This window comes from Scophthalmus maximus, chromosome 12, assembly GCF_022379125.1.
Source record: "Scophthalmus maximus strain ysfricsl-2021 chromosome 12, ASM2237912v1, whole genome shotgun sequence".
Classification (NCBI taxonomy): Eukaryota; Metazoa; Chordata; class Actinopteri; order Pleuronectiformes; family Scophthalmidae; genus Scophthalmus; species Scophthalmus maximus.
The window spans coordinates 1,655,575-1,799,753 of NC_061526.1; the positions used below are offsets into that span (position 1 = coordinate 1,655,575).

General features: G+C 42.7%; 4 protein-coding genes and 1 long non-coding RNA gene across 13 annotated transcripts in view; 4 read left to right on the forward strand and 1 right to left on the reverse strand.

The window, feature by feature from the left end:
- The window catches only part of lgi2a (leucine-rich repeat LGI family, member 2a), a 5,934-nt gene extending 5,566 nt beyond the window's left edge, over positions 1 to 368 (forward strand). Inside the window, exon 8 of the mRNA XM_035621152.2 lies at positions 1 to 368. This exon is cut by the window's left edge and continues 1,931 nt beyond it. The gene's annotated coding sequence lies outside the window, so the exon portion shown is untranslated.
- Positions 369 to 2,218: 1,850 nt separating this feature from the next.
- On the forward strand, positions 2,219 to 7,746 carry LOC118319774 (sensor for unfolded proteins in the ER ire1). Of its 3 annotated transcripts, XM_035650399.2 has the most exons (7): positions 2,221 to 2,517; positions 3,427 to 5,317; positions 5,441 to 5,604; positions 5,687 to 5,907; positions 6,156 to 6,285; positions 6,398 to 6,498; positions 7,105 to 7,746. In XM_035650399.2, exons 2-7 carry the CDS (start codon positions 3,445 to 3,447, stop codon positions 7,361 to 7,363), a joined length of 2,748 nt encoding a protein of 915 aa, XP_035506292.1. In that variant the 5' UTR covers positions 2,221 to 2,517; positions 3,427 to 3,444; the 3' UTR covers positions 7,364 to 7,746. The 3 variants fall into 3 exon arrangements, with proteins under 3 accessions (XP_035506300.1, XP_035506292.1, XP_047192018.1); XM_035650407.2 differs by lacking the exon at positions 3,427 to 5,317 and having other exon boundaries at positions 2,219 to 2,517; XM_047336062.1 differs by lacking the exons at positions 3,427 to 5,317; positions 5,441 to 5,604; positions 5,687 to 5,907.
- A 2,154-nt stretch (positions 7,747 to 9,900) lies between these two features.
- LOC118319749 (coiled-coil domain-containing protein 149) lies at positions 9,901 to 32,151 on the forward strand. Of its 6 annotated transcripts, none has more exons than XM_035650366.2 (19): positions 9,905 to 10,180; positions 11,782 to 13,672; positions 13,777 to 13,940; positions 14,024 to 14,244; positions 14,750 to 14,879; positions 14,995 to 15,095; positions 15,757 to 17,146; positions 19,379 to 19,540; positions 19,680 to 19,718; positions 20,198 to 20,305; positions 20,440 to 20,556; positions 21,510 to 21,682; positions 23,458 to 23,530; positions 23,716 to 23,800; positions 24,522 to 24,666; positions 24,898 to 24,974; positions 25,791 to 25,823; positions 29,097 to 29,177; positions 30,515 to 32,151. In XM_035650366.2, exons 7-19 carry the CDS (start codon positions 17,096 to 17,098, stop codon positions 31,072 to 31,074), a joined length of 1,704 nt encoding a protein of 567 aa, XP_035506259.1. In that variant the 5' UTR covers positions 9,905 to 10,180; positions 11,782 to 13,672; positions 13,777 to 13,940; positions 14,024 to 14,244; positions 14,750 to 14,879; positions 14,995 to 15,095; positions 15,757 to 17,095; the 3' UTR covers positions 31,075 to 32,151. The 6 variants fall into 6 exon arrangements, with proteins under 6 accessions (XP_035506269.1, XP_035506259.1, XP_035506282.1 ...); XM_035650389.2 differs by having other exon boundaries at positions 19,460 to 19,540; XM_035650376.2 differs by lacking the exon at positions 11,782 to 13,672 and having other exon boundaries at positions 9,901 to 10,180.
- A 6,641-nt stretch (positions 32,152 to 38,792) lies between these two features.
- dhx15 (DEAH (Asp-Glu-Ala-His) box helicase 15) lies at positions 38,793 to 63,193 on the forward strand. 2 transcript variants are annotated; one of them, XM_035648967.2, is made up of 15 exons: positions 38,817 to 38,934; positions 39,048 to 39,165; positions 40,646 to 40,976; positions 41,516 to 41,709; positions 42,425 to 42,584; positions 43,909 to 44,127; positions 47,390 to 47,557; positions 53,834 to 53,920; positions 54,346 to 54,495; positions 55,008 to 55,116; positions 58,525 to 58,716; positions 59,847 to 59,969; positions 60,065 to 60,255; positions 61,686 to 61,855; positions 62,549 to 63,193. In XM_035648967.2, exons 2-15 carry the CDS (start codon positions 39,098 to 39,100, stop codon positions 62,664 to 62,666), a joined length of 2,280 nt encoding a protein of 759 aa, XP_035504860.1. In that variant the 5' UTR covers positions 38,817 to 38,934; positions 39,048 to 39,097; the 3' UTR covers positions 62,667 to 63,193. The 2 variants fall into 2 exon arrangements, with proteins under 2 accessions (XP_035504866.1, XP_035504860.1); XM_035648973.2 differs by lacking the exon at positions 39,048 to 39,165 and having other exon boundaries at positions 38,793 to 38,982.
- Positions 63,194 to 132,330: 69,137 nt separating this feature from the next.
- LOC118318966 lies at positions 132,331 to 136,167 on the reverse strand. Its single transcript, XR_004795868.1, has 3 exons — positions 136,088 to 136,167; positions 135,750 to 135,981; positions 132,331 to 132,683 (listed from the first exon to the last, which is right to left on the reverse strand). It is a non-coding gene; the product is annotated as an uncharacterized LOC118318966 (long non-coding RNA).
- Positions 136,168 to 144,179: the final 8,012 nt, after the last annotated feature.

Here is a 144,179-nt window from a genome sequence, read left to right on the forward strand (position 1 = left end):
CGCCTCACAAGCAACAAAATGTACATAAAAACAAGGACAGCAATGCCACTACCTGTTTGTCACACAAAAATCGCTACAGATCTTTGCACTTACTTAAAAATAAAAATAAAATGTTACTGCAGCTTGCAAGAGCATGACATTCAAAAAAGGGTGTTTGCCAATTCTTTTTAGATGAACCTAACAAAATCAGAAGTCTGAAAACGCTTCTATTCATTAAGTGAATGGTATTGCAAATTTAAAAAAAAACAACTGCACTTTTAAACAAAGATTCTTTTTAATGAATAAGTTTTAAGCATATTGAATGTTATCCTCCAAATATACTGTAAGTTGAATCAGTTGTATATGAAAATAAATGTGAAAAATTATGATTGTGAGGTCTGTTTTATCACACGTTGATCATTATAGTTATGGAACCATACCATTTGCTTTTGTTCATTTTATCCCATGCATTTTAGGCCAGTATGTTGGCTCATTGATTTTTTTTTTCACAAACAGGTATCAGAGAAGGTCCAGGTCTATGGAAGCATGTTCAGTAAATGTTCATCCTCCACTGGATCCCCTCAGGCCTGTATGCTTTCACCACTTTTATTTGATAGTATAAAAAAAAAAAAAAGTGACAGAGCAACATGTATCAACATTTGTCCTTAAGTATGTCGACGCCCCTGTGATGGTGAGTCTTCTGCAGTGTGTGGGGCAAGATCCCGGCCCAGACCTTGATGAATTTGTTAAACTGATGGGACCAGTCTTTCCTACAAATCAACATGTCGAAGACCAAAGAAATGTTGATGGATTAATGGAGGAGGCCCATTCCACCGGTGTGATTTAAGGTGAGACACTAGCAGCAGTGCAGCAACGGACTGTGAGCATTAGGCACTACCCTAGACGAGAAGCTCTTCTCAAGGATTCTTGTTGTGAATATGATACTGATGAAAAAGATACATTCTTCTTTTGTGGAGTCTGTCCATCCTTTTTCTATGATTTGCTGGTTTTGGCGGTCTTAGTCTTGAAATAGGAGCAAACAGTAAGATTACTGATGCCGCCCCATATGACCTTTTGCACTTGCATTAAGTGAGGGTCATCACAAAAGGCACCGACTAGTATCTTGTCTCAGCATATGTCGTGGCCCAGATCCTTCCATGTTTATTCTCCCCAAAGGCAGCACAAATAGTGTTTTCTTTGTTTCATCTGCTATTAGCGTTTCAAACTATGACTGTATAAGAGTTATACCTTATAGTGTGATAAATGATGACGTATTTGTATCTTTTCTACAACTTGAGTTCAATTCAGTTCAATATGTAGATTATTATTATATCAGGGCAGTATTTTTTCATCCCTTCCAGGGTACATGCCCGAAAAACTATTATCAATAAGGTAGGGCAACCTGTGTGTAACCTGAAATGCAGAACTGAGGCCAGAAAAACTCACGTCGTGGCATATCAACATTTTTTATCAACCTAGACCTTCTTGCATTCAGACTATAGTGACTGGACAATAAGGGCACATTCACACCGAGGCTACCTTGTTTGGTTCGGGCCTTCGGACAGTTTAGTCCAAAACCAAAACAACAGGTGTGAAAAGTATATCTTCTTAAGACATGCTTTCATCCGAAAGCCTTTCCTGATTTGATGTTAGTTTTAATTTCCCTGTTTGTCTTCACAACGTATTGGTTTTTATGCAAATAGTTTTGACCTTTTCAAAATCAAAACCGTTGATTTTATGGGTCTATTTTATTTTCTGTGATCTTTTGTGACTTATCTGTTTTATTGTGCTGCCATTGTGAAGCACTTACTTACGGCGATAATTATTATTATTATAAAAGTTTGACCGAAAGATGTGTTCTTGGTTTCGGATCAAAGTGAACCAACGGTTCCGTTTGAGTTTGGGATGGAAGGAAGGTGACACAGCGGCATTAACCAACAGAAGAAGAAACTAGTTATTCTTGGCAGGGAGGAGGAGACGAAACATTGAATTGCAAGTTGAAGTTGTAATTCCATCATGACGGTGGCAACGGAATGAAAAACAACAACAGGGACGGTTCTTTCGTTTTCTCCATTCAAGCGGTAAGACTACTTCCCGCCAAATTGACAACACGCCTGACGTCAGACGCACGCCCCGTCTCTACAAACCAATCATTGTCGAGTATAGGTGGACGCGACCCCACGTATCTGGTGACGAGATGACGTACGGACGTCGTCCAAAATTCTAAAGGGCGCTCCGTAAAATTGCAACGTGAAAGCGAAACTAACCGGATCAAATGTTTCAGGTGTGAAAACGTCCTTGAGAGAAACATGTGTGGAGTGAAAACCAACAAATAGTCAAAGCATAAAAAGTGTAGGAGGAATCTCCCAGTCCCTCCACAGCAGAATGTATCCTCTTCCTGTTAATGGGAGGAGCAGGAAAGAGAAAGACAGAGAGAGAGAGACAGAGGCAGGGTCAGAGAAAAAGAGATCGACGAAAGTACAGTAAAAGTTTTCATAGCTATTATTCATACCACAGAGGACACTCCATTTCAACACAGTAAGTTAATTTCCCTACATTCCTCATACATTTACCTTAAATTGTATTGTGGAATGATCATCCATTCTGATGGTTATTTATGGTTAGCATAATGAACTCTTGCATAGTGAACTCTTGCATTCGAAATCAAGGAATTCATCCGTGTACCATGACCAAAAATGATTTATAGACATTTGACAGGCTCACAGCTCTGCACATTACCCATCTATGTCACACCTGAAAGTTTCTGCTTGACAGGTTTGTAATACAGTACAGTTCTTGCTCAGGAAGTTGTGAATCACAGCACAAGTCACAGTTTTTAGCCATGTCGATGGTTTCTAATGTAGTCGTTCTCAGTTTTGAGTTATCCACCTGGATTCAATGGCGGTAAAAGGAATCTTCTTTAAGCTTGAGCAATTAAACCTGATATCCCTGACCTGATAAAATACAGAGGTGTTCAGACCACTTTGGTTTCTTGGTTTGAATCCCAGTTCGGACCAACTAACCATCCAGGGCCGTTCTGTGTGGAGTTAGCATTTTCTCCCTGTGCGTGGGTGTGTTTCCTCCGGGTAATCCGGCTTCCTCCCACAGTCCGAAAACATTCAGACTGGGGTTAGGTTCATTGGAGACTCTACATTGATCATAGGTATAAATCTGTGGGTGAATGGTTGTTTGTCTCTGTGTGTTGCCCTCGTGATGGAATGGCGACCAGCGTGTACCCAGCCTCTCTCCCAAAATCAGCTCCCTCCTGACCCCCAAAGGATCAAGTGGTATAGATATTAGGTGGATGGATGGATGATTTCAGAAGTCACTGTAAACATAGTGAACCTTTAAGCTCGAATTTTAATACAGCAGCCGTTTGGCTGCTCATCTGAAGTTTACAATGGCATCACATGGTGTATTAAAAAATACAATTTTATTTGTCCACAGGTGATCTGAAGCAGAGAAATGGATATTGTTCAGCTGATTCAACTGACAGCCCCACCATTGATAACACATGATATAATACAGTGTGTAATTGATGAAGACCTCAAAGTCCTCAAAAGGTTACTGAAGGTCAATGACATCAACATGACCTTCCCATGCAAAGAGTTGGGTGATTATATAACCCCACTGATTGCTGCTGTTGCATATCAAAAAGTGGAAATTTGCAAGTACCTTCTAGGTCAGGATGCGAACCCAAATGTTGTTTCCCAGAAGGGCTTGACACCTTTGCATTACGTCTCACTATCCAAAGCACCACCAACTTTTGTCAGGAAACTAGTTGAAGCATATGCTAATCCAGACGGATGGTCTCTACAACAATTCTCCCCTCTGCAATTTGCAGCCATCCTTGGCAGGCAGGATGTCATGGAGGAGCTCATCTCTGCTGGTGCACCAATTACTTTGTTGGAAGTTACTGAACCTAAAGATTTGTCTCACAATATAAAAATAGCCTCGATGATTAGTAACTTGGCATCAAGTGGACATGAACTATGCTCCAAAGTAAGAGATTTTTTTGAAATGAATATTGCTATGCAAAAAGGACAAGAACCTGAAAATGTTATTAGAGATTTTAACAGTCGTATGTTAATGGAGGAACCTCAGACTCATCTCAACATGATTGAAGTACTCTTTAATGTAACGGGGAAAAATGAAGGAAGATTCCACCAGGGATGCATCAAATGGCTGAGGGATGGTGACAACATGAACTCCTACATTGCCGGGGCAGTGAGTCGCCTTCCAAAAATTTACCTGGGGAATGTACATGTGCTTGTAAAAAGTTTACATGCAGTCTTCTGCACAATGGAGGAGATACCAACTGAGCAAGCACTAGCTATCATCCCCCAACTGCTGGATCGACTCTCCTCAAAAGAGAGATGTGATATCAAGCTGTTAGAAGCTGTTCAGCAAACACTATATGTGATAACACAGAAAACTCCGGTGACAAATGGCTGGCATCCCACTTTTATTGAGAAGTTATGTGTGACAGTCGCTCCTTTTGTGAATGATGGATACTCATCCAACGTTCGAGTCTACACCTATGGCATAGTAGGAAACTTGCTTTCGGTTGAACATGCTGTTAACATCTTTACATCAGCGGGGATAACTTCAGTGCCCGAGGACATACTGGCCTCTGCAGATATGAAAATGAATGACAAGCTGAAAGATGTGCTCAGACGGTTGAAAAATCATTTGATCAAACAAAATGGGGAGTGTGAAGAATCCAGAAAAAAGAAGAAGAAGAAGAAGAAAAAGAAGAAGACAGAAAAGCATGAAGACCCAAATGACGAAGTGTGCAGCACTTCAACTGATCCAACAGCAGTTCCTGGAAAATCCCCAGTAACACAAAAGTGGCTACAAATTAGCAAGAGGTGGAGGGAAAAATTACAGAAATTACACAGACTTGTGAGCACTGATGAAAGTAAAGTCACCAGGATTGGGAGCATTGTTTACATGTATGATGCAGAATTTCGCATAGCGAAGGGAAGTGATGGTACTGAAGTCTTCTTGGGACTGAAAGGTGATGGCACTGAAGTTGCAATTAAGAGAATGTCCAAAAGCAACTATGATGTGCTGAAGAATGAGGAAGTACTTCTGCGACATCCAAAGCTGTTCGATAGCTGTATCGTACGATATGTTGACTTTGCAGAGGATGAGAACTTTGGATATCTTTGTCTCCAGCTTTGTGAATACACCCTGGAAGAACATATCAGTAACAATGATGGCAGTCTGCGTCTAGAGGAACTTGTCTATGACGTTCTTGACAGTTTAAGGTCGCTTCATTGTCTAGAGCCACAAATTCTCCACCGAGATCTCAAACCACAAAATGTTTTGATTGGTAAGAAAAAAGAATATAAAGTTATTCACTACTGTAACTGAACTGAATTTACAAAATATGTGAATGTATGTGGTTCAATACGTTGTTTTTATACCATATCAATCTACACCATTTATCTCGCAGATGTGAACGGAAGAGCGAGATTAGCTGATTTTGGCATTAGCAGACGTTTACCCAAAGACCAAACAACGCATCACACACGCAGTGCAGGAACCGAAGGCTGGATGGCCACAGAGACTTTAAAAGGAGGAGATGAAATACGATACAAGTGGAGCACAGACATACAGGTCAGATTTTCTGTGGTCTATTTATCTTGATGTTTTAATGAAAAAATTATTAATTAATTGAACAAATTTACTAAATTTGTAGGTGGCAGGGATGCTGATTTATTTCATCCTCTCTGGAGGAGGCCATCCTTTTGGTGAACCCTTTGAGCGTGTGTACAACATTCATCAAGGGACGCACACGTTGGATCGTGTTCAAGACGTGGTGGCAAAAGATCTCATCGAGGGGATGATCGATAGAGAACCAGAAAAAAGACAGAAAGTGGAAAAATGTTTGAGTCATCCCTTCTTCTGGACCAGCGCAAAGTACAATCTCTTTTGTCAAAGTGTTTTAACTAAGATTAATTCCGCTGCTTGGCTCGTAAAAACCAAATGATAACCAAATGATACACCGTAAGACATTGCCTCTGCTCGGGTCTTTACGTCACGTTTCCTTCAATTGCTCTTATTTCTCCGACACTCTCCAAGCATGTGTATACCACCATTTTGAACCAGCAACCAGTTTTATGTATTTTGTCAAGCATGCACCTTAAATGTCCAATCTTTTTTTTCAGGAAAGTAGAATACTTGAGAAAAGTTGGAAACGAGAAAGAGGTGGCAATCCGTCGGAATACAAACCAGGACCTGATTTCTTCACTGGAAGAATGTGCTGGGGGTGTATCTTACAATCAGTGGAGAGATAAGGTGAGGCAACTTAACATTTTCATCTGTATTTGTTATTTGAAACGCCACTGCTTTGTATTAACAAAATCCACTTGTCACTAAATATAATTGTGAATATTGTTGGCAATTATAGTTTTCTTCAGACTTGGTCAAGATGGTGGATGACAGGAAGAAACCCTACGCCGAAAGCATACTGGGATTACTTCGCTTTATACGGAACCTCCTCGAGCACTAGTAAGTTAAACTGAGTCAAGAATGTTGTAGGGCCTTAAGAGGTCAAATAAACTCACTCTCAACACCAAAAGACATGTTTTCCTCACTTGTCAAAGTACAGTGATATAGATTTTTTAACTGCAAATTTTCAGTCCCTTGAGAAAAATTTACAAAAGTAAAAAAATATGTTAGGAATGCTGAGATTTTGCCTTTTTTTTTTACAAATCCCAGGCCTTGGAAACATTTTGGATTTCAAACATCCAAACAAAGTCTAGAGTGTGTAATATTTAGAAGAACTTATTCGCAGAAATTGAACATATTGTCCATAACTATGTGTTCATATATGTATAATCACCTGCAACAAAGTACCAATGAGTTAAATACGAGTTAAATATAGTCACATGAGGTGGACCCGACCTCCGTGCAAGTCTCTATGTGAACTTCATTGTGTTGAATACGGTTGCACAAAATGGTCCAGAATATGCAATGCAACTGATAATAAGGGATTTCAAGTAGACGTTGCTTATTTTCCCAGATGTCAGAAACTAAAAGTTTGGGGGCCACTGGTCTTCTGTACATAACTGTCAGGGTTTTCTTTGTAATACAGTTTTCTTTCTCCATTTACAGTCCCAAGGAAGCAGCCAAGGTTGATCTGATGTCACTGTTTCCTCATCTCTTTGGATGTGTTTATAAGTTCTCCAAAAGCCAAGGGTGGAATTTAGAGAGTCCGCTGAGGGAAATGTTCACAGCAGAGGCGACAATAGGCCCCACAAGAGATGTACTGTCACCCACCAACTATGAAGATCAAGTCAACCTCGCAGTTCAAGAATCTCAGCCAACCACAATTGCCACCAGGAGCATCAGCGGAGACAGGACTTATATATAGATTTGAATGAACTGTTGCCAGATGAAGTAAGTTCTGATGCTGGGTGCTTGTATATCAGCCCTGCAAATTTGACATGTACTTATTTTATCATTGATCAGGGCATACAAAGTGCAATTTATAGGAAAAAGACACATCTGCATCTAGTCCAGAATACCTGGCCAAACTGCATGGGTGGCCAAAGAGCAATATATGCATTATTGTATGAATCTTGAACGAATCTGCACCATTCACCGACATATTATTTGAAATGTTTAGCTTCAGTAATTGAATTGATGCACTTAAATTAATCAAGTCATGTTCTTTTTTCAAATTAAGAGTCCATTCATAATACAGTGATTCATCTGTTTCACAGTTTTCAGGTAAAACTATGCTCAATATTTCCATCAATGCCTCCTGTTTGTGTTATTTCAATTCTATTAACACATTCACACAAAAAAAGTGCAGTGTGGGGGTCCCGAGGTTACAAGCTTTGTCCTAACCTCCAAAAGAACTTCTGTATATGATATTGTTCACCTCAACCAGAATCTTTGGCTGGGCAGATTTTCATATTTCACTATATTGCGACAATTCAATTTATAGTAAGAGACAAGAAATAGATTTGAATACTTTAAGGGGCTTTTTCTGTCTTTTATACATTTTTTTTCCTATACAAATGACCACTGGCTTTGAGATTTGGATCAAAGTTCATTTTGGTGTAACTTCTGGGTGTGGACGACGCTGTCACCTATCTGCTGCAGCGGGCCCATTCGCACCTGGATAATGTTGGCGCGCTGTGAGAATCACTTTCTTTGATTTCTCCAGTGCTTTCAACACCATCCAGCCACTGCTACTGGGTGACAAGCTGCGGTTGTTGTGTGTCGACACGTCCACTGTCTCCTGGATCACTGACTACCTGACAGGCAGGCCACAGTTTGTACGACTGGGCCGTGTTCTGTCTGACATGGTGGTGAGTGGTACAGGAGCTCCACAGGGGACTGTGCTGGCTCCTTTCCTGTTCACCATATACAACACTGACTTTAAGTACAACTCTGAGTTGTGCCACTTGCAGAAGTTCTCTGATGACTCTGCAGTGGTTGGGTGTATACGGGATGGACAGGAGGGAGAGTACACAGCGCTGGTGGACAGTTTTGTGGAGTGGGCAGGACAAATCACCTGCTGCTGAATGTGGACAAGACCAGAGAGATGGTGATTGACTTCAGGAGAAAAAGAAAACATCTTCACAGCCCCTTTTCATTCTGGGGGAGGAGGTGGAGACAGTGGAGGACTACAAGTACCTGGGAGTCAACATCGACAACGGACTGAACTGGAAAACCAACAGACTGGCTGTGTACAAGAAGGGGATGAGCAGACTCTACTCTCTGAGGAAGCTGAGATCCTTCAATGTGTGCAGCAGGAAGTTGGAAATGTTTTATCAGTCTGTTGTTGCCAGCGTACTGTTCTTCACTGAGGTCTGCTGGGGGAGCAGAGGGCACAAACAGATTGAACAAACTGATCAAGAAAGCTGTCTCCTTAATAGGCTGCAAGATGGACGCGTTTGAAGCAGTGGTGGAGAGGAAGACTATGAACAAACTGTTAACCATCACGGATAACCCGGACTATACTCTTCACACCACACTGGACAGACAGCAGAGCTCCTTCTCCAATAGACTGATTCAGCTTCACTGTCACAAAGAACGTTACAGGAAATCTTTCCTGCCACAAGCCATACCACTTTATTACACCTCACCTCTGGCTGACAGATAGACCTTGTTTAAGCTAAACAGTGAACATAAATCCCGCCACATTTGCACTATTTCCACTGTTAATACTTCATGTAATTTTTTTAAATTTTATTATTCTTATTCTCTATATTTTTTTGCAATTTTATATTTTAAATTTTTTTGTGTATATATTGTATATTTTTTTTGCTGCATGAAACATGCTGCTGCTACACCGGAATATCCCAGCTTTGGATGAATAAAGTATCTATCTATCTATCTATCTTATTTAGTATTTGTTTTCTTATTGAGATGTTGACTGTCTTGTTGGTGCTATAGTATTTCCAAATAAGAGGCACTTTTATGCTTCTGAGCATTATATATATATATATATATATATATATATATATATATATATATATATATATATATATATCTCTGTGTGTGTGTGTGTGTGTGTGTGTGTGTATATATATATATGAACTTCGATTTCGGGACCAATTGCAGGAAGTTGAGATAGCAGCATTAAACAAAGGAAGAATAAAAAATAAATGAAAAGAAGCAGAAATGATTCTTGGCACCACAAAGAGGGAGGAGGAGACGAAATATTGAATTAGAAAAATGAATTTGTAATTCAATGATGTGACGGTGGCAACTAAATGAAAAAGAAGAACGATGACGATTCTTTCATTTTCTCCATTCTCCATTTTCTCCACGCCACCCCACGTATCTGGTGACGAGATGACGTACGGACGTCATCGAAAATTCTTAAAGGCGCTCCGTAAAAGTGCAACGTGAAAACGAAACTAACCGGATCAAATGTTACAAAGACATGAACCTTGATTATGCATCTTCAGTTGTGAAAACGCCCTTGAGGGAAACATGTGTGGAGTGACTTCAGGAGGAAAATCAACAAGTAAAAGCATAAAAGTGTGGGAGGGATCTCCCAGTCCCTCCACAGCAGAATGTATCCTCTTCCTGTTTATGGGAGGAGCAGGAAAGAGAAAGACAGAGAGAGAGAGAGACAGAGGCAGGGTCAGAGAAAAAGAGATCGGCGAAAATACAGAAACAGTTTTCATAGCTATTATTCATACCACAGAGGACACTCCATTTCAACACAGTACGTTTATTTCCCTACATTCCTCATTTTGTATCTAAATTGTATTGTGGAATGATCATCCATTCTGATGGTTATTTATGGTCGGCGTAATGAACTCTTGCGCTCGAAATCAAGGAATTCGTCCTTGTACCATGACCAAAAATGATTCAGAGACATTTCACAGGCTCACAGCTCTGCACATTACCCATCTATGTCACACCTGAAATTTCTGCTTGACAGGTTTTTAAGCTAATGTAATACAGTACAGTTCTGGCTCAGGAGGTTGTGAATCACAGCACAAGTCACAGTTTGTAGCCATGCGTTTGGGCTTATGACCTATTAGGATATGGTTGGACATAGAGCAAACAACTGGTTGGTGAGTTTAGGGATAATGTCACGTTAAGGTTTAGTTAAGTAAAAAGTGGAAACATATCAACAGGGAAAACACTTTGACACAACACGGAATGAGGAAGTTCAAAGTCTCAGCAGTCAGGACAAAAGGACAATACCTTTCGAAGTCACACCTGAAATTTCTGCTTCAAGTTTCAACTTGTGTCTGTAATACAGTACATATGGTCTTCAAATTGAAGAAACTTTTTGTAGAAACATGCTTGTACGTGCCCAGGAGATTGTGAATCACAGCACAAATCAGTTTTTAGCCATGTATAAAATGATCCACCTCCACTCAATTGCTGTTTTCCTTAAAGCCAGTGTGTAATATTTAGAAAAGAAGGTTTTCACAGAAATTTAATGTATTGTCCATAACTATGTGTTCATATATGTATAATCACCTGCAACAAAGAACCAATGTTTTTTCGTCAACTTTGAATGAGTTAAATAAAGTAGCATTAGGGAGACCGACTGCCGTGTAAATCACCATGTTTGCTATGTCGTGTTGTGCTGCGTTCCAATTCCACTGCGACTCAGGAGGTTGAAAAAAAACGCCACCCGACTTCTGGGGTCTGATTCAGAGGTATAATGGACTGCAGCATTAAAAACGTTTGCAGAAAACGGTCCAGAATGCACGCATTTGCTTTGAATTTCCATTGCTGCGGGAAACCGGAAATGGTATTAGCGGTGCGCCACCATAAAGTGTCCCCTGTCGGATGCTCAGTTGGTTGCGGTTTGCTACTTTACCACCAGATGTGTTCAGACCACTTTGGTTTCTTGGTTTTAAATCCCAGTTCAGACCAACTAACCATCCAGGGCCTTTCTGTGTGGAGTTAGCATTTTCTCCCCGTGCTTGGGTGGGTTTACTCCGGGTAATCCGGCTTCCTCCCACAGTCGGAAAACATGCAGACTGGGGTTAGGTTTATTGGAGACTCTACATTGATTATAGATATGAATGTGAGGATGAATGGTTGTTTGTCTTTGTGTTTTGCCCCTGTGATGGGATGGCGACCAGCGTGTACCCAGCCTCTCTTCCAAAGTCAGCTCCCTCCTGACTCCTAAAGGATCAAGTGGTATAGATGTTAGGTGGATGGATGGATGATTTCAGCAGTCACTGTAAACATAGTGGACCTTTAAGCGGAATTCTAATACAGTAGCCGTTTGGCTGCTCATCTGAAGTTTACAATGGCATCACATGGTGTATTAAAAAATACAATTTTGTTTGTCCACAGGTGATCTGAAGCAGAGAAATGGATATTGTTCAGCGGATTCAACTGGCCCCACCAACAATCACACATGATATAATACAGTGTGTAATTGATGAAGACCTGAAAGTCCTCAAAAGGTTACTGAAGGTCAATGACATCAACATGACCTTCCCATGCAAAGAGTTGGGTGATTATATAACCCCACTGATTGCTGCTGTTGCATATCAAAAAATTGAAATTTGCAAGTACCTTCTAGGTCAGGATGCAAACCCAAATGTTGTTTCCAAGAAGTGCTTGACACCTTTGCATTACGTCTCACTATCCAAAGCACCGTCAACTTTTGTCAGGAAACTACTTGAGGCAAGAGCTAATCCAGACGGATGGCCTCTACAAAAAATCTCCCCTCTGCAATTTGCAGCTATTCTTGACAGGGATGATGTCATGAAGGAGCTTCTCTCTGCTGGTGCACTGATAACTTTATTGCACGTTACTTTACCTGAGGATTTGTCTCACAATATAAAAATAGCTCAGATGACGAGTCATTTGGCATCAAGTGGACATGAACTATGCTCCAAAGTAAGAGAATTTTTTGAAATGCAAATTGCTGTGGAAAAAGGACAAGAACCTGAAAAAGTTTTTAGAGATTTTAGCAGTAGTTTGCTAATGGAGGAACCTCAGACTCATCTCAACATGATTGAAGTACTCTTTTGTGCATTTGGGAAAAATGAGGAAAAATTCCGCCAGGGATGCATCAAATGGCTGAGGGATGGTGACAACTTGAACTCCTACATTGCCGGTGCAGTGAGACGCTTTCCAAGAGTTCACCAGGGATATGTACATGTGCTTGTCAAAAGTTTACATGCAGTCTTCTGCACAATGGAGGCGATACCAACTGAGCAAGCACTAGCTATCATCCCCCAACTGCTGGATCGACTCTCCTCAAAAGAGGCATGTGATATCACGCTGTTAGAAGCTGTTCAGCAAACACTATATGTGATAACACAGAAAACACAGGTCACAAATGGCTGGCATCCCAGTTTTATTGAGAAGTTATGTGTGACAGTCGCTCCTTTTGCGAATGATCGATTCTCCTCCGACGTTCGAGTCTACACCTATGGCATAGTAGGAAACTTGCTTTCAGATGAACTCGCTGTTAACATCTTAACATCAGCGGGGATAACTTCAGTGCCCGAGGAAATACTGGCCTCTGCAGATATGAAAATGAATGACAAGCTGAAAGACGTGCTCAGACGGTTGAAAAATCATTTGAGCAAACAAAATGGGGAGTGTGAAGAATCCAGAAAAAAGAAGAAGAAGAAGAAGAAGAAAAAGAAGAAGACAGAAAAGCATGAAGACCCAAATGACGAAGTGTGCAGCACTTCAACTGATCAAACAGCAGTTCCTGACAAATCCCCAGTAACACAAAAGTGGCTACAAATTAGCAAGAGGTGGAGGGAAAAATTACAGAAATTACACGGACTTGTGAGCACTGATGAAAGTAAAGTCACCAGGATTGGGAGCCTCGTTTACGTAAATGATGCAGAATTTCGCATAGCGAAGGGAAGTGATGGTACTGAAGTCTTCTTGGGACTGAAAGGTGATGGCACTGAAGTTGCAATTAAGAGAATGTCCAAAAGCAACTATGATGTGCTGAAGAATGAGGAAGTACTTCTGCGACATCCAAAGCTGTTCGATAGCTGTATCGTACGATATGTTGACTTTGCAGAGGATGAGAACTTTGGGTATCTTTGTCTCCAGCTTTGTGAATACACCCTGGAAGAACATATCAGTAACAATGATGGCAGTCTGCGTCTAGAGGAACTTGTCTATGACGTTCTTGACAGTTTAAGGTCGCTTCATTGTCTAGAGCCACAAATTCTCCACCGAGATCTCAAACCACAAAATGTTTTGATTGGTAAGAAAAAAGAATATAAAGTTATTCACTACTGTAACTGAACTGAATTTACTAAATATGTGAATGTATGTGGCTCAATAGGTTGTTTTTTTACCGTCTTGCAGATGTGAACGGAAGAGCGAGATTAGCTGATTTTGGCATTAGCAGACGTTTACCCAAAGACCAAACAACGCATCACACACGCAGTGCAGGAACCGAAGGCTGGATGGCCACAGAGACTTTAAAAGAAGGAGTTGACATAGGATACAAGTGGAGCACAGACGTACAGGTCAGTTTTGCTGTTGTACGATTTTTCTTGATGTTTAAATGAAAAAATAATTAATTCATTGATCAGCTTTACTAAATTTGCAGGTGGCAGGGATGCTGATTTATTTCATCCTCTCTGGAGGAGGCCATCCTTTTGGTGGACCCTTTGAGCGTGTGTACAACATTCATCAAGGGACGCACACGTTGGATCGTCTTCAAGATGTGGTGGCAAAAGATCTCATCGAGGGGATGATCGATAGAGAACCAGAAAAAAGACCTAAAGTGGAAAAATGTTTGAGACATCCATTCTTCTGGACCAGCGCAAAGTAGAATCTCTTTTGTCACAGTGTTTTAACTCTAATTAATTCTGTTGCTTTGCTCTATTTTTCATGTTATAGAGTGTTATAGCTAATACCAAGCAGGTATAATGTTTACCACGGCCGCCATCTTAGTGTAGCATGTCTGCATTTTATAATAGTGAGTCTATTAAATACAAACTTTAGCTGATAATATTAAGAATGACATAAGATCAGCATCTTTTGGTCAATAATCAGATTATTGGAAAATTAAAAAAATTGACTTGATGGCACAAGAGGAGGTCAGGGTTATTAAGACACACCCTTTTAATGTAGATTAGATTAGATTAGATTAAAATTTACTGTCATAGAAGAAAACATGACTAATGTTATGTTTTCTTCAATTGCTCTTATTTCTCCGACACTCTCCAAAAATGTCTATACAATAAAACCATTTTTAACCAGCAACACAAGCCAAAATTTTGTTGTATTTTGTCAAGCATGCACCTTAAATGTACAATCCTTTTTTTTTCAGGAAAGTAGAATACTTGAGAAAAGTTGGAAACGAGAAAGAGGTGGCAATCCGTCGAAATACAAACCAAGAATTGATTTCTTCACTGGAAGAATGTGCTGGGGGTGTATCCTACAATCAGTGGAGAGATAAGGTGATTGCAACTTAAAAATTTAATTCTGTATTTGTTATCTGAAACGCCACTGCTTTGTATTAACAAAATCCACTTTGTCACTAAGCATAATTGTGAATATTTTTTACAATTATAGTTTTCTTCAGACTTGGTCCAGATGGTGGATGACAGGAAGAAACCCTACGCCGAAAGCATACTGGGATTACTTCGCTTTATACGGAACCTCCTTGAGCACAAGTAAGTTAAACTGAGTCAAGAATGGTGAAGGGCCTTCACAGGTCAAATAAACTCACTCTCAACACCAAAAGACATGTTTTCCTCACGAAAAATACAATGATATTGATTTTTTAACTGCAAATTTTCAGTCCCCTAAGCAAAATTTGAAAAAGTAATAAAAATACTTTAAGCAGACTGAGATTTTGATTTTTTTTGACAAATCCCAGGCCCTGGAAAGATTTAGGATTTCAAACATCCAAAGAAAGGTTTACTCATTGCTGTATTGAATTTAAAGGGGAAAAAATAATTTAAGGATATATTTAATTTATTTATTGATCAGATGTATTCAATGATAGTTATGCCCTATTTTAAGAGTTTCTTTGTATTAGTTAAATCACCTCTCCCTTGACTTGCCTCTGTTATAGCAGTTATTACTTTAAATATATTATGTCTTTTGTATGTCAGTTACTGGATTATTCCACACTTTGAGGTCTCTGAGAGTAATGGGAATACAATAAAATCAGTCACAACCAGGGGGCATAATGCAACTGCTGATAGAGGATTACAAGTAGACGTTGCTTATTTTCCAGATGTCACAAGCTAAACGTTTGGGGGGCACTGGTCTTCTGTACATAACTGTGAGGGTTTTCTTTGTAATAAAGTTTTATTTCTCCGTTTACAGTCCCAAGGAAGCAGCCAAAGTTGATCTGATGTCACTGTTTCCTCATCTCTTTGGATGTGTTTATAAGTTCTCCAAAAGCCAAGGGTGGAATTCAGAGAGTCCACTGAGGGAAATGTTCACAGCAGAGGCGACAATAGGCCCCACCAGTGATGTATTGTCACCCACCAACTATGAAGATCAAGTCAACCTCGCTGTTCAAGAATCTCAGCACAGTTTTACTGAGCCAACCACACTTGCCACCAGGAGCATCACTGGAGACAAGACTTAATATATAAATTTGAATGAACTGCTGACAGATGAGGTAAGGCCTCAAATTAAGATTCCATTGAAAATAAAGTGATTCATCTGTTTCACTGTTCTCAGGTAAAACTATGCTCAATCCATCAATTGTCATGCAGATTTTCATCTTTCATATATATTACATAATATATTCTATATTACAACAATTCAGTATGGTATAGTATGAGACAAGAAATAGATTTGAATGCTTTTTCTTTTGGTTTTTTGCAGTTGATCACACTGGCTTTGAGATTTTGATCGAAGTTCATTTTGGTGCAACTTATTTAAAAAAAAAAATTTTTTACTTACCATTTCTATCACATACAACATATGTTCTTGAGATGTGGACTGTTGTTCATATTGTTTTTTTCCCTGTCAGTTACTTTGTTTTTTTTTTAAGTAAGGTTAGTGTAAATGAGAATTTGTAAAAGTTTTATCTTGACTATATACAAGTGTAAAAATATTATTGTAAGAAGTGTTTAATCTTGTCAGGGTACAATATCAGTAAAAGATCATCTTGTAAGGAATTCAACATATGTTAACAGTCTTACCAAATGAGAACTGCGACACAGTTCAGACACATTAATGCTATTAAAATCAAAGTAAATATGAATAGAATAATAAATATTCTCCTCTTTTGGCTCATTATTCTGCAAATTATTCTCCAACATATGCGCGCAGCTTTGTGCTTTTATTGTGAAGGAACCTTCGATTTTCCTCTTGTCATCGCTATAATTCCTCCTCAGAAGTTCTCTGGCGCAATATTTCCCTTATATTGCGCGCTATCCAGTGTCTGACGTTAAAACTGCTTCACATTTACTCAAGAATTATCGCTCAAAAGCAGTTTGAATCGATATTTGTCTTGTCTTTATTTTGTACCGGAAGTAAAAAAAACAACAACCCCATTTCATTCCGCGAGACTTGACAGGAGAGGAGAGCCACCACCAAAAGTGACGTTGCAGGACAAACAAACTAGAGCAGGCGAGGCAACTCGGGCGGCGGCACCGCGGGCAGACGGCCTGTGTCTTCGCGTTGTTTTTGCACAACATACATTCGGACAATGCAGTTGTCCAAGAGGAGCGAGGGCGACTGGCAGGGGCTGGTCGGCGAGGTGAGTGAGAGGCGAAGACCGCGAACAGGGCGCTGCAGAGGCGGGTCTTGCTTTCCGGCCGGCGGACGCTCCCCTGGTCCATATGGAACGAGCGTCCACTCTTTTGGCTGAATTAAAGCAGCTGTCGAACCCTTCTCACTGAAAGGGTTCACTCGGGCCGACATAGCATCCGAGCTCCCCCCGAGGACGGACACCCACTATCTCTCCTGCCCACCTCTTAGGCACACACGGCGCCGTGGAGCACGGATACATCCCACCTGTGGGAGCACACGTACCCGCTGACGTCACCAGAAACCAATTAATTGAAACCTAGCGGATCCCATTCGACCGTTAGGAGAATGCGCGAAATACATGTAAGCGTATCATTTGGTGGTTAAAACCCCCAATTCCAGCCTTTGAGGTCCCGTATTGTACTGACCACTTTGTCTTGTAATCTATTCACGACAATGGGAATTTTTGATGAGTTGAATAAAGTAAGTGAGTTAACCAGATAATCAAAGATGATTTCATATTTAAGCAACTGTTCATTTAACAGTAATTAAAGGTGCTATAGACACGTTTTTGTCTTTATATCCCCCCCCCCCAACTATATCTGGGTTTTTTGGATTGTTGGTGCAATGTGATAACATGACCGTGCAGGGTTTTGAGAAATAATGATATATTTTCTTGTAATGTCTTTTGTCTAACATTTGATATTTTTCGAAAAAAAGTCAGATTAATTTATAATGGAAACTAGAATGGCAATCAGTAAAGCCATAGACTGTAAATGTAAAATGGACATAGATTCCAGGTCCAGTAAGTGAAGCCAACGCGGAAGTGCCTGTATTCTCTGGAATGACCAGCAGGGGGCGTCTCAACTGGTTACAAAAATGAGTGTTTCTAAAGAAGTCTATGAGAAAATGACTCTTGATGAATAACGTCAGTAAATATGAGCAGTTTATGGTCTCAATCGCTAGTTTCAAGTCTTAATGGTCCTTTTTAGAGTAAAATAGAAGATAAAGCACCGTATACATTGCGGCGGGAATACAGTGTGGTTGACTGCTAGTACCATCAAATCTGTTAAGGTGTAGGTGGACATGTAGTGGACGAGCTCTCAGTTAGGCCCAAACCACTCTCCTCCAAATATTGTTACTTCTGGTAACAAATAAGGGCGCTGGCTTCACAACATCAGTTCACATCACAAACCAATGGGTGACATCCCAAGTTGTTGCCACTTGTGTTAAAGTAGCTACAGGCAAATATATTTTTAAAACTTCAAGATATTTTTGTTTTTGATTGTTGGTCAATGAAAACATGTGATGACATGACCTTGGGGTTTAAAGAACTGACTCTTTTTTTTCTAAATTTGGAAAAAAAATGTCAGAAAATAGAAGAAAAAAAAGTTCATTCAAATAATTAATAATGGAAACTAGAGTGACACACATTGGAGCACATTCCTCCACCAAGGCTGAACAATCCTACACATGTCTAGCTCTTATAGCAGACACATAAAGGAAGTGGTCTGAAAAATTTGATCAATTATTTGTCATAAAACATAGTCAAGGAAAGTGGGAAAAAAAGGAATTCCTGTACCCACACCAACAATGAATTAGTTCTTCCCAGGCCTCATCCCTTCCCCCAGGATTTGCATGATCCTGCTATCAAATAAACCAATTAGAATGGTCAGAAAGTGGGAAAAAAAAGTATCTGCCTTGTTTCCTTCCACCAGGTTTCGTGAAAGTTTTTGCCTTATCCTGCTGACATAAATCAAACAAATGGACGAGGGCGAAGGCATAACCTCCTTGGCCGTGGGTAGTGATAATTAGGCTCAGCGCTACATAAGAGATTAGCATGGTTGAGCCGCAAAACAGGCACCAAACCTCACCACACACCTCGACAGGGAATTCACCGCTGTGGCAGCAGCTGCTGTATAATTTGGTTATGAGCTGGTCTGACGACTATCAACGTTTACTCTGTCTTATCTACAATTCAAGCACTTGGCTGCACACAAGTGTGTGTTTTTCCGCCTGTGGGACACTGGTCTGGGTTGGTATCGTTTGTACATTCAGGTAATTTGGCCAACCTTGTTGTTGTTGTTATCAAGCAACAACAAGGTGGATAATACAGTTAGATGTCATGGATAGATAAAAACTCATACAGCGAGATGACCTACGTTTTACCTGTGTCCATTATGATGCATCGGATAAACATCACCGCTCTGTGTTCTGTCCTTGTCTGCGGCGTCTGTGTCAGTTCCTGGTGTGTAAGCGTAAACTGGAGAGTAAGAAAGAGGCCCTGCTCATTCTGTCTAAAGAGCTGGATACCTGTCAGCAGGAAAGAGACCAGTACAAGCTGATGGCCAACCAGCTGAGGGAGCATCACCAGGGGCTCAAGAAGAAGTACAGAGAACTCATTGTGAGTGGTTCATTTGTCTCCACCAGATGTTACCCACAGCTCATTCATGCACTTTTGATGAAAAATCTTTAAATAGGGTTTGATGATTTGAAATGTTTTAGTTACCGTTTAAAAAAAATAAATTCTTTTAACGTTTCAGGATGGTGATCCCTCTTTGCCGCCAGAAAAACGCAAACAGGTGAGTTGCTGATTTCATTGACTTTCTCACTTACGTTGTAAATACATGTGTACATTTTTATTGATGCAGTTGAAACAAGCCGTCGTCTGACTCTGTTGTGCGGAATTAATGGGGTTGGATTTCATCAAATTCAGGGTCACGACGGACAAACAGCCTCTTAATACGAAACAAATGCGGATCCGATGCAGACATAGTGACACGGAATAGTGAAAAAGCTTTTCATGTACATTTTTGTATGACATTTCACCGTTAAAAAGAGGCTCAAAAAGATTCAAGACAAACAAAAAACGAAAATCAGCTTTTTTACAACAATGTGATTCGTGTTAACTGGTTGTAGAAATAAAAATAAGTGACCAGCCAAGATTATATCTATGGTTTTGTATAGACTGAGAGAGTTTTCAGTATCTGAAAGTGATTATTTTGAATTCTGTTTTTCTTGTAACTCCACCAATGCGTTTGCTTTTAACTCGTCCTCTCAGGTGAACCTGGCTCAGCTGTTGAGAGACTCGAGGGAGCGGGCGAAACAGCTCGCTGAGGAGGTGAAGGAGCTGACTCAGAGGCTCACGGAGGCCCAGGGGGATAACAAGGTGAGGTTACCAGGAGCACCACTCACTCGCTAATGTGTGCCTCTTAAATTCCGCTCATTTGACCTGAGCTCTCGCTCAGTGCACGTCTAGATGTGCTTCAGAGAAGCAGTGAAATGAACACGGTTCTTCTCCAGCTCCTCAGGATGACCATAACTCGACAGAGGCTGGGGGACGAGGACGTGGGGGCGCGCCACTTTCCTGCCCATGAGCGCGAGGATCTGGTTCTCCAGCTAGAGAGAGCGGGCCTACAGGTTGACACATTTCTCTCACTCTCTTTTTATTTTTGTTCTCAAGGAAATCATTGTCTAAAACCAATGAAACTGTCACATTCAAATATTTCCAGCACAGTTTCGGTGACATTTGATCCTACCCACTACTCAAATTTTCAACAACCTGAAACGACATCCATTCTACTACGTTTTCGATTCAAAATAGAATCGCAAAACTGAAATGATCTCCGTCCAGATGAGTGATTTAGCTTCATACCAGTATTAATCCCCGTCTATACTAACACACCTGAAATTGTACATTACATGACAATTCACATACACTGGGCGTACAACAAACAGGAAGCAGATTGTCTTCTCTAGCAGTAACTGTAGCAGCATTTAAGTGTTTTAAAATGGAAACATAGTATTGTGGACTTGGTCACTTGGTCCCAGTGTCTTCAGGACTAAAGACGTAAGGCTTTTTCTGAACTCGCCAACAATTTACCTCTAATAACCTCCTTCATTATTTCATCGGAGGAACCTTAACTGTATTTTGATTGGTGGGACCATGAACTTAATTTAGTAGTTCCCAGTACCTGAAAGCTCCCTTCTCAGATGTCACTATCGTGAGCCATCAGAAACGTTGACGGTGCTGAACTTTGCTCACTGGTCAAACCCAAACTTTGCGCTTGTTATAACTTGTGATCAGCTTTAAACACATAATAAGCCCCAACTGGTTGCCACTAATATCAATATTAGGACGCGACCAATAACATAGTTAAATCATCAGCCTCCCAACTAGAATAAAAGAAGCATTTATTTTCCTAAATGAAGTCCCTGTGGATAGTTCCTGGAACAATTTTGTCAACAAGGGACTAATGACACGGAGGGAAATCCATCGTGGATTTCAAACAAAAGCACCATCAGTGTTTCAAAATACAGTTCTTTCACATTCTGCCTCACGGGCACTTTTTTGCCTACCTCGCTTGCTCTAGATGGAGGAGATGGAGCACAACGTGAAGGCTGTGACGGACGAGCTGCAGGACGTGAAGGCGGAGCGCAGTGTGTTCAGGGAGAAGGCCGATCGACTCAATGTGGAGCTCAACCACATCTTGGGCAACCACGAGGCACGCATCATTGATGTTGACGCCCTCTGCATGGAAAACAAGTGAGTGGGGCACAGACGTAGATACGGAGAAGACAGGGCCATTGTCATGGGTCACATTATTTCAAGGCGGATCCACTCACCAGTGTCATAATAAACCTTAGGTTACTTGGATGTTTTCTACAGGCTGCAGAACGAAGCCATCACCATAGTAAAACATTACAGCTGCTTTCTTTGATTCTTTATCACTCTTTGATTTGAACTTCTTGATCTGCACTAGCGATGCACGGAAAAGAAATTTGTTGGCCGAAACCGAAAATAAGGAAACACTTGGCCGAAGGCCACCAAAGGCCGAAAACTTTTAAAAAAAGATTTTCATTAATTTTTGTATGAATTAAATAACTATTAATGTGGTTTTTTTACATTCCAGCAGACATAATACCAGCAAAGCACAATATAACTTAAAATAAACAAATTAGAACACTTATTCTGCTCTTTTTTCCTATTTTCGGCTGAACAATTTTGGTGGCCGAACATTCGGTGCATGTATGAGGCAACATATTGATTTCATTCACATTAAACTGACACTTAGACGTGACGAACACTACAATAATCTATATCTCGTGAAGATAGTTCACACTCTTAATTGTTTAATAAACATTAAGCCAACAAAATGTGCCAATTGTTGAAGTCTTGCATATTTTATCCATACTCACCAATCAATTTATTAGGAACACCATACATTGCTCTCAAAACATTCGAAAGTTTATGGACTCAATAAGATGTTTCCTTTGAGACTCTGATCCACCATTGTCCACCAGCAGCTTGGACTGTTGACACAATGCAGGTTGGGTCCATGGATTTGTGCTGTTGACAGCAAATTTTTATTCTGCCATGTCATTCATCGGACCCGGCTACATTTTCTGGCCGTTCTGGTGAGTTTGTGTCCACAGTGCAGCCTCAGATTTCTGTTTTCGTTGGCTTTTGGCAGCCAACGTGGTCCTCTTCTGTTGTAGAGGCATCCGCCTCAACATTGGGTGTGTTGTTCATTCCGAGACGCTTTGCTGCTCACCACTGTTGTAAAAGAGTGCTTATCCGAGTTACTGTAGCCTTTCTGAGTCTGACCTCTCCAATCGATGAGGAACATTTCTGTCCACAGAACTGCTACGGTTGTGTGTGAAAACCACAGATCAGCAGTTTCAGAAAACACTCAAACCGAACCTGGTCAGCACAAACAAGGGTCAAAATCACTGCGATCGCTTGTTTTTATGTTTAATTTGAACATTAACAGCACATGCACGGCACTGCTACCACATGATTGGCTGATTTGATAATTGAATGAATAAGCAGGTGTTCCTGATAAAATGCTTGGTGAGCGTACTTACAAATATCATGTCTGCAATGAAATTGCCATAATTTATTCATGTATTTTTATTTGTTTAATTGGCTTTTTTGTTTTAACAATACCTGCTTTTTTTATTGTTGTTGCACTGTTTCAAGTCCAGTTGAAACTCACCCAAACTACTTTATTTGTTATCTGATTTTATTAAGTAGTAGATAAGTAGTTTTTTCAAGGTTTCATTTTTCATTCTGCCACTAAATGTTGATGAACTATTTGTCAGTGTTCATGGAGGACGGCATGTACTAATACGAAAACACTGTGCAACTATTGCGCATGCCCGATCTTCTCCTGATGTCAACAGTTTTCCACGTTTCCTATTCAGAATGTTCATGATTCTCTGAGCTTCAGCTCCAAACAATGAGTAACTGTTACTTTTCGCATGTAATCAACACACCGTCAATCTTGTCAAATGTGAATCTAATCGTTTTTGCTGTAGGTATTTGCATGAGCGCTTCAGCCAACTGCAAGAGGAGGTGAATCTGCTCAAATCGAACATCATGAAGTACAAGGTACAGATGACACGTTTCTTTTTCAAATGTAAATATCAAGGTGTTTTTTATAGGCCTATAAATCCATGTGATTTCTCTCAATTTGTATTCTCTTACTCGTGCACTAAAAGTAAAAGTTATTATGCTTTTTTTTTTTTTTAAAGGATTCATCAAAAATGCCTGTTTTTTCCCTCCCCTCCCCACAGACAGCTCTTGAGAGGAGGAAAAACTCCAGCACATATGGGAAATCATACAGCAGTCCCCTCACTGGAGTCCTCTCCGCCAAGCAAGGTGAAAACACAAACTGCTCCTCTCCCTTTGAGTTCTCTTTTAAACTCAGACACTGATAGATGCTGGCGTGGTGCGGCTGATCTTGAAACTGTATAAATTGTGGGGTTTTTTTTTCTCCATCACTTCTGTTTTAGAGTCGGTTTTTGATCAGAGAAACTCTACAGCCGATTCCTCCTTCAGATGAACAAACCAGTTTCTTCAAACACCTTATGTTTCTCGCCATAAATCATAGCATTATTTAATGGATCTTTTTTTTGGGGGGGGCCGCCCGGACACCAGCTGGGTTACTAATTGTATTCTGAGTGGTAGAGAGCGCCACTGGCAGGGAAATGAGCCTGCCATGATGACTGACAGTCGCTGGCAGAAGCAGCACAGTGGGCTCTGGACTTAAAGTTAGGAGAGTGTCACCTAATAGACAGCTGTTTCTAACTCTCGATCTCCATCTCGCTCTTGTCATGCTGTTCTCCCTGTCTCTTGCGATATTATCCTGTTGTCACTTTTAACAATCCCCCCCCCCATGTCTTGTGAAACTTTTATTGGTGCATTATTGGCAGACTGTAGGTTAGAACAAACCATACCCTCAGTTTTTTCCCGTTGCACACATCTGGCTTCCTTCATTTGTAGCCTTTTCTCCTTCCATTCCTGCTCCACCTGTCTTTCTTTCATCTACTTCAACCCTACGTTTCTCCCCTCCCGCTCTCTTTCCACCCTCCTTTTATAGTCCAGGACATGCTCCTGGAAGAGCAGGGCTGCAGCCTGCCGGCCACGCCTCAGTCCATTTCCGACCTCAAGTCCCTGGCCACAGCCCTGCTGGAGACCATCCACGAGAAGAATCTGGTCATCCAGCACCAGCGGCACACCAACAGGTACAGAGACGGCGCGTTATGGCAGGATGTTGGTGCAACCCTCGCTCCCGCTCGTCTGCTGACAGCAAAGCGCTCTTTTAAATCCAACAAGCTAACACACTTAACAATGTTTGACTTCCTGTTCTAAGAGTCCTCCTCCGCCTCCAAGGCAAACACCCGCTCCGTTAGACACAAGCACACACGGATTCGTCGGCCGCAGGTAACCTGGCGCTTTTCTACTTGGTTCTGCAGGATCCTTGGAAACAGAGTTGCAGATCTAGAAAGGAAGCTGAAGACATTGGAGGTCTCAGGACTGTGGAGCCTCCCAGGTGGGTCTCAAGTCAAAGTGTTAAATCTCCCACACACAAAAAAACAACAACAAGAAGCCAGACCACATTGCAGTCTCCTTCTTGAAGTCTCTCTATAATTCAATACATCATAGAGCTCAATCCAGTTATTAAACAATTACAGAGTAATAACAGTAATTTGACTGGCCCTTCAGAGTGTGAAAACAACTAGTGATTCATTGCAGTACATTTCCTCTAATTGAACTTTTTTCCTGTAGCACAGCGATTAGTCCAGGATTCAATTGTTAAATATAATCATGTTTGTCAATCACTGTACAATTTTAGCCCCAACTGGTAAACGGTGATTTTTAAGAAGTACATCATAGTCGATAAGTTAAATTGACTGGAATATTTGTAATGAAATTACAGTAAAGCTATTACACATGATCAGGAAATTTTCTGCTGCCACAAAGTAAGGCATCTGTGTGTATAAACACTGTAATCCTACCACACCATTAGCAAACATGACCAAGTGACTGCGTGTGTGTGTGTACAATTAATTTAACAGTAATCCAGTTAACTCACTATAATTAATAATTTCTTTTAGCAATTTTAGAAAAAAGCGTTTTTTCCCTACATTATGCTTCTCTCAGTTGCTTTTAAATCTCTTATTCTCTCCTTTATTTCTTATAAGAAAAGAGAAGAATAACTATGGGATCTTTTGTATCATTGCTCTGCCAAGTACAGTGATTTTTAATGTGTTTTTGCTACTTCTCTCTTTTTAATCTAAAGATATTAATGAGGTGTTACGCTCATAACAATGTGTCTTTCTCTCCTCTCCGTCTCGCTGCGTCTCAGGCTTGACCTACCGTGTATCTGTGGGAATTGGGAGTATGTATTCCTTCTGCCCCACTTAGCCCATCCATGCCCTCCGCTATGTCATGCCAGGACAAATCTGGGCAGATGCCCAGGGAGCATGTCATCTCATGCCCACCGTGAGATGACATGTTGACTCCATTGACCATCCGCGCATGTGTCCACTCATGATACCATTGACTAAGCCAGGCTGCCTGAATGTCACACCCTGATCCATTTGGTCTCCTGGATCCGTCTTAAATTTAACACCCAGAGAAGAGATGAAAAAATAGACCCCTCTTTTGAATGTTGGGGCTGGGATTGTTTCAAGGGCAGGAGAGATGTTTTTTTCAGGCAGCGCACAATCGGTTGTTGTGCTGACCCATTTTAAAATATGGTCGGATGTAATCATAAATCGTGATAGAAATAGACTCTTGGCTGTTTTATAAAAGACTGACATAAGTTACAGGTTCCGGGGATCCGAGAAGAGAGAGGTTTTGATTAACAGAAAGTATTCTTATGTTTCTAGGCGTTAAACCAGTGTAAATAGAGCTTTTAGAATATGAGGATATCTGGATATGATTCTTGTTTGTGAGACAGCAGAGACAGCGGCCCTGAAATTTGAGGAGCGATATATAATTCGAGCCACAAAAATACAAATACATGTCTGGCCTTTTTCTCTCATATTCATGCATTTGTATCTGTGAAGGAAGCCAATGCCTGTAAATGATTTGCCATGCAATGTATCCGTGACAGCCGTCATGTTTTGCTAAAAGACACAGCTGTCAACTGTTCCTCCCTTGTAGACCAATCCCCTCGCCGTCTTCAGCAAACTATAATATGAAAATTGAACAATCTACTCCCAAATGCCACGAGGACACGAGACAGTACGTATGGACGATAGCTCCCTCTTTCCCCCACTGGAGGGAGGTGTTGTGCCGTGTAAGAGCCGGACTGGGAGCCTGTGGGGCTGCGGCTGGATGGAGGTGCCCTGTCACGAGACCGTCATTCTCGCCGCCATAAAGCTGACAAGCATCCATTACTGAAAATGATTGCCCACATTACAAACACATTTAGGGGAATGTGCCGTTATTAGGGAATTTGTAGGCGAGGGCCCAGAGTGCCTGGCGACCACGCTGTCCACCACAGTTAGGGAGACGGAGATATAGGGAGAGGTGTGAGCGTCTGTGGCCTTGATGTGATAGGAAGTTGGGCTGATGGATATTAAAGGCGAACAGGATAGGATGGAGGGGCCTTGGCTGCCTACCTGGGGCCCGGAGAACACGAGAGGTGACTACATTGTCTCCGGGTGAGAGAGAGCGGAAAAACAATCACGCTGATGAAGTGAGTCAGATAAAGTTGTGACTGATAGATCCCGCAAGTCAACTCCTTCGTCCACCCCGCCCCCAATGCGGAATGAATGCAAGCCGAATGTAACACGGCGAGTGAAAGGCTATCCGAGTGCATCGGCTGTTGAAAGGGCAGAGGTGGACACCAAATATACCCGTATAGCTCTGTTGTTTTTGCGCTGACAGATTTTTTTGGTCTCCATGTTTGTGATGTACAGTTGATGATCTGGTATATGTTAGGGTGTCACGTCAAGCAGACAGTCTTGTTATCTTTGCAGGATGGGTGCATATGAATATATAGCATGCTGTGAGGTGAGGAGAGAGATTTGGGGAGATAGTTAGACGACTGGACAGGAAGCTGCCGGTAAGGTTTAAAGCAAGTCACCGGTGCTTCCTGCCTCCTCCCGAGCGCTGCGAGCCTCCCGGAGACGCACCGCTGTGCTCAGCCTTGACCCCAGATCTGCCCATCTGATAACCAACACCAGCTTGTTATTGCCTTTAAAAGGCAATCTGCAGAACTCCCCTAAAGCCCCCTCTCTCAAAAACCAGAGCAGCTACCTCAGCTTAATGAAGGAGATACCCGCTTCTAGAGAACTGCTGACTTTTATCTTTCGACAGCTGCCGCGAAAGATTATGTTATTTTCTTCACAAAATAAATATAGTTGGGAGCAATGTTAGAGTTTGGAGAACTACATCATGAAATCACAGTCGTGTCAATGGCCACAGTCATTTGTATGAGGTATCTCGTCATAAACCAAAGCACTGGACAGTTATTATCATTCGTCCCGAGGAGGACATGGATGTTAATACCGTCTTTCCTGGCAGTCCATCCGATAATTGTTGAGAAATTTCAGTCGAAATCACAAATGTCAAGTCCACAGTGACGCGAGAGGAAAAGTCAGGGGAACACCAGAGTCCTTAGGATGCATCCTAGTTTCATGGCGATCAATCAGATGGTCGTTGAGATATTTCAGTCTGGACCAAAGTGGTGTACTAACAGATTAACATTTTCTTCCCCAGAGCCATGCCACTAAAAAGAACCTTTGTTCTAAAAATCAATCCAACATGATGACTGACACCATTCTCCCTTGTTCAAGAAGCAAAGCAACTTTTTTATTTTTTGAGACAATCAAAAACTTTGTCGCTCCTCTCGACACCCTGCGTTTTAGAAGCTTCGGCAAACAAAGCAGCCCCCTCCCTACCCTCTCCCTCTCACTGTTCCCACGACAGTGTAAACATCGAGCATCCCTAACAGTATGCACTGCATTCATAACAATATGGTCTCCGTTCACCATTCATGATTCTCACGCATCGTGTCACCCACTCATCCATTTTCTCATTCTTCTGTTTGTTTATGTGCCTCACACTTGAATGGACGGAGAAACGGGCCTGGTTAATTCTGTTCTCAGGGTTTTCTCCGAGGCAAAGGCTGCACACTTTGCAGACTTAAAGGCTTCTGTGCGTATAGTTATGTGTGCATGCGTGTGTGCGTGCGTGCGTGCGTGTGTGTGTGTGTGTGTGTGTGCGTGTGTGTGTGTGCGTGTGTGTGTGTGTGTGTGTGTGTGTGTGTGTGTGTGTGTGTGTGTGTGTGTGTGTGTGTGTGTGTGTGTGTGTGTGTGTGTGTGTGTGTGTGTGTGTGTGTGTGTGTGTGTGTGTGTGTGTGATCACTTGTGATGTCTGGTTTATAGCACACAGCCTCCTATGTGTAGCATATGGTGTCAGCCTAAGAGGCATGCAGCCATCACTAATGAAGACAGATGACAAGAAACTGAAGCCACTTCCCTGTAAAAGGGCTGCAGCACATGCATGCTTGCGCGTGTTTGTAATGCTGTGCAGCGTCATACATGTGCTTGGATCCGTCCGGTCCTAAGACGGCCCAAACACTTCATGCCACTTATTCTTGTCTCTTTTGTTGTCGCGTGGAAGTGAAAGTAACAGCGGCTGTGTGTCCTCCTGACAGGGACACGGAACAGCATCACGCTGAATGACAACCTTCAACCAGAGCTTCGTCCGACACCTGCCACGTCTCAGCCACCCATAGGTGAGTGTGCAATCGTGTGAACAGTAGCTGGCTTCTTCGCCAATTGACGAAAAGCGCGCCCACTGCAATTAGCCGCCACGTGCTCAACACTCCTTGCTACCTTCCGTGTTTAACCCTGGTCCTTTGCATTCCCTCCTCCACTCCACTCTGCTTCTCAATGGTGCAAGCTGCCCAAATGCCATGGCATTTTGGAAATGTGAAGCAAATTCTCGCCTGCTGACATTCAGAAACTTCTGCCATCTTCTCTTTGAAAGGGGATGGGGTGGGGGGTGGGGGGGCATAAATATGGATGCTAGTTCAAGTCATGTTGCTTTCTTCCTGCATGTTTTTGCAAGTGTGTGTGTGAGTGTGTGTCTGGTGGGGTGGAGGTACTCTATGTGCAGTCTTTAACCTTTTTGCCTCCACATCAACAAATATGGGTCAGTAATCCCCAAAGTGAGAGCATATTTTTGGCAGAAAGAAGCAGAACTAAGCTGTTGCTATTGCCGAGACGCGGGGCGTCACACTTGTCTTGCGTCCCGTTGTCTGGGGCACTGCTGCTATATTTAGCCTGTTGCCATGGAAGCACTTCAGTCACATAAGTAATTGAAATAACTTTCTACCTTGCCACAGTGGCACGGGTCCAACAAAAGGAAAGTTTTTCTTCTGTCTTCTCCTTAATGTTCTTTTTCATTCCATCACATTTTGATTTTCTTCAAATGAGCTTTGGGCATGAAAAGACAGCCTGAAAGGACAGACAAAGCCCTTTGCCCTGAGAATCAACAGGCAAATATGTTCTTGTGTGTATGTATATTTACAAGGACATATGCAACCCCAAACTCTGATCATATCTCCTCATGAGGGCATCAAATATCAAATGTGTCTCCTTCAAAAGGCAAAGGATAAACTCAAGCTTTAAATATTCTACCATTCAGGAAATCAATTGCAATAACTTTGATTTAATTGTTTTAACAATTGTATCGTTTATCCACCAAAAGTATTTTCTGCTGGTTCCAGCTTCTCAATAGCAAGGCTTCACTGTGTCTCTCTCTATTGATATTATTTATTGTAAAATAAATACAGTATATTTGGGTTTTCTAAAAAATGTTCTGACAAATCAGGAATTTGAAGATGGCGGCTTCAGTTCTGAGAAATTGGGATGTGCATTTTTCACGCATTTCTGAAGTTTTATACATTGAATGATTAATCAGTTATTCAGAGAGTGGCTGCCATGATTGTAGTACGAGGTAACATCGCTGGTGTTGTTGCTTGCATTGGGGAAAAGTACTTGTTTTCTGATGAACACAGATCGAATGGGCACTCGAGATGACCAGTTGTCTTGTCTTCCTTCCCTTCAGTTGTGTCAGACAACAGAAGTTCAGATGAATCAATGTGGGAATGCCACACCGCCGGCGGCGACCTTGGCACAGATGGCTTCAGCAGGGGAGACACACCTGCACTGCTCAACAGTCTGGAGCAACTAGCAGGGGTGGAGAGCAATGGAATTGATGGGAGAGGGGGAGAAAGGGGGACCCTGATGGAAGATCGAGGCACCTCAGAGCTGGAGGAGGGGCGTAGTCCGGTGGAAGAGGCGGGGCAAGAGGTAGAAGGGATCGACCACGAAGAACTATGCTCCATGGTGGAGGAGGGAGAAGAGGCGGCCTTGGCGCTGGATGTGCTGCCCTCTGAATCAGACCTTCCATGCCTTCCAATGGACCAAGCCTCTGTCGATCATTCAGAAGCGGGGCATCAGTGCTGGGAAACTCAGGACAATGTGCCTGATAATGTACCTGAACATGTAAAGGCGTCCATATCGGTTCCAGAGGACCAGGCCACTGAAGTATCCAGCACAGTGGTGTGGGACATCCACTGTCGATCTGCACAGAGTGACACGTGTCATAGCGACAACTTGGCATGATCTTCGAAAGACTTTCAATTATTTAAATCCTGGCCCATGCCGTTTTAATTGATGGTTGCATTAATCATCCCTGGCTGCATTCTCACAACGTGGGCCCTGCTCACCAGCTCCCTGTTCTGCCCGACAGCTCTTTTTTTTTCCTTCTTTTTTTAGTCAATAAAACACAGAGAAAACACTTTCACTCTTCAGCCGGCGTCGACAGAGCCGGAGGTGCATTCGTATCTAGACAGGCTTGTTACTGCGCAGGAACAGACAATCTTGAAATCAATGGAGTTGCAAACCTCATGCCCTACAGGAGCTAGGAAAATAACAAATATGGCAACCTCCAGTCTTGGTCTCCATATTCCCTTCCGCTTTCCCCCTGCGATTGGATAATCCCAATTGTTTGCTTTCTTCTTCTTCCTTGGGGAGCTGCATTTCCGTTGTTACTCTCATAGGGGGTCCAAATTAACTCACCAAAACTTGTAATGAGTGTGTTGTGGATATGTGTAAATTCATCATTACAAGAGATTCTATTGATGTCTATTTTATCTGTATTGGTGAATCTTGTCTATCATTCTGTTTTTATTTTTGCTCATTTAGAAGTTAATATTTGGATGAGACTTCATGTGCCTTATAAAGTAAGTGGAAAAGATTACTGATAAAAGTGCATAAACCTGCAGTACTGTTGGTTGTTATTTTTCTTTCCAGAAAGGTCAGCTGCTCTGAAACAGACAACAGAGCTGTCAGGTTTCATTGAAGATAAGTAAGCAATCCCCATATCTTGAGCACAGAAAAAAAAATGATCGGATCATTGTCGGGCAGTGAATCCCAGCCAGGGTTTCTTGTACCACATCTAATCAGCTAATCTGTGGGTGAAATAAATGGTTGAAATGTTTCACTATAAATAACTGATACTGTAAATTGTGCCACTACCAAGTCGGGGTCGCACAATTTAACATATTCACTTCTTGTATCTAATTGATAATGTGAAATGACATCCAGTTTAAAATCAATTTAAATATTTGGAATACGACAGGGCTTGAGGTATGTCTTGACAAAAACAGGTTGGAAACCAAATAAAAGGTTTGACTGATACTTGTGTCAGCTCCCTCCGTAAGCTAGAAACCACACAAGAAGGAATTTTATCCGATACAAATTTCACCTCTGACACAGAAGATGACTTTGTGGAGCTTTTACACACACACACACACTCACACACAAATGTGAATTGTTTGACGGTAACGTTCCGTGCCAGAAAAATGAGGACAAATCTGTGTAAAATACCTGACTGATTTGTGTTCACAAGGTTGGTCTCTCATTAATTCTAAATGCAACAGCCTCAGAGTCTTTCGATGGTTTTACAGATGACAGCCGCTTAACACGATTCTCTTCCTTCCAGTCTTGGGAGAGCATTGTTTCTAAGCATCAGAAATCTAAAATGAATTATTAAAAAATCATAGAAATATCCTTCGCTCTATTCTTACTTGAATTTACAGAGGAAGGTTTGAAAAGTTATACATTTTGGGTATCCACGTGTAGCCATATTTTACATAGCTTTTTGGTCTTCTTGAATTTACCGACACACACAATAAACATGGCAATATGGTTGCATCATATATATATATATATATATATATTTAAAACAGACACCAAAAGTTTTCCAGAACTGTAAAATGGATACACAGAAACACCTGTTTTGTCCAGAGCCCACAGCGTACTGCGAAAAAATAAGTGGCGAGGCCGACTCTTCCTGCTTGCAGGTGACAGCTGGCCTCTCCAGGCAAACGCAGCGTCAACGCCAGAATCCATGAACTGCTTATGCTGCGAAAGACCACTCGCTATTTTTAATCTCTTGACACAAAAAATAGAGGCATGGAAAGAGAAAGAATCCGTGCTGGAGAGCCATGGTGTGTAGTGTACCCAGTGCCGGCCCTGTGCCAGGCAGCTGATTTGGCACACTGCAGCGAGCCTTCTTCCTTTTTCTGAGGAGTCTGCTACGTTCATAAGCCAGATGGGTTCGTCATTTAGTCGTTGTCCAATGTATGATTTTATTTTTTTATTTTGTGCATGCATATGATTGTCTTAAATAAGTGAGTTAGCCTTGCTTTGCATCTGTTAGAAAAAGTAGCGGTGAGATGCATTGTCTGATTGAGCGGAGACGCGAGCCACATGAGCAGCTCTTGTGGGAAAGTCAGACGGTCGACATGAATTGAAGTTGACAATGTTTTTTGTCTTGCCTGCCTTTAGCTCCTTGATCATTAGCCATCACTTTCATTATTCCCTGCAAGGCTTTTTCACTGTCACTTCCAACCGCTGATTGGATGCGGATTGGACGGATCCAATTGTTGTGGCCACATATAAATCGATTATGACCAAAAATTAAAGCTATATCATTAAAATCCCATATATTGACACCAGATATATCTGTATCACTGTATATGCAGCCAATAAGTAAAAAGAAACGGCAGCACATGGAGAAAAAAAACACAACACATCACATATCGGCCAGGTTTTACCAGAAACATTCAACCGTTGTTAGGTGATTTCCAGTTAAATAAAGCATTTAAAAAAGAGCGGAAACAAGGGGAGCCTGAGGTGGCAGTAGTAAAGACAAAATGTCTGGAAGTTTACTGGTGATTAACTTTTATCTACTTGAATTAACCTCGTATAAGCACACAAAAAAACAACCACCACAGGTATACAATATGAGCTGTTAGTCGCTAAAGATTCATCAGAGACCTTCCCCCTCTGACGGCTTCCCGTTAGGATCTGACGGGGCCATTATCTGGCCTTGTCACACAGCTGAAAGATTCAGGCTCCCTCTCCAGACCCCTAGAGAGGCAAGGGGAAGGGGGAAAAAAGAGGGATCGCTAAGAGCTGTCGTAGCCAATCATCGCCACTACAGATAAAAATGAGACTACGGTACAAGCAACTAGCCCATGCCAGAAACTAATCTTGAACCTTTTTTTTTCGTTTCGGTGACAGCGACGTTCCAACAAATGGAGGAGTAGCAAAAAAGTGCTCCGATTGGGCGCCATGCTGCTTGAATCCCCCAGGTGTGTGTTTGCTTCTCTATTTGTACTTGAGAGGGAGATCAAAGCAGCGTTCATCCGCATGTGTGTACATCCCTGTCCTGTGATTTCTTGTAGCATTGTACTCGGCTGCTTCCCCTTTTATGTTGTACGTGTTGAGATGGCTGTATCATATCATATACAGGCCTCTAATGATGGTAACTATGACTATGAAGACTGCCAGTAATTACCCCCCCCCCCCCCCCCCCCCCCCCCCCCCCCACTGTGACCCTTCAAAATGTCTGCCGTGAAGAAAAGGCCCGTACCCCTAATCGTCTCACAGAATCAGCTTGCTTTCTTCTGATCCCTAGCCCCCCAATAATATTCCACCCTGGAGCCCAGGTAGTGAAAGAGACCAGCCAGGTCACCGCAGTGCTCACCGACTCTAATAAGTGTGACCAGGCAGCCAGAGGGCCTGTGGATGTAGGAGGGTTTGACACCCCATCATCTCTGGGCCCTCCAAAGGTTTGAGGAATGGGGGTGGACAGGGGCATTTGGAGCCAGCAGTTTCCAGGCCAACCACTCAGTAGGGTTAATTACTATACCAACCAGATGCCCTTTCCAGTGATGGTCAATGCCCTTGTGATCCACACTTCATTCACTCACCATGATTTTTTTGGTTTTTTTTATATGCTTAGGTGAGTTTTATCATGTGGCGCCTCGGAGACACTGGAGTTCACTGAGCCCGGCGGGTTTGCTCCCCAGGGGCTGCGATTTGAGAAGTGTAACTTTCTGCTCTGTTGCTGACAAGGCTTTTATTATCTGAGATAATAGAGGACAGGGAGAGAGAGAAAAAAGAAGGCGGCAAAATATCAATGTCAGTCATCCCCTTTTTACTTGCTTGTTTCACATGGAGCTAATAATTCTAATATATCACAGATGTGGTACGCAACCACTTCATCATTTGCTTTGACTGCACTTTAATATGAATTCAGTACCTACAATTACTGTGTGCATTTTCACATCAGGTCTTCGGCTGTCAGATACGAATACGGTGCAGTCCGTTGCAGAATGGTTAACTGTGTGCTCTACTTCACTCTCTGTAGTATCCTATTAAGATACTGTACATGTCACCCAGTGATGTTGTCCTCTGTCTTGGGCTGCGAGTCATATTAGAAAATGCAGATAACACTCTCATTTCTATATGCCAAATATGAAACTACTGTACAGCCAGCAACCAGAAAACTTAGCGTAGCACCAAGACATGACACAGAGGTAAGGTAGCCTGGCTCTGTCTACAAAATTCACCATTTTACGCAAAGTGTATGTGCTGGACTGGGTTGCAGGTTGCCTGTTATCCTTTTTTCTAGTCTTTTTACAAAGATACGCTCTGTGGCTGCTGGTTTAATGGAGAGACATGAGAGTAATAGCATCATTCCTATCATCTAACTCTTGGCAAAAAAAAGAAAAAAAGAAAGCCAAGAAACATGTCCAACTATTTCTTTAAAGCAACGTTAAATGTATTTCGAATCCCTGCCATCACCCTTCGTGGTAATATAGAAGTTTGCACGATCACAAAATACTGCCTGCTGCTTGTGGTTCTTCGTCCCCTGTGACCTACCTAAGTACTTTACACATTTCCTGGGGCAAAACTGAAACTGACTGCAATAACAACAACAACAACAACAACAACAACAACAAAAACAACAACATGGCTCCAAAGACACTGCTGGGAAGCAAGGCAAGCAAAATCGCAGGGATGTTGGGGGAGCGGGAGCGTGCGGACGACCGATAAGCAGAAAGGCCACACCGGGGGTCAGCACGAAGCCACGGAATACAGTCAGATCTCTATTAAGATAAAAGGTGGTGGGCCTGTGTGATAAGAGCCGACAGGACCTGCTGATGTGATATCAGTGATGGGGCAGTGGCAGCAGATGCCACTGTCCTCAGCCACCAGGGGAATCAGGCCTGGACCAGACCCGTCCCTGGCATTGGTGCCATGAAGTTGTCCTCAATCGTCTTCAGTGCAAATCTCACAGTAACTTCACGCATTATTTTGGAGTTTTTAGACAACACTCTCTATTTTGACATTTAAATCTTTCTGTATTGAAATATTCTTTATACCCAGATACAGATCTTAATATGACTTCAGAGAATTAAAGTTCTAAAGATTTGAACTTGAAACGGTATTGGTTGGATTTATCTACAGTATTTTTCTTTTAACTGTATGCATTGTAGCTATTGCACCTTACTGCACTTCAACAGTTCCGTTTTACAGAACAGCAAAGCATTTGAACAACTGATTTCTTTAATCTCTTCCAAATGCTGTTCCCTTCATTTTATACATGTAATCTTGCACAGATGTTGCAAAGCATAAAATGAGCCCAGAATGAAAAGGTTTATTCAAGGAAGAAGGCTCCTTTAAGTGTTTCATCAAAGATCAAAGTTCTCGTCGTTCATTACAGCATCACATTTCCACTTAAATTGTGCAGCAGTACTTGTTCGCCAAGACAGGGCATCATTGGCCACGCGATTTCAAGATCAGAAACAGTCACAGCATCCATGTTCTTGTTTGTCAGACGCTCTCCTGCAGGACTTTCATCCAGTGCTTTCTCTCCAGTAACAGGCGGTTCTGTGGCCTGTGCTCCCATGGCTCTCCTCTTCATAACATCCATGTATGCATTTGACCATCCCTTCCAACCTGTTTATAAAGGACTGGGTCTGACTTTTCATTTCTGTATTATTGTTGTTTTTTTGATCTCAACAAGAGCATCCAACCCCCGACATTGAGCGGGGTGTGACTGAAATAACTCTAAGCATAAAAATGGAAAAAAACGCCACATTATTCTGCTGACTTTCGCACACCTTTGTAGATCTTACATACTTCTCATTTCAATTACCCAGGTCGTAATTCATTTAGCTCCACATTTAGGCTTGAAAATACATTTGAAAGTTTTGCAAAGCATCAGCTTATTTTACCAAAACTACAAACCGCTTCCACTGACCGCCCAGTTAATTCTCTGTTGTCCAATTTTATGAAATGCCCCATCCTTATAACGTTTCATTTGCAGCCAAGGGGCTTGTTAAAACTTCTTGTTAATGCCATAATAGCACATGCACACCTACAAACTGCACTGCAAAGTGTGTAGGCATACTGACAAAAATGTACTGATGCGATGGACCTGACACACAAGAAGCATTTAACTCCAGTTTTCACAAACAATTTGATTTTAGAAGCTAAAAAGAAACCTAATAATACTACTAATACTACTAATGGGTTGGTGATTAAAATCTAATTTAACCTGAGGTGTTTGTGTTCACAAAAGTGTTGTTGAATGAGTATTGCAGGTTTTGCAATGCAACGCTCTCCAAGAGTTGATTTTCAATCTTAAAGCATCCCTTCTAAAACTATTGTTGTCTTTTAATCTGTCTTGCAATCACTGTTTTACAGCTGGGGGGGTTGCAGTTTGAATTCATGTAGTAATTTTGTAAACAATTAGTCTCCAATGTTGTCTGTGCCCTCCCTGCCAGCACTGTAGTGTTTGCCAGAGCTATTTCATACACAATTGGACTGCTATTTAATGGCCTGTGAAAGAGAGATAGACACAAAGGTGGAGAATCCCGAGTATCTAAAATTATCCTTGAATATTAGAGCGTTATGATTTTGTTCCAGCGTTGACTTCCCTTTAACCATTGCCATCAATCCCCCTGCTATGAGCAATGAGCCATTCGCCATTATACAGCTTGTTAGCAATGTCCAGGCTGCGTAATTACCTGTGTCAACTTTCAATGATTGTCTCCAGTAACAGATTTTTCATGACTTTACAATTGTAGAGGTTGAAAGGGGGATTTTAAATTGTTCTAATAAAACTTAGTCATAAAAATGTACGCGCTCTTTACTTTTCCTGGTTGCACCTTCCACACATGGATCAAGTGTTTCTGGAGGATTTGTCCTGTAAATTAGAATCCAGTTTAAAAAACGAAACAAAAACTTGCTATTCCTTCTGGGAGGTAGATCAAAATACATCCAGTCTTTTCTGAAACAAAAAATAACAAAAAACTCATTCAACTCAGCATTGTTTTTATGTGGCAAGGGCAAAAATAAGTATTTTAACACTCTCCAGAAGTATTTCCATATTAAATTTGTCTATTTTTTTCAAATATCATTCAAACTGTTATGTTGGGCGTTACTTGTTTTTTTAATTTAATTTGCACGCATTTATTGTTTGGCATTCTGAGCAGTCAATATTTGCCATCATTTGTTGTGTTTGATGTTATACGTAGAAATGATGGTGGTGCACTTGTGTTGCAGGATGAACTCTACTATAATAACATCACTTAACTTCCACTCAGAAAAGGAACACGGGTGATCGCATGGTAATTCAAATGTTTGCAAAGTTAACGTGTCGTTGCATGCACACAGGGCTGCCCTAAAAGACGGTGGAGAAATAAGAATTAAAGAAATTATTCAGCAGGAGTCGTGCCTCACCATGAGTTCACCGTGAGCATCAACGCAGCAAGCACTTCCCATTGTGCCTTGCTCTGTTGGGATACACTCCAGAGCCAGACACGTAGGAACCATCATGTTTTCAGATGCCGTTGCACTTGTCTGCAACTGCAGCGACGGAGGCGAGGCAGCGCGGGCTGTGTGCGCGGGCACGCGCGTCTCGTTTGGCGGGCACGCCATCCTCCCGACCGAGAGGCAGCGGACCCCCCCCCCCCGCCCGCCCCGCCCCCCGCATCCTCGGAACCACTGCAGCGCATCTGCAGGCCAGTGCGACAGGCTTCCGGAGACACAGCACCATGTGCAGGAGTCGGTGAAAGCGGGACTACTCCTCTCCGTAACCACTGCACCGTGGAGCTGCCTGTAAAATCGCGACTATCGACTCTTTTGGTCAAGAATAATAATGATGAGGTAAAAGCTTCCGGTCGCCATTTTGCCGGCATTTTAACGTGTGTGTGTGTGTGTGTTTTCTAAAGCGAAGTACGAGTGCAATAAATAGCCGCCAAAGCCAGTCGCCGGTGGCAGGATGTCCCAGCGACACCGTGTAGAGTCAAGTGACGAACACTCGCACAGTAAAAGGAGTTCCTCTCACGGGTACGTAGGTTCAGCTCTCACATCCACGCGTGTGGAGTGCCGAGTGCTGCAAGCCTGCTTCTTGTTGTCGTCCTGTGTGCTAGCTAGCATTGCTCACGCCAACCTTGAGCGGGTGAAGCTAGTCGAGTAGCAGCGACTGGTCGAATGATACGCGGCCCGAACTGGAGCGGGCCGTTGTCTACGGGCGAAAGTGTCCCGCGCGGCTCACTTGGCAAAGTTAGCAAACCGTTAATCCAGCCGACGGCCTGGTCCGCACGTGGCTACATGCTAACAGGTGCTAAGGCTAAGTACTGTGTCTTAAGATGGGAAAGTCGAAAGATTTGATGACACAGAGTCGACCTGGCAGCACGGACTATTTGTTAGCATGGCGTGCGGTATATATATATATATATATTAGATATTTTTAATAAAGAAGGAAATGTGCTCTGTGGCACACAGAGCGACACACGGGGCTCTTGAGCTAGGCTAACGTTAGCTTAGCATTAGCGAGGTGCCCTGTCAGGCAGATGTCACGTCTCTTCCGGGTCCCTATTCGGGGATAGTCGATTTGAGGGGCTAGCAAAGTTTGGGATCACGACAGGACTAGTCGGATGTGGCCTGTTGGAGATTGGAGGAGCCTGGGTTGACTGTTGTCAAGTGGGATCACAGGCTCAGGGGTCACTGCACTGGATTTGACATCGCTTTGCCCTCATGGGAGGGAGAAGCAAGAGGAATACACAAAGAATTTCTTTTCCACGTGGATAAATAAACTAACGGTGCATTGTGTGATGTAGGATTTTTAGCATGTCACGTTTCTGTCTCACTGAATCTAGCTTTCATATGCACATGCAAATTTATTTGTAGTGAGTGTAGTTATTAATAAGCAATGAAGTTGCACAATTATTAAGGTGTTGCAATGGAATATGCTTGGAATTGCTAGTCCTTCTCATTGTGGCCTTATCACAGTATCTACTTAAATGCGACTTATTTACACTGTGCTATAGACACTATCTTTTACTTTTGGCCCATGTGCAAGCCAGGCTGACTGTAAAAACCTAGCTAGTCAGCAGTTAGTGTTGGGATGTAAATGATTCATATTTTCACAGAAGCCATTACATACATTCTACTCTGACAGTGGAAAAAATGCCATTGAAATAATGTGGACAATTAGTTTATTCGTGGCCTTTGCATGCTACACTTGACTGGGCTCTGCTGTTTGCCACTGTGCATAAGAATGCGCTGTAACCTTTTCATGTTATTTTTCTAGAGAAGAACTTGACATGGGATAATATTAATGCACTTTTATGTTTGGTTAAATCTCCCCTTGTGTTTCCGCTGGACCATTTCTTGGCCAAAATTGATAGACCTGGTGTGTGTGCAGTGCGTGCATCCATGTTACACACCTAGTTGGGGGATTTGTGTGTCTGTGGTGAGTTAAGTTGGTTAGTTTTTTGTGGCAATGCTTCACCAAATCTTGACTGCATGCTTCCTCTTCTTACAGGCGTGACCACGACAGAGACAGGGACCGTGATGCGCGGTCGAAAGACCGGGACCGTGACCGGGATCGAGACCGTGACAGGGACGGGTATGGGAAGTCATCTGGGGTGCACAACAACCCATCTGCATTCAGCGGGGCCTCCTTCAAGCCGACCCCCGTACTGCATCAGATCAACCCTTTCACCAACCTGCCCCACACGCCACGCTACCATGAGATCCTCAAGAAGCGGCTGCAGCTGCCTGTCTGGGAGTACAGAGAGCGCTTTACCGAGATCCTGATGCGGAACCAGTCTTTTGTGCTGGTGGGCGAGACGGGCTCTGGAAAAACCACACAGGTAGAAAGAGTGTTCAACAATACCAGAACTTAGTTTTCACTTTCACGTACAGAAACAATTTTACTGTGACTTGACTGAAATGCTTCAAATATAAAGAAAATATGAAATGAAGTTACAAATTTGGTATTATAATAATATCATAAAAAAACAGGGTGCAATGAGGAAATTATGCACTTTAAATAGGTCCTCTGTGGAGTTGATTCACAGTTTGTTTATCAAATATCTGTTTTAATTCTTAAAATGGTTTGGTTGTCTGATATAGAATTTTGAATTCAAATCACTTATTGAGCCTTGAGTTCCGCCTGAGGAGAATATAAACTAAATTTAATATTGTAATCTAGGCAGACTCTGTCTTGATGATGTCAAATACTTTTTATCTACACATTTATCATTTCATTTTTATTTATACAGACATAAGATGTTTTTCAAAAAGATACATTTGAGTCCTCTTGCTAATGAGTTCCATCCTCCCACACCATCTCACTTCTGTGTTTGTTTTTTTAATTTTCAAGAATTCGACCTTTGCGCTTGTCTTCCAGATCCCTCAGTGGTGTGTGGACATGGTGCGGTCAACACCGGGACCAAAGCGAGCAGTGGCCTGCACCCAGCCCAGGAGGGTGGCGGCCATGAGCGTTGCTCAGAGGGTGGCTGATGAGATGGATGTCATGCTGGGCCAAGAGGTTGGCTATTCCATCAGGTTTGAGGACTGCAGCTCTGCCAAGACTTTACTCAAGTAAGAAGGCCCTTTTTAAAAATCCAGATTTGTCCCAGCTTATTGGCATTAGCTGTGTGGAAAGAAGTGGGTAATAGCAGAAGCCTTTAAGTTGAACAAAAGCATTTTGGAAATTATATTTTTTGGATTCTTCAATTAACTAACAGGGCCGCTCTAAATAACACACAAAATGTAAATGTGTGGGCTAACGTCAAGTCTTTTTTGATGGCAAATGGTTGATAAAGTATCTAATTCTTGACTTGCTGGAATTTTGGCATAACTTTGAATTATTTGAATTGGGAAATGGACTGTATTTATATAGCACTTCTCTAGTCATATAGACCACTTGAAGTGCTTTACAGGAATGTCACATTCAACCATTCACACTGCACCCTTTTTTTTCTATCACATACACATTCATACACTGCCGGAAGAGCTGCAAGAGGCAATTTACGGTTAAGTGTCTTGCCCACGGACACATCGGCATGTGGACTGGCGGAGCTGGGATCGAACGAATGACTCTACCTCCTGAGCCACAGCCATCTTGATTTTTTTTACTGCCCCAATGCATGAGGGGTAGTGATGTGAAAGGATAAAATGTCTCTTTGGGGTGGAATGCTTTGCTGATTGTTTTAATTCAAAGCACATTTTTATTCAGATAATGAACTTGTGAGAAAGGATTTTTCCGTGTAACCGTCTCTGTTCTCACCAAGCTGGATCTCTGCTGTTCACTCAGGTACATGACAGATGGAATGTTGCTGCGAGAAGCCATGAACGATCCCCTGCTGGAGCGCTATGGTGTCATCATCCTGGACGAGGCCCACGAACGCACATTAGCTACAGACATCCTCATGGGGGTCCTCAAGGAGGTGGTCCGCCAGAGGCCCGACCTCAAGGTAGAAATATGCATACATCTTTCTTTTATGGCCTTATTTTTAGGATTTGGTAGTAAGTTGATTGCTTTTTATATAAATTCCTAAATCTGAATGGAACAATTTCTTCATTATAGTCCTTTTTTATTTTAATTTTTTTTATAAAATAACATCTACCTCACTTTTATGTTGTCCCAACTCTAGACTAGTTGTTGAAAATAATATTGAGAGTAGTCTCATTTGTTTGCATAAATGTCTCACTTATTGCTTACAAAACAGTTTCTCTTTAAATATTATTTCCCCTCGGGATACTTCTGCGTTAACGTCCCTCTTTTGTCACTCCTTCCTTTTTGACACAATTTCCCTGACAGTGTCCCCATGTCTGACAGCTGTGTATCTGTTGAGGAAAGAGAAATGTTGGTGTTAGGTGCAGAAATGCACATCTATTCTGCACCGCAGCACTAGCAGAGATTGCTCCCCGAGTCGTTCCCATTTTGAGCCAATCGACCGAGGGGAATAACAGCAATGTGTCGGTGTGGATGGGAGCGTACAGGCGGGCAGAATTTTTATAGGCAGCGTGTGCCAGAAATAATTCTCATACAGCAGATGGATAATGACTAGTTGCGTGTCAGTGTGGAATCAAAGGTTAGATTGTTGTTCGCGGACTGTTAAATGAGGTCTAGGTTATTGGGAATGATCATCCACCCACACGCCTCTATCTGCTTCACCCCCTACCAAATTTGAAAGTTTAATTTGCCTTGATTAAGAGCAATTATGATGTCTCGCAGAGCGTAAAGTGAAATGCAGAGACGCTGGCCCCTGAAAATGTTTGAGATTGAAAATGGGAGATGTGTTTCCCATCAGAATCCTAATGCGCTTTATCTAATGGCTCTGGAGAGAACATTGTGTACCCAATATCAGGAACAAGGACTGTCATGGCTCGGTGTAGGTCAGTGACTACACACAGCGCCAAGTCACAAGTCAGGGACTTGCAGTTTAATGCCCACTTCTGGACTATAGACACCATCTTGGGTTTGTGCCAGTGTGCTCACCTTAACTTCTTATTCTGAGCATTATCCATCCTGGGCAACTTTTTGCACTCTTCATCTATCCTGTATGTGGTTGTGCTGCTATCCACTTGGCCTGTGTCCTCAGCCCCAATCATTATCAAGCCATATTTAGTGTTAACACATTCTTCACTTCAGTGCTCCCTCCCATTATCACCACAGTCATTTACACTCTGCTGTCTTTACTTTCATTATAATCTTGTCTTTCACCTCTTTCATGAGTACAATGTCTTACAAACGTCTTGCATTCGACTCTCTCTCCTGTGCCCCTCTTTGACTAGGTCATTGTCATGAGTGCCACGCTCGATGCCGGTAAGTTCCAGGTCTACTTCGACAGTTGCCCTCTGCTAACCATCCCGGGACGCACCCACCCCGTGGAGATTTTCTACACGCCGGAACCAGAGCGGGACTACCTGGAGGCGGCCATCCGGACTGTGATCCAGATCCACATGTGTGAGGAGGATGAAGGGGACGCTCTGCTCTTCCTCACTGGACAAGAGGTATGTTTTGATGCCTGTGGCAAAATATATATATGTTAAAAAAAGTACTCTACCGAAGTGTAGTATTAGCACAGGCCCGCAGGGGGAGTGGGGAGCGAGGCCTGGTGTGAGTACGCCCTAATCCTGAATCTGCTGCAGTGCGTACAGCAGAAACACAAAATTATTAAAATAGATGGCAATTAAAGGGAGAGTAAGCGATCTTGGAGAAAGCGTGTCTCCCTCTTTGTTGTTATGATTTCACTGCTCTGGCCGGGTAAGAGTGTTCACATTAATCAAATTACATAGATGAGTTGCTAACATGCAATGTAACGTGTGTTCACACATACATACGTGTGCCTCACAGGAAGTTATTTATCGTCAGACCGATAGATGTTAATGCATGTGACAGTACCTGAGTGGGAAACCACGAAGATTTGCACAGCGAAGGAAACACTATTATTTTTTGCAAAGAGTGACCCAGATTCTGCCCTTCCCACGAAGTCATTTATTATTTTTTTCCCCCCTCTCTCTGCAAATGTTGTCCACTGATGTGTAATGGAGGGCAGGGTTCATGCCCAAAATGATGAATTTTGTCACAGCTGGGTGGACACTCACAGAGAAAAAGCGCCAACAAATGTTTCAATCTCCCGATCATTGGACAAGAGAAGCGTGTCAGAGCCAACAGCGCCTATGCTGCTCTGATTATTCCCTCACAACTCTGACAAAAAGGATTTTTTCTCAGACACACATGGTCGTGACTTGGTGACTTTCCCATTTACTCCGTGCAGGATGTTTATTAGCAGTAATTATTTGTCACTCAGCAGCAGCTTGACTGTTGCAGCGCACCTACATCAGTTTTCATTTGTCAAAGCGTGATCAATATGCGGCTTGTTATGAAGGGGATGAAGTCATTAGAGGGCATGGTGTTTGAAGTGGTCTCCTTTGAGGGCTGGTAATTGATTTTAGATTTGGAGGTATCCCAGCTGCTCGGACGGCCTGAAACACTTGATCGTAAATCGCTCCTGTGAATGTGTAGAAAAGTTAAGGATATTCACAGGCAATATGTTCAAAATCCTTTTTGCTGTTCGATGTTTATTTTAAACTCTATTCCAATCCTCCACCCCCTGCCCCAAAATGTCAAGCGAAAGCATTACTGAGAGCACTCCCATAGCGAGTTCATTATCACCCCGTCCTAATTAGGTTAAAGAAGTTAATATGTGGTGGGTCTGGCATAGATGGGTGTTCAAAGGGTGCTGCAGCACGCCCCTCCAGCGCTTTTTAACCTCTTCAGTCTCCCAGCGACGTTGATGTGGACTAATGATTGTGAGGCAGATCCCTGGCAAAGCCACGGACTCTCTTCATCTGACCGTTTAATTTTGGACGGACGTGAAAAAATGCACAGTACTCGGCTCCTCCCCTTTCCACAGTTTTTCTGTGAGATATTTCACCGCCACAAACAAATGGAACTCAAGCACTCGACTGCAAACAAGAAAGTCGAAACATATCACAGCTGTCGAGCTAAGATAAGTCCTAATATTTAAGCTTACCCCTCAGCAGCTAACATCAAAACATGGGGATTGGCAGGGGGGGTTGTTTGCTAGTCAAGAGGAGTTCCTAAATGTGTCGGTTATTATCTTGGCTGTATATTGTTGCTTCTGGGGTTCGTAGTGAGAGCTGGCGGACAGGTTTGCAACACTGGCCAACTGCCCCTATGTAGGTACACACACACACAAGCCCGCACACACGCACGCACACACACACACACACACACACTCTGTCTTCATGTCCCTACGGGACAGACAGCCAGCTTGCTTCCAGCGCTTTGGCAAAGAGGGCCATTTTTCCCCCTCCATGGCAGCTGCTGCATCCAGAGCCTTGATAGGCTATTAATACCCGGGATAATTTTACCAATCCATTTAGATTTACCGTTTTCCACTTGTCAGTGTGTTGATTAAGAGGCACATGGCCATCAGCGGGGTTCGACTTAATGCAATGAACAAGGGGACAAACGGGGCTAATAACTCTCTTTCGGATCAGAGGGAAAACTGGAAACATCACCACGGTGCTTTCTCATGTCAAGGTGAGCATTACCGGCATGACACAGTGCTACAAATTAAGTCACTTTAAGCCGTGCTTGAATTAATACAAGTACAGTATGATTTGTAGAAAAAGAAACCACAATGTCTGAGAAGATTTACAGGCAAACTGTCAGGGAAAAAAACCCTATGAAGACAGTAGCTGTGATGCTTTTTATCCGTACGCAACCACCGGTAAAATGACCGTGGTAATCTCAGAGCTTGTTCATTGTGCCATTTAATAGAGCTGCTGCATTGTTCCCATGGGCCTGCAGGTGGTGCAACAGTATAGGCTTTATTGTGACACACATTGTAACTGCTCCTTCATGGCGATTAAACGATTGTTGTTAGGAAAACAAAGAAAACGGTCCTTAACAGCGGAAGTTGCTTTTAAATGAAAAGCTGTTTTTATGTCGTTCTGGGCCATTTAAAAACGCGTGTATGTATATAAAGGTAGGTAAAATAAAACAAGCTTTCTGATGGTACTGAGGCAGCTGTGCCTGTGGAATATCTGAGTGCATTTTAGTACATTTAATATTGTATTCTAATGGGCCTTTCGAGAGTAGGCCCTAACCCTGTGTTCACTATCATGCTGTCTTAATCCTGGTGTTACCCAGTTCCTCTGTCTGTCTGCCAGCCCACCGGCTCTAGAACGTTCAGCTTCACTAAACTGATCTGCCATGATTTGCCGCTGGTTATGCATCAGTGCTGCAGTCTCATCTCACATTCCCTTCTACAATACTGCACTGTGGAATAATGAACCGTGTGTGTGTGTGTGTGTGTGTGTGTGTGTGTGTGTGTGTGTGTGTGTGTGTGTGTGTGTGTGTGTGTGTGTGTGTGTGTGTGTGTGTGTGTGTGTGTGTGTGTGTGTGTGTGTGTGTGTGTGTGTGTGTGTGTGTGTGTGTGTGCCCGCGCCCCCCCCCCCCCCCCATGTTTTTCGTGATTGCTGCATTTGACAACAGAGCCACAGGGAGCTCAGCAAAGCATACTGCAGTCCAGGTTTAATTTCCTCCATCAGATGGAGCGATAGTTAGAACAAATGCACTGTAGCAGGGAACCACGGTTTCCCCGGCTGCCTCCCCTCGCCTTCCTGTATCATCCAGATTCACCGACGTTTTTTATCCAGGTGTCGCTCAGAACCCGTTTGATTTTGCTGTTTGCATACACGAGTGATACCTCGATTAAGTGCAGTGCCTCTTGTCTTTCAGGAAATTGACGAAGCCTGCAAGCGAATCAAGAGAGAGGTTGACGACCTGGGGCCAGACGTCGGCGATATCAAAATCATCCCATTGTACTCCACACTGCCTCCACAGCAGCAGCAGAGGATCTTTGAACCACCCCCACCCAATAAACCAAATGGTGCAATCGGAAGGAAGGTATAACTGCCTTGTTGCTATAAAAACCCTTGGAGGGGGAGGTTGAGTTGGGAGTTTGAGGGAGAGGGTAAGTGAAAGAGAAATTGAGTGGGGTTGATGTAGGAAGAACAGATGGAGAATAAGGTGGGTAAAGAAAGAGAGCTGGAAGGTAGGACTGAAACTTATTTTTTTTTTCCTTTCTCAGCTTTAGTGCAGAACTGACTCACACAACATATGCTGCTTTTGTCAGCATGCGATTCTCTGCTCTAAATTATAACTGGGGTATTACTCATGCCCTCTGAGCCTCAGGAAAGTATTGCATTCTGTCATTTTTATCTTTCCACTACATTTGCACAGGCCCCGCTTCTGCTCGGGGAGGAGGCCCGAGACCTTTGTGTCTGATTTGTCAAAGATGAAATGAGCTGACACACCCCCCCCCCCCCAAAAAAAAAGAGGGGACTTTTCTCGCTGTTCAAAGTAGGATTTTCTCCAATCACTGAATCTCAGAGGAATGGATTATCCTCTTATTGATACAGACGCAAGACAATTCCTCTCATTTGTGTGACAGCTCCTATTCAGATGGGCTCATCACCAGCGTCGCAGCACCACCTGCGCTGGCTCACTGTTGGCCTGGGATCTGACAGAGCATCAGAATATCGTCGCTGCCAGCGAATGAGCAAACATTCACCCCCAGCATCTGATCGTGGACGGTGTTGATGAATGACTCATTGCTACAACCCCTCTAATTGAGGCGGATCAGGCAGACATATGAGCAGTGAAAATATTTATGGGCTGTCAGAGTTAAACAAATTGTGATACTTTAAAGAGGCTCAAATCAATGTGCAAGCTCAAATACTTGGAAATGTATTTTTTGACCACAAAACAGGGATTTGGGTCTGTCATCAAGTTTATTTCCAGCAAGGCCTACGCAGAGAGTTCACTCACAAAGTTTGGATTATATATTTGATACTGTAGCCTCATGTTTTTAATAGTTTCAACTCTTCAGTATTTCTGTTTGAGTCACCTTTGGTTGTGCTGTGCAGGTTTAAGAGGCTTCGCATACTTAGTGGTTTGATACGATCTTTTTTCCAAAGTTCAAATGTCATCTCCAGCATTTGCCTATACTGTACAAAAGGATGTTGACATCAAACACGGCCACGGTGTATTGCTTCCGCCTCCTGGTGAACATATTTTTCTAACTCTTGATTCCCCGCGTGTTACTTCAGGATGTAAAGTGAATTTAGTAATTACTCCATGACCTCTGAACTGCTGACCCGGCAGCTGCTTTTAGCTGCAGAACAAGGGCCACCGATCCCCTGTTTTCCCCGAAACCAATTTGTCAGGTGCTCGTTGAAATCGGCCAAGGTCGCATCTAAAGTTGCCGTGCTTGAAGTAAATGTGATTCTCCTCCATATCTGACTGCGCGACTCATCAAGTGAAAAATGCAGAGATGTCATTCAAGCCAGCCCAAGAGGAAGGAGTGAAAAAGAATTAATGTTCGTCATGTCTGCAGCTACGCATGCTAACGACTGCATTAGGCATCCCTCAATTAACATAACGCACTCGCTCGTCATTGCTCTATTTCTCCAGGAAAGCCACTGATCTTCCATTTTTGAACAGTCTAATCATTCAGAGCCAAGGCAGCAATTGACTAATCACAAACAAAGACTATAATCTCGCTATGCTTTCCAGCCTCTCATAGATTGTCACTAACTAACAAATGTGCTGTGATGAGTGTTAGGTTGGTTTTTAGCATTGTCACGTCTGGAATAGTCCCTCAAATGTCACTTTTAATTCCTCCTCCTATCCATTTCAATGAGCCCTGAATGTGGGCGCGTCAAACGCAGCTCAAGGCACGTTCTCCTTTCCCCCAGTCGGGGGGGGGAGGCTTTTTTTGTCAACAAGACTGTGTCTCCCAGCAGGGAACGTAAAAGATGGCCCGTGTTAGACACAGTGCTTGCCCTCCTGCAGGTAATAACCCAGAAATAACATGCAGAGATGATGCTCTAATGATATTACTGATGAAGAAGCCAGGATTATCCAGTGCAGCAACAGACTGGAAGGAGCCAGCCTGCGTTCAGTATAATGGCCCTAGGCTGGATAATCCTTCAGAATCAATGCAGCCAATGAGGCCACCCATATGATCACGAAATGTGAGCGTGTGTCATGTGTGGCATTTGCCGGAGCAGCGGCTGTGTCCCAGCACACAGGACAGTGCGGCCTCACCTATTCCATTTTTTTTTTTAAACCAGACTTTGAATCATTCCATGCCTTTCATTCCTTGCTGGGACGCTGGCATGTAGTGTCTGTCATGAGACACTGTCTGATAGCTCGGCCTGTCATTGTTTGGCCAGCCAATTTATTTTCAGGCTGCCACAGTGTGGCTAATTGCCTTCACAAGGATGTGACTCATCTATGCTTTTGAGCTTCGCACGGTGCTTTTACATCTCTGGAACTAAACAACCTGTAACCTGGAGCTTCCCTCTGAACTTTTAGCTACTTAATGACTCTTTCTTGCGTTTTGGATATTGTGTAGAGCCCGACCGATATATCCGTTGGCCGATAATATTGGTCGACATAAGGCTTTTCACAGACATATCGGTATAATGGTTTGATAACGACATCTTAGGAATCATCGACAGATTTAAAAAAAAAAAAATATATATATATATATATATACATCGGCTAATGTATCGGGAATCAAGTACTCTCAAATATCAATATCGGCCCCCAAAAATTCATATCGGTAGGGCTCTAATATTGTGCAATTAAAAAGATGAAAGCAGGATGTGATATCGCACAAAATAAATATAGATTTCTTTTTTTCTCCTTTGCTCTTTTTGGCAATGTTGTTTTATTTCCATTTGTGCCAGACACGTCGCGTTTACGTTGCGTACACCATTCACTCCAGCCTACTTAGAATTGCCTCCCCAAGCATTCTCCATTGTTCTTCTTTTCGATACATATGCAGTAGCAAAATAATGGTTATCGCTGTTTGTTGTCATCAGTCTTCGCTGTGACGTGTTGACACATCTGCTGGACCAATCAGGATCGATAGCACTGCGGACAACCCCTGAAAGTACCTGGAACTCGGATTAAATTTGTTTTCAGGAAATTTGTCCACAAAGCAGAGAATAGTGGAGAATAAAGTAAACTCACATTTGTCAAGGAACGCTCATATCAGTTAGGCCTCGACCACCATTGATCCAAAACAATTGCATGAATAACAACAGCAACATCCATTCACCAGATACCACTGTCTGATCAGTTTCATATGGATATGAATGCTCACTGCCTTCTCTTTGTTCCTCTGCATGAATACTAAAGGGAATGAGTCTTTCGGCAAGTGAATTACTCGAGGTCAAGGGCTGAACGTGGGTGAAAAAAAGGCCCCTTCCTGGCATTAATAACTAAACAGTCGGGCATTCTCAGGCTGGTGAGAAATCTTTGCTTAAAAGGTGGGATTTAAAAGTCTCCAAGGCTCACAGCTTGAAGGCAGCTGAAGAGGCACAGCTACAAAGGAAGTGTGTCAAGTGTGCAAAATTGGTTCTGTGGACTTGTATCGGCAAAGACTACATAGAACTGTTTTGTGCTCGGCATTTTATTACGAAGACGACCCAAGAAAGCAGACGGCTACCACCAATTGACTGCCTGGGTCAGCCCACAGCTTGTTCCTGTCATGGTAGATGTTGAGCAAGGAGAAGAGTTTTAAAGTGTTGAAAGGCGTTTTTTCCCAAACACCCACTTCCACATTGAGCTGTGACACTGGAGTGGCAGTTGCCAGTAGAGTGGGTTATGACCTGGCTGCCACAGTCTGAAGTGCGATGATGAATCTAAAGGATTTTGCTGTCCAGTCGGCTTCCAGTGTTATATAAGGAGAACTCACCCTAGCGGTGGTCATGGTTCGCGTGAGAGCAGCTGCAAATCTGTCTCCCGATGCTCCCCGTCTTCCCTCCTCCCCCTGTTTGTGTATATGCTGACAGCTACAGACCCATAGGGTGATGTGAGTCATTTGATTTTTTTTTTTTTTGCTCCAGTTCAGCTGTCATTTCTCATGGACAGTCTTGCTATAGGGGATAATTGTGATAGAGAAAGATCTGAAACTGAGAGATGGTGCAGGTTCGCTTGTTTCCCCCATCAGTCAGGTTTTTCGGAAACCAAGCAGCTTTTCATATCGCTTGTTTTTCCTCCTTGCAGTATTTCTCTGGACAAAGACGGTTTAACAATGACATCTGCCCTGATGCTTAAATCAACTCACACACCACCCTGCCATTTGAGTGGCCCCATAAACCATCTGTATCATCACTACCCTTGCATTGCTCAGTTATCAGATGATCATCTGTTAGCCCACTCTGAAGAGCAAGAAATACTTTTTCTTCATTTCAAATGTTTCCTTATGCTCACAACAGGAAGCATGAAACAGAAATGTCGTTCAACTCCTGACTTCCTTGTTCAAACTTGGATGTACTGACATTATGAGGTTTTTAGAACTTTCCACCTTTTGATATAATGCTGCTTTTAAACACCAGATTTGCTGTTCAGCAAACATTGGTGTGATGTTCTGCAGCTCGTCTTAATCATCATGCAGTGAGGGCCTTTACCGTAGCTACAGCCACACAGGCCTCCATCTATCCGCTGTTGTATTACTGTAGGCTATGCCGTAGCTTTAATGTCAAGATGTAACATGTCAGCTAACAACACGAATGTATGTACAAGTCAGGGCTGTGGCAGCCACGGAGATACGAGATGAAGACAACAAGAACTGTAACTGGCCACCTTGTTTTCTCCTGCAAGTCTCTGACGCCAGTGGGGATTGTTTGCGATTGAAGATGACATGAAGGAAGGCAAACTCGCAACTAGTAAATCCAGCTCCACTGCAAACTACAAAATGCTGCTCCCTGTACCAGTGAACTAAAAACAAAGTATTTCATATATTTTCTTTGTTTTTGGCACAAAGCTAAAGAAGAAGTTACCTTTAATATAATTCCATCTCTGTAAGTAGAGGACGAATGAAAATGTTGCTCCAAGTGAATTTAAGAATGTAATGAATGAAGTCCAACTCTGAAATGTTAAAATACTTAATGACACCATATGTATCTATTTCAGTACTGAGTATAAATCCAGCGTTAGATTTTTTTTAGGGTCCATTTCATTGCTTCATACCACATGTACCCCAGGGTGATCATCTGCTCAGCTCCCATGTCTTGTCACACTAGTTTTTATCTGGACTGGATGTATTCAGATTGTAATATCTCAGCACCACATTCTTGATCCTCCTTTTGAGCTTTGTGATGATGGTATTAAACGGGTGACAGTCAAATCTCACAACCAATAGCAGCTCCGGTCTTGCAACAAGACTATCTGGTGGTCAGGTAAATGAATTTCAAAACTTTTCAAACTGAGGTTTATGCGAAGTCTTGCGAGGCTGTTTGTCTCTGGTGGTGGATTGAAGCGCAGCTCTTGACGGAGCCAGCCTTGCGCGACACAGCAAGAGCCAATCAGTGACAATGAGATGTGCACAATTGGCGCATCTGCAGACAGCAGTGTTCCAGATATGCGAGACATGTGCCCAGGTTCACATGAGGGATCTACAGCAGCCGCGAAAGCTTGGACGAAAGCAGTAGCCGCTGTTGAGTTTGCAACGCGTTAAAAAGCAGGCCACCGAAGAGAAACCATTACATCAACTATTTTCTGCAATCTTGAAAAACTCTGGAAAGGGCTCTCCGAGAGAGGGATGCTGACATCTCAACAAAAGTGGCAACGTGCTGAGAACAGTCAGACGGAAACTCCAACCTGTCTCTCTCTCACACACACACACACACACACACACACACACACACACACACACACACACACACACACACACACACACACACACAACACAAAGGACAGGGGTAATGCATTTGGATGGGGCGCTGAGCACCTAGCCAGCTCTCTGCACAAATACGATGAAAGCACATTGAACATGATTGCAGAAGCTGTTGTTCGACTCCCCTGTTGGGCTGCATTAGATAATGTGTGTACTGAGCACCACAGAGGCTTCTTCAGTCAACTCGCTCACATCAGGGAATAGTTTTCAAGTTAAAGCAAAGCTTTATATCAGCACTTGTTTCTGTTTCCACAACTTCTTATTTCCAGATTTAGTTGTGCACTTTGTTTCATAATGTGTTGAGTTGTCTGTATTTGCTGAAAAAAAACCTGGTGATCAAGCAAACCAAAGTCTGGGGTCTTGCCTGTTCCTTGAAAAAAAACCCCAAGGTAGATCATTTCTTCACCAACGTGTTCTCATTTCCGCAGGTCGTCGTGTCAACAAACATCGCAGAGACATCCCTTACCATTGACGGCGTGGTGTTTGTAATTGATCCCGGATTTGCCAAGCAAAAGGTTAGGCCCCCCCCCAACTTCTCCCACCATTCTTTATCTGGTGTTATCATCTGTGTCTGTTGCCTGAGAATCCCCAGATAAACACAGCAGTGCACACCTGACAGCGGCAAAGATGGAAAAGCCAGTTATTTATTCCTCTGACATTTCACCAGCCCGGAGCCAAGTCGCACACATGGTGTGAAAAAGATACGATATATGCACTGTAGTGGATTTTGTGTGTATGCCTTGTTCATTTTTAGGTAGCTGCCTGTATCGTATATGTAGTAGATTGTGGGTGTCAGCTTATGTTCTCACTATTTACTTATTTTTATCTCTACCCCTCCAAAAAAAATCCAGTTCAAAGTACTGTAGATTTTAAAGATTTTTAAATTTTTTCTTCTTCTATCCACCTGCAATGTGATTTTCCTTTTTTCTTTTCCCATCAGGTGTATAATCCACGTATAAGAGTGGAGTCCCTTTTGGTGACGGCCATCAGCAAGGCCTCAGCCCAGCAGAGGGCGGGCCGTGCTGGACGAACACGCCCAGGAAAGTGTTTCCGCCTGTACACCGAAAAAGCCTACAAGACAGAAATGCAGGTAAGCAACAAGACATTTTGTTAAAATAAATAGATAAACAAGGCGTAAACAAGCGATTCCCTTGTCATAGCTCACATTCTTCAATTGCCACTAGCACTTTGTTCCCCCCCGGAGCAGCCCTCAAGCTGGAAAAGGTCTCTGTTATGCAGTGCTTTCCCTCACAACTCCATGATTCCCAGTTTAACCGCATCATATTTCCAAGAGCTCGGTGCTAAAGCACACTTCCCCCACCCTTCCTCATAACCCATACTAACGACACAGTCACCTTGTGACAAATGAACTAGCGGACGCCTAGTTCTCCTCTTTAACAGGGTAATTCTTTCCCATCATGCTGAGTGGCAAATGGGGAAAACATTTTTTTTAAACAAGTTAAATAGCCCTTCAAACGCCTTTCGACTCCCAATCTCCGAGTTCAAGTTGACGTGTGAGCAAGACACGAGGAGATAACAAGTACCCCGACTAATATATTTTGAATGGTCTTCGGTTTCTCTTGTACGTCTTAACTGGCACAGGACAACACGTATCCAGAGATCCTGCGGTCGAACCTGGGCTCTGTGGTGCTGCAGCTGAAGAAGCTGGGTATCGATGACCTGGTGCACTTTGACTTCATGGATCCACCAGGTTAGTATTAAACCACTCAGCTCAAAAAGACATGTTTTCGGTATTGCATGATGTAAGATTTGCTTCCATAGAGAAAGTATACCTCTTTGCATGGTAAAACAATTAAAATTTAAATCCATATCCTGACATTGAATTGTCAATAATAAAGGCGTAATTGCTATTCGAGGCATTTACATTTTTAAAAACTACTAAACATTGTAGGGTCCACAACTGCAACGACTATTTTTTTACACTTGATTTAACGGAATTCTCACACAAGGGGATTCATAGGAAACTCTATGAATCTATGTAATACTGTAATGTAATTACGCATGAAATCAGAGTGGAGTTGCACATCTACAGGCTTTTTAATCAATGTATAGAGTTTGTTTGACCGAGGCACCACTTGCTCCTGCGTAGCTTTGTGTTACCACCAGTGACCAAGGGCGTCGCCAAACCAGTCATGACTGAACTCTGAAGGATTACAGCTTCTTCATCAAATAATATTGAGATCTTGATCTACGGTTCCATTTGAATCAGTACAAACTCAGTCGCTATGAAATCTGGCAACATTCAGTTTAACCGTGGTTTTGATGTGCGGTGTCGGATCTGGGTTGGCTGTGTCACCCGGGAACGACTACAAAGCCAAAATAAAAATGATCTCGGCCGATATCAAGTACTGAATGGTGAGTATTTGGGATTTGCGGGTAATCGCTCTGGTAGACATCTCTGTCGCGTTTTGCAGTTTTTATGAGAAGTCTACTTTAAGTCAAGATTATTGCTGTTAAACGTGAGAAAAGCCAGTGGAGTCATGACTCCATCTGATCAGTCAGTCTATGTTCTGGCAGTCTCGTGTTTGTATTTCCTATTTCCTGTACATCAGAATTACGCTGGATATTTTCCAAAACACAGACCACATCTCACTGAGGCGCTAAGTTATGGCTTTCTTCAGGAGAGTGTGTGTTCCTCCATGTTCCCAAGGAGACCACCCCCTCCTATCCCTAACCTCCCCCTCCCCCCATTTTCTCACCATAATATAGTTTTCATCTCACCTCTGAGATTAAACCCATCTCTCCCCATCCACTGTGGCAAACGCCATTTTGAGAATGAAATTGGTTACATCAATAGCGACGCTATCACCTTGGCTATTGCCTTCCCTTTATATTCCTCCAGTGAAACGTGACTGACCTCCACCACCACCCCCACAATTCTCAAAACGCACGGGCAAGCGTCAGCAGCATATGGGATTGGCCTCGTCTGTGGACTCTTAACTGGGAACAGTGGGGTGAAGGGAAAGGGGAGGATTACCCTTTTTATTTATTTGATCCACTCACGGCAGAAGGTTTGTCCTAACTAGCTCCTGAGCACGCTGGAAGCTGGAGCTAGTTGAGTGCAGCGAACGGTGTCTGCTTTGTCTGAATGATTTCTGTGAGAGTTCATGGACAGGCACTTCATGATATCTCGTTACACTGGATCAATTTTCGCCCTCAGAGTAAATGCACAGGTCAAAGGAGCATCTCTGGAGAGACGAGACATCGAGGATGGAACAATAGAGAGTTTGAAGAGGGTTTTTTTTGTCTTTTCTCTGCATGTTTTCAGTCCTAAACGGGAGGATAGGAGGACGTTCTTGTAATTGTCACGACCCAAAACCCTTGTTTTAGGCAACAGTGTTTATTGTTGTAATCCCAGGGAAATATATATTTCATCATGTTTGTTCTTGAAGTTTAAGTTGAATTTGAGTTAAGATATCGTTTCATTGTGTTCTTTTTTTAAATTTTTATTCCCCACATTTGAGCTTTTCCATAATGTTAACAGATCTTTGATTTTCCCTTTACTGCAAAACGCTCAAGTGTGTAGCGCATTGTTCCCTTTACCCACCTCCCTCCTCGCTCACTAAACACAGGAGAGCGACTGTGTGAGCCAGCCAAATGGAAAATCCAAAAGAAATCAGCGGCGATTTACACAAGGACTTGGCTGGGTGGGATTCATTTGCCTCATGACATTTCCAAGAAGTACCTTTCAAAGCCAATGCGGTTTAAAGTACCTTTAGCCTTTCGTCTCATTGATTTGGCCCTTGGTTAATATATCGGATTCTTGTGTGTTGAGGCAGTCAATACTTTCTTTGTGATGAGCCGCACTGTGTTTATAGATTGAATTTATACACTGGTTCATCATGCTAGCAGAACTTGGAAATCAGATTTTCACTTTTTTCCTCAGTCCCCTCAGAAGCCATTGGTGAGGTTAGTAATGTGGCCGGCACTCACTTTGTGTTTTTAGGTAAAAAAAAATAAAATAAAATGTAGCTTTGATGTCCCAAATCAATATTTGTTAATCATAAAAAAAATGCCACCCTGCTGTTTGAAATTGAATTTTTTTTGTGTGCGGGAGCACTTGAGAGAAATGAAAGTGAACGAGCACCGCAGCCTGAGCTCGAAGCTAATTTTTCAGTTAACATGCAACTGGTCATTAGGCTCCAGCTCTCGGGAGCCAAAGGTCAATAATTGCATCTGGAGGAAAAAATCTTTTAACCACACTGTGGAAGCCTTTTGTGTTGAAGCATTAAGTAGAAAGTTCTCCTGTAATTGCATTAGTTGTTTAGGATTGCCTGAGCGGAGGATGAAAAATGAGCGCCGCCGTGATTACCTCTCCGCTAAGTTGCTGTCTAGCGTGACTCTGGCCATCGAACAGCGAGAGCTCGCTCATTTTGATTCACCTTGTGCTCCCCCCGCCACCAAACCTGCAAACAAGCCTTCCTCTGCTCGTGCCTTTTTTAAATTCACATTTGTCTCCCATTAAAGGTCTGAGTATGGGCAGATGACAGAACTCTATTGTTTTCACAGCTCTGTTTTTCTTCTTCTTTTTCTTGGGCTCTCTCTTTTCTCAAATACTCATTTGGATTTTATCATGTTTGCAGATCGTCTCCACAAATGAGCCAACGAGCAAGTTTATATCTTAGCCAATAAGCTCTGAACCACATGGCACAGAATCACATTTTAACTTATTTCCTGGCTAAAAAGAAACCTGAAAAGGACTGTATGGAAGGATAGTTTTCAATGTTGATTAATTTGATTTTCTTGATAATTTCATGAGCAAATCGACAACATTTACCATTATAACATCCTAGAGCTGAGGGTTACCGCTTCAAATATCTTATTTTATCCAAACAATAATCAAAATCAATCAAAATGATTTGAAACAATTCAGTGATTATCAAAGCAGTTAGATTGATATTTTGAGAGTGGATGCAGCACTAAGTCATCGAAGTTTTAATCAATGCTGAGGGTTCTAAAGTGTCCTTCTCGAGAGTTGCTGTCATGGAAGACGTTTTGACAGTTTGTAGAAATTTTCATTATCTCTGTGTTTTGCCCACGGGCCTGGAACGTTTTTTATTTTTTGATGGCCCGTCTCCTCCCATCCCGTCTCCTCCAGCCCCAGAGACCCTGATGCGAGCCCTGGAGCTGCTGAACTACCTGGCGGCGCTCAACGACGACGGTGACCTGACGGAGCTTGGTTCCATGATGGCAGAGTTCCCCCTGGACCCCCAGCTGGCCAAGATGGTGATCGCTAGCTGTGAATTCAACTGTTCCAACGAGATCCTCTCCGTCACTGCCATGTTGTCAGGTAATGCTCGGGGCCGGCCTGCTGCTTCTCTTTCCATTTCCTGTGCTCACAGACGGTGCCTCAAAAATGACCAGTGGGCTAAAAGGACATGTACAGAGCAGCTCTTCTTTTAATCTTTAAAGTCTGTAAAATGTGTTTGCATTCTCTTTTTACTGTAGTTGTGTTAACATGATGATTTTAATCGTCTATTTTAGCCATACCACAACCGTAGAGTAGTTTTAGGTATTGTTTAATATATTGTACACCTTCATTAAAATATTATTCACAGCTGACTTCATCTCTTATCAGCAATTTCGGACCTCAGAAGTCTTAATCTACTTCGAATAAGTGCCCTACTGAACTTAACTACAAGGCAAGCAGAGGATGAAGTTAGTGATGTCAGCTATTACTTGTGAGGAAGGGGAGAAATACATGTCTGGACAAAATGTATTGGTGTAGCCGGAGCAGCACCGGCATACTCCAGCAGTAATTGCACTCCAGACTTTTTTCAAAGCAGAATGCTGCTCATTGAGATGAATCTTGACGCCTTTGAAGGGAGTCGAGGGTCTTCGAGAGCGGGGAAATGGATTTAAGTAGGTGTTTGGACATGGCGTGCACTTAAAGCAGGTGTTTTGGGATGGCAGGGTTTTTGTGTTGTTGTTTTTTTGCTGAGTTCATTAGAGTAAGCGGCAAAAGTCCACCTGAGGATGGTGCCGTCACGGCAACAAACCACAGGGCTCAATAAACACAGGTTTGACCTATTACAGCTGCAGTCGAGCAGGTTTGACGTTAATCAATTCAGAGCAAGTTCACAAGAGGGGAGAGGGCAGAGTCCTCTGGGTAAATTATATGCCACTGTTTTCATTTTGCCTCAGTGTCAGGTCTGTGAGATGGGAGGCTTGTTTGCACTTGGTGTTACATGTTCGCCATGTCTTGTGTAAAAAAAGTATACTGGAGCGCGTCAGGACAGAGGAACAGATCCTCCTCGCCTTCTCTTTGACCCTCCTTTCCTTCTCCACCATAAACACCTACAGTGTGTCCTGTGAAGTGCTCTGTGCCTCTCTTCAGCTGAGGCCTTGTTCCTCTGTGTGGGATTTGCTTAACTTATCCCTATGGGCGTCTGTGTTGGGGCCTATACCAACCTTGTTTAGTCCCACAGTGCTTCGTCCGACCCACGGAGGCCAAGAAGCTGGCGGACGAGTCCAAGATGCGCTTTGCCCACATTGACGGAGACCACATGACGCTGCTCAACGTCTACCACGCCTTTAAACAAAGTGAGTGTCTCCTTCATACACTCAGGTTTTTTTTCTTTTCGAAAGACCTAATTAAGTTTCTTGGCTCGTCTTACTTGACCCCTTTTCTCCTACAGACCACGAGTCCACTCAGTGGTGCTACGACAACTTTGTCAACTACCGCTCGCTGATGTCGGCAGACAACGTGCGCCAGCAGCTGTCCAGGATCATGGACCGCTTCAGCCTGCCGCGGCGGAGCACCGAGTTCAGCAGCAGAGACTACTACACCAACATCCGCCGGGCGCTGGTCACTGGCTTCTTCATGCAGGTCAGTCAGTCCGATCAGGGGCCATGTTGAAAACAACTTTGTATTTGTAACCTGTTGACCTTCGCTAATCAGTCTCATCGTCATCCATCAACAAACTTTCATTTTCTATTTTTTTTTCTATGACTCTGTGCTGGCGACTCATTCACTTGGACTCAAGAATGAACCGATAAGGGTTATGGTTATGACAGATTGGCAGACAAATGACCAATTGGATAAAATTATGAAGTGATGACATTTTTTATCCAAATGGTCAAAGGTCAACTTCCCCTGTGACAATGTTCTGCAAAAATACGTTTCTGGCCGTAATTCAACGCCGTAACTGGGGAACAGAAATGGACACTGTGGCCATATTTCCTGCAGCTAGACTGCTTTGCCACAAGGCAGTAATTAGGGCCCGAGCTCCACTGACAAAGTCAGAGCGAGGACCTATTGTAATTGAGTGAATTATTATTATTATTATTATTAGTCAGCCAAATTAATCGCTAATTTGAGGCACTTAACGTGCTCTGACCTGCCCAAAACTTCGCACACGCATCAGATCGGTGAGGAATTTGATAAAATTGACATCTAAGGGGTCTCAGGCATGGGCGTGTCAAAATAACTCTATAAAGCCCCTTACCAAAAAAAAGGTCGCCATTACCTCCGACCAACAAGAAGTCGACCATTTCGATTGTGGTGTGCAAATTTTGACATTTTCACACCTCAAACTTTGACGAAATCCTCCTACAGACTTCACACCAGCAATTTTGGTGTGTCATCTCAAGACCCATGGGATCAAACGATACTCAAAGCTTGTTCTAGTTGTTTTTGTGTTGTTTTTTATTTTAACATGCGCAGTCTTTCTGTTCAGCTCCTCTGCGAACCCGATGCCCAAAGCCCACACGCACACACGCGTGGCTGCTTTGTTTTAAGCACATAACATGAAAATCATGTAAATTTGTGCCTCCCTCAAGGAAACAAATGGAATTTCACGAGGAGCCATTTTCGAGGCTACCTGAAACAAGCAAACCTGACAAGTTGAATTATGGCGTTAATATTTAAATATTTGTCAACATTAACCTTTATCTGTGAGACAAATTTGCGGTTCATGTAGGAGCTTTCACAGCATTTGAGTTCATGTCTTTGTTTGGAAAGGTCTTTATTGAGACTGATTGCCTTGGTTAATCACAACAGCCACCGCAGCTTCACCAAGTTTCTGCAAAATGGGGTGGGAAAGAATCCCACTGCCTTATTACAAACAAGTTTGTCTTTTGTGTCAGGCGACTTTTATGTCTTAAATCAGTGAGTTTTTTCATTTACATATATTATAATTGGGTCTTAAATAGTTAGCACCAATAAATGCAGTTTGTGTGGGGTTTTTCTTCTTTTTTTTTTTTTTTTCTATTTGGGATCTTGTCATGACCCTCCTCTCCTCCCTGTGCTGGAAACAGATCGCTCACCTGGAGCGCACCGGCCATTACCTCACGGTGAAGGACAACCAAGTCGTCCAGCTGCACCCCTCCACCGTGCTGGACCACAAGCCAGAGTGGGTGCTCTACAACGAGTTTGTGCTCACCACCAAGAATTACATCCGCACGTGCACCGACGTCAAACCAGAGTGGTACGTTTCTGACAATGCTACAATTTTTTTTAATTATTTAAATAATGGTCGGCAAGTTTTAACGATAATCATCGAAGGTTGCATTTTCTGAATGCAAAACATTTGGTTTAAAGTATTTACTTGAATATTGTAAAAAATATTACAAAAAATTAAACCCTCCCTCCACACAGAATAATTATTAATTGTATATTTTTAGTTATATTTGAATCATAATGACATTTAATTGTTTGTGTTGACATGGGATAGTAGATTCTGTCCTGTATGTCAGATGTGATCTTTCTTTTTTTTGCAACATATTTTTATTGAAAAGCTGAATCGTGTTTCATGAGAATGGGTATTGTGTACAGTTTAGATTTTAGTGAAAACAACAAAAAACAAACAGAAGAACACAGAACACAACAAACTATACACAAAGTAGAGATAGAGAGAGATATATATATATATATATATATACTGTATATAAACCCAAAACAGCTCCATTTGAAGTTTAGACTGATCAAAGTCTAATAGAAATAAGAAGCCTCTGCCGACTCGTCTGCGGCCTGAGAGAAACTGTTCCTGCGACGTGTTTTTCACTCTCCCCTCTGTGACCTCGCGCGGTCGAATTTGTCGTGTGAACATGGAAGAGCGGCGTTCTCCCGCAAGTAAACACTGCACACTTGTCTGACTCACTTTGCTCTCTGTCTGTCCTAGGTTGGTGAAAATTTCCCCGCAGTACTACGAGATGAGCAACTTCCCCCAGTGTGAAGCGAAGAGACAGTTGGAGCGAATCATTGCGAAACACTCATCCAAGGAATACACTCAGTACTAAGAAGGTTTGCATGTTCTGCAGCAGCATCCCCAGTATTTGTACAAAGTAAAATCTGAACTCATTTGAGGGTTGTATATTCTTTTCTTTCTTTTTTAATGTCCATCGACAACCTCATCTTGAATTCTATTTTTGTCTCACCGTGTTTTAATTCAACGATTGATGAATTGTGTCCGGTGGCTTTTTTACGGCCACTGTGTGTCATTGTCTTTGGAACAGAGCACGGCTAGATGTGGGGGACTGTATGACCGGTTATCAGGAATTCTGTCTTAAACATGTTCTATTACGTTAATTTCAACATTCCTCTTAAAGACATAATTGATAACAAATCCCACCTTGGGATTCTTGGTTAGCATTTTTGCAACTACTGCTAAAAAAAAGCAGCATTAGTCTATGGAGAGAAGCTTTTGATCAAATGTAATTTATACTGTATTTTGATGCAGGCATAATGTGATGTGCTCCTGTCACGGAGATGCTAAAAGTGGGCACATTTCCAGTCAACTTAATAAAAATGCCTTTGTAATAAAATATTTTTCCAGTGTCGGTATTAATACAACACGACAATCTGCACATAAACTTTTCACTTTACCCTTTACGCACACACTCACACTCGGTGAGAGCGATCACGTTTTGACCTGCTAAATCCAGCTTGTTTCCCGGCTCTTCAGGGAAGTTAAATCTTCTTACTGGGATATTGATAGCTTCAGAAACAGTTGGAGTGAGGGGGGATGTTAATTACAAATGTTTCGGAACAAGATCAGTGTGAAATCCCTGCTGTGCCGGAGCCTGTTCTGGCTGCACTGCTTTGAGTTGGCGCCTCTCAAACGCGGAAGGTAAAGCTTTGCAGTTTGGAAAAAGGCAATGGATGGAAGCACCGCAGCGATCTGAAGAATAACCAGATTGATGATTAGTGTCACAACTTGAATCTCTTCATTTTTTTTTTTGCGATGGCTAAATTGTCACTATCTCAGCTTAACCTTAATAAAAATGCAATCCAACAGAAAACTTACAGACAAATATAAAGAAGGAAGGAAGAAAAAAAAAAAAAACTTTCTTGGGAAGTTTTCCCCTTATTCTTTGGAGTAAGCGGCTTCGTGAAACGAGCTGCCTGTGGCTGGCCAAGCTTGAATCCCATGAAGACTTTGTAATGCGGGACTTGTGAGAAGCCTTTGAGGATCTCAGTTTAGTCTTGGTCCTTGGAAATGTTAGTAGACCTTAGAAGTGAACTAGTCCTAGCACCACTAAGGTCTGATTATGTGTGTTTGTTGTGCCCAGAGAATATCTTGATTTTTACAAATGAAACTTAAATACATTTTAGAATGGGACACTCCCTGGCCAAACGTCAGTTTCCTAACAGAAGCAGCTTGCCTAAGCAATGTCATTTCTAGCGTTTTTTGACCAGCGCCCTCTTGTTCTTTTGGAACCAGCAGCGGGGGGTGGGCGTTTGACTGAGTTTGTCCCCTGTGTGCCCGCAAACACTGGCAACCATGCACAGATTGGACGGCACTCGCTGTCAATCACGCTGTATCCACATCATTTACAAAAATGAACATCATGCTGTATTGAGGAAGGCTTGAAACTAGCCATTGAGACCATAAACTCACTTATAAAGTGAGAATTAGGGTTATTTTGTCATAGACTTCTATTGAAACCGACTTTCTTTTGGCAACCTGTGGAGTCGCCCCCCTGCTGGTCATTGTAGAGAATACAGGCTTTAGGCCCAATTTCCTGACCCGGTGACTACGTCCAATTTTATATACAGTCTATGGTGAGAGCACCTGTGTACATAGCTAATGTTAGCATTGACAACTGTTGACTTAGAAATAGTGTCGAAACGTTGCGAGTTCGTCATCAATTCCTCATCCTCCTACTCAGAGCTGCGTCCAGTGGTGGAGATCAAAGTCAATGCTAAGAGTGCTCAGAGGGTCGGCGTATTGTAACCTTTTGCCCTTTCAACACAACCATGGCTGAAGTAGCCCTTGGCAGCATCGTTTAAGCGTCCTCGTTTGGTCAACAGAATGTCCGAAAATATGGATAAATGCCAAATTCGTCGAGTGGCGCGTTCAGTTTTGTCCGGCCGACTGTACAAAGCCCAAATATATTCAGTTAACTTTTCCTGTTTTTAAAAAAAAAAAAAAGCAAATCTTGACATTTGAGAAAATGTTTTTTTAAAAGATTTTTTCTCAACCATAACCATGATCAAAATTGTTGTCGATTTAATTTTGTGGATCCACTAACCGGTGAATCAACTGATTGTTGACTGAAGAAAACTATCTTTTCGCAGCGCATGTCCCATTTTGATCACCGTCTAAAACCATTTTACAGCTTCTAATCTTTCTTTTTTTTTCCCCTCCCCGAATACACACCAGCCGTTAAGATAAAATAACTTTGTTTTCCTCTGTTCTGCATCTAAAGTTAACATTAATTGTAAGGAAAAACAAACATAACACCGATGTAAGGATAAGAGGCAGAAACTAACCTGTAAGCACTTTTTTCTACAATCTCTGTAGTGTCTGGGTGTAGGCAGACAGAGATACTAGACCTGCTCGGGGAGTTTCAAATTAAGCCTGCAGATTGTAGAATGTGCTAAGTCAGGAAATTAGCATGTGTGCTTTAATATTTTTGGACTGTTGGGAGACGAGTTTTTAAGTGGATGGCCTTTTGCTGGGGGAACGTGCACAGGACCACAAAATGGTGCCAGGGAGATTAGTCTCTCTCCAAAGTGGAGCCAATAGAAAACCCATTAGTTTGAGCTGATCTGGAAATTATATGGAATTGATCCTGAGGTAAGAACAGTTTTCCGTGCTCGATGCTTCCCATCGATTCACCCGGCCATAATTACAAATGAAAATCATTATGTCTCCAAGATGTATTTTGTTAGTGTCTGATGTGAGGGTATGCGGCAACTGCATGCAGTCTTACTTCTCGTGCTCATTTGTCCGCGGGTGTCAGATGCTCATACGTAAGAATCTTTAGATTTGATTTAATTAAAAAAAAAAAAAAAAAAAAGAATTGTTGTTTATCATTTGCTAAGCCACTAAAAGCTAAAAAGTTATTCGAGGATGTACAGAGCGGCACCATACAATAAAATACTGTATATTCCTTCCCATAGCTGTTGCACGCCTATTCTTGCAGCCTGTGCTGATGCTAGGGGCTATTTAATGCGGCTCTTTGACAGTAACTCAACACAAGTAGCAAACACAAACAGACAGCAGACAAGGTATTGTTCAGCGTGTTTCCAAACAGTGTGAATCACCGGCTCTCGCCACAGCTCAATCTCCCGCCACCCACAGAGTCCTGGATGGTGCCTCATCATCATTTGAGGCCGTGGGTAGGGGGAAGTTTATTGCCGAACACCTCGGCGTCGCAGGAAATCCATCCACCCACCCAGTCCTCCTCCCATCCCGCGCCGGCCCTTCTCCTCGGGCCGGGGGCCGCCGCCGATCGCAGGGCCGAGACGGGTGTCTTATCTCCATCGCGCGGCACAGGCACAGCCAATCTTCCAGGAAGATGGCGGCTGGAATGTGACAAATCCATCTGTCCGGGGTTTGAATTTGTATGCTAATTTGGAATAATAGCCCCTCTGGTGACAGTGCAAGGGAACAATTCAATCATGCCATCTATGACAGTCGCTTTCCAGCCTTCTCTGTGATACGGGAGTATATGCGTGTACCGCTGGGTTAGGCTTGATAGATTGGTTATGTGCGGGAGATGTGGCATGTAGACTGTATGTTTGAAATGGGCTGCCAGTTTGAAATGATCCACGCAACCACTGAAGGCACCTGTGCAGTAACACAGTGCCACTCCCTGCAGGCGGGGAGGGGCACAATATTTGATTTGACCTCATTTATTTCCCCACGACTCTGTGAGATTGGTGGCCGCCCTGAACTCTCCCCTAATTTCCCCGCCGCAGCCTTCAATGGGACACGTGTGAACGATGGAGATATCCCCACATGAAATCGCACACTAACACAGTTGTTACATTGTCACACTGAATTATCTCAGGCTGTTGATTTGATTCAGCGAAAAGCTTTTCGTGTGTCACCGGGCAGAAGAGGAGGCAGATCAGAGAGAGGAGCAGCAGAACGTGCAGGGCGCAAACTGAAACCGCGCCATTTATCCAGAACGGAGCAAGGCTATGCGATGGGGCAAATTTGTCCTGTGCCTCGGCACTCCCCTCCGCAAACGCATGGCACTCTAATCTTTAAATTAATCTGCAACACAGGACAGATTATGGTTGATGGTGACAGATAAGGCCAAAGAACAAACCGCTCTTCATTTTGCGCGCGTCATTCTTTTTCCTTTACCGCCACATCAGGGCCTGCTTTCTGTAAAGGCCCCCCCCCCCGAGTTGGTTCAATCCACCCCCCTTATATTTCCATTAAAATATGCAACACAATAATCAAAAGGTGTAAACTCACTCAGACTTGGAATTGTGGCCATTCAAATGCAATTCGTGTGTTTTTATTTCACAATTTGCAGTATCGATACTGCTAACAAGCCCCGTGAGAATTCGCTAGATGAAATATGTCAGCTGTGTCACGGCGAATAGCTATGGGCAACGTCCACCATCGTTTTCCATCTTTCTCTCTCTCTCGGCTCGCTGCTGCAGTGAAATTTTTTCTTTCTTCAGGAAAAGAAAGTGCACAGCGCTGTGCCAATTGACCACACTTCAAACGGTTGCAGATCATGCGTGGCAAACGCGCCTGATCAAACAAGGGGGCCGCCGAAGAGAGAGCTGATGAACAAAAGGCCCGTCTAACTGCACGCGCCTCGCATCACGATAAATAGGGCGCTAAAAGACAGCTCTCCAAATGAGCCCTGCTCGCAGCCCCGCTTGTACAGTTTTCAGCGAGCTGAAGGATTTTTCTGTGCTCAGCGACTGCACGTGGTTAACACAAACGCCGCTGTATAAAATGACTTTTTATTTTGTTGTAGACATGGAATACAAAGCTTTACAATTGGTCCGATTCTTGACATATACTTAATTGAGTAGGGTTTTTTTTTCTGGGGCTGTATGAATATAACATGAAATGATATTATATGCGATATAAAACTTTAATGAGGCAGACTTTTCATTTTAATCCAGCATAATGGGCTTGATTAAACTTGCAGTTCAGTCTCTCAGAGTGTATGTGAATAATATAACAATGAATGCAATCAGACGCGACATGCAGCGGGGGGAATATTATTAAAGGCAATCTTGATTTTGAAATGTTGCAAAAGTTGTGTAGAATATATTTACACAAGGAAAATATGTATCTTTTACTTTAAATGTAAAATCTTTTATTGCAACCTTGACACATTCAGCCTACTCTCATATCGGTGATGCATGAGCCCCATCATTGCAAATAAAGTGTCTATAATGTGATGCTTTAGTAGGTTTATGTGCAAGCGGGCACTCCCTGTCCCGCATTACGTCCCGTAGATGTGCCGCATGGGTCCGCGGAGACTGACTTGTTACCGATGAGCGAGAGGACAAAGATCCGGTTTTCGCAGGATTTTCATGGGAGTGTAAACTATTTTTAAAGCACAAGGTAATGTAATGGCGTTTCGGAAACATAACGGTAATTGTTTGTCAACCTTTGGTCGGTATAAATCTGGGCTGTTTGCTGTAAAGCTCTTTGCCTTAACATCTTACGAGTTCCCCCATCAAACCTATCGATTTTACTTTACAGTGGTGTGAAAAAGTGTTTTCCCCCCTTCCTGATTTCTTATTTTTTTTGTCACACCTAAATATTTCAGATCATCAAACAAATTTAAATACAAGACAAAGATAACACAGGTCAACACAAACGCAGTTTTTAAATGAAGGTTTATATTATTAAAAAATCCAAACCTGTGTGAAAAAGTGTTTGCCCCGTTAAAACATAACTTAACTGTGGTTAATTTATTTATCAATTTCTCTAGCAACACCCGGTCTGGAAAAGGTTATAAAGCCATTTCTAAAGCTTTGGGACTCCAGCGAACCACAGTGAGAGCCATTATCCACAAATGGCGAAAACATGAGACAGTGGTGAACCTTCCCAGGAGTGGCCGGCCGACCAAAATTACCCCAAGAGCGCAGCGACGACTCATCCAAGAGGTCACAAAGACCCCACAACAACATCCCAAGAACTGCAGGCCCCACTTGCCTCAGTTAAGGTCAGTGTTCATGACTGGGCAAAAATGGCCTGCATGGCAGAGTTCCAAGACGAAAACCACTGCTGAGCAAAAAGAACACTAAGGCTCGTCTCAATTTTGCCAGAAAACATCTTGATGATCCCCAAGACTTTTGGGAAAATACCCTGTGGACTGACGAGACAAAAGTTGAGCTTTTTGGAAGGTGTGTGTCCCATTACATCTGGCGTAAAAGTAGCGGCGCATTTCAGAAAAAGAACATCATACCAACAGTAAAATATGGTGGTGGTAGTGTGATGGTCTGGGGCTGTTTTGCTGCTTCAGGACCTGGAAGACTTGCTGTGATAAATGGAACCATGAATTCTGCTGTCTACCAAAAAATCCTGAAGGAGAATGTCCGGCCATCTGTTCGTGACCTCAACCTGAAGCGAACTTGGGTTCTGCAGCAGGACAATGATCCAAACACACCAGCAAGTCCACCTCTGAATGGCTGAAGAAAAACAAAATGAAGACTTTGGAGTGGCCTAGTCAAAGCTGTGGCATGACCTTAAAAAAGCGGTTCATGCTCGAAAACCCTCCAATGTGGCTGAATTACAACAATTCTGCAAAGATGAGTGGGCCAAAATTCCTCCACAGCGCTGTAAAAGGCTCAGTGCAAGTTGTCGCAAACGCTTGATTGCAGTTGTTGCTGCTAAGGGTGGCCCAACCAGTTATCAGGTTTAGGGGGCAATCACTTTTTCCATGTAGGTTTGGATTTCCTCCCCCCCATAATAATAAGAACCTTCAATTAAAAACCACATTTTGTGTTTACCTGTGTTATCTTTGTCTTATATTTAAATTTGTTTGATGATCTGAAACATTTAGGTGTGACAAACATGCAAACAAAAATAAGAAATCAGGAAGGGGGCAAACACTTTTTCACACCACTGTATGTATATGGAGATGTATATGTACAAAACCAGGTGCCCATGAACTCAGTGTTTACCGCTGACACAATGACACATTTTACTCCGACACTGGAGACTATTTGAGCACCCCCCCCTTTTTTTCCTAAAATGCGCATTATCCTCATCCTCCTTCCTTTTTATCCTTATGTATTATAACATTTTTGCAAGTCACAGTCTTCTCAGAAACAAAACGTGTGCAATGCTTAATGATCATTTTATATCAAATATGTCCCTCTACTACAGTGATAGCAGTTTGACTCCAGCGAACCACTTTCTGTGTTCATGTCTCTTCTGATCTTGAAGGCCTCATGGCTTCAATACAACCAGCTGGGATCATCATAGTGAAATAATGTCGGGCACAATCAACAATAGCACGTTGAACACACATGGTCAACTTTCAGTCCCACAGCTTGAAGCAGGTAAATAATGTTTTTGGTCCCAAGTGTGGGTTTCAAGAAGTGACAGGACATTCTAGCATAGTTCTTGGAGGAATTATAGGTCTCATTTTAATATTTTAATATTAGTATTTCATCTTAATTGAACACACAATCGCTCTGGTGTTTGCTCTTATTTTGACTGATCAGTCCTCTGCTATGTTACATTGATGCTACACGGGGAATTATGTCTGAATAGTCCAAAAGATAAAGGATTCATTTGCACCACGGTATGGTCTCAGTCAAAAACCAAAAATGTAAAGATGACTCATCAAATAATTTCTTCTTTTACATTTCTAAGTCGCTTGTCTTGTCTTCGGTAAAGACAATAGTTGTGAGATCTTTTGGATCGAGCTGTGTACACACAGCTGTTTCCAGTCTTTTAGCAGAGGGGGAAAAAAATACTGAAGTGTTACTTTAACAACGGCTTCATTGTGTGCTTGGAAACTGGATTACTTCAATATAACGCAGCTATAATTAATGTTATTAAGTGTTTGCCAAGAAAGGGTCGTTGTTGTCGCACTGATCTGCAGGGCTATGTCCAAAATCACCCTGTAATTGCTATATGGTGCACTTTATTTACCCCCCTTGGTTCAACTTAAGTGTTTAAATCGAAAAGCGTGACGTATAGGCTGCAGTGGTGGCACAAAGTAATTATTCTGCAAGTTACAAATTAGTCCCAAGTCAAGTGCAAGAGCTAAACTTTGGGTCACGAGTCTAACAAGTCATTATGAGGCGTTTGAACCGAACTTTTTAAACGTGTGATGCAAGTAAGATTATTTGTAATTACTGAGCGGTCCATTTTTGGTTGGTTCGCTTTGCACTTGATGATACCTTAAATCTTTGGTCTTGGGAAGTAGTCATTTAATCTTTACACTACATCTAATGTAAACAGACTTCAAAGTTCCCAGAACTTGTTTTGCTCGAAATCCCACTAACTGTGCATCCATGTGCACCTTGGAAGGTGTCATTTCCTGAGCTGTGAATTAGTTGTTTTCGACTTCGGTGTGTTCGTGTTCCAATGAAGTCGGAATGTGGGGGGAAAACGTGGACGCAGTAAACAAAATGTGTTGCATTTACGTGTTAGAAGCGTTTAAACTACACTTTGACACCTCTTTCCTATATCTGCTCAATAACAAAGAGCCAAGAAAAAGAATCAGGTGTGACAGGCATATAAATGATTTAAAAATGTATGCAAATTAATCATAAAAACATCTGTACTGGCTAAAAGGTATGGTGTTAGGTGCTTGTGAGAAATAAACATGCAGCGTAACAGTGATGAAGTGTAACATTTGACAAGTTCAATATTTAGAGCTGATGGTAAAATTAATTGGTTAATTGGTTAAATATGTATGATGTCGGCAACTCGCGTGCCAAATTTTTGCAGCCCTCCCGGGCTGTGGTGGCGTTCACGTGAATTTTCCCAGTCGGGGAAAAGTAGATACATTGAAAACATTGACTGTATATGAAATGGACATAGTCACTGCGTCCAGAAAGTGAAGCCAATGTGGAGGTGCCAGTCACCTGTTTTTCTCTTGAATGACCAGCAGAGGGCGACTCCACTAGAAGAAGTCAGTTTCCATAGAAGTCTATGGAAATTGACTGTATACTTCTCACTTGATTTGTGACGTCAGTAAACATTTTCCTGAGCAGCTGATGGTCTCAATCACTAGTGTCAAGTCTCCTTCAATACAGCATGATGTTCATTCCGTAAATTATGGTCCCGTCTAGAGTAAAATAGAAATGGTAAATTGACTGTATTTATATATATATATTATTTTTATTATTAATATTTCTAGACACTCAAAGCACTTCATAAGAAAGTCACATTAACCCATTCACAGAGCGCTGCTATTTACCGCACATTTTTCTGCCACATTCATACAACACTCATACACTGTGGGAGGAGCCGTCAGAGGCAAGTTGGGGTTAAGTGTCTTGCCCTAGGACACAACGGCATGTCGACTGGTGGAAGCTGGGATCGAACTGCCAACCTTCAGGTTGGTGGACTAACGACTCTACCTCCTGAGCCACAGCCAGAGAGATAGACGCAGACTGTGTCCGAAATCACCCACTCATTCACTACCCCCTACTCACTACAAAGGGAATTTGTGGTAGTGGGCTATATAGTGCACTCACCAGGTACGATTTCGGACACTAATTGAGTCGCGATGGTAATTACGTTTTTGTCGTAGGATTATGACGTAACTACAACGACGCCGGCCGGCGGACAATCCTATTATATTTAAAATATTTTATATTTTATATTCCGTGTCTATTTTCACCATTATTCAATGGTTTTTGACAAAAATTAGGCGCAATAGAGCAAGAAGAGAGAGAAGGCTGAGACGTGTTGCTGCTGCGGGATGCGCGCCAGCTCGTGCTGCACTGCCGCCGCCTCGTCTCTTCCCTCCGCCGCGGCGAGTGCAATGCATCATGGCATATAGTGCTCGGTTAGTGACCGTCGGATGTCCACTAATTTTCACGATGCATTCTGGGATACATTCAGTGCACTATATAGTGTACATGAAATCTAGGGGGTGATTTCGGACACCACTACAAAATGGCAAAGGCACTATATAGTGCACTAAATAGTAGTCAGGGGGTGATTTCGGACACAGCCACAAGGTGGACGACAACGTGTGTTTTTCTTTGGGAGCGTGGACACCAATTGGTTTATGAACTTCCGAAACAAACAAAAAACGCAGTGTCCTGCACAGGGCCGCTATATAGCTAGGGAACTAGCCGGAAGCTAATTGCTGCCGGAGACAACCACCAGGTGACTTTAATTAACCAAACAACCACCAGGTGACTTTAATTAACCGAACACCGGCAGGTGACTTTAATTAATCGAACAACCACCAGGTGACTTTAATTAACCAAACAACCACCAGGTGACTTTAATTAACCAAACAACCAGCTAGCTTGTGATGTTCAGGAGAACCAGAGGTACAAGTTTATGAGTTGTTAGAAAACACCAATGATACTTTTAACACCCTGTCGTTCCGCTACAGATAGAGAGACTCCTGCGGGGGAAAAAAAATGAAAGCGTTCCTCATCACTTTGGGATGGGCACCTATTGACACCGGGTGGTCCGCGGAGCCCACTTTTGAGGACCGCCGCCCTGGGAAGCATCCCGCTCACCGGCGTGTTTTTTCGGGGGAGAAGGCGGCCACGTGACAGGGGAGTCAGCAGCCAGCACCGCCGCCGCTGCTGCTGCTCGCGCCGGTCGCTCCCACGGTACCGGACGGAGAAGGAAGGAGAAAGAAAAGACGAGAAGAAGACGACGGCGGGGCGGAGAGACGGAGCGAGGGCGACCGAAGAGTCCGCTCGACCAGGGCAGACTCGACGGAAAGGAACTCCGCGTCTCGTGTCGCAACTCCGCAGACTCCTCCCGCACGACCCCCGCCATGGACGGCCGCGCGCGGACCGACGACGAGCCGTTCTCCTCCTGCCTCCTCAACCTCACCTGGGAGAGCTGCTACGAGCAGGTAGGGCGACGAGCCTCTCTCCGGGAGCCAGCCTCGCCGCTGTCTCCGACGTACACGCTTTAATTGAGTAAAGAGAAGAGAAAAAAAAAAGGCATACTAAGTTTGAAAGGATGTTTTGCGTGAGTCAGCACATGAGGCGAGGGCAGGTAGCAACTTCACAAACTCAATTTCCGCCTCACTGATGGATCGCGGGAGCTCAGCTGCTTCCCCCCCCCCCCCCCCTTGTGTTTCTGCAGCAGCTCTGTGGTTTCACATTTTTTTTGTGGGTTCGACATTAAATGGAAAAGTAGCTTTTCTGAACGCTTGCCCCCCCCCCAACTTCCACTGCTTCCCTGTAAAGGGCTCAAGCCTCCTGCCCTGGAAATAATCAATAATGAATGAACCTGCGTGACAGACAAAATGACTCTCTTATGCCAGGAATGTCTATCAATGAAGCAGATGCAAAGTGACTAAGGTGAGGCTTTTCACGTAGAGATCTCCATGTCCTGAGAGCCGCTGGGGGGGGATGGGGTTGCCAGGTAGGTGTTAAAATCAGGCAACTCCAACTTGGGCGATAGGACTGAGTTTGTTGTCGAGAGTAGACTTTGATCCTGGAGCGGCCCGGCCTGTCTGTTCGGAGAATTCTTCTCTCTCTCTTCCTCTCAAGCTTCATCACTTTTAAAATACACTTATCGTGCTCGTACGAAAAAGCACGATAAGCCAATGAAATCAAGGCCAACGAAATCATGCCCTATGAAAGGAAAGAGGGCCCGGCTACTGAGCAGTTTATGCTCTGTGACGAATGCCAAAATATTTGTACAGTGATTTTTATGTCCATTTACTTCAATGATACCACGAGAGCTTGGGATATATATATATATATATATATATATATACACTCAGGATATGTATTTCTGTTATCCAGGTTGCAATACAGTGGAGGAGGACATCTAAGCGATAATTCTCTGGTGCCTTAGTGGGCTACCACGCTGAATTACAAGTAATCTAAAATTAAAGAGGATTAGGCCCTCTTTTTTTATTTTTACTTTTTTCTAAAGCCAGAGCTTGCAATTGGCAGCGCTATAAGCGTCACACTTTTTGAAACAAAAGCCACCCCGAACATGATTCAGGGATGCAAAAATCATCTGTGAATGGCTTTTTGTTGTAAGAGTGCAAACAATTAAGCCTCAGCTGCTTTGGCTGCAAAATGGATTTTTGGGACATCACTTGGGAGCAACACATTTACAAACTTGAGGCACAAAAACCCTCAATGAAAAACATTCACCTAGCAATGTAGGTTTTAGCTGCTTGAAAACAGGATTTGAACACATGTTTTCCTGAGGTTTTTATATATTTTTTTGTATGTGGAAACAATTGGTCCATTAATTGATTTGCTGATCAGCGGAGAATGACATTTATTCTGATAATCAATTAATCTTCTAAGTCTGTAATTAAGTACCAAATCTTTTTTTTCCACTTAGATGTAATATTTAAGGGATTTTGGACTGCTGGTCAGACAAGATATGCTATCTTGATTAACTTCTTGAAAACTACTATTACCTTTATAGACTCTAGGAATTTGCAAGTTATGGGCGGTCCTTCATTTCTGTGCTGGAAATGGCTAGAATTCTGGTCTCCCCGAAAAAGCTTGCATGTATTCTCCCAAATTCCATTTGGTGCATTTTACATTCTTCCCTGTTATAAAGGGAACCCTCTGAAAGCAGGTCATCTGCTCGTCGAAAGTGTTGTTAGCCATGCACATATTCTCCATCACCCTCCCCAGGTCCTACGGCGGGTGGGTAAATAAATAAATAAGGAAGTAAAGGGAAATGTTGACACAGCCTGTCCTTGTGGCCAGATTATCCACTCATGCTTGAGCTCTGGGTAAAGGCCCTGCATTATTCAGCCTAAGACACGGAGATGGGGGGGAAAAACTGTGGAAAACCTGGGTTTTGTTGCAGGGGGGGTGCGTATATGTGTGTGTTTGTGTGGTTGGGGTGAGCTGAAATGCATGGGCTGGGGAAGATGATGTTTTTGCGTAATTACCAAATGAACTCATTGCCTGTCACTCCACCTCTTTTCGTTTTCCACTAAGTGCCTCTGTCTCACACACTCCTCGTCAGGCTTCAGGAAGGCTGCTGTCCGTGGTGCTGAAAGATTCATCACACATTTTGTGGATGTGTATTTTGAATTCCAGACCCCCAGTCCCCGTCCGGCCCTCGCTGCTCTTTAAAAGCTATGTATTCGGTTTGTCTAGACAAAAAGTGTGCCAGCACTTTTTGAGGCAGTTCACCTCATAAGGGTGAAGCCTATCATTCAAGACGTTTAAAAAAAAAAAAAAGGAAGGTAACAGAGCGTGCTCTCAGACGCAGTGAGGACTAATGTGTTTTTTTCTTCTTATGTCTGCTTCTGCCTACAGTATGTTTCATCACAGCGAGGCTCAAGTTAAAGTGCTACTGGCTCAGTGGCTTTGTTAAATGCAAGCTTCTTTATGTGTGCTCTTATTTACAGTTTTTTATCCATGCAAGTCACTTATTTTTCTGCGTAATGAGTCAGTAGCCTGAATGGTTTAGAGAAGGGAGGCACTCTCTGCAGTAAGGAAGGGATAAAAACATGCAAATATGTTTTGTTTTTTTTGTAGTTGACTTTTGAATCTTGGAGAACTTACTTTTAAATTTACAAAAATGTGCTCTATGTTAATGGATAGTAGAAATTTTAGGATTTTTTTTTCAGTTTCAGTAGATTTAGCCTCTATACGCACACACCCAACTGCTTGGCTTCAACGTACGTAAAAATGATCTTAAAAGAATAGTCAATAACTTTTTTTTTCATTTTTAATGTGCATTAAATTCTGGCTCCTGCTCCTCCTTTTCAAACTGAATGTTGCAGCCCTATTCTCACCTTGTGTTTCGGGTTGCCACATCAAACTAAATTGGTATTGCTTGTCATGCTGTTGTCGTTTCACAATCTACTACTGCTCAGTAGTGTGTTGGTGCGTCTGTGCAGATGTGGTTATTTGGAGGCTTTATCCAGTTTTACTCAGTGGCTGATGAGACTTGGTGGTGTGCCTGATGTCACCTACCATTCACTATCTATGCCACAATTTGTCGTTTTATTTGTTGAGTTTACCCAGCTGACTGGTGAACCTGGGATGGATCGGTTTGTCTCGTGTATCTGCAGCGACTCTGGGTTATAGGAGGAAGCGCTGGAAAAAGTGTTCAGACCGTTTAGTTTGGTATAATCAGCAATTCAACACTTGACTGAAGTCAGTCCTGCATTCATAACAAAATGTACTCAAAGTGTCAATAATGTACACATTCACTTTTACAGAATGGTGCCATTCAGAGTATGACTGTTATAATAGATGAATTAACATGTGAACGGTACCTTATTTTTGGAGCTGGTTAAGGTGGAGCTAATTTTAACTATTTTATGTACTATATACTGTACATAGTATTACATATACTTATATATTGCTAGTTTAACCTATAGGATTGCATTTTAATTTTTGTGTATAAAATCTGCATCTGATAAACAAAGTGGAGTAGTGGAGTAGAAGTATAAAACAACAATGGAAATTCTCACAATTCCCCTTTAATTGTTAAAAGCAGGAAACTTAAAGTGAAAAATTTACCTGTTCAAAGTTTCCAACGGTCACTCGCAGCTTGTCATGGTTTCAGTCCATGACCTGCTCCGTGTACAGTACCTACAACTACACCCACCTCTCATAACTACCATTGGAGGAGTATGTCTGATTTCCACATTGGCACATCCCGAATGTATTTTTAATCAACAATTGTGCGTGTCTTCTGAACACCTTGCTTTTGATGGCAGCCCACAGGAGCAGGGCCCGTCAGCAGCTTAATGAGCGTGCTGCGCGTTGTTCCCTTGCAACATATTGCCAAGATATGAATGGGCAGTTATCTAATTAAGACTTTGTAAAAGTGCAGCCACTTATACTCACCGCTGACCTGCGGATGGTCTGCTAGTGATTTTGTTGTGAACATACTCTTAATCGATCATATAACAGCTGCATTTTGGCACTTTTTGTAGTGTAGTTTGTTTTTTCAATGTGTAAACTTATCATACATAGGACCACACACTTTAATACTATGCATAAAGACAAAAATTTAAAAAAAAAGGTTCATATTAAAGATGTTTTTTTTCTGGTTTCAGACACAGCTTATGTTGCTGAATGAAATGGACGAGAGGGTTCTTCCAAGCAATAAGCTGCAGACGTAATTTCTAAATAATTCAAACAGCAACATTACACCAACATGGCTCTTGCTACTAAGAATTTTTATTTTAAGGACAAGACAATTTCCAAGTGTGATTTTCCTCAGTTGTTGCTGCTGCTCTCAATCTCCACTGTTGTTGTTTTTTTTAGATTTAATAGTGCAGTTGGTGCACAGAGGAGAAGAGATGGACTTAAGCTGAGTGAAGCAGGTTTAATTGCCACATCTTAAACTTAAATGTACCTGAAGCAAAGTTAATTTCAAATCTAGAGGGAGTTTTGAACCAACAGGGGGAGCGGCGAGCTTTGCTTCCCTGTGGAACTGCAAACTAAGTCATTAGATAGTTAAGATCTCTCTAGATTTTCATCAAGGAACTGCACCAAGACAAATACTTACTTTATATTGATTAAGAGCGAGTGTTGATGCACCTTGATGGAACGTAATTCATCCTGTATTTCAGCCTTAGTGTCTTTGGCGTGCTGCTTATTTCACAGATAAATTAATGTAATCACAATATTATTTTTCAGAGGTATCAATCTGTTTTGGTTTTTCTAAGCCTTCTCGGACTGTTCCGTCTGAATCTGTGTCATAGCGGCGGGGGAAGTGCATGCACTCCAGACTACACCCTTTGATTATGTGTGGGGAAAAAAATGTTCCTCCCCATTGACAATCTGTTGATAACTTGCAAAATCTGAGATGAAAGGAAATGCAGCTTAGACTGTGAAAAATCCTAGCCTTCTCACCGGGAGGTAAAAGTACTCTCACAAACATTGAATTGTACATCTGAAGTGTTATCAATTCCACCTGGAACGGAGGGCCCCGGTGGCAGAGCTGAACCCCTGCGCTTTTGATCGCGGCAGCAGCGCCTGTAAACAAGTATCCCCCCCATCTCCTTCTCTGTCTGTGTCTCCGTTTCTCCCTCTCTCCCTCCTCCTCCCACCACCGCCACCACCAAGGTTTCTGGAGGGGAAGGCTCCTTTGATTATCTCCGCTGCCGATTAATTGCTTTTCTTAACCTCTGCACAGACGTGCTCCGACACCGCCCCGGAGCCTGCTGCACGCACCCATATGGACCCCTGCCAGGAGAAAAACAAACCCCACCATGCTTCCATCTCCCCACCTTCTCCCAATTACTGACCTTCATCAGTTGCTTTCGCCTTGGATGTTATCGTCGGCATTATCAGTGTATTTACTTTGTTTGTTTAGTTGGTTACTTGGCGCATTGCAGCATTCCTGGCTTGCTTTTAAGGTGGACGGAACCTGTGTGAGAGGTGTATTAATTTCTTGGAATAGTCACAACGGTAGATGAGATGAGTGTGCGTTGTTGTCAGGTAAATGTATTGTGTCTCGCTGTCACCAGAGGGGGTGGTGGTGGTGGTGGTGATGCCTTTTCTGGAAATGTCCTTATTCCATGATTAAAGGGCCCATATTATGCTCCAGGCACCTTTTCAGCCTGCCTCCACGTATATTTGGTTATCTGGGGTGTCTGCCAGCCCACGAAGAATGAAAAGAAAACAATGAGTCGTTGATTCGTGGTTTGGGTTGGCCGTGCAGACGGTCTGTAAACCAGCCATTCACAGCCTGGGCGTCAAGTGACGTAAGTTGACTCCTGCTACTGGGGCAACCACGCCCCCAACCTGAGCAGCACCTCCCCCCTTGAAGTGTGGAAAAACAGATCGCGTCTACGCCATAATTTTCTCCCCGCAAGCAAACGACGACCGCGGGCATGGCCAAAAGATATATACATTTTTGCTCTGTTGTTGGATGTACAGACCAACATGACGCCGGACTGGCAACCCATCTCTTTTTGACAGACGGAGCCTTTCCAACTGTCCGAGACGAAGCCTCTTGAAAACGGCAAATGTACGTTTTCAAGATTATATGTGCTCTAGGGCTGGGCGATATGGCTGAAAACTGTATCACGATATAAGTGTTCCGGCCGGCGTAGGTAGACTCGCGGCCGGCCGGCGTAGCTAGACTCGTGGCCGGCCGGGTCTCTACGTCCCCGGGTCTCTACGTCGTGTATGTGCCTTGTCACGTGCGACTGTTGTCATGGCAGCGCAACGCCGTAGTTGCGCAGCAGACCCGGGGAGGAGCGAGGCGGGGCTTTGCGGTACACGAAGGGAGGGGGGCGAGATGTGAGCAGGAAAGCACTGGAATCGACCATAGTCTCACAGGGCTGTTTATACAGAAAGAGGAGGGTGCTGTGTGGCTTGATCCTTGAGGTGTTTTGACATGGAATGGCAAAGACATATAGTGCACACACCTGAAAACCAATGTAACTTGTGTAAAAGGCGGCATAATATGGGCCCTTTAAATAGATTTTTGGCCTTGAGTTATGCCTTGCCAAGCAATTTCAGTCACGTTTTTTTTTTCCTCTCTCTCAACACTGAGTGCTCTTTTCCATCTCACTTTGCCTTTGAAACACACAGGTGCGTCAGGTCTCAGAAAAAGGTCCCGGCGCCTGCCTCCGAACACTGTCATATAGCAACACCCTGCCACCTTCAGACTTTGGTCTTTTTATCTCATTCTTGAGGACATCCTGAGACAACGTCCAGGGTCCATTATGTGCAACATCTCGCATGGAGACCACCTACCGACCGTCACTTGTTTGCACTGTACTCAAATGTTCTCCAGACAATTCAGAGTTTAATGGCCTGTGAACTTACGAAAAAAGTTGTAATAATTTGTATTCTTTTTTTGTCTGAGTTTTTCCGGTATTTTTAATGCTGACTGAAAGTTCAAAATGCAGACATGAAGAAGTTTTCTTGTGTAGCTGATGGGTTTCTGGCAGAAAAGTGTTGGGATATAACCTTTCTAGTCTGCCGGGAGTTTCATAATCCATAACTCTGACTTTTTGGTCTTGGTCTCTCTCAGTTCCTTTTTTTTTCTCAAAAAGTGAATCCAGACAAACTTCTCTTTCAAGCTAAGTTTTGCATGACTGTTTATGACATTACTGCAAGTGGCTTTAGGGATTATTATTATTATTATTTTTTTGGTGGGCGTAGCTTAATTGGTTGAGGTGTTTGATATCGCAAGCACTGTGGGGGCTCCGGTGGAACAGAGGCGAGACGGCCCACACATACACTCAAACGCATACGCAAATGCAAAATCTGCATGGGAGACATGAGCCGACACATAATGTGCACATTGACTCATTCATTCACTCACTAACAGGCTGGACTCCCCGGACTGTATGGTACAGTGTGGTGTTGCTGATTTTCCCCATCAGCAGAAAGCCTGGATGAGCCGAGCTAATTGAGCTGGGAGGCCCGGCGGGGGAGCAGGGCCCCTTCACACACCGGCCAGTCACTTCCTTTCTTTTTCCATCCACCACTGTTATCTTTAGTCCCATATCTCCAAAACACTCTATGCTGCAAAAAAGTAAGTATTTTTGACGCACAATTCGGGGTCTGGTTGAAGCCAGATATAGTTGACATAATCTATGATATGACATAAATGCTTTGCAAATTTTTCCTTGCTTCGTGGGAAATGATTGCAGGGGTCTGTGTTGCATTTTGAAGCTTAGCATTTAGTTTAATTGTTTCTATGAATAACCAATAAAGCCGTAAGCTTTCACATATGTGCCCGAGCTGACAGGGAATTGTTTTTTTCTTCTTTATTTTAGTTCTGTGCTACACCCTCAGTAGAATTGCAAGCCAAAATGGACACACTGCATTTTCTGTATCGCAGCAGACTAGCCGACAACAAAAGCAGATTACCTGTTCTATTTGAGGGATATTAAGATGTTACATGCCATCCGATGGGCCCTGGGAGGCCTGTCATAAAAGCCACTGCAAGCTGTTGAGACGGAGACTCTGAGTTGTTTCCATCTTTTAGCTGCACTTGGGGACTGATTATGGTCAGGCAAACGGCCTTTACCTGGAAAGTCACTTTCACTTTCTCGTCCACCATTTGTTAGTATGGCTAATGTCTCATTAAGCCCCACATAAGGGAAATGATGTGCTCTTTGGGTGAAGGTTAGGCTCTCAACTTACCGTGAGACAAAAGGGAGATGGATTATTGCAGCGCGGCCATGCCTTCGCCGATGTCTTTCACAACAAGTCCTATTTGTGTTACTGCTGGGGCTGCTTCATTACCCATAATCTATTAGCCCTCCCTCCACCTCCCCGAAATAAAAGTTAAAACGTTTGGGCTAAATGATGAATGCGTGATCACTTTAGCGTGGGGTTCCACTGATGGGAGTGGACGGAAAAGGGGGTGGGGGATAAATTTTACATCATCAAGGAGATAATTGCAAAGCAATCATAAGCCGTTTCCGGTAAAGTGGTAAACAAGCCGAGGGCTCGTGCTCTTTTCCCAAGAATAATTAAAAATCGCTTTGCATTCCATGCATCAGTGTCCTTTCCTCCACTCAGTGGCCACCTCTTGGTATTATAAAGCCGGCTGTATCTTAACATAGGGGAGGGGTCCTTTTACACGCAAGTGATACGGCATTGCCTGCGTAGTTCTTGCATCTTTCATACATTTGCAGATTTCTTTTCTTGAATAGTATTATTCCGTTATTTCCCCCCAAAGGCAATTTTGAAGAGCTGCAAGTTGCTATGTCACTAAGTTAGAAGGTTTCCAAATATGGAGAAACATGCATACCTTTTTAAATTCAATTCATTGATTGGTGTCGACTCGTGAGAACGGCGACTTGGTGGTTGAAGTGTAGGAATATTTGAAGAGAACTGTTTCCATCTGGCGGAAATCACAACCACAATAATTCCAGTCAACTTTTAATTTGAACTTTTTACAAAAGTAACAGTAAAAAAAATAGATATTTATATTCAGCATGCATTTCAGCCACAAATTGGCATTGGAATACAAGGGGAAATAAGCTTGGCAAACAAGATTGTTTGTGTTAAAAGTGGTTCCATTTCGAGAATTTTGGCAATTGATGTTTGCCCAGGTTTTTTGTGCTTTCCTATAACTACACGTTTACACCAAGTACATGGTAACGACCTCTTGCAATCACAGTCTTTTAATCCCTGTTAATGCAGTCCGAGGCTCTCCAGAGTCAAAAGAATAAGGATAATTTCCAACTTCCTCTCTCCATTTTCAAGCCATGTTTATAACCTAAGATGCCCGCGGGCTTTGTCACCTCACAGCGGCAGACATGTAGCTGTTCCTCACCTCCTAACAACACGAAAATCAGTCAATTATCCATGGAATCGATCAACATAACCCCCACTGCCACTCATTTGAAAGAGCCAATCAATCTGCATGGGCCTTTTTCTCTGTTTTCCTTTCCAAGTACAAGCGTGTGTGTGCGTGTGTGCGCAGTGCCCATGATGGATCTACTCGACCGATGGCTCGTCTTCTGATTTATGGTTGTTTATTGCCAGTGTAAGACTGGAGTTGACCTCTCGTCTCACTTGCCACCGCTTCCTATGATGCTTGTAAAGCCGCACGTTGAGTAGCACGACTGAGTCGCTGGCTGAGGTGTCATCAGAGCAGAATTCATATGCTTATGAGCACCTGAACTTTACATGTTTGCACTGAGAAAAGCTCTTAACGGCGACTCATTTTCTCATCTGGTGGCTGCACTTGCCAACTCCTTGGTGACTTCATTACTTAATGAACTGGCCCATAATTCCACATCCCACCATGGATACATCCTGTAGCAGAGGCAGAGGGTGGCACGGGGAAGGGAGGGGGGCACCTTGTCCTCCCTACCTGATGACATGCAAGGTTTATCACATTGAGCATAGACATGGTCACCTTACCCCGGGCCTCACTGTGACAGCCAGCAAGTCACTTGAGAGCACCATTGGAAATCAATAAGCCTCCGCTCTTTAATTGTTAGAAAAAAGCCTCCCTGTTTACAGCAGCACATCATCAGTCAGGACAGCCTGACTTTCATTTATTTTTGTCTCCCCCCCACCCCCCTCCTCAAACGCTTTCTCCTCTGCGAGATGTGCTGGCTGGCTGATTGTTCCGTAGATTACGTAAGAGCAGCAGGCCGGATTTAATTTTTTGGGGGGGAGGGACCTGTTTCATACGCATACAGAAGCTTTTTTTTCTCTTGTCAACTTCGTTCGGGGTCCTTAAGGCATTTGTGTGCCTTATCTCAGTGAATGTTTGCCCCAGCGTGAGCTCTGTGAGCTTTCCACCGCCTCCTACTAAGGGAGGACACACGCTCATGTCTGTCCTCTGTTGACTTTCAGATGCAACTGCTTCGCTGTGTGTTGTTCCCAATCACACTTCCTGTCCTGCCATCGCACTGCAGTCCTTTGTACCACCGTTTCCCATCCTTTTTGGGTTTATAGCCAAGCAATGTCTACAAATAGGCCTTTACAAAAATGGCACCTTTTATTGCTGTATTTTTGGATACCCTTTGATCTATCTTTTGACCTACTGGGGGTCCTGATTCCCTGGGAACCACTCCATCATGCAGAACAACTTCATTTACATGACATAGTAAAATGTCCTGAAGTTTAGCTCTTTTTTTTCTTACACACAGGTCACAGCAGGTTATCATTCCTTTCTTATGAGCACCCAAAGCCAATAGTTACCTTGTTTCTACACTCTTTACTCCATCTGTGGCTCCGCAAGCTTCTCCTGTTTGTGTGCTACCTGGAGAGGACCACAGCTCCAAACTCTGATGAGGCCCTCTCTCTGGCTAATTAACTGCTGCGGCCACAGTTGGCCATTTGCAGCGTTTAATGGAGGGACGACACCGCAGCTGTCCTTTGTCCGTCATTCATTCCTTTTGTGCCCTTTATGCCAAAATTTGTGCCATAAAATTTATAAATAGCCAAAGCTAGCTTAGTATTAATCACTCTCATTAAAGTGACAGAGGATATGGCGCGTACTGCATCTTCACGTAAGCAGTGGCGGAGGCCGTAATTTTAATTATGAGAAAGGGGGACGGAGTCAAGGGCTTTTGTCCTAGTAGAGGAAATTCCCGGTGATCCTAGAGAGAGGACGTAATTATGAGAATGCTGTGATGCTTTAAAATGCCGCAAGCGGGATGATCAGTGTTAATTTCCCCCTGTCCTCCCTCTTCTCGTTTTGCTCTCTGGCTATTCAGGGCAACAGGCTGCTTAATTATTTATACCTATCTGTTACGGTTTGAAAATCAGGAGGACACTAACATGCATACAACAGAGGGAATCTAATATTCCCCCTTGTGTGTCTACTTTAGACTCATACTCTCTCCAAATCCTTCGCTGTGTTCAGAAACGGTGGTATAGGGGGAATGGCAGAATTCATTTTAATCCTCAACAGATGGCTTATATTTTCTTTTACCTGCTTGTGCCTACGCACCAACATAAACATGCTTTAATAAATAAATAATAAAATACTACATATATAACCACCCACTTGCTCACACACGCTCCAGGTAACGATAGAATCATCCAGTTGTTGTGTGTGTTCATTTGTCAGGGAGTGTTTGCCCACTCTGCCCTCTTGTGTGCATTGAAAGAGTTAAATATATACAGTGGTGTGAAAAAGTGTTTGCCCCCTTCCTGATTTCTTATTTTTTTTGTCACACCTAAATGTTTCAGATCACCAAAAATTTAAATACAAGACAAAGATAACACAGGTCAACACAAATGCAGTTTTTAAATGGTTTATATTATTAAGGGGAAAAAAAATCCAAACCTGTGTGACAAAGTGTTTGCCCCCTTGTTAAAACATAACTTAACTGTGGTTTATCACACCTGAGTTCAATTTCTCTAGCCACACCCAGTCTGGAAAAGGTTATAAAGCCATTTCTAAAGCTTTGGGACTCCAGCGAACCACAGTGAGAGCCATTATTCACAAATGGCGAAAACATGGAACAGTGGTGAACCTTCCCAGGAGTGGCCGGCCGACCAAAATTACTCCAAGAGCGCAGCGACGACTCATCCAAGAGGTCACAAAGACCCCACAACAACATCCCAAGAACTGCAGGCCCCACTTGCCTCAGTTAAGGTCAGTGTTCATGACTGGGCAAAAATGGCCTGCATGGCAGAGTTCCAAGACGAAAACCACTGCTGAGCAAAAAGAACACTAAGGCTCGTCTCATTTTTGCCAGAAAAGTTGAATTTTTTGGAAGGTGTGTGTCCCATTACATCTGGCGTAAAAGTAGCAGCGCATTTCAGAAAAAGAACATCATACCAACAGTAAAATATGGTGGTGGTAGTGTGATGGTCTGAGGCTGTTTTGCTGCTTCAGGACCTGGAAGACTTGCTGTGATAAATGGAACCATGAATTCTGCTGTCTACCAAAAAATCCTGAAGGAGAATGTCCGGCCATCTGTTCGTGACCTCAACCTGAAGCCAACTTGGGTTCTGCAGCAGGACAATGATCCAAACACACCAGCAAGTCCACCTCTGAATGGCTGAAGAAAAACAAAATGAAGACTTTGGAGTGGCCTAGTCAAAGCTGTGGCATGACCTTAAAAAGGCGGTTCATGCTCGAAAAACCCTCCAATGTGGCTGAATTACAACACTTCTGCAAAGATGAGTGGGCCAAAATTCCTCCACAGCGCTGTAAAAGGCTCATTGCAAGTTGTCGCAAACGCTTGATTGCAGTTGTTGCTGCTAAGGGTGGCCCAACCAGTTATCAGGTTTAGGGGGCAATCACTTTTTCACACAGGGCCATGTAGGTTTGGATTTTTTTTCCCCCTTAATAATAAAAAAACCTTCATTTAAAAACTGCATTTTGTGTTTACCTGTGTTATCTTTGTCTTATATTTAAATTTGTGTGATGATCTGAAACATCTAGGTGTGACAAACATGCATAAAATAAGAAATCAGGAAGGGGGCAAACACCTTTTCACACCACTGTATATATATATTAATTTTCTTGAGCAGTGCCGTTGGATTATTTTTGAGGTTGTTTGGTTTAATTTCTACTGCTGGCTAAGTTTTTACATTCAACCTGCTTGGAATTCTGCACAAACATGTTTGTAAGTTGTTTTGTTTTTTTGCAGTGCTGCACACAGGCAAAAATGCATAAATTTAATAGACAGTGCTGTTTTTGAGCAAATTCAGTACCCAATCTTCATACTAGTTCATGTTTCAACCCCCTTTGGATGTTTATTTCCAACATTGTTCTCTAGTGTGTGAGTAGCCTGCACTTTCTTTTTCTTTTTCTTTTCTTTTTCCCCAGTCCTTCCCGAGGGAAAGTGGAGAGCACATGTGAATGGATCACTTCTGATTATTGGGGGTGCTTTAAAAACTTCATGTAGTATTTTTTTCTCTAAAAACAAACAAGTGCTGTGGCCTCCTCGGGGAGATAGCCATTTTCTTGGCACAGCGAAACCCCCAAGAGAAATTGTTTCATCTCCCAAGTGCTGGTAACTTTTGGTTTTAAACCGAGAGCTGAAAAAAAAAAAAATCAGCTTCATCTAGCTTGCTAGCTTTTTAAATTGGTTGAAATTGTAACCTCCTCATAACATGAACACAGTGTTACTCATTTCTCACAGCAAATTTACACACGGTATTGATTGTCTGATAAGTATTATTTTGTGTGTTGACTGTGCCCATTTTCACAACATAAAGGCTGAAAGAAATGTGGTCTTTTTTTTTTTTTTAATGAATGAATGTCTATCATGGCTTTTTGTGTGAGAAGAGGCAGAGTGAGGGGAGATGGGTAAATAGCGCGTGGGGCGGGTGGAGGGGACAGAAGCAGGCGACTGATTTGTCTCCGCTCTGTCGGGAGGATTTACGGTACAAGTGTGTTGAGCCATCAATCAATTGTGGGGCACTCCAAGGACAACTTTGCCTCTTTATGCAATTTGTAAGGATGTCCAGTCAAATTGATTCCTTAACCAGGAGCCGTCCAGCTCCCACAGAAGAGTAACCCCCCTCCCCAGAAAAAGAACATCAACCTGCTGTAAACCAGACAATAAATGATATGACTGTTTACTATTGAACGCCAAAATCCAACTGCAAAACAAAGTGGGTGACAAAAAACAAGATTAAAAGTGATCGCAGAAGTGATTGACTAACTGTGATTAAATGGAATAACACGGGACTGATGCTGTCGGCTGCTTGTGACAAACGATTCTGTTGTGATTTGTTTTACTCTGTCCTTCATGGATTATATCACGAGAACAAAAACAAATTATACTTTTACACACACACACACACACACACACACACACACACACACACACACACATTTCTCACACATGAACATTTACACCCCTGATTCTGTAATGCACACACTCAGCCTTTGAAGTATGGGGTTTATGCAATTTAGTTCCCAGCAATCATCATTTTGGTTAAGTGGCATCAACTTGTTGGATTTTGTTTCACAGGATTTGTTTCATCTTTTTCTTTTTTGGGAGCAATGTTAGTGATGCGACTCTGTGGATGGCGCTGTCGGTCCACCAAATTCATCCACACTGAAATATTGCAATCAATAATGCCATAATAATATAATATGAAATTAGGCACAGATATCCATGGTGCCCAGAGGATAACTTTTCAAGTCTTTGGTGATGCCTTGACTTTTCTTCTTGCGGTTCCAGCAGGTAAACTCTTCACTCTGCCAGTGAAATATTTCAACATCCGCTGCATTGATTTGATCACATTTTCAGTCATTGTTCCCAGATTACGAATTCCTCAGGACATTCTTGATCCTCTGACTCCTCCCCGAGGTTGACATTTGTGGTTTTTGCTATAATGTCTCAACAACTAATGGATGGATTGCGATACAATGTAGTGCGTTCGTGTTCCCCACAGGAGGAAATTGGTTTTGTTTGAGTAAAATACCCTGCAAATGTAGTGACATTGTCATCCTCAGTTGTACTCCGTCAACATTACTGTATGCCCGCATAACATCAGCATGTGAGCATTATCATTTTGAGCAGCTGTAGCTGCATGCAAAGCTGCTTTGTTTTAATAGAGCAGGTCTACATATGTAACATTTTGCAGTGTAAATGTCACCCATATTAGCTTCAAATGGGTTTAAAGCTAATATCTCAATTCCGTTGTCAGTATATGAAAATACCCACAGTTTTGATTCAAATCCAACGATCAGTTTGAGGTAAAGTTCTGACTCTTTGCCAAAAAGCCCGACCCTTTTACCCAAACTACCGTCATTTCCTGCTGAGCACACAGTCTCCTTCCATGTTGACTCTGCGTTTAGCAGACAATATGAAAGCGATTACCGAAACAGGCTGTCCACTTGAATAATTGATGCAGGAAATCAATCTCTGCTTTTCAGAATTCAAAATGATCTCCCACATTATTCTTTACCCGAACGTATACACACACACACACACACACACACACACAAAAAAAATATTCTGCTCCATTTGCGTGCAAACACCTATGATCAACTGCAGTGACTCACTTGTGCTGGGTGCAGTGATCACATTAATGTGGAAATAATAATAATTTAAAAAAGGCATGTAATGAATTACACTGCTGAATAAATGTCTTGGCATTGCTTTTAATATGGTCTTTAAGATTTTATATTAGCATACCCTCATTTTTCTGCTGTGAAAATCAAATTCAAAGGAACATTCTTTCCATTCCGCCGACTGAAATGACTAGAAACATAACTGTAGAAACAAATTGAGTCAAAGATTATCTAATGGAGTGTGCGTCAGTGCAGTTTGTCACAAGCTTTATCAAAGAGTATTGCTCTATGGCCACAGTTCTTTTGATTGTTGAAACCATTTTATTTACTAAATGGCACCAGTTCTGAACTCTTGTAGTGCACTTTATCATTCATTTAAGACGTGAAAACATTCTGCCATCAGTGAGGCTCTGACAGCTGGCACAAGACACATATCACATCTATGTGAAAACTAGCTGAATTTGTGACAAAAATGCATTCAGTCTGAGGGCTGTTTGACGAACAGCACCGTGACATGTCAGCCCCGCTGCACATTTTGTGTTTGATAAGAAAAATCTAGGGGGAGGGAGATTCTATATTAACAACAGTGGTTTCATTCACCAGAGAGCTTTGTGGATGTGACTTTCCTGGCCGTCTAAGCGCGTGAAATATCAGTGAGCATGATGATATTGTTGAACCTTTTAGGTGTCATGCCACAAGTACCTTGTAAAATAATTTCTTATGCTGTAGACCATATGAATCTATTTGATAAGAATTATTTTGTCAGTTAGGCCAAGTCGTACCAACAGACAAGGAACTGCAGATGTGGATCTGTTGATGTGCGTCATCTATAAACAAGGTAATATCTGCCAGGGGTGTTTCAAGGGATTTTGGGGGCCCTACGTAAAAGGGACCTGGGGGCCCTAAATCAAACCTATGGCATCATTAGGGTTTTTTTTTCCGAATATAGTGTCTTTGCAGTCTCCTGTAAACAGCTGATCATATAATGTAAGGGGGTTCTCACAAATTTGTTTTTGTGATCTAACAATCTGCATTTCTTGGTGGGGCCCCCCCTCTTAGCTCATGGCCCCAGATCATTGCCTGCTTTGCCTCCCCTGTTGCTACACCTGCTGATTGCTGCAACAGTTTGGACAGCTTTAAACTGTTGAGCAGAGGGAGATGGCAACTTGTTTAAATTTTTGGTGAGCCATATCCTTCCCGCATTATCATTTCAGTTGTCGTGGCAGTTTGCTCGGATCAGTTCAGAAAATGTTCTTCGTGTTGATCAAAGGACTAGGTGAATTGAAGTGCAATCACTCCAGTGAGGGCCCAAGAGCACTGTGCAGGTTTGATCTGTCTGAGATGAAGTTTGACAGGCTTAAGAGAAATGTGGTGATTTCTTTGGTCATCAATCCAAACTGGTGGTCCTATAGAGTACACTGTGAGACATGCCCACCTATGGCCTAATAGTGTCAAATGTTTTACACAACATGACTGCTGCCACAATCCAAATTTACAAGCCAACCAATCAGAACACAATATGAAATGATGAGGAATACAAAGTTACCGGGGAGAACGTCTGCTAAGAGTGAACATGAGTTTTGCGAGTGAGTTAGAAGCCGGGTCCATGAATTGCTTTAGATCGAGAAACAACTGAACTAAGTAAAGGTAAAATAATAAATGCAAGTTTTTGAATATTTCCCAGCTTTAGAAGAGGGCATACTTGTGCCAAGAGAGACTTAACCACTGTGACTGGACTTCAATGACAGGACAGGTTAATCAGTGACTTTGCCACGAGGAAGGTTTGGTATTTGTCGTTCAGGTAACAGCAGGACACCGTGGTGTAGGAATGTATTTTTTTCTTATTTTTATTGGATTATTTGGACATGGTTTCATTGTGTGGCAGAGAAAATGCATTGTGATAGTTTTGTCCAGGATATGAGAAATACTCATGGCAGCCGTGTGGAAAGTAGAGCTTATTTCTTTAAAAATAGGATAAAGGACAGAGTGGATGGAGTGACTTTTTCAATGGTTCATGCAAGGCTGAGTTAAAAGGCCCAAGAGTTTCACAGTAATTGGCCTCTATGGACAGATTCAATTAGTGTCTGCCTGTGTAACCTATAACCTCTTTTGTACCTACTCGTTCCAAAGTTTGTCCAGTGCGGCAGGAGTTCACAGGGAACAAATGAACTACCGGTGGACCCTAGCTGTGCTCAGATATCAGTCAACAGCTCACTGCTCCATCCTCTATCAGGAATTGACAAAAAACAAGGGGGGAAAAAAGCTCCATTCAGACATTTGGTGGAGAGGAAGAGCCCGTCCACCCAATCCACATTTCAAGGCTGTAGACTTGGCTTAAGTGTGATGTCTGAACTGCTTGGCTCAGTATAGCTTTTTTTAGCTCCTGTCTTAAGCACTGGACATCTCAGCCAGTCCCGCCACTTCTGGCTCCATCAAAAAGTTGGTCTTTTTTCAGCTCGGTTTCTCGCGGTGTATTTGACATTCCGCTCACCTGTGCACTTGCCAAGCGAGGCATTGTGCTGCTATCGATTAACCAAGACCCTGGTCAGTCAGGAGGAGTTTGTGCCCGCAGGGTTATCAGTGACATCACTCTTCAGAGAAGCAGCATTTGGCGCTCTTTCCCTTATCGATAGTTTGGGGAGTGCATTAAGAGCGGCTGCTCAAGCTGATTTATTAAGACGTGCCAGTGCCTCTCTGCGTACCCAAAGGGCAATGGGTAACAATCCAGTCTCACTTCCTTTCTGTGCAAACAGTGTTTATTTACTCGCTCTCAGGGAGGCAATGAAGACAGCTCTGACAGACAAACAATCTTATGATGCACCCTTCATGTCAGGACTGGATCCCCCCCCCGCTGTTCTTCCTCCCCCCAGAATGTCTGTCAGTTGCCAGTCGTTTTTCCCTGGCCATGGGCCCTGTTGACACAGGAATCCGTCACTCCTCACACAGGGGAGAGTGGGACATGTTGGCGGCCATTACTATTCATGAGGCAGTGTGATCCACTCTGTCACCCGTTGTCAGCGAGAGGTGTCTGTCTGCACTGCCGCTCCCCTTACTCTCTTTATCAGCCAGGGGTGGCTAATGAGAAGCACCAGGTTAATACCACCACTAGAACAGCAATGGCTTTTAAAGCTCTTAATTCATTTAGACACTGCTAATTGAAACCTATGTAAACTACACTCTGGACACCATCCATTTTCCTGCAAGCCACCGCTGAAAGGGAAAACTGCACATGATTTGGTCTAATTCTTGAAACTGATGCCAGGATTAACTCACCTAGAACCAGACCATGAATTTTTTTTCAGCAAATGACAGCTCCTGATAACCATTAAGCCAGCATGAGGTCTTGCTGGAAAATGACAGAAGACAACCACAACCAAATATACTTAGAACCAGCGCTGACACGCTAACCCACTCTGGAGAGACAAAAATGTCTTAGTCCATTTACAGTGAGTGGGAAAAAAAGCTGCCATGACTAAGACCAGACCGACCTCCTGGATGTGGCAAAGCGCAAATTAAAAACTCTTACTCACATGGCAGTTGTCAGACATGACTTAGTCATCCTGCACTTGAGTGTTTAATCAGCATGCAGCGAACACTGAGGGCTTGTTGACTAAAACCAGGAGTTCTTCCTCTTCCTCCTACCACCTCCTTCAGCCTTTATGCATATTTATCCTCTCAGCTTTTTTCAATGCTGCCAGAAATGAGTATTGACAACAGTGAAAGGGCGTTTTCCATCCTACCACACGGTCAGCTGGGTGCATCTTGAGTGCATCACCTTGAGGCGTTTCTTTCCCTCACTGAATGTTAGCTAGCCGAGCACAATGCATGCCAACCCCCTTGCATTTACTGCTGCCTTTGATGCATCTTTATGCTGCACTGAAGGGCTGTGGCCTAATGATGGGAGATCATTCTACCTACCTTAGATGCAGCTGTAAATATTCAAATGAGCCATCATCAGTCGATGGTGTGAAAGATAATGGCTCCATCTTTTACCTGCCCCTTCTTTTGTGTGACAGCAGGATATATTTAGTTGACGGCATCATCGTCCCCCCAAAAGCCCCTGATTTGCCGGCATAAATTTAAGCGGACACACATCCTTCCCCCCTCGCCCACTGAGGCAATTGCTTATTCATTTACCCGTTTGTCATTTCAATAGTTATTTTATGGTGGTGCTGTATTAATTGAACTGCTTCTACTGCACAACAATTCAAGGCCCAGTACATCTATTACAAAGGGAGTGTGCCCGAAACATCTCTCAATGGGCCCACAAATCAGCCTGAGCTGAGAGGGAAACCTCACAATAATGTAACACAATCGCACTAATCTTTCATTTACAGTGTGTTCCTTCCTCAGCGATGCAAGGAAAAAGTCTTAAAGTGGGTGCGGCGCGAAATCCGATCGGTTGCATGGGTGTTCCAGTAGATGACTCTGTGTTTGGAGTTTGGAGTAGAAAGCCTCATATCCCATGATTATCACTGTAGAGGTGGTAGGTCATAGAAAGTTTTCAGCTGCAGTCAGTAACTGGTTGGCTGTGAGTACAATAATCTGTCTGCTTACAGCCATTAGACTATAATATTTCCCTAATTTAAGTCTAAGCAACAAGTTTAAACTTAATTTTCAAGCTGTGAGGAAAATTTGATTGAATTCACATGAGCTTAAAGGAAAATGTTTTTTCAGTTTTACATTTCATTTGTTGGGGAAATCAGATAATATTATTATAATTAAATGCCGTACATGCTGAATGCTTTGAAAAGCTGTGTGCACGTGTCATAATAATGAATCGTTTTTGACATGATCCTGGACATGACAATTCATATCTTTATATTTTATTTGTCGAGATCAAATAATCTATGCCCAACTAAACTTTTAAAACTGAATTTCCAAAAACGTAATAGACAACAAGTGGCCTGCTGCTGTCCAATTAAGATTAAAAAAAAATAAAATGGAGGAGAGACAACTTTCAGAATGAAATGTAAACAAAACTAATTAAAAGAGAATTTTAATTGCATATATGGTGAATACATTTGTGCTAGCTATTTACACATTCAGCCATTCCAACATAACAAAAGCATTCATTTGGATTCATGCTTGTATTCACATGATAAATTATATCCAATATTGACGCGATTTCTAACTCTGATTTGGTTTTATTGAATGGAAATATCCAGTCTCTTCGGTGCAGAGGCAGCAGTGTACAGTGGGTAAATCCGACCGTTATGTGCTGAAAAAAGTTGCCTGCTACGGGAGGAATAATCTCAGTGCTGATGGAAGTAGTGAGGGTGAACCAAAGCAGAAAAGCGACAGGCTGTAAATTTAAAGCAATGAGCTAAAGACACTTAGAGGCTAAGTAGACCTGAAGAAAGCTACCGTACCTACCAGGGACCATGTTTATATACATTAATTTGTATTGTAAATAGAAACATATTATTGAAGCATATGGCCTTAGCTACAAAACTAACATCTAACTAATTATAACTTATCTACGAGGTCCCCGACCAACACGATCTGTATTTTCCCCAATTACTCAAGTACTGTGAGTGTCCACGTTGTCAGTCTCCTGCCCGTTATCACTGGCTCTGCTGCGTTACTTGACATAATTTTAAAGTCATTGATGGTTCAAGCTTTGGGACATTTTCACTTAACTAAATATAATTTGAATAACGCTTATCTTAAATGTGGCCTAACAGTATTTTGATTTCTCTCTTCTAGTTTTTTAAAAAATATAGCTGGTAGGAAAAAAGACGGTAGCCTTTTGCTTGCTTTGTCACTTTAATTCATCTGTTATCTTCTGAAAGACTTAATAATACTTCTGTGACTCAGCATCCCGTTCTCTAAAACAAACAACATGCTCCAGAGCTGATGGAGACGTCCAATTTAACTGCCATCTTAATGGAATCTATAATAAGGCAGGGGCACAATAATGGCAAAGTACTGCATCTTCCCGATAACACAGCAGGCCTCAAACCCCTGTGATCACCGCACAAGTCCAGCTTTTCTCCCCTCAGAGGAGCGAAGAACAAAGTGTCCAGAAGTCATTGTCAAGTTGCTGTTAACTCGTTCCCCGTGGGATCGTCACAGGGGGCTGCCTCAGCTCTCCAGCCACCCTCATGCCATATAGAGGTAATCTGCAGTCTGCAGCACAGGGGCTTTTCTGCATTTCCTCCCACACTTCTAAAAAAAACTCCCCTGACTTTAATTTCACGGACACCTGTTCCCTCATGTGCTCATGGCAGAGGAGTCAAATCACAGACTTTCATATAAGCACTGGGACCGGGCCGGAGACTTGTGATTCCAGAAGAGAGGGAAATGCCTTGACTATACAGGAACATGCTATACGATGAACTTGTCTGGTGTTGACACGTTGAGCCCGTGTTTCGCAAAGACAAATTTGTGCTGTAGTTTGTCATCTGAAGTGGCCGCCTCCCTGTGTTAGTTTGATGTGCAGACATGACATGGAAGTGATAAAGCAAACGTGGAGGGTATGTTGAGTCGGGGACTGTTATGGGAGCAACAGATGGCGTGATGAGGTTGAATTACGGTGTAAAGAGCGAGTGTACATCCTTCTTTGGTGTCTGAGGTGGAATAAAGCTGAAGCAGTACAGGAACCTCGTTTTGAAGTGTCCAAACTTTTTTCAAAGCAAGCAAAAAGGCTGCTGTAACAATCAGACAGACCGCGCGAGCACCGGACCGAGCTGCGGAGCACACACGCGACTCGATGAAACGATAGCAACTTAGACAAATAAGAGATAAAATGAAAGCCAGCGGAATGGCAGAAAAATGGACAGAAATCAGGTTTCACTTGTTTACTCTTCTGCAATTGTGTTAAGCAACCCCTCCTGGCTCCAGAGGTAATGATTGTGGTGGGACCAGATTAAAGGCTGTAGTCAGCTGTTTAGTGGGGCTCTGCTAACAGAGATTAGCGGCAGCTGCTTGGCGATGGACTTAGTGGGAGAGAGGGAGAGGAAAAAAAAAACATCTCTGCAGAGGGTTTCATTGCCTCCGATCACAACCACCTTGATGAGTAAGAGTGTCGACAACAGGAGGCAGTATGAGCATGGAGGATTGGCAGGCTTTGTTTTCTTCAAGCTGCATCAAAACTCAGCCACCAGCTTGTAGTGTTTCTCCTCTACTTCGCTGCCCCTTCCCGTCCTCCCCCCCTCCTTCTTGGTGGCGTACGCATGGCGAGTTGTTGCAGATGTTGCCCGTAATGATGCAGACGGCACACACAATCATACAGAATGGAAGTGGAGCTAGCTGAAATTAGTAAAAATTACTTTCTCATTACCTCCCTCATTGCTCCTGTAAGTAGTCTGAGTTTCCGCACGATTAGGAGAACGAATCGTGGAGCACTGGGCCTTGCCGCACCCTCACTTTCTCAAACCGACACACACACATACACACACGCACACGCACACACACTGAGGTAAAAAGTAAGGTTTGTTAACCTCACTTAAACCATTTCTACACCCCACGCAAACACCTTTTACATTAATCATTGAGCAAATGAACAAGTCCGGACAGTATTTGGGTACATCCAGCTGTGTTGTGCTTCACACTTGTCCCTTTTTTTTTTCTCCTCCTTGTACGTTCAGTGTTTCAACCACCAACCTTTCTGGGCCTTGACAGGAGCTAATTATTGCACAAGCTTCACTGAATGCAGTGCGCCCATTTATTTGTGTCCAAATACATTCAGTCTCATTTGCCTCAAATCTACAAAGCCTGGGCCCAAATAAATGTGATTATATTCACATTGTGAAATCACACGTTTTGCTTGCAGGTGGTTAGGACTCATACACACTGGACACTGTTGTGGCCTTGAATGCTTCTTTAAAATCTTTTAATTCTGAGATGGAAACTTGTGAGGTTTAAACGGGCACAAGTATCCCTGGAACCTGGAAGGAAGAAAGTCACTAATTTGCAGTAGAAAAAATACACTGCAAAAAGCAACCGGGATGAAATTTCTAATTGTGTGCCTACTCTTCAAGCTGCCAAAGCTGGGAAGACGTGAAAGGGTGCAGTTGGGACGGCTGAGTAATGGATCACTCAAGACGGTCCGGAACAGTGGTGTGCCAGGATCGCTTTACACGAAACCCAGGAACAGAGAAAATGCAATGTCCGCACAAAGCATTGCAACAGGAAACCCGGAAACTGGTAGCTGGTGAACCAAAGACAAAACAGTTTTTTTTTCTTTGTTTTTTTTGTAGGAATGTTCATCCTTTTTTTTTTTTGCTTTATTACATGAGTAAAGTGTGCAAGGTGTGCTGTGTAAATCTAGGACATGGCAATATTCCCAGGAAGGAGCTGATAATGTAATGAGTCTCTGTGCAGAAGAAAAAATGAATTTGAGAGAAAGTGTCTATCTATATTTGGAATATGCAGCATGTCCCTGAGCCAACAGAATCTTCTGTTTGTTCAATTTACATTGATTCTTTCACCCTGTAATTAATTGGTGCATGAAGAAAATGCATGCAAGACAAACACGGATTTGTAAAAACACATGTATAATGTAAATCATCAGGATAAACAAAGTAGATTTAGGATTTGAAGATTGTCATGTAATCTTCGTGTCAAGAGTGGCCTGGTAAAATGTGAAGCTAATCTGTTTTTAGAAGCAGGGAACAATATTTCACCTACAAAATTAAACCTGTTCTTCAGCCAAAATCTTGGCTGTGACTATATGCAGGATACAAGCGCTGTAGCACCTATCTGTGGCAGCAGGACGTCACATAATGTCAAATGTGTCATGCTCCTGTTTCTTCCAACTGCGCGGCATTATTTTTTTCTTCCCGCTGTGCCTGGTGCCTCGTAAAGCACCACCCCAAAATAACTTCCCTGCTGGAATAGGAAGGAATTGTGCTCATCCAGTTAAAATTATCTCCAGTCACTCTTTTGGAACCCACGCACTTCATCCCAAAATATTTCTGCCTTGCGTCATGGCTGGACCTTTACAAAGGTTTAGAAGAGGAAACCGATGCCAGCTCCGGCAAGCGCGTGAAGCTCCAGCAGCCCGTGCCAAGGTCTCATGGTGTGGAAACGGTACCAGCTGCACGCAAATGAAAATCCACTTTGTGGGTGACAAGGTTGAGTCAGCTGAACTGGACTGTTGATCTAAGCATGAGCTGGGCAATGGCCAACAATACGATATGCTGAGTAATTCTTGCCATGTTGTGGCTTTGTGTTGGTTCTGTGAGTCCTACTACAGTGCTGCAAAACATAAAACATGTATTTACGGACTTAAGTACATATTACTTTGAGAAAAAGTGGCACATCGTTTTGGCTGGTAGGTAACATCATTTTAGTCCAGTAGGAGACTGATATGACTTTATCATGCTGTTTGGATGTAAGCTAATAGAAATAAATAGCAACACATCGTATTTTAGGTATTTTGCAGGTAAATTCAGTTTGCTAAGGGTATTTGCATCTGTAAGCGAAAAGTAGTTTGAGTCACCCAAAGTGGAAAATGCTTAAGTAAACCCATCCATCCATCCAAGGTTAAATCACGGTGGCAGCAGTAAAGCAAGGAAGTCCACCAGCATGTAAGTATGAGGTTCGACAACTGCCACAGTTTTCTTTCCAGCACCCTGACATAAGTTTTCCCGAAGAGGGTGAGCATTCTGATGGCCTAATCATTGTAGCGCACCATCCATTTCCCCTTCTTTAAATACGAGATACACCGACCACTGTCTGCCAGGGCACAGGCACTGTCCCCAACCTCCATGCGGTATTGAAGAGGCGTGTCAACCAGGACAGCCCAACAATGTCCAGAGCCTTCAGCATGTCAGGGCAAATCTCATCCACACCTGGTGCCTTGCCACTGAGGAGCTTTTTGACTGACAGTGACGTCTGCCAGAGCTATAAGTGAGGCTCCCTGTCTGGCTCCAGGATCGGGCCCTTCCTCTTCGGGGCGAGGAGATGCATCTCCGGGAATAATCGTGTCTTATAATTCACTCTTAGTATAGTCCGTCCCGGTCTCCCAGTTTGACTTGGGAGACCTGATCAGTGGTAGTTGCCCCCCTAAACAGCTTCAGGATCAACAAGACACACAAACCCCTACACCCATTACAAGGTGATGATTTCTCAAAGGGGTCCGGTGAACCTCATCTCTTGCAGGGAAATTGATATTACAGCAGCAGAATACAATAATTATATCAATAGTGTGTGCAACTATGCACAAATTGTAACATGAAAAGCAAAGGTTTCTAAATTCTATTGTACATACGCCAACATGAAGAGTTACTACAAAATTTGAGTAAAAGTTCTTAGTATTTAAAGTACTCTGTTCATCCCTACTTACTGTTATTTTTGGCCTGTTACCAGCAAGTTAATTTTCATGAAGGAAAAGAATTTCTTTTGTTGTTCCACCAATAGAAAAGCCAGAGCTCTTATTCTTGGCGTGGCTGCAGGGGCCTGCTGGTCCACACAGGCCTGGGAACAGCGATGGGGCTTCTTCTGAGGCAGCTGGCTTCAAGCGGTGACCAGTAAATGATGGTCAATTTGCAGTGGTCTTTTATTGTGCTCTCTGTGGGGGCATTGTAGAACAACTGATGATTTAAGACAATCTTTGATTACGCGGTTGCTCCCCCAGCATTCACTCACCCAGGCGTAATTAATTAATTAATTTCCACAGTGTCCTCAGTGGATGGATATGCTTGGATACTCACAATGAGTTTGAATGTAGGTGTTATCTTGACCATTTAATGGCAGATGTCCAATCAGTGAATGAACACAATTATACTGTACATTATCTAATCTAGATGGAAAACGGTGCAGAGGAGGGTCATGCTGATTAAGTAGGAAGCCTGATTGAATAAGATGCACACTAAAATGTATAAACTGTCCACAAAACAGTTGTGATGCTTTTCCACAATGGCGAGAGTAAATTATTTGGGTGAATTTCTGAGTTGAACACTGCCAAATCTTGGTGACAGCTAGACTGACATTTTAGCACTGCTTTCAGGCATCACAATACACATTCTCTCTCCTGTAAAAGGTTGGTCAGCCTAATGAATCTGTGAATGGGCCCACGAGCTATTGATACTCAAATAATCTTAACCTGCAGGATTACGTGAGCCTGTCTAAATGGCAGGTTATGTCAGTATTAATCTGCATTATGAGGTCATTCAAACAAGGCTGACATTTTGCCTGCCTGGATCCCCTCCCTGTCACTTTGTGTTTGTGATACCAGCCTATGTAAATAAGGGAGCTCTGCTCTTCTGTTCCGCCTTGCCTCAGAATTTGTTTAGGATTAGAAAACTCATTTTGCCCCGAGCCCTGCTTGCTTTAGATCAGTCAGCTCATCTGCAGATCTCGCAGCAGATAAACACAGCCGTTCTCCGGGCCTCAGCGGTTTTTTTTTTTAACTTTCTGCAATTTGCAGAGGAACCAGTATGTTCCTGTCACATCTCAGGCCGAATGGGGGAACAAGTGTGGGAGGGGGCGTTGGCACACCTGCAGGTCGTGTGCAAGGAATGGCAGAAAGAGTAAGCGCTCTACGGGTTATCTACCTAATTTCAAATCCATTCTGGGAGGAACGCCTGGGCGCTATTGCCATCTTTACCGAAAGATTTAGAGCGAGTCAGTTGACAGGGCAAAAGGGCAAGGACGGCCTTTGTGTGGGAGATGAGTGACAAAATGAGTCATGGCTGTCAGTTGGGTTATGGAGTGTGATGAGGAACAAAGAGACTGTTGGCCTGTCAAAGAGCAGAGCTGTTGGACCAAATCTCACTCTATACCTATCTTCACCACTGGACATTGATTTCAGTTTTCTTCTTTAGTGACGCCCTTTTCGAGCAGTATAGAATGTAACACCGTGACTGCATTTGTGCCAAACAAGCAGACTGTAATGTTGTACTTTTTTTCGGCATATATGATATAAATCAATAAACGCAAATTTAAAAAGCTGCTGAAGTTGATTGATGTCTCCCACAGCATTTGTTTTGTCACACTTCTTGGGTGCTGTTATGCAGGGCTGCCCAACACTGTGCCAGGCCCTCGTTGCTATTTCTGGGTGCAAAATATGCATGTTATGTAATTTTTCCTTCTGTGGAACAAGCACAGGTTGCACTCGGAGGTTCCTCCACCTACCACGCCCGCCACGCAGAAACTGAACTGAAAGGGGCCTGGGCAGAGCACTGAATGTACTCACTTTGTATGGCACACCAATCTGTTGAGGCTGAGTCAGAATGGCCACCCATGAACACCTTCCTCTGTATCAACGCAAGCTGGCCGCTCGCTGTGAGATGTCAGCCGTTAATCTAGCATAACGGGGACTGAAAATGAAGCAGACCAGCGAGTGCCGACGGTATTAGCATTTGAGCGTAGCGTGCAGGAGGAAAAGCTTTTTAACAGCCCACTGCACCCATATGGCATTAGCACATAAAATGCCACTGTTGACATTTTGGAGGCTTGGTGCCTTTGTAAGTACAGGGCATCGATATTAGTCATTAGAGAGGGGACTTGATCCCATGTTGATGGTGAAACAGTCAAGCACCACCTAGCCAAAAGATATGGAGGTTCTGGCATTACTGCCACTCCCTGCCTGGGCTGATTTACTACACCGGGGGATTGATTCAGTGCTTATATCCTTCTGAGCTGTGAGAAATTAAATGACAAGCTAAGATAGCCAGCCCCGAGATCTGCCAACCCTCAAATACCTAACAACTCTTTACCTTTACTTATAGAATTATCTTATTTATGAGGGATTTAAATGTGACCACTCCAGGATTATACCTCTGCAATCATTACTTCCGCTTAGCTGTTTGATACGTCATCCTGTTGCAAATCCGACTCTTGATAGACAAATTAAAGCTGCTTAAAGGTCAGTTAAAGGTGACAGGCACTCATCAGCTGCTCCTTGGGTCCTAGTTGGAATGCTTTGTATTGATCTCAGGTTTTTTTTGTGCAATAATAAACATTTTTACCATGAGATATTGGCCTGAAACTAGAGGATCCTTGATTAAGTGTAAATGTACTTAATGTTGTAGAGATCTTCTTGTGATCAGCAGTCACATGTTTCAGTCACATGTTCCCTTCCTCTATCTTCCTGTTACTTTTTTCAAAATCCCCAACTGCTACCGAGGATAACACCAACTTTGGAGCTAACAACCTGTCTGCTGAAAATAGCAAGTTTTGATGATTTGGATGGAGCAATCACAAAGTCGACATATGTCTTTTACTGTTTTATTCAATTTTGTGGCATTTTATTTTGCGGCAAATTATCCATTTTAATGATAATGATCGCCTCACCACTTGCAAATGTTCCACCAAAACAAGGCCTCAGGTATTCATTTTTTTTCATGTCAATGTTGGACATTATTTTGTCTTCTAACTTTGTCATCTTGCTCACAGGAAGTTCAATTTAAATGTAACTAAAGTTGAAGTTTTATGGACTGGCTGGATTAAGGCTTTGTGGTGTTTTCATCCACTGTTGATTAGAAATTGTCAGGCAAGATTATTGCTCTATATGGTTTATGGTCTAAATTTTCATGGACAGAAAGTAAGGTTTTAACCAATTAGCACAGTTCTGACGGTGACTTCCAATGCGGAAGGAAGTATTTTCTTGAATCACCAGCAGAAGGCGACTCCACTAGTTGCAACAAATAGGTATGTTTCTATTAAACTCTCAATCGCTAGTTTCAAGTCTTCTCCAATACAGCATGAAGTTCATCTTCTAAATTCTTGTCTGATTTAGAGTAAAATTGATAATAAAGCACCGTATGCGTTGGGGTGTGGATACAGCGTGATTGACAGCTCATACTGTCCAATAGGTGCAGGTGTAGGTGGACAAGCTCTCAGTTGCTCTCCCGCTCCCCGCTCCTCCAAATATGGAAAAATATTCTGGTTTTAAAGAACCAAGATGGAGCTGGCCAAAATGCTAAACCCTAGGCTTGAAAACGGCAGCTCACCAACCAATGGTTGACATCATGGTGTGTTGTCACTTGGTTCCAAGGCTGGATTTTTTATTAATTCATCATGCTACAATTGTAATGTGATTTTGAACGAGTTATTCTTTTTTTTCTGGAACCAAATCTGGAAAGTTAAACTTTCGCTTTGGCTCTATATCATTTTGGAAGGCACTGACGATATATCATGTCTTCTCTCCCTTAAACAGTAATCAGTTGGACGGAGCAGGATGGAAGCCAAGAAAAGTCTATCTATTTTCCTGTCTACATTTATTTCAATACTTCTGGTTGATTATGTTTCTCAGATTTTTACTCACACAATATTCGGTGGTGTGGTTGTGGCCACATCCACGCCATTTCCAATGCACACCTTTCCCTTTTGTTGAACACTCCCTATCACCTTAGCCTTTTTCCCCGGATCTAACAACCCCCTCCTCCCCTAAATAATCTCCTGATAAGAAATAACACAGCTGATGATTAATTATAGCCATTGTGTATGTGGACTGATATACTCCCTCCTCACATCCATCTTTATCTTCCCCTCTCCCCCCCACCATCATTCTCCTCCACGTGACCACTTGGCTCCGAGGATAGTTTTCAGAGGGACATAAAAGCTAGTCAGCTGTAAAGCTAAATGAAAGTCGTTTGCTCTGCACATAGTATACTAATGTAACACGCAGCTTTAGGGACTATTGGTCTTTCTGTAGTTATAAAGTAACTCATTCTTAAAGGCGGTGTTTAATAATTGAAAGTGATGGAAGGGAACAAAATTAGAATGGCCAAATTTAATGATTAAGTGTTCATTTCTTTCTTGTTCTCTTTCTCCCCACCATAACGTTCCTCTTCCTCTCCCCTCCTTTCATTCTTCCCCAGTACAGAGTCTGTACTCAGATAGGCGGTGACGTTAATTTAGTTTTCCATTTGTGTATCACTTGTCATTCCGCGTGTTTTTGGTGGTTGTTGGCAGCGTTTTTCGGTGTACATTGTTTGATTTCGCTGAATTGATTAAAAAAAGATGTTGTCTCATGCATTGTGACGGGGTACATCCTCCAGAGATTGCAGAGTTATTACAGGGCGGCAGTCTGGACACCCGTTGATGTATTGTGCTGGGCTTTGGGAGAAGGCTGGGGTAAGGAGGGGGGAGATGTGGAGCAGGGAGAGGGGGACGGCAGGACAACTCGGAAAGGAGTTTAACACGGACTGAAAAACAAGTCGCTCGACCAACTTCATCACACACCTCTCAGAGTGACACCGGTCAGGACTGTGTCTTTTGCCACGTTCCGTCCCCTCAATCATCTTTCTATCAAACACCCCCTTTACTCCTGTTCAGAGGCGCGCACACACACATGCACGTTCCCTTACTACCAGGTTGTCATAGCACTACGTCATGGCTGTCTGTGTCAAGGGATCACCACATGTCTGGAGCTGAGAATGTGGAGAGGATGGTTTGTGTTGCCGGTGACAACACCTTGTCTGAGATAGCCCCGGACATGAGACCGAACAATATTGCAGGAGCAGACGGTCACAACACAGCCCAGGTCGGATGATAATTAGTGTGAACTAATGCCTGAAATGAGATGATTCTGGGTTACCTCGACAAGCATTGCACAGATCCAACAACAAAAACGGCTTCCCTACTCTCTTTTCTTCTCTACCTACTTTCCAACATGAACATGCAAATATAATTTTTTTTATATTAAGATATTTAATACAAATGAATCAGACACACTGCAAGTCTTTTCCCCCTATTATTGGCTACGTTAATATGGCACAATGTTGTGCTACATAATTTAACATGAGCAAGTACCTAAAGCCTGCATTTTTCTGTCCTTAAATATGTGTACATGGTGCTCATTTTAGCATTCAATTAAAAATTTTGTTAATTTGAAAATCATCTTTTCGCCCTAAGGACTTTAAATAAATAAAAAAAACACTTGGAAAATGAACATATGCATCCAGCCTTTCAAAGAGCCACACTCTCAAATTCAACCCTCAAAAAGAAGAAGAAGAAACAAAAAATCAGACTGAGCCAGATTCCAGGTGCATGGGAAAAGCAGGAAATGCAGGTCAGTAGGCAGGGAGCGCTTCAAGTGCGTTTGTTTTACTGGCACTGTTCTCTTCCTCTGCGATTGTGTTGGAGAAAGGACTGTGTTAACTGCAGCCTACTTTTTCCTACGTACGCTTCTGCTGGCACAGGATGAAGGATGTTTTGCGGGCTGTCTTGCAGAAGTCTGGTTTGTTGAAAAGAGATGTACACAGATTCACTTTGACTACTTTCACTTTTGATTTTGAAATCTCCTATGCACAGTAACTAATTTACTGCTACCAATAATTGATTTAATTTAATGAACATTTTATTAAATAAAAATGTGTTTTAACAAATTCTGCTTATAGACTACATTAATTAAGATTCAGCACACTCAAAATATATTTAAGTTGAAGAATACTCACATTCAAACCAGCTGTGATACAACTTTTACATCAGCACTGTGATTGTTTTTAGAGTGTTAAAACCAATCCTGTGACAACATGAGCTCAGATGTCTGGTTTTAATATGGCTAGGTACAGGATGTCTCAATCTTTTAATCTCAATCTTCTTTTCTGACTCGTACGTCAAGTTAGATTTTAACAAATGGAGATTCAGCACAGCTACAGTACAACTATAAAGTCAGAACCCTCAAGTGACCTGAGGGTAAAACTTCCTTTTAGCATTTTATTGTCGTTGTAAGATTTTAAAAGAGCAGCCTTTTGTGATCTCTCTACTGTCTCGCGTTGTATGCGAAATTGCTGTCAAAACATCTCAGCACACAGAAATCATCTCCATTTAGATTCACGGTTTGCTCCTGCTTCCCATGCATTTTAAAACATTTGTTTGGATTTGCAGACCGGAAAACCCGTCTGCCCAATCATTTCATGCCACAGTATCAAACAGTTTCAAAACGCATTCTGTACTTTCACATTCCTCTCGTCAATGAAATTTAACTTTTTCGCCTTTTCAGTTTCATTGCAATATGTGACCCGACTATAGGGAGGCACGAGGACGGACTCAAGCAATCACGAAATTGCATCTCTCATGCGCATGACAATGGGAAGTGTCCAGATGACCTCTAATTGAAAAGCCATCCATTCATCCCTGCCGTCATGTTCTTAAGCCATAACTGATGCAGTTTTCATTCAGCACCGCCCCAGCACCTGCCTCCTGCGGCTGTGTCAGCAGCAGATGTTTGATCGGAGATAAGCACGCGGGTCAATGTCGACCTCATCACTGCGGACCCGGTTGCGCCCATCATGCCAATAACTGCCGGGCGATGGGACCTCCCCTTTGCTGCGCACTGATTGACAGCTCTCTGCTGACAAGGTTTATGGGGATCAGGACCTTCCTCTCTGTACCCTCTAATTGGAGCAGCGTGCCATTAGTTGGTGGACCCGGACCTTGGCTGGCAGTGACTGGACCGGACTTCCTCAGTGTGAAAGACGATGAAACCTCCTCTGATGAATTATCTACAGCACGGCCACCGTCTTCCTGTTACTGCGAGGCAACCGTTTTTTCCCCCCCGAGTAATTAGCATCTGCTCAGTAAGTACAGTTGTGTGTTGAGAGAAAAGTACCTCACGCACGCCGTTGAGGGCAAATATCCAAGTAACTTGAGGCTAGCTTTGATAAAGCAGCATAACTAATCTCTAAACAATCAAATCAGTAAGAATAATTGACCTTCAGGCTGCGTTACACAGTTAACCTGTCCTGCTGGGATTTAAACCTCCACTGTGGTTCCCCTGCCCCCTGCCGTGCCAGTGATTCCACACTGCACGCGTCGCCTCACACACAAACACTGCAGGAGAGCCGGTCATATTTGCATAAGTCTGTGTAACCGTGTAAGTGTGCGACCCCTGCCAAGCAGAGGTCAGGAGAGATCCCATTCACCATTAAGTGTGGGGAATGTACAGTTCCCTACGAAAGCGGCTCAATGTTTGCAGGAGCATAAATATTTCCTGTATGGCAGATTGTGACTTTATGCTGGATTACAGCAAAATCGTATAATTAGCATGAAAGGCCAGCGGGAGGGAGAAGGGGAGAGGGAGAGAGAGAGAGAGAGGTGGAGGGGGGGAGGAATAGACAAGGAATAGGAATGGACAAGGAGCCTGACCTCCGCTATCTCGCCGAGGCATGCCTATTGCTTATCTGGCTACATGGCAGAAAATTTTTATGTATAACTTAAGCAGTGCGGAGATGTGCGCTGCATAAACTCCCGTGTGACAGTTAAATTTCTGTATTTCTGTTTCTAGTTTTTGATTAAGGAGAAAGCTGGGTGAAGCTTTTGGAGAAGTACTGACTGACTCTGAGCACAAAAGTGGCCGACGATGCTTCAGTCGGTTCAATATCAGTTTCTAACCTTGGTTGAAGAAAACTTAAGAAAGTGCCGTAATGATCTGATGCGGAATTGATTGCATCTCTCACTCTGCACATTTTCTTCAATCACAAAAAACAGTTTATCAATGACTGGCAACATTCTAGTAGGCTTGGAGGTATTCACTGGTCAGATATTATCTTTTTTATGTATAGTATGGATTTTTTTAACTTGTGAAAGGTTTGTGCAAAGGTCAATTATGTAGTTAAAACATATCCAATATTAAGCAGTATCATTTTATTTGCTCAAACAGCAAGCCCTGGTTGCTTCGCATCCTGCACTGACGTGTTGGGCACCAAGAATTTCATTTCAACTTTTATTTGACAGACCTATTTCTTTGAATGATTGTGCGATCTCCAGGCTTGAAACTGGTTTTCCTGGTGTTTTTTTGTCCTACCAGAGTAATTTCACTGTTTTTAAGAAAAAAGAGTCATTCTGTAAATACATCAACAAGCTACAATCGGTGAGATCAACACAGTGAAACCGTCCACATGTGCACTGGATTCCGTTCCTAGCATGTGGATGTCCTCATTTTGTTTTTATGGCCACTTAAACTGTTGCTATGGGCTGCATCGTTGCATTAAAGGTACAGTACAAATGGTGATGATGATGATGATGGTGATATTATTAATGATCATAAAATTAAAAGAATAAGAGACAGGACACTGTCCTGCCACTGCCATGACAATTAGACAGAAACTTTCTGACTTATGTAGACTGTAATGAAATTTAACTTTGATCACTTTAGTGTAAATTGATTGGATGATAATACGTCTGTTGATATGAGGTGGGTAAACATTCCAGGGTTTGATGTAGATTTACACACACGAGTCACTCACTGCCACTTGTCTGCAATGGTTATTTTCATATTTGTCAGTGTGCTTTGGCACGTTCTGTTATTTTTCTCTCAGCTTCATTTCTTCCGTTTGTATCAACCCCAGAAGATATTACATGGCTTGATAATAATGACACATTTGTGTTTCTTTTTGTGAGTTGTAAAGGTGGAATCTAATTTCACCTCCAGCACGCCGCAATATGAACTTCTCATTTGAAAGTGGGACTTTTTCTTCGTTTGATAGATGTTCACGTGCTCTTGTTCGGTCATATCAAAGTTTGGCAGAGTTGTGATAAACCTGAGGTGAAAATTGCCGTGTAATCACAAATGGATTATTCAAATTAAAAATCAGTTGCATCCCCCTTGTTTTCCAGAAAAACGGACTTTGTTTCCGGGGGGGCTTTTGGTCATCAAGGTGAGTTTGCAGAGAGCCAGCAGGGTTCCTCATCTCCCTCCAGCGGGTAACAAGCTTATTTTCCGTACGTAGCCAGGTGCATGTTTTAAGATAGAGCCTTAACAGCGTGGCGTGGCGGTGAATTCCAATTGAGCCCAGCCCAGGTTCAATAACTCTGTTATGAATGCAGCCCGTGATGTTGATAGCATCCATATCACGCTCAGAGGGACGGGGGGGGGAGGGGGTGAGCCTGACATCTGTTTCAAGCACACTCCAGCCTTTACATTTCCCCACAAAGTCATGGGTTGGAAGCTGCTCGTCTGGCTCTCCTAGATTAAAATGTGTCAACAAGCTTAACTGCTGGCTTTGAAATTTGCCTCTCTGCCTTTTGTAATTCCACTGATGGTTGGTGAGTTTCCATTTTCTTAAGCATATGGTTAACACAATCACAAAAGCGGCCCCCTTCCCGTGATAAGATGCTCGCCTTTTTCTAAGGTGTGACCTCAATGTGGACGATAGATCTCATGAACATAACACCTGATTGATATCGATCCATATTCTAACATGACTGAACTTTTGTTCAGCACAATGGGCCACTGCAGTCCAATACAGCTGTTGATGGTTGTTAGAAATAATGTTAAGCAACATTCATTTCCATGTGCTCGATGATCCCACTCAGTGGTCGTGAAGAAAGAAGTGTTGCTGTTTGCTATCAAGCCGGTGCTTTGGCTACCTCATCCTTTTGGTCTTTTTTTTCGGTTTAGTTATGGGGATTACTCTCTTGGACAAGCTTTAAAGACTATAGTGGGAAGGGGATAGGGAGAAGCAGCTGGGCTTAAGGACAGGATAAAACAGGGAAGGGGGGAGGGGGGTTGCAGTGGGAAAAAAAAGAGGGTGAGACAGACAGAGGTGTTCAGTTGCTTAGGAAACATTTCCTTTCTCTGTTGACTTCTCCTTTTTTTCATGGCGGAAGGTCAGGATAAATAATCATTGGCATTCAAAAGGGTTCCCTCTCCCTGGTCTATTGTACCTGAGACTCGGTCCTCCTGGACCGTTATAGGCCTCCGAGTCATTAATGTTCAAGTGGCCTGGGAACCCCTTTGCATTGTTCCCTCTGAATGAGAGGAAATCCAATGTAGGCTGGAGGTTTTGCCACGGTCAGGTTGTGACATTGACGGGAGGGGAAAAGGCTGGATGATTTGCTGCCACACTGACACTGTTGACTCATAAAAAAAAAAGAGAGAGTGCCACCTTCGCAGACAGCCCCCTCACCACTTGGCTTTACAGTTAATTTTAAAACGGAGAGAAAACAATTACATCGGCCCCTCTCTGTAGAAGACGCAGGCAGCGAGAGCGGGCAAGGCAGAGACAGAGGGAGCAAAAAACAGAATGTGAAGGCTGGCTGCTTCTCAGTGCGCTGTGTCACTATCAATAGTGACACCTTGAACAATTCAGTCAGTGATATTGAAAGTGCTGTGTGTCAGCAACCCTGCCTGCGACACTCCCAGAAGGCACCAGCTCCCCCGGTGGCAGGTCACACTATAAAAAGAACAATCAGAGTGGCCTGATGGAACTAATTTCATCTGCTCTTTAATGTTCCCATCCCTCCCTTCGTTCACGCACACATCCCAGACGCACACGCACACGTACACGTTTATGCCTCGTTGTCTGTACTCCCGCCCCCTCGCATGCTCCCCCCTTTGTCTCTGTGTGTCTGTCTCACCCCTCCGTACCCTCCTCTCTCGCTCCGTCTCATCTCTTCGCTCCTCTGTTCTCGCCAGGCTTTCCTTACCTTTTGCTTTGCAGTCACGTTTCATCTCTGTGCATGACTCATTCTGCTCAATAAGCTCCAAAGTAAGCAGATTTGTCCATCCTCTCTCTCTCTCTCTCCCCCTCCCTCTCTCTCTGTTCTCCCCCCTCCTCCCTAAGAGGGCGATTGTGATTCACGGAGGAAACCCTTCAGAGCACATATTCTCTGGGCATTTCATGTATAAACATGCCTGACTTTTTATCACCGGGGGGAGAGAAAAAAAATGCAGAAAAAAGCTTTGTGTAATGCAGTGATATAATACGTAACAACCAACAAATGTTTTTGATGCACTGGCCCGAGCCGTTCGGTCAACTTAATGCCAAGTGTGATAAATAGATTAGTCTCTAGATGATTGCCTCAAACGAGTTTCCTCCGACACTTAAAGGCAGAATCGTCATTCCAGCTAATTTGCTGGGATTTAGCCTGCCAAGTGTCTGACTGGTGATGAAAAGGAGTCGGCCCCTTTAGCATTTAGACAGAAATAAACAAATTCATACTCTCTATTAATATATATGCATTTTAACTGGATGTGAAATCCTCCCTCGGAATGCCATTGTCGGGATTAAGGGTCAGAAAATGCAATCTGAGATGAATTAAGAAAAACCACCTCGGTGTCATGCCCAGAGAAAAATACTCCGAAAGAAAAGAGCATTAGTATTCTCACATTTACATAACAGTCCTATATATAAATCAAGTGTTGTGGAGAGCTTCTGGAGTGACCTACATGTACAGAAAACGCATCGGAATGAGTGGGTTCTTTCCAAGCGAAGGGGGTGTAGTGACTGTAATCATCTAGCAACATGGCAGACAGGGAACAAAGATTTTTTTTTTTCTTCCTCACCTTTTTCTTCCATCAGCTGCTCGGATCCTAAATTATGAGAGCAACTCATTAGAAATGTTGACAATATGATATAACACGGCTCTGGCAGCGCTCAACAAAAAGTGCCTCACTAAGCAATGCAAAAAACAACTTCAATTATGTTTTTTTCTTCTTTTTTTTTCTCTCCCTCCCTCTTCTGTCACAGCCATTTATTGCCTCAGATGATGTACAGTATGCTGCACTGGGACATACATATGGAACGGCTTGAGGACTTTAGATTAAAATTGATTTTCCTCCCCTTGGGAAGAGGAAAAAGTCAAAAATTGTTACTCGCACATTTATGAAACAGATTTAGTCTGTTGACATTGAAGGCTATTTGATAAGTAATTAAATAGCCTTTTCCCAAGAGAAGGTGACAGGTAACTCTTTGTCACCCCCCCGTGTACAGTAATGATGATATACAGTGCGGAGCTTGTTGTTTTATGCCCGATTCTATAAAGGGACTGGATCATATTTTTGGATCATACAAGGGGATTGCGTTAGCGATTGTCCGTTGTCGTCATTTGTGCCAATTATCACAAGAGTGTCCGGCTTGTGTTGTGACAGAAAAGAACAGGGAATGTACGCAATATGTCAATTAATATACAGTGTGCATCACGGGCTGTAATGTGTTTGTGTCTGCGAGCCGCGGGGGCGGCGTGCAGGGAAACACGTGGCGGCGGTAGCGCCCTCCGGCTGGCAGGATCCTCTGATTAATGAGTTATCCCAGCCTCGTAGCCTCGGACGGCCAAGAGGCCACACATCTGTGTCGCTTAGGTCTGACATCTCCTCCCAGCCCGGCTGCCCGTCGCTCGCCGGGGGATTCTCCAGATGTTCCGAGGTTTCTGTGTGCGGCACGGGGGCCGCAGTCCCCAAATCACCGTTGTGACATTGCGTTTGTGACACCCGAGTCTTGCGTGGTAACTTTCCCCCAAAGTTTAGAGAATATCAAAGCCGTTTTGCCCGTAGCTCCTGCACTTTTATCAGTTTTATTCCAGATGTTGATTTGGCTTGCAGGGAATTGAGGTGTTTGCGATAAAGGCAGCTGCTCGTGATGTGTGACATGTTTGGTTTTGAGATTAATTTGTGTAGTTGGCCTCCTCAGTTTGTTTGCTTACACCTTAGAGAAATGTCATTTCAGCCTTTTTTTTCTTCTTCCCCCCGCCTCCCTGTCTTACATGAACATGAACAAGCTGGACCCCAGTTCAAAATAGGACCTGTGGGTATTGAGTATCAATAGCACATGATACAAGTTCAGCAAGCAAAGCTAATATATTGTTGCTCTTCCCAAAGGGAGGATAATTTATAAAACCTTGTCCTCAGCTTCCTTTTGTGCACACAGTAGCTTCTGCGCCGGAGCCGCCGCTTCCAAGCAGTTACTGTATGTTGATGCCGTTTTTATAATAATCTCAGTTTTCCCTTATTTCCCACAAATAAAGGAGGGGTAAAAAACCCATAATGGAATTCAGCCAAGGCATTGGATTATAAATGAGGTCTGTGCCAGGCTTCATAACATTATTTAGATTCCTGTGTACAGAGACCCGTGTTCCAACTCCCATCAGCACTGTGACAGAATCAAATGTGAATATAAGCTGATATAGGGAAATTGGTTTGTAATGTGCTGATGCTTTGGAGACCTTGTGCGGAGGCAAAAAAAAAAGAAGAGGAAAAATAGCTTTTTTTTGGCACATGCAGAGTGATGTTTTAATTACTCGAACTAGAAGGATAACAGCCTCCCCTCCCATCCCAGAATGAGACAAATTAAAAGGGTTACACTGAAGTCACCTCATTGCTTGTTTTCTTTTTTCAAAGGAATGCCTCATTTTGTTATCACACCATGTTGGATATTGGGCTCTTTAGTAGTTAGTAGTTAGTTAGTTCATAAGTCACTTTAAATGTTTGAAATGGCTACTTGTTTCATGTAGCATTCACCAACATGATGGCGTCAGTCCCTCAGTGCCCTGGCTGTGATAAACCTGACAGAGAAAGACTAATTCAGATAAATGGGGACTGAGTAATGTCGAGACGGAATACTTTTTTAAAAAGCATGTCCTGCCTGCAAGTCTTACACCACACTACGTAATGAATGTGTCCACACCAAAATGGTAAAAAAAACAAAAACCTTGACTGCTCATTACCGAGCCTTTTAATATTTTCCATTTAGTGTTGACAATGTTGCTGTGCCTTGATCATTCGCCGCCTAAAAAAAGTGATGCCATTTGCTTTTTCAATTTTCTGCGAGTTGTAGACATTAGTTATCAGTGGCAGCAAACAAACTGGCTAGTTTGTGTAGTTGCATCGCGTTTGCATGCCTGAGAGTCGCAACGCTTTGTCTCTCTGTGCAGTTAGCTGCTTATCCGAAGGCGTCACGTGGAGCGAGTTGTCCAACAACGGGGGTGACTCAGGCACCGCAGTGTCACACAGACTGCTCACTTATGCATGTACTGATGACAAACTGTGTTATGAAGAGTGCAGGGGATTCCAGCACCATAAAAAAAGCAACGCACCCGCTGGGTTTATTTGGGTAAATGCACTTATTCGCTTCCTCGCCGAGCGTTGGAGCAGATTAACACCACTCTCGTGTCTCGGTCAGAACGGGGAGCGTAAAAATGACAATTGGCTGCTTTTATAGGTGTTTCTGTGCCAGACGTTTTCTTGGACGCGACCAGGGGACCAACGTTTCCAAGAAGTAGTTTTCTCATTTTTACACTTTGGTTTTAGTAGAGAATAAACAAATATTATGTGATGCTTTATTTAGTGAGCTTTAAGGCGCTTGTAAGAGGATTTTGTTACCTTTTGCTTAGAGCCATGTCGGCTGCATTTAAAAAATTCTGGGTCATCTCACATTAAGAGACGAGACACCTACATGTTAACAATATCAGCTCTTTTGAGGGAAGAGTAGTGGTGTAGCACTGGCTCCTATAGTATGTCTTTTAGAGTTACTCAGCCCTAATAGTGTTTTGTTAACCCAGTTTAACCTGCAGGCGTTATTTTTTTTTTCTAAACCTGTCCTGCCCCGCAGCCTGGTATACAGTATGAGGAGCTGAATACCTTGTTGTGCCAAACAGATTTTACTTTAACAAGAGAGTTTTAATATACTCCCTTGTCTGTTTTATTATTTATTTATTTATGTTATGATTTGTCACCGGGCCGGACAGAGGGACAGACATGGGGATGGGGGCACAAACAGACACCACAGAGAAGGGACCATACCTGCAAGAGAACAGGGATGGGGGGTGGGGACAACAGAAAACAACAGAGGAGAACGACGTTGCAGGAACCTGCAACGAAACCTGCAACGAAACCTGCAAGAGAACGAGGAGGGGGACTTTGGGCGGAGAAAGGCAAACAAACACAGACAAAGAGATAGCCAGCCGAACAACAGCAATAAACAGTTGATATAACTATACTAAAACAACTGAGGGAAAATGAAAAGGAGGAACAGTCGGGCGGCCCAGCCCCCCCAGCGTGCAGACCCGCCCCAGACCCAGAGATCCAAAGCCCCAAACCACAGGCCCCCACACACCCCCGAAGCAGCCCAGCACAGCCCCGACCCGAACACCGCCTGTATTGGGTGATACTTAAATTCTTTTTTTGCCTTCCAGTTCATGAGGATAGTTTTCTTGGCGATGCATATGGCAGTGAGAAGCATGTATGATGTGTCAGCCTCTATATTAATGTTACTTAGGTCCCCCAGCATGCAGAGTGATGGGGTAACTGGGACGGGGTATTTTAGCCAAGTCGATAGGTCTTCACATATCCCCTGCCAGAACTTCTGGACAGGCGCACATTGCCACATAGCATGTATATAACTATCCGATGTTACCTGAGCAGTCAAGACAGATGTTTGATTGCCTAAGATCCATTCTGAACATCCTTTGTCCTGTATAGTGTGTTCTATGGAGAATTTTATACTGTATAAGTTGTAGATTGGGATTTTTAGTCATTCTAAAGGAATTCAAACATATTTGCGTCCACAAAATTGGACTAATATATAGATCCGTTTTTGTTTTTTTGTTTTTTTTAAATAATTGTGTGATGTGTTTTTTCGCTTCCATGGTCGAAAAGAATTTCCAAGCCTCTCCTGATATCTCTTGCCGCAGAAATGGGCAATGGCTTGAGACGGGAAGAAAAGAAATACCACTGTCACAGATGAGAAAATTAAGAAGGAGACGGACTGAAAACTTCTGTCAGGGAAAATAACTTTGACCTCGTTCAAGTTCCAGATAAAAGTGTGTGAATGTGACTAATAAAGCAACGGGAGATTTATTTAATGCTTTAATGGTATTATATAATTTTCACTTTTCTGAAAAGGCTTTAAGGATGAGGACTGTCTTGGATTAATAGTGTCTCGGTGACACTGCTAAAAGGACTAGTGTGATAATGTTTAAACCCCCCCCCAAAAAAACAGGTGTTGGAAAGGGGAGATCAGCTTATATTTGGGCCAGTATGATACAGACATATTATTATTCAACCCTCAGCAAGGAAGAGAATAAGTAAATTTCCCATAATGTTCCTATAACTTATATTTTAGGACACTGGATAAGAAAAACTACACTTGATGAATGGCTCACCTTCACATTAAAGAGTAATGTAGCCATTCAGAGATTACTGATTACAGTAGATGATATAGGATGTAGACTTTCCTGTCGGGGCACCCAGGCTTAACAGAGAAGTATGGCTTTTGACAGCATCGTGGGAAAGTGAGACAACCTTTCATCCTCGGGCCAAAAAAAGGGACCTATAACTTTAGCACTTTGCCAATATGACCCCCTTTTTTTTCTATAATTCACTTCAAGAGGCTAAAAACATCGAAGCAGGGGAAAAGCAGTATGACATGTCTTGAGCTGTTGAGCAGAGATGCAAGACATGTCGGTTTTTCCACCTTTCTTGTTACAAGGTTAACTTTGGGGAATTTTGATGGACGCAAACATCGCCTGTTTTGGCAGCCAGACCTAGCGCCCCCCCCCCCCGCAGTTCCAACCCAGTTCTCATATTTTTAACGGTATAACATGCAAACTGAATAGGCAAGATATCTAATCCATCCATTAAATGTAATTGAGACTGAAATGCTGCATTAGAGCCAGTCTGTAGGGCTAAGCTCAGAGACGGAAATTGTAGGGATTAGAAACATCTCAAATATGTGTGCGCTCAGATTTTTTTTTCTTCCGCAGTGAGAAAATACAGCTGAGAGTCCCTCAGTAGAACATCTAAAATTACCTTGTCAATCGCGTACGAGCCGCAGACGAGTTTTCTCCTCGTCTCTCTGGCTCACAAAGAAAAAAGGGATGTAAAGGGGTCAAAACAAGCTGTGTTTGGATGGCTTTCAGGGCCATGCGTCTAATGGATGGTTTTAATGAGAAGGGGTTACGACGCCTGATTTAGAACCACAGTGACAGCCAGTCAGAGGGAGAGAGAAAGAAAAAATCCCCCAACCTTCGCAAAACACCAAAAACTGCACGACAATCATTTGTTGTCGTGATGCAGACGAACGTTCCCATACGAAAATAGAAGCAGAAAAATTCCCCCTTCCGTTTGTCTTTTTCCAAAGTTGTCAGCTTTCCGTCAGTGTTGGGCTCAAGAGTTTATGCTCGCGAGTTTGGCACATGAACCCCCGAGTGTCCGTCGCGCTTTGAGAATAACAGAGGAACAATTTGTCAGAACAGCGTCTTCCCTCTGTGTTTTTTAATGTGGCAAAATTAGCGCAGCGGAGGGAAACGATTCTCAAAATTCAAGGCAACCCGCCGAATGGTCACGCAGTGAAGTGACGAAATGAGATGGTGTAAAGATAAATCATATTATGGATCTCCAGGGTAATACACATTGCAAATGGACAGCCTTCTTTGATGGTTAAATTCCCTGTGAAACACAGGCATAATGTTGTACTGGGGGATGAGGAGGGGGGGCTGCAGTCGGGAGAGGGGTGGGTGTGTGTGTGTGTGGGGTGGTGGTGTGACTAGGTTTTTGATGCTCCTCCATTGTGAAATGAAATGTCTGAATACATTTGCATCGTCCAGCAGACTTAAAGTTTGCTAGCACAGCTGCCATAATGAAATGCGCACAGCTGTGATTCTGTATTACTGTTGAACAAGTGGTATATATTCAGTCTAAGATCAGACAAATGTTAATCACGATACACACTTAAATCAGCTGAATATTCCTTGGACTGCAGAAGAAAAACACAGACTTTGCCTTTGCAAATCACTTGAGCAAATTTGCTCCAATCTTTTTCCTTTTTTCTTTTTTTTTGCCGAAGGGGGAACTGACGGAATCATCAGCCCTAACTTTGATCTCATCAGACGGGGTCACAAGCGAGGAGAGGCGGAAGGAACCTCACCTATTTAGCCAGAAGCAGTCTGTCTTCTTTATCTCGTCTTATATATCAATCACAATCGGCAGTTTTTAGGCATTTTATTTCCTGCGTTGCAGTGAACGCTTGACCCTCATCAGTGCAGGCAAGCTCTCCGTCTCCATCAGAAAAGCAGCTTTCTTTTCAGACTGATCATCTGCCAACTTTTATTCTGGAAAAGGTAGAACTTCCCATATTTGGAAGGGAAAAAAATACAGACTCCCCATTACCACATTCTCCATATTAGGGCATGCTGCTAACCAGTGCTTTATAACAACATAGTAAATAAGTCTCCCAGCAGAAGTGAAGGGAACTTAATAGGGATCTCCTTTCTATTTAGCGCAAACATGCCACCCTGTTAGACGACCGCGTTCCCCAATGATCATTATTACAAGTCCAACCCCCCTCGGCCCGGCACATTCGCGCACACCGACTTACATACCCATCCTGGATATATAAGCCACGGGTAATTATAGCGGGGAAGCGTGTCTTAGTGGAGCTGTCAGAACTGTAATTGCTCGAGGGGTGGTGAGCTATCGAGAAGTGAAATCGTTACACTCGCGGTGGCAAGCGACTTTGATTATAAGGAAAGGGGCGAGAGATGGAGGTTATCATCCAACCTCTCTCATGTCTTGCATGTCATGAACAAGGCTGTCTATTTAACACCAGATAAGGAGTATGCGTTGGCAAAGTGGCACAGTAAATACTCCCATGCATTACCTTGTCTGTGAAGTCCCCCCCCCCCCCCCTCTCGTCCTCTTCATCACTTCCTCTTCCTCTTGGTCATGCCAGAGTATTTAGACTAGAGGAATATTACAGTGTACTTGTCTGGGCTTACAGAGGTAGCGTCCATACCTGTATCCCATCAAACATGAGATGAAAAAACACCATCTTGTTAGAAGGAATTGCCATGGGTGAATGTGTGCACTAGTGTGCTCACTCAGCTTTGCTGTCATGAATTGCCCATTTCTGTGCCAGAAGCTTTGGGGAAGGGGGTGGGGGGGGCGGTTGGAGAAAAGGATTGAACTCGAGCCAAAAATGGGATTTTAATTTCTAAGAAATTCCCATCTGTTTGTGTATGTGCGCATAGGGGAGTGGGAGGCGTGGAGGGGGAGAGGAGCATAAAAAGATGAGGGAACAGGGGGAAGAAAAGTAAACTATATACCTAGGGAGAGGGGGAGAGGAACTGAAATCATGACTTTGAAATGGACAGCGAGCTTCTTCACATGGATATTGCTTGTGAAAATTACAAGTCATAATGTCATCAGGAAATCAATGGGGACTTTAAAGGTAATCATAACAGTACAGTGTGTTGGAGCCGGCGCCAAATTGCCACTCTGTTTGTCACTTTCCCCTCAGCAGATAATTGCTCTGGACAACCTGAATCAAGTCCATTCATGCCGAAAACACTCTACATACATCTCCCTGTGCCATGAACCTAATTGCATTTCAAAAAGTTATTCTGCCATAACACCAAATATTGATTGAATGTTAAACACTCAATCTGCGAGTATAAGATGTAAGCAAAATATTTAATTTGATTTCAATCAACACGGTGGGGGTGAGGGGAGGGCTTCGGGCCCACTAACCTCTCTTGTCACAACCCAGTTTGAGTCGAGATAGGAAAGTCGCTGCATGGTTAGCTTTAAAATTCTTCAAAAAATATCTCAATTGTAAGCTTTTATGATGAGAAAATGAAATTAATTGAAAGTGGCATACAATTGGCCAGCATTAACCTAGCGTGAAATTTGTCTTCAGCTATCCTGCGCAGCGGCGAGCATCAACTTGCCGCATTATCTCCAGAGTGATTGGAGGATTTGTAATTGGTTATGATCATTATGGCACGAGGTGGCCGCCGCTCAACACCTCCCAAATATCACAGTTACTCGAGATGGGCAGTTCTCTGCAACATCAAATCAAAAGGTTCAATACATTTTGCAGATGGATTGATCAGAACATAAATCTACTGTAGAATACTCTCTGATTAATCATGAGCCTAAGAGGAGAGCCCTTTGATGTGACATGAATACATTAAAACCAAGACCAAAGTAGAAATGTTTAATAAGTACAGTGTGGGATATGACAACATCTAGTATTAATGTCGCCACTGCAATATTGTATTAATCAGTAGTGTCTAGCTAAATCTTAACAGCCCCTATTTACCCGGCTGTTAGAAAACTCTTCTATTGTACATATTTACCTGCTTGATAAATTAAGAATTATTTGCCTCCTTTGAAAAATATCCAACCACATGATCCCGGGCAACAAATCAAATACCTTGTCTCTGCCCTACCTTTAATGAAAAAAGATTGATGAAAGACTGAAATATTCTGAAAAACAAATCCACCTAAAACGTTCCATCAAAAATGTAAAAAAAATATTTTAAATACATATATTAGTATCTAAACTAGTTAATTGTCTGTCTCCGTCTCTGTAGCCATGGCAACACAATCATTATGACACATCCTTTGCATTCCTGATTAAATGCCATTTGCATATAATCATATTTTTATGCGCAGTGTAGATTTGTGGCATTTCTTCTGGGCCACAGTCGGCAACAATGAATCTACATGTGCAACACATGACATGACGTCTGCGACGTGTGTTTAATTACTGTCCTGAGATGATTGCACACGGTGTCGACAGGGGTTTCAGGTCAGGGCTGTGGTGGTGGGTGTCTCCCCACATCTCTCATGAAATACATTATTTTTCATCTTTGCAGAGTTTTATTTTCTTATCTACAAGTCAAACTCTTCATTAATGCAGATTAATGACACATCAGTCATTTTTTTTATTCTTTTATATCCCAAACACTGATCTATAATAGAGACTGTGTTAAAGATAGAATTCCAGACTGTTAGGAAAGAGAATTTCCTTTTGGATTTCTTTCATTCTTCACATTATCCGATCTGACCTGAGGTAAAGAAGGGTTTACTTGCAATAGCCCTGTTAGAATTTGTGTTGTCAGTTGACTTGTATTTGTGAAGTTGGGCACAACACTGCAACATTTTCAGATGATCGAAACTCATGTAAAGTGCTGGTATTCTGGGCAAACTGTGGCATTCATGTTGTTTATGTCTTAGGGTTTGTCTGGAACTGAAACTAACATTTAAAAAAAAAAAAATCAGCATGCACATATGAAATTCAAATTGTCCAAAAAGTAATTTACATGAAACGGAGGATCTCAGATGGTTGGATTTTGCTTGTGAGCTACTCCCCTGCTGTGCGCCTGGTATTTCATCAGAGATAACTTTGTCTATTTACTCGAGCAGCACCGCTCTGTTTCTGCCGCGTGCCAACTTATTACCGGAGACACTTGTAGCAGCCCTCAACACACATCATATTGTCACACATCGGCACCAGTAATTGTGAACTCCACAAAGCATGGGCGAGCTGCTGAGGCAGGGCCTTTTTGCGAAAATCGCAGCTGCCACCACCGCCCGCCACGCGGAAGAAGGATTCTGTTTGCGAGAGATGAAGGGGTGCCTCTCCGTCACGGGAACCTAACCATCTCTGATTGCATTCCTCAAATGGTGTGTTTTCATATGCTGTTGTTTTGAACAGATGTGTCGTTTTGGAACAGATAAGAGGTAAAGCGTGATGTGTACATGCATTATGCCTGCCTTTTTAATGGTCCCAATCTCGCTCCAGCTCTCTCCCGAAACAGGTAACATGCAAAGCTCTCAGTTTATGTTGTTAACGCAACTTCAGAGTCGACGCCTTTGAAATGGAAACTTTGTTTGCTCTTTTTTTTCCTCCAGACTTCCTAGACGTAGCCTTTTTTCAGTCTCGAGGCCTCATTCTCATTTCATGATAATCAAGTAATACACAAGACAGTTCCTCTGCGATTCCCTCCACGGAAATACCGCACATAATCTAATGCACAGACCCTAATGCACTATAAATATCACGCATTCAGCAAAGCTGGGCCACTGTGAAATCTGCTCATGAGGGATTCATCGGTTGCTTGACTGATGGATCATGTTGGAGGCAAAACAGGACCAGAAATGATAGTCTAGCAACGGTCTTCCCTCCGTGCACGCCAATCTTCATTTCCTTCCCCATTCAACTACCAGGGGGCAACAGACGGCATTCAATCATCACAGGACCTGATAGCTGTAAATTGTATCCGCGCACCGAAAATGCATAATCAACAGCGGTACTTTCTTATTCATAATCTCCCTCTGTGACTCCTTTCGCCTAATGCATTCATATTCGGGTTCCTAGATAGGATGAGGTGGTGGGGACTGTATGATTACAAGCGATGCTTTTGAGCATTGTCTTTATTTTTCTTCTGTTTGGTCAGTGTTCATTATTAATACCCTATCATTTTTTTTAACCATAGATCCTCCTGCTCCCTGTTTCTCGTACTACCTGCACACTCCTGCGCGGCTCACCTGACTGGTTTGCATGTTCAGTGTGTGATTATACTGTGTGTTTGTGAGGCATGCCGTGTATACACTCATCTTTTTATAGTGGTTGTCGCGTCACCAGAGTTCACCTGGCTGGATCAGGATGATGTTCTATTCATGAGCCGGAGTACAGTAGTCTTTTTCGACAAACGGCCCTTGTGGCAACATTGGAATTCAGTTAGCAGAGGCTGCATGACATCCTGCTGTGAGACATTGGGACGCTGTTGTGCCTCCTCTTAGCCCGCAACAAATATTTTGGAATATGTGGAGGAGCAGGATTCCTGTGTTTATGTGAAATTGAGTTCACTATCCGGGTCACCTTAGACATAAAAAAATAAAAAAAGAGAGGCCTGATTATGCGTGCTGCTGTGCATCACAATTATGCATAACACTGCACAATTTTGTTCCTGATTCAAGCTATCAGAGGCATATACATATTGTTAGGGTTTGCATGTTTTCCATTCCACTGGTGATTGTGTGTTCATACTGTACATTTGCGTACAGAGCACTGCATTTGCATTATTTGTTTTTTGCCCAATATAGAAATGTTCATTGACACTCGTTTAACTGTTGATGCTGTGTGCATTTTTTTCCCTGAAATGGTAACTCATCATAACTGAAATGTGTCTACACCCCATTATTATGTTTTACCTCGCCAGGGCATTTTCTGTTCACTCCATTTTTACACAATCCTGCCATGGACTGTATAAAAAAAATGGACGTAGAAAAATGACCTCCAGAGGGTGATTGACTAATTGCACTTTTCCTGAAGAGTTTATGGGCTCTTATTCAATACAGCATGATGTTCGTTTCTGTAAATTGTGGTCTCATTTAGAGTGAAATAGATAAATGGATACAGCTTGATTGACAGCTCATACCAATCGAAGATGGCGCTGGTCAAAATTCCACACTTGATGCTTCAAAATGCAGTTCACAAAATGGATTATGTGACGGTGGGTTGCCACTTGACTCCTGCTGGATCTTGACTTCAGCCTCTCCATCACTCACACTGGTACAGTTTCCAAGTCATTGTCTCTGACGCATCGACAAACATTTGACAATTATCCTTAAACACACCATTTCCATCAGTTCATGCTGAGGTCAAAATTAATGTCTAGTAGAAGAGCAGACTTTGTTTTTGTCAACCTTTCGTCTAATGCTGGTTGAAGGGAAAAGTCAGGTACTCAATTGGACTCTTCTCTGGGGACCAGGAATGCCTATGCAGCATGGTTTGCCGTGCAACACGGTGTGCCAATTCATCCATGAGACGCTGAGAAATTTCACAAGGTTCATGAAAACTGACCTGCTGGTTGCTTTACAGAAAAAGTCTGGGGATTCTCATTGTCATTGGTGTTCTCCTAGCAAGTAAATTCATGTTTATACATTAGTCGTTGAGACATTTCAGTTAAAGCCCCAGTCTGTAATTTTCTGGCGGCATCTGGGGGTAAGGGCCATCAACCAACTGAGCAGTCGACAGGGACACTTTATGGTGGCGCATCGCTGATTCCATTTCCGGTTTCCGCTAGCGCTGAAAATTCAACGCAAAAGTGCATATTCATGACCGTTTCGTGCAACTGTATCCAACACGTCGTAGCAGACATGGCGACTTGCGCGAAATGTCGGGTCCATCTAATGTAACTAAATTTAAATCATTCAAAGTTGAAGAAAAAACATTGGTTCTTCGTTGTAATTGATTATATATATATATGAACACATAGTTTTGGACAATATATTCAACTTCTGTGAATAAGTTATTCTAAATATTACACACTGTAGCTTTAAGAATAATGTGGTGAACAGCCAGGCCAACATTGTCACCCCTAGAGCCATGCTTTTAACACGACTAAAATGCCAGAAATTGTACATGAAACCATACGTAATAGTGGGAAAGTCAAATTCATCCTGACAACGGTCCACACAACTGGGATGGATGAGTCAGAAGTCATTCGCCGTCGGTGAGAGAAGTCTGTCTTTCAGTCTTTTCAGCTTTCTGTTAAGTCTGCAATCAGAACCGTGACTCGGACTGTCCAAATCACAGACCAATCCCATCCCACTCCTTTTCCGACCCTCCGCTCTGCTGTCCCCGTGACCTCTCTTCTGTCTGATAGCCTCCACCTTATTTCTTCTTCCTCCTTTACTTGATCATGTTCTAGTTTTTATAGTCCTTTCCCTTCTTCTCCTCAATTTCCTCCTCGGAGAAGTCATCCCTTAGCTCTTTGCCAGGCATTCACTCCTGAGATTACCTCTTCATTTACACACCCATGCAGACACCCACCCACCAACACGCACACGCACACCCACTCACCGCTAACATTCCCCAGAGCTCCAGTAGCCATTTTGTCCTTCAAACTAGCATCTCGTATTTCAGCTTTACTCAATCACCCCTGCTGTACCACCACGTGCATAAATACTGACTGTGCTTTGAGGTTGACAATATCATCCCTGCTCCATCCTCCCTCATCACAGTAGCCTCAAAAATAGGCTTTGGTTCAGATTTTTCCTCACAATAACAGATTTGGCAGAAAGGTCTGATTGTAGTTTGGTTGAAATACTTTAAGGCACTGTATCAGTTTCCCAGAGTGTGCACCTGGCTGGAGATACACTCCGTCAATATATCATGCCTCAAGAGATAGGTCAGAGCTTGGTTTTTATCTCTCTCTGTAGCTAAAAGCAGATTGTGGCACAGTATATATTTATGTGTAAGAATTCGGCTGTCAGGATATCACACCACACTGCCGTTGCAGAAGAAGTATTAGATATTTTTAATGCGTCTATGATGGACAAATTCACAAAGACCTGATAGGTGACCTGAGAATCAGATGTTTTTTTCTCATTGTGCCGCACAAGCAAAGTGGAATGCAATTATATAGTTATTATCATCCCGGCATCACCTCATCGAGTCACACTGCACAGTGTAGAGCACATTGGTAATGTAATCACACTATACTACACAGGTTTATTGGCCAGGCTTAATGTGGAGTCCGTGTCATTTGAGACCCTGCTGCCGCAGTAACAGGTTCTGGCTGGTTTATAAAGGCACATGTTTATTATCTTGCGCGTTAGGGCCGTTAGCCCCAGTGCTAGCTGAACCCATCTGGTTCCCAGTGTCGTTCCTCGCTGTGAAACCGAACTGTGTGACGTGTCCAGCAATGGATTCCTCATAGAAAACTCCAGACCTTATGGACTCAGTAATTGACATCAGTACCTGGGGAACGTTTGTGGTTTTACCAGAGGAACTATTTTTGTAGTCATATCTCATGTTTGATTCTTGTTGCTTCTATGAGGGGAGGTTTTGTTGATAAGGTTCTGGTTCTGATGAGTTGGCAGAATGTCAGTGGTGAATGCAGCGTAAACCTGGTAATCACGTAAAAGGTGGCTAATGGTTAGATGTTTTTCCCCCTTTTTATTGTGATAATCAGGCGATATTCTCTTGAATAATTGGAAAACTATGTTGGGGAAAAAAGGAGATGTCCCACATGGGAATTGAAAGCTGCAGAGAGGGGCCACGTTGCTGATGCACCACAATATTAATGCTTATGGAGCCCATCAGTTCTAATTATGCCTGCCTTGCTCGATCCTACCGAGTGTACCGCTGAATTTTAATGCAAAACAACTTTTCACAGCAATGTCACTTCATCAGTGAAGTAACATCATTAACAGTGCTGCGTTTCTGAATAATGATTGATCCTGGGGTTTAGTGGGGTTCAAGGTTGGCTGCATGCGCACGTTCCGGGATTCCTCTTTGGTCCTCTATTAGATCAGGGTGAGGGAGACTCGCCGTCTCAAAGGTGCCTAACCACCATCCCAGTTCTTCTCCTGATGGGCCAAATTCAATCAGTACTTGTATGTTTTCCTTTAATTTATCCACACACAGAGGACGCAGCTTGCTATTATCATGCAGGGAAACATTTGTTGTTGCTTGATTACGCTAATGGGATTGCACACACAAATATGAAATGTTGAACGTTATTGAAATTAGGCTTAATTGCTGATGGCAACTCAGGTTAATTTGTATTCCCCTGGTATGAAAATGTGTCAGTATGTGGTGTTTGTTTTTGTGTGCTGAGCTGCGTCTAAGTGACTGTCGACATATACAGTACGCTGCTGCAGAATTCGATTGGGGTTGATTTTGCTCTTCAGAAAAAAGAAAAGTTGTGTCGAGAAGGCAGCATAGATAACTGAATATTATTAATGATGAATGCAGAGTTCCCCTCATGAATCCTCATCTTTTAGCCCTCTAGTCCACCATAATGCCAGGTCACCAGGGTATGCTGTAGGGTAGGCAGAGTCGGAAGGAAGCCTGTTCAGCTGCTTCACTAGGGGATAGCGATTAAAAAGCACTTGAGTGCAGAAACTCACACAACACAGATGAGGTTTGCCTGTGCTCAAGACCTCTTTACCCAGCCAAGGAAAAAAAAACATGTCTGAAGATTTCAAGTAGCCTCTTGATCACTCCATCTTACTGTTATGCTTTTGTCTTTTGCTTCTTAATTATTAATGTTGATGCGTTTCACTTCCCACCAAGTTTTCCATTAAAGACTCCAGGATCTTAATTGCGGACGTAGAAAAAGAGAGATAAAAGAAATGCAATTTACTCTCTGTATTCCTGATGCACTCCCGATGTGCAGTGGTGGAAATTAACAAAAGGGAGCCGGATAACGTCAGTGAGGTGATTTGCAAACTTTGTTAGATGAAGGTGTTAGTATTTAGAGGTGAAACACCTTCAAATGCACCACAAGAGTGAGGCTGCCAGCAGCGAAATTTAAAGGGATAGTTCCGTGATTTTGAAGTGGGGTTGTATAAGTTGTTATATTACAGTTGTTATATTTGTTCGGCTCTCTTTGAGTCATTGGAGCATTTGGGGTCACTAATCTCTATCTGAGGAATGATTCTCTACTTTAACAGAGTAAGCCTCACTCCTCCTTCACTCCGCTCAAACCACCTGTGAATGGAAGTGAAAGGTGATATCCAATTATAGTGGAGAAACAATCCTTCGTTAGGAGAGGAGGTATACGACACAGTGTATCCTACAGGGTTATAAACTCAATATTTGTAGAGCGCTTACTTTGATCTTTAATGTTAAAGGGGTGGTTCAGTGATTTTGAAGTAGGGGTTGTATGAGGTGTTTATTCATAGTTAATATGTTACATTATGGAGATGGTGATTAGCGCTGTCATTTTACGAAGTTTGGAGGAGAAGTTCCCTCTGCCACAGTAGGACTCTGACTTTTACTACATCCACTTCTCCTCCAAACTCTGTAAAATGACATCGCTGATCACCATCTCCATAGACTTTCAAAGTCATCGGATTGTTGGTCACACACTACACGATCTTTCACCAGGACAAATCCTTGACTACGCAGTAAATCTTTGCTCTGATTTGCTGTAGTCGTTGCGGATTCATCTAGATATTTAGCCTGCTAGAAATCTAGTCGGAGGAGGCGATGTAACCGTAAGCCCCTCGAATTGCGTCTTCAAAGAGTTCAAACAATATTGATTAGCAACTGCTGATAAAATGCCTATTTTGCTCAGATCACAGGCTTTCGTCGCCAAGTTCCAGAATTTGTTGACGGGTGGAAACTTAAAATTGTTTAGTGGTGAACTACACATGAAGGACATTTTCCACCACAGCTATGTAGCTAACCACATTAACCTTATTAAACAATGATAACGCACTCCATGTTTACATATATTTATGACTCCCATGGAGTGTGACGGTAGCAACCCCTTATCAGTTCATAAAATACAGTGATCCACGGCAAGTAAGCAGGTAATCTATGCAGAGGAGAAATATGTTGAAGAAGAGAATATCTGGCAGTTAGCCAATGTGGGACAGGTCAGGAACATTATGAAGGCTAAAAGTTATCACACTGGCACAAGGAACCTCAGTCTCCTCCTGTGAGATATTGAATTGGTCTGTATCTGGAGTTAGCATTCAACAGTTTTTACGTACCTGTTTTGTCAAACCTACAGGTAGGTCTTTTTATAGATAAAAGATATTGTTGAGGTCATACTTACTGTTCTTAATTTTACCCCTTTGAAATGAAAATGTACTACACAAAACTGGCAGTCATAGATCTATTACATTAAGTGACTCGGAAATACATTCATGTGCTGCTTCACTTTATAAAAGCAATTTCTTCCTGATTTCCCCAAAGGGATGCAGAGATGAAAGAACCACTTGATCACCACTCCCTCTCTCCTTCTTGGACATTCTTTCATTTTTTGTTTGGGACGTTTTGGGACCTTCACACAAATGCATCACATGTTCGCTGAGCTCACTTTACCACCGAAGTCGACTTTTATTTTATGCTGACCCATTTCTCGGATGTGATAAAAGAAACCTTGGGCTATCTCGTTGAACCTCCTCTCTCCTCCTCTCTGGTCCCAGCTGAATGCATTCATCATTTCATGGAAGGCCTCTGAAAGGATGTTTACACATTGAGACTGTGTACATAGATTCTTTTCTCCCAGCTTGCACTGGGCTTTGGCCTCTGAGGGCAGGCAGACAGGCGTGTGGGCAGTGACCTGTCCACTTTGCTGAGTCTGAAAAGTCCAGACTTCACTCGGCTGAAGCTGCGGGGAGTGCGACAGAGGGATGGACTCGGAGTGGGAAGCGTGATGCTAAGTTCAACCTTTAATTCATAAATCTTTGTGCATGTCTGTCAGGTAGCTGTGAAGTGAAAAAAAAACGTTATGAGAAGAAGGAAAGTGGGGTAAAGAGGAAAAAAAAAGACTTTCTGTGGAATGGACAGATGCATCCAGAACATCTGCTGGATTTGGCGGTTTTCTCTAGTTCAAGGGAGGGACGACCTCAGAATAATTCATTTTTACACCTCCTCTATTGTGGCCTGCTCCTGGAGTCTGAGCCTGCTTTCCTTTTTTTTAGGAAGCACCTTGTGAGCTGTGCCTAAAAGGCAAGTGTATCCTTTTGAGATTGGACTAATAACACCTAAAACTGTCACCACCTTTCCACTTGTAATGACCTATGCGTAGGCAAAGTCATTTGACATGTACTTTTATGTTATACATTTAAATTTATGCCTGTTTTTTTATATTTTGTGACATTTTTGACCTTTACTAAAGAAAAAGTTTAAGCTGCCGTTTGCAGTGGACTTGAGTTCAAAGCGGCGCTCTGTAATGGCTCCAGTGCTCTTTTCTGCAGTGATGAAGTGCAGACAAAAATAGCCAAGTGCTGTTGAAGTTTGGGAACGGAAGGGGATGAGAGAGAAAGTACGGACCGAAAGCTCAACAATAACACATATTCTGCAACTCTGCCACTTTTTTTTGCACCTCCCTTACTAGGAGACAGCTGCTCTACCTAGCTATTCCCCGGTGGTTTTGATGGATTCTTCCCCTCAGAAGAGTCAATGACTCCCTGGCTTTAATGCAGCGTGCAGCAAGCCGAGGCCCAGCAGCGTTTATACAGGAATGAGTCTGGGAGATATTCCATAGAAAGTAGAATACAGTCAGCAGACCTAGGAGAAAAGAGATTTTCTGTCTAACTCAACCAAGTTTGATTTAACACAACGTGGATGGTGTAAAGTATTCTAATTCGTCTGCAATGCTGAACAAATTTTAAATTATGCAGATAGCCAGTTTGTTTGAGGTATGGAGAGTAAGATTTAGGTTTGGGGAGACATGTCATATTAGGTGGAAATTGAACTGGAAAATGACCCCACATGAGCTGATGTTGGCCCTCAATGTATATGGGGTAAAGTAAAAATGTCCATCGAACATCTACAGTCGCAAAGAAAACGTCAAATGTTCAGTGATTTCATGTAGTTTCAGTGACAAAATTTGGTTACGTCACATTAATATGTTTTTATTCTAAAAAAGCATTGGAATTTAACATTTCCGTCCTGACAAGCGTTTTAACTGTGTACAAGAAATATTCTGCATCCATGCTTTACACCCTTTGAAATGTATATCACATGACCATACTCATGTACTGAACATGTGTGTGCCACTGTGAACCTGAAGCAAATTGTCTACTCTGCACTTGTTTTCCTCTTTTTACGAGATACAGCGGTGAGACCAGGGATTTCTTTGCATTGGCCCACAATGAGGTTGAACTGTTACTGACCATAACGGCAGTGTAATTCGTTTTTCGTTTTCTTGTCTGTTAACTTTTTGCTTGGTAACTTTGCAGAAAAAAATACAACATATCTATTTATTTTTGTTTATTTGGTAAAGCAAATTGTGAATTATTTAGGCCATCTTTGCAATATTGTAGTACAATTTGTGATAATTCAAAGGAAGACAGTGAGACAAACTGCAGTATCCTTCTCAAACTCCCAAGTACTTGCTGAATAATGTATGCTATACCGTAAGAGAGGCCAGCCACTGATAGACAGGGACTGGGACTTGAGATTACAGTGGACCATATGACCTTTTCTTTCATGAAAAATTAAGTGGTCTGATATTGAGCAGATGAGGCTTTATTTAGTGCAAACCTCCAGTGAGAGCTTGACTTGTTTTTATCATAAAAAAGCTGCTTCTGGAATTGTTTTTGTTATCGTCAGATTGTTGCAGGAGACATTTCAATCACTAGTTTTGATAGCATAGCTGACTGGAATAACAGTTAATGTCTTGACTCCTGCCTCATCTCTTAGTCTGATTTTGTTGAATTCTAATGCATAATAAAGGTTTCCATGTGCCACTGTGCTTTCTGTTTCCACTGAGAATTTGTCTACAGATGTATTATACAAAAAAGGGAGGTTGGTGAGTAAACAGTATGCCAGTGCTAGCCGGTAGGTGCCAATCTGCCGGGTAGTTTGATGTTGGAAAACCGAAGACTCTCTCCAGTGCATCAGAATACTGTATCTCTACTCCAAATCCAAAATTCGCCCAGCGTACCCATGCTTGTTTTTCAAAGCACACAACACCTTTAAAAATTCCAAACTTGCACAACTACTTGTGCTGCTCAGGCAGGTATAAAATCAGCAGCGCTTTGATGTCATAAAAAAAAGTTAGTCCCTGCTCCTGCTGTCATTTTCCTTTGCCAAATGAGTCACAGATGAAAAATACCATATTATACAGCAGGACCGTCAAGCTGTCACTTAGGTAATGAAGTTGGTCCAAACCATTTGTCTTATTTTGTCACGCTTTTTCCCCATTAGTCATACCGCGCTAACCATTAGCTCCTCGGGAACCCCCTTCACCCAAGGACACTTAGGCTCTCTCTTCAAGTGCGACTGAAGCTGGCTGACGCACCGTGGAAGACGACACAGTGGAAGAAGGACGGATGGCGGGAGTTGAGACTGACACCGATAGAAGAAAAAGTATAGTAGAACATGCCAATGAGACCTGAGCCCCATCCAAAAGCACCTCTTCACGTAGAAAGGCTGATCAATCTGTCATAACTGACTGTTTGAGGAAATTCCACTTTTTCCCAACTAAACTGAGTGTAGAACACTAAACTTCTAGAAAAGCATTCCAGTGAAGCAGGATTTACATGTGGACATAAAATGAAGAGGAAGTAGAGGAAAATGGAGTGTGAGCACACTAAAGACTGCTTCAGGCGACAAAGCAGAGGATAACTTTTTATATTGACAGGGGCAGAGGATACTGGAGGATGAGAACGACCATGTAAGATCCCCTGACCTAAAGAGTCCAAGCAATACAGGGAGGAGACAAAGAATGGAAATTAGGAGAAAGAGAGGAGTGAGAAGGATGTAGTTTGTCGATACTTGTCCAGTGAAGGATTTCAGGAGTTATATCTTCAGGGTACAGTTGTGTTTGTACAATGACAGGGTTAATACTCAGCGAAGTGTGGCAAACACTTACCGCTCTATGAAAGCCAGAGGCAGGGCCAAACAAAGTGCAGTAAAAGTAAAGTGGTTTTATCGTCTTATAGCATGTTTTACAGCATATCCACCTTGAGGTATTGATGGTGCATAGCATCCTTTTCATTCAGAGGACTTTTTAGACCCCTTTTCGAAGGAATTGAACTCCATGGAAAAGCGTTAATTTTGTTGTTTAATGTTGTGGTGCAAAATGCTTGGTTCAAACTCAGGAGTTGCTTTGCAGCTCGCTATGAAGAGCATTGCACAAACACTGTTTAACTCCCACGGGAGCTTTTCATAATGAGATGGTTTGCGAGTGGAAGACCTTAATCCAATGTGGCCTATATTTAGATATATTGTATGGTCATGCTGTTGGAAGGACCAAAGAAAAAGCAGTTGTACAAGCACATTTGCATTTATTATATCTATTTGTGTTTATATCAACATACATCATCACATCTGTCACACAACTTGACCAGGTGTGTGTTTAACTGCAGGTGAATGTGATTAAATGAAGCCTAATGGTTTTAACTGAACTGCGTCCTGAGAGCTGGAGGAGGGCCACGTGCACTGTTAGCCGCTGCTCCGACAGATGCCAGAGGGCAAGCACTAGGGAGGGGACTAATTACCGGACAGCTGCCCAGCAGACCCTCACCCTGCCCTGGGGACGGCCGTCTATCTCACTCCCTCGTCCTCCAACCTTGGGCCCGAGACCTGGCGCCATCATCGCCAATTCTAGTCCGTCTCCATCACTGGAGGTTGGCAGAGGAGTCCCAGGGGAGTCATGGTGATTTGCCCCCAACCATCAATCGAGGGGATGGGTTCATAAAATAAAAAAAAAATTACCAGGCATGACAAGTAACAATGATTTTCAATAAAGTTGGTGTTGAATTCTCCCCAAATGCTGTCTGAGTTGACCTGTTAAATTACCACAGAACCTCCAGGTTTGACTAAATCAACACAACGTGTCATGGAATACAGTGTATACCCCAAGAGGTGGCTGCTTTTCTGCTGCCAGTGCATCTGCATCAGCTGCAAATTTAACTTTTGACCATTGTTAATTCTCACTACGGATACAAATATTTTATAGTTTGGTGCCAAGGTAGACTAATAATATCTCAATTGATGCGTTAAGTTGACTGTGTCCTTCACCCCTCACTGGGATGGGTAAAAAAGGTATTTATAAGGAAATTGAGGTCAACGCTGAGAGGAGGGTTGGCTGTCGGCCCAAAAAATATAGAGTGTTGGAGAGGTTCAGACAGACTCATTTTGTTGGAATTGAGGGGCTGCCGAGCAGACTGCTCATCTTGCTGTTGGCATAAGCGTGAGAAGATGAGCTAAAGGTTGAAATTATGCTCCCGGAAAGCATTTGGCTTGGGTGAGGAAAAAGTGCAATGCAATAATTAAGTGACACAATAAAAATGATTAGAACTGCTTTTGACATTCTCATTGCGAATAACTTGCATTTAATTGCAATCACAAATTTTAAATGCCAGTTTTATGTTCCATGGCTATAAGCTGTTTAAAGTTCAATAGCTATACTCTTTAAATCTCCTTTCAATTTCTGCTGGGAGGCAGCGAGAGGGAATGGATACACAAAGAATAGGAGACAAAAGTATGTAAAATTAGTATCTGAAAATGAGAGAGTGAAACAGTGAATGTCCTTTAATGTTAAGTGCTGGACAGTGTTGCTTGCTGGCCCGGAGGAGGACCCGTGTGGCTCAGCTCGAGGCTAGTTAGCCATTCAGCCACAGCATCTGTTGCAGGCTAATGGATGTTATAACCTCATAAACGTCATGAAATTGGACATTATCCCTTAATTAAAAGAACAGAGATGCATTACAATGATTAGAGTGGCACTCCAGTGAACCTGCGGCGTGCTCCAATAATATTTTTAGAAGATGCACGGCTCCTAAGCGTGATGTTGGCGTTAGGGTGGCGTGTAATATTTTTAACGAGCCGATTGCTGTTAAGGGCCACAAACTTTTGGGATTCGCCGGGGGTTTCCATCAGATTTGCTCTGACTTTTGGACTGCGCACCCAACTTTCCTCTGAGACGTCTTGTTGACCTTTACCCCCATGCCTTTAGCGATATGGGAACAGCTTCACACTTGTTCTCATTTTTTCTGCCTCTTTCTCTTTTTATTTGCATTTCAGGGGCTTTTGATGATGATTTGAGTGTCTTCGCAGTGATTATGTGTGCGGCGTTAGCTCTGCAGAAACAGCTGTGCTATAAACCAGATATAAAAACAAAGCTTGATGCCTGTGTTCCCCAGCACCTGGGCCATCAGTGCCCAATAAATACCGGCAGCCAATCAATCTCGCTGCCTTCCCCACTAAGGAGCTTAATGAAACCTTGGGTGGGAAACAGAGGGTCTGGACAATATAACCTGCATGCAAAGATATGGGACATATTAACCCTCACTCTGGCCTTTACTCACAGACAATTCAAGGCCGGCGTTACAGCTGAGATTCTTGCAGCGAGTCTTTGAGTGCGCTGTAAAGGTCACAAGAGGCCTCCACTCACATATCTGTCATTGCCTGTCAAGCGGCCTGTGCATGAAAATGTCACATTGTCTGGGCGAGTCGTATGTCACACAGGTTTGTGTTGACCTCCTTGGCACACCTTGGTATCACACGATGCCATGCCCGTTCAAAGTTGTCCCTGGTGGACAGTAAATGCCTTTTTCTATTATTTGGTTTATGCGGCACACATTGTGTCAGTAACCCTGCATAATGCTAAATCTATCCTCGGTGTATCGCCGCGTTCGTTGCTTTGAACCAATTACATGCTTACATTCACCAGACATGTCACTGATACTGCGCGAGAGCAATCTCAATGCCACTCTTGGCTCCACGGGAATCCATGTGAAAAGTAATTGTGCCTTTCTCATTTATGTATTAGGCAGTCTGTCTTCTCTATGATCTATTTTCTATCGAGACAGACACAATAATATAATGCCGAGCACGGCCTGATAGAGTCTATTTTTGCTCAAAGCTCCTTCCCCTGAATGAAAATGAATGAAGGCGTGTTGCAGTGGTAATGTATCAACATAAAATATTGAAATAGCCCAACCAAGGGCAAACTGCATGTAATTGAAACTCTCTCTGTACTCAGAACAAGGCACCGGTGTCCCCACATCGGAGATTTGGCAGAAGGGCTTTCAGAAGGCATTTGTTTCAGGTTTCCCTTCTTTTTCCCCTCCCTCTACAGATTTAATTGGCTTTTTTGAGAAATTTGTATCACAAGTGATTGTTTTCTGCCAACGTATTATTTATAATCCTTATTTTCTGACAAGAAGGCTACTTTTTTCCCCCTCTTCGCACAGGCTAAGATGATTGATTTGTCCCGTTTAACCTTGATAAGGGAGGAAATGGAAAAAAAACAAATTGCAGTATTGACACTGGGCTGTGATGGCATGTCATTCGCTCAGGTGACCTGGAGGTGAGTCAGAGGTGACTTGAAAGAGGCATCACTGTGCTTTGCTGAAGGGCTATATTCTAATTCATCTCCCTTTTCCCAAATGTGCTTCATATCTTTGCCTCTAATAAATCTGCTTGTGTTAAAGCCAGCTGTGACAATGCTAGGCTTTTTGGTAGTTGCCTCACATTCAGACTGTCACACAGCTTTAGTGAAATGAGGTGTGGAATTGAAGTCAATCTTTTTTGAATATGTTTTGCATTACAGGTAAGGTGTCTTCAGTGCAAGGTGATTCATTACCTGCGGATTATTGTGTGTATTGTAGAGATTTGAGCATAGCCTTTAAGGTATCATTGCTAGCAAAAAACCCCACAGCATTATTAGAACGTCTACATACCTTCAGCTTGTCGTCTCTGGCAGTTTCTGCACATTGCTGTCATGTAATCTTATACTCTGCATGCAGTGACGAATCGACACCCCTGCTGTGTCTGTCCCATGGCCCTATGACGGCTGCTTTGTCCTTTTCCTCCGTTATGAGGAGCAACATGGGATGGTCACCCTTTTCAGAGTCCCTACATCTGGCAGGACCATTAATCTTCCAGAGCAGCTGTGCCCCTGTACCTGTCTCTCTTTGTGTTTGGGAGATGGAAAGTCATTTTTAGTCATTATCATCCCCCCGGCATATGCTCATTTCTTTTATCGCACTTAACCTGCACTTTGACGTTGTGACTCAACTGCTCCTGTGGATTCACTCGTTCGGTAGCTGACCAACAGGACAGGCGGACTAGCACCACATTTGACTGGGTGTTGCAGTTGGAGGATACACACATGGTTACCAAAGTAGCCATCTTGTTGGACTACTCCTTTGATGTGCACTCATCTGTCTCTGGGCAGATTGTGTGTCTGTGTGTGTGTGTGTGTGTGTGTGTGTGTTAACCACTAATTAACTGCTGACACTAAGGACCAACAATTTACAGTTTTTGTGAAGTTTTACAAAGACCAAGAAACATTTGATGGAGCTCGGGGTGAAAAATAATTAAAACTGGGATAAACTGTGGCTGGAATTATGCTAACTCTACTTGGCAGCTCACCCTCACAATTGTAAAAGCATATTAAATCCACTTCAGAGCTTGAACAACCTCGTCCTTTATGGAAGGTGCAGATTCAAATCTTTAACATTTCATCCAAATGCCGACTGCTTTGCTCTGTGTTGCCAATCCGACTGGAAATCATCTACCGTAGCACCAAAATCATTCGCTGATCAATGTCGATCCATTTGGCCTCCGCTGGGCCTTTGAACTGCTTGCTTCCAATGTTTATACGGAACAACTGTCCGGCCTGGTATTGTGTGTTTACCATGTGCATGTGGGACTCAAACGGGTCTGGACTGGATGCGCAATCCAACACAAAATCCAGAGGGATCAACTGTAATCAATGTACAAAGTTGAGATGGCAGCCCACCTTCTGGCCTCTTCCTGGCTGGCTTGCTGTTGGTGGCTGGAGTGGCCAGGGGGATTGGCCGGGTTGCGTTAGCTTAGTCGGCAGCTAATTAGATCAGGGAATGGAAATGTTCCCGTGGCTCCCCCTCACAGGCTGAAGGGTTATTGACATGGCCACAACAGCATTACATGCTAATGCCAATCCAATCTTACTAGCTCTAAACATGAACACAGTTCATGGTCTTGAATTGATGTAGCTGAACTGTGAACGCTTTATTGTAAGGCCTTTTCATCACATACAGTACATTCTGCGAATAAGATTTGCCAGGGAAGGATTTTTAAACCATTGCAAACTTTTTTAGTGCAGACGCATGTACTACTCTATTCAACGATAAAGTTAATACATGAGGTAGTTTACTTCTAGCCCCAATAACAACGTGGCTGTAGGGATGGCGATGTTGGTTTATCTGTTGCGTTTACTTGTGTGGTCCAGGCTGAAGTTGCCATTTAATTGGAAAGGGACATTTGTGGTCCCCAAAAGTATGAATCTCAATGTTTTGTATAAAGGCCTGACAACATTTGGATTGATTACAATGCAATTTTATTACTTTCTTGTGATCTTTGGGTATCCCTTGACTTATTATCTTGCTTATCCAGTAATGTGTCCAAAACTTTGGTTCATCTAGTTAAGTTGGCTTTCTATACAATAATTAACAGCCACATAAAACCATTATCGTGCATAATTAGTATCTACATCAAATGCCAGGGATCCCTTGACGCAGTTGCATCCGAAAAAAAAATCAACCCAACCGTTAAAGTATAGACTTGCTTTTTTTCAGCTTCACTTTTCTTAGACATGTTGTTATTTCACTTTTGAAATACTGATGCTATCACAGAGGGGAATGCTATGTGTTGGAAGTGAGCAAACAGTCTCAGTACGATCATGGAACAGATTTATGATGTTGCCTCATGCCATTGAGAGAGCAGGCCGCTGCAGTTATTTTTGGAGTCAAGACAACAGAAGATGAGACCCAGAAGAAACGGCTCTAAAAGTTGGATATTGAATATATATAATTTTTTTTCTTTCCTTTTCTTCCTTGAATGGCAGTTTTGGCCATCCTGTGATTGCTAGTGCAGGGTGAAAACTACTCTAGTATCACACTTTACTTGTGGAATAAAAGAAGCACTTTGACAGAACAGTTACCCTGCATGCCTGTATGCATATTTGAGCTAATCAGCATTTAGAATTGTTGTCTGGAACACTTACACCAGATCGGTCATCCTGATAAGGACGATAACTGCAGCACAGTCTGAGAATGACATCCACCTGCTTCATCATCTCCATTGACTACTAAGGCATCTGGTGAACAAGGCACCGGTGGCCATAGTGATGGGGTCAGAGGATTCACCCCCAGGCGCCGATGGGTAGCCCGGCCACCCGGAGTCTGGAGGTCATGCAGCCATCACCCGCTCTGTCAGCCAGTGCCACCTGATAGCATCTAATGAGAGAAACACGATGGCGCTGTCTCCCTAGCCATCCGACAAGCGTGCAATCTGATCATGTTGTCCGACCAGTCTGATACTGATGCTCCCCTTACAGGAGTTAAGAGATAGAGGCTTCCAAGCACATCCTGTGGTTATATAGCTGCTCCTTAACATGTGTAGTTGTTAATAACAGGGCAAAAATGCAGCAAATAGTAAAAAACATCTAATTTAAATGTTTTTTTTACATATGTTTTTTAGCCGCTTATCCATTCATTTGGGGTTTTAATAATATATTCCATATTGAAGATTTTCAAGTACAACATTTCCATCTGTTCACTATATATAATATATCAAATAACATGTAATGAGACACCTTATTCATTGTGTTCTAGTACTATCCAGCACTAATAGTATAGAAATGTATATAACATAAATCATTGTTTCCCAATAATAACCAAGACTTCGGCGCCCCACAATAGTCTAATTTGTCCTGTCAGTTTCATAATGATTCTCATAATAACATGAAAAAAAATCGGTTCAGTTCCATTCCTTCTTTGTAGAGCTGTGTGAAGCGCTGTTTGCCTCACTTTAGCTGTCGCTCTCTCTGCTGCGATGGCTCGTCAAAACATTTGTAAAAACATTTTTTAACTGAGTGTTCACAGGGTTATCCCGCCCCTTCAGGCAACTACTGCCATAGATCAAACAAATTCTGTGGGAAACGCATACAACTTATTTTCAATTTCTTGTGTTCTGGCAACAGACAACCATATCACAAGGATTCAAATGAAGCCATGAATGCCAATTAAACTCATTACTATTCGATCCAAAAATTATTAATTAGTTTCATCCTTTCAGGTATTGACTCATAACTCCATTTAATATGATAACATTACTTTCCCAACTGTAATCATTACTACTTATAGCATTAGCTCATATTATGCACAGTTATTACAATATATGCCCTTATTATGTTTTGCTAAAAAGAGAGGTAATCTCCTTTTTATGAGGGTATTTAGATACTGGATTTGTAATTCTAATGCATTTGCTTAATTACACTTTGATAAGAAACATAATGTCTCCGGTTTCTAAGCCAAAGCGCCATTCAAAGGAATTTCCGTCTTTTGAAGGCACACAACAGAGGACAGCCTTGTGTTTTTCTGCTCCCAGAGATGATGCTCACACGTCCATTTGATTAACAGAGGCTCGGAAACTCATAATCCCTATCAATCCCCTTTCTTCCTCAAGGTTCCCATTATAATCATACCCCTGAAACAGATCAAGGCCCAACCCAACTTGTTTTTTCTCCCTTCAAGTCGATAAATCAGCTGTGCCTCCTCGGCCAGTGGTCACTTAAAGGCAGCTGGCGCCTGAGGAGAGAAAAGGAGCGGCATGGTGTGGCGTGTCCTACAGACCGTTCAGCCAGAATGCAGTGCCTGGGCCATGAAGTGTAGCAAGTGACACACTCGAGGAGCTGGATCTCCGCCTCACAATAGTGGAGTGAAGGCTGCCGTAAACACACTCTCCTGGCAAAGGACAATAACAGAGTTGGAGTGTGGTAAAAAAAACCAAAATAGAATACTGAGCCACAAAATGGAAGAAGGGGTTCAGGAAAGAACAGACTGTTGTCAAGTAACTTGTCAAGATACTGTAACTGAATTTTAATTCACAAGTCAACACAAGTACAAAAGGGTAGCACAGTGTTGTTTACAGTATAGCCAAAATAATAACTCTAAGTGTATGCCGTGTGTACCTGCATCCTTTCAAAAGGGGGAAGTTTGTTTAGTTCCATCCAGTAACTTCATTGGTTTTAAAACTGCCAAGAGGTTGGGCTGTTACACAGCATGCATTTGTTTTGTCTGTGCTCAATCTCCCCATAAGCACAAATACAGATGAAGTTGTTTTATGAGCTCACCGAGTGAGAGGCACCCATTGTCTCTGTATGAGGCTGATTCAAAATGGCTGCCCTCGGCACACAAATTGATCATAATTGTTTTCCGAAAACTCTTGCTCAGTGGGGCATCACATTTCGTGTTATTGACTTTAAAAACACATTCAGCGATTCTCGTTGCAATTTCATTATGCCACTGTCAATTACCACTCTGTGAGCAAATAAAATGTATGAGGTAATTTTCCAAATGCCACTTAGGAGGTGCTGTCGTCAGAGCGATGGGCATGCTTAATTTGTGCACTTGCTTGCTGCAAATCTGGTTATGCATAGACACCCGTGCACATTTCATTAAAAAAACAAAACACAAGAGACATGGGGTGATTGGCCTACTGTTTTCACATCAATACACAAACCACCGGCCTGGCCCAGGTAATTAAGCATTATAAAGGTTTGATTTTTTGGGGGTTCTTTATCCCTTTTTTTGTTTCAAAGGGAACGCCGGATGAGTGGAGAATTTATTAAACATAAATCATGCAAACAAGAACAATTACCTTGCACATCCGCTTCCTCGCGTCTGTTGAAAGTGTTTGTTGGCCTCCCCTCTCCAGGGTGTACTCTCCACTGCCTTAAATGAGAAATAAATGGTGCTACAGTGGCAAATTTGGCAACCTCAGTGTCACCGCTTTTCCATTTTACACTGTGGTGAAACCTCTCCCCTCATCATTTCCCTTTTTAAAGTCAGGAACTGGAGCATGGTGGGACTAGTGTTGTGTGTGAGTGTATATTTCTCTTCTTTATTCTTGCAGAGATATTTGCTCATATTGCCTGTCTGTTGGCTAAAATGAAGAGGTCATGTGTGTATTGATGACAGGGTTAGAGGGCATTGAGCTGCAGGGGGTCACTGATAAGCGCTTCAGAAACCTAGATGGAAGGAATAACCTCCCCCACCTTCTACCCCCAGCATCACCAACACCCCTATTTCCCCTGTACAGCCATTTACAGCAGGAAAAAGAAAATAATAGTGGGAGACATATATGTTACAGTAGATTGTGACCTGTAGCTGTAAATTCGCTAGCAGCTTGCGTGTGTGTCTGCGTGTATACCGTCTGTCTGCACGTTTTGATAGCTTTGAAGGATACAGTGTTTGTCTATGGGCGCTCTTCATAAAGAGGAGCAGAGCGACAAGGGCTTTCTGTTACCGAGCCCGGCGAAAAGTGCTGAAATGGGCTGTATTGATCGCCAGCGAGGGGAGTCAAAACAATCACCATGAATTAAACTCCGCAAGGTCTTTGGCAAAGGGGATTAACAAAATTATCTGGCCCTCTATTCTGGTCATTTATTGCCAGTGCTGGTGTTGACAAAAGCCTGGAAAAGGCAGCAAAAAGCAGTTGCTGGGTGAGCCGGAGGGGGAGGGCAGTAATGAGGGAAGCGTTCTTGATGAGAAACTAACAACAATGTAAACATTGCAGATAAGTGCTTTCTCGGACTGGCAGTATTGATCATGAATAGGCTTGTTCCTCAACTTTACGGGGTGAATTGTATTTTCCTGCCAGGGTTTGATAGCCAGCTGTTAACACACTCTGCAATTACTGGCTTCGAAGACTGCTCTTTTTTTTTTCCTTTTTCTTTTTTATCCGGGTTTTGTTTGTTGTGATGAGAGGAGGGAGGCTATGGTTAAATGTGTAGCCTCATTACAAAATGCGTGTAAGTGGATGTGAGGCGAAATTAAAAGTGAAACAAAGCCTTTGTTTCAAATCAGCAGTGAAACCCGGAATTATCATTTGCGCAATGGGTGTGTTTGGTTGCAAAAACATTCTTGGATCAAATGGCTCGCCTCTGCCTTCGGTGATGTGGCCTTTTTCCCCTCCTCCTCTGCTCTTGCCCGTGGACTCGACTCGCAGCTAATTAATTTGCAAATTTTATTCTCAATAAAGTGCTTACAAAAAGATAATTGTGACTTTATTAACAGTTTCTTGGGCAGCAGATGGTGTTCTGCAAGCCTGCCATGTTGAATTAGTGATGACGCCGTCGTTTTATGAGCTCTCTACTGTGGCAACCCATAAAACTCCTAATTAAGGCTACAAATTAATACTACTTCTTCACAACATTATACTCAGCCGTTTCATTCTAAATTAGAATAAACAAATGCAAATGTACAGGTAAGTCAACCATTAGTATGCAGCTTTTTTCTGTTTACAGTAGCTGCATTTATGTAAGGAATCCCAGTTATTACAGTCATTTGTTCTATATTAAGAGCAATTAAATGCCTATTAAAGATGCCAGAGCATTTGTTGGCTTGTTTGTGCTTAGCGCTTACAAGACATGCGGTTCCTTGGAGCCAAATCTCAGTAAACTCCATCGACTTAATCCCTCCGATGTTTTATTAAAAACAAATTATGTCCGACTTCACCGCCGGTAATCCAGCGCATCAAGTATTGGTAACCGCCGGAAGAAGAAGTGCTTGCATTTTAATTAAAAGCCTAAGAAACAAGGCAGCAAAGTGCGGATTAGTGTGTTTACTTGGGAAGAGCAGGAGAGAAAAGGACAAAAAAAAAAAGATCTTCATTTCATTTTTTTAATCTGGTCTTGGATCAGCTCCAAGTGTACAGTGATTTGACATATTTCAGGAATTGGACACTGATTTGGCTGAGAACGGAGACCTGCTAGGTGTTGGAACATCTTCTAAATTGATCCTTGTTGGCATTTCAGACTTAATTTTACAAACTGTATTTAAATTTATATATATATATATTTTTTTTAATCTCTGTAATGTTATATTTAACTTTGTTCAGACAAGTAAATTATTACTTATAGTCATTTCATTATGGTGTAGGTAGAATTTTAAATTGTGTGTGGCACCGTGCTAATGACGGCCAATGACAATTGTTCATTGCTGCTCGCTGACAGTTGCCACGATCTTTAGCTAAGCATCATGACACACATACACACACACAAAATGTTTATTACTTATTATTTATTGAGTCATGTCCTTATCAAGTTTATTTGGCCCTGTTTCAAATAATTTAATATGGGGTGGGCTCTCTGCCAATAACGAATCTGATCCCATACTTAATTCACGTTACTTACATGTTGATTAACCGATCGGGATCTGACACATTGAAATAACACAGCTGTCGACTAATAATCAAGACGAGCGTGATTCAGGCCTGTTATCAAGTTAATTGGTTACAGCTGATGCAGCGAACCACCGGCACGTCATTTCATCCAGCGACGCCCGGCACCATGTACGACTGTTGAGCCCAATCTTTTCCACACCGCATTGCTACTTCATTTTTCCAATAATTGTTATCAATGGAGTGTGGTAAACTGATACAACCGCCAACTCTCAATGTTTTACTGTACAAATGTCATTTCAGTAGGCATCGCCCAAAACTTAGTGTGGCAGTTATTCTGCTCCTGTCGCAGTCACTGGAATAGATGTAACCCATGTGTGTTTTAAGTATGTTCATATATCTCATAAAATGTTTGGAAGTTCAATAGTAAATGGCATCATTGAATATCCAGCACTCCAACCCTCATTGTGTAGTGGTCAGCAGCAATTTGACTTTGCTCAGTTGTTGGTTCAGTTGTTCAAAGGTTTCAAAACAATTTTTTTTGTGTTCAAAGTATGACTTTGGAAAAATAATACTCTCATATGAAAGAATGTAACCGTTTAACAGACATTGCCCGATGTATTTATTATTAGAGCCCGACCAATATATTGGTTAGCTGATAATATCGTCCGATATAAACTTTTCAGAGACATATCAGTATCTGCTTTTGTTTGCTGCTATGCGCCGATATGAAACTTTCATTTTACAGCATAAACGCCCCCCCGGAAACCTTTATCAGTCTGGCTTTCACTTTGAATTTTAATATTACTCTAATAATTATTAATATTCAAAACCCAGAAAACACATTTCATCTAATGGATACAACCTTCTGTTAAAGCGCCTTTTTATGGAGGGCTTAATTGACACAATTATTAATTGTTGATAAACCATTTACTGATTGA

Excerpts from the sequence above, each read along its gene's own strand:
- LOC118319749 (XM_035650349.2), top strand. The coding sequence starts at position 11,800 with ATGGATATTGTTCAGCGGATTCAACTGGCCCCACCAACAATCACACAT. Across the intron at positions 13,673-13,776 it reads ACCACAAAATGTTTTGATTG|ATGTGAACGGAAGAGCGAGA; the intron begins GTAAGAAAAAAG and ends ACCGTCTTGCAG. Across the intron at positions 14,880-14,994 it reads ACAATCAGTGGAGAGATAAG|TTTTCTTCAGACTTGGTCCA; the intron begins GTGATTGCAACT and ends TTACAATTATAG.
- dhx15 (XM_035648967.2), top strand. The coding sequence starts at position 39,098 with ATGTCCCAGCGACACCGTGTAGAGTCAAGTGACGAACACTCGCACAGT. Across the intron at positions 42,585-43,908 it reads GCCAGAGGCCCGACCTCAAG|GTCATTGTCATGAGTGCCAC; the intron begins GTAGAAATATGC and ends CTCTTTGACTAG. Across the intron at positions 54,496-55,007 it reads CCTACAAGACAGAAATGCAG|GACAACACGTATCCAGAGAT; the intron begins GTAAGCAACAAG and ends TAACTGGCACAG.
- LOC118319774 (XM_035650399.2), top strand. The coding sequence starts at position 3,445 with ATGGATATTGTTCAGCTGATTCAACTGACAGCCCCACCATTGATAACA. Across the intron at positions 5,318-5,440 it reads ACCACAAAATGTTTTGATTG|ATGTGAACGGAAGAGCGAGA; the intron begins GTAAGAAAAAAG and ends TTTATCTCGCAG. Across the intron at positions 6,499-7,104 it reads CGGAACCTCCTCGAGCACTA|TCCCAAGGAAGCAGCCAAGG; the intron begins GTAAGTTAAACT and ends CTCCATTTACAG.